Source organism: Silurus meridionalis, chromosome 24, assembly GCF_014805685.1.
Source record: "Silurus meridionalis isolate SWU-2019-XX chromosome 24, ASM1480568v1, whole genome shotgun sequence".
NCBI lineage: Eukaryota > Metazoa > Chordata > Actinopteri > Siluriformes > Siluridae > Silurus > Silurus meridionalis.
Genome location: NC_060907.1, coordinates 5435358 through 5578984, shown reverse-complemented (window position 1 = coordinate 5578984; position 143627 = coordinate 5435358). Strand labels below are relative to the sequence as shown.

The 143627-nt window shown below is 39.2% G+C and overlaps 10 protein-coding genes across 15 annotated transcripts in view; 5 read left to right on the top strand and 5 right to left on the bottom strand.

The window, feature by feature from the left end:
• The window catches only part of capn9 (calpain 9), an 18199-nt gene extending 4816 nt beyond the window's left edge, over positions 1-13383 (top strand). Inside the window, exons 2-20 of the mRNA XM_046837222.1 lie at positions 26-95; positions 948-1066; positions 1145-1278; positions 2344-2512; positions 3430-3513; positions 3623-3708; positions 5192-5269; positions 5727-5887; positions 6754-6908; positions 6996-7204; positions 7842-7878; positions 8152-8232; positions 9462-9519; positions 9632-9696; positions 9804-9872; positions 10809-10887; positions 11589-11705; positions 12877-12935; positions 13055-13383. Coding sequence (XP_046693178.1) covers positions 26-95; positions 948-1066; positions 1145-1278; positions 2344-2512; positions 3430-3513; positions 3623-3708; positions 5192-5269; positions 5727-5887; positions 6754-6908; positions 6996-7204; positions 7842-7878; positions 8152-8232; positions 9462-9519; positions 9632-9696; positions 9804-9872; positions 10809-10887; positions 11589-11705; positions 12877-12935; positions 13055-13081 — 1857 coding nt within the window. The 3' untranslated portion in view covers positions 13082-13383. The remainder of the gene's footprint in view (positions 1-25; positions 96-947; positions 1067-1144; positions 1279-2343; positions 2513-3429; positions 3514-3622; positions 3709-5191; positions 5270-5726; positions 5888-6753; positions 6909-6995; positions 7205-7841; positions 7879-8151; positions 8233-9461; positions 9520-9631; positions 9697-9803; positions 9873-10808; positions 10888-11588; positions 11706-12876; positions 12936-13054) is intronic.
• A 1392-nt stretch (positions 13384-14775) lies between these two features.
• ltv1 (LTV1 ribosome biogenesis factor) lies at positions 14776-23602 on the top strand. 2 transcript variants are annotated; one of them, XM_046837224.1, is made up of 11 exons: positions 14776-14971; positions 16060-16189; positions 16282-16482; positions 17394-17481; positions 18108-18243; positions 18339-18576; positions 19833-19960; positions 21206-21342; positions 22048-22100; positions 22200-22397; positions 23252-23602. In XM_046837224.1, exons 2-11 carry the CDS (start codon positions 16097-16099, stop codon positions 23363-23365), a joined length of 1386 nt encoding a protein of 461 aa, XP_046693180.1. In that variant the 5' UTR covers positions 14776-14971; positions 16060-16096; the 3' UTR covers positions 23366-23602. The 2 variants fall into 2 exon arrangements, with proteins under 2 accessions (XP_046693180.1, XP_046693179.1); XM_046837223.1 differs by having other exon boundaries at positions 14777-14971; positions 22197-22397.
• A 1696-nt stretch (positions 23603-25298) lies between these two features.
• On the bottom strand, positions 25299-45720 carry ifngr1 (interferon gamma receptor 1). Its single transcript, XM_046837225.1, has 7 exons — positions 45504-45720; positions 33188-33305; positions 32830-33008; positions 32565-32731; positions 28132-28294; positions 27921-28054; positions 25299-26294 (listed from the first exon to the last, which is right to left on the bottom strand). Exons 1-7 carry the CDS (start codon positions 45574-45576, stop codon positions 25890-25892), a joined length of 1239 nt encoding a protein of 412 aa, XP_046693181.1. The 5' UTR covers positions 45577-45720; the 3' UTR covers positions 25299-25889.
• A 7999-nt stretch (positions 45721-53719) lies between these two features.
• Positions 53720-60665, top strand: LOC124378195 (small integral membrane protein 28-like). The gene is made up of 2 exons (XM_046837737.1): positions 53720-54037; positions 59671-60665. Exons 1-2 carry the CDS (start codon positions 53927-53929, stop codon positions 60094-60096), a joined length of 537 nt encoding a protein of 178 aa, XP_046693693.1. The 5' UTR covers positions 53720-53926; the 3' UTR covers positions 60097-60665.
• An 8367-nt stretch (positions 60666-69032) lies between these two features.
• Positions 69033-73284, top strand: LOC124377827 (allergen Asp f 7 homolog). Its single transcript, XM_046837137.1, has 5 exons — positions 69033-69251; positions 70541-71074; positions 71218-71278; positions 71415-71462; positions 72798-73284. Exons 1-5 carry the CDS (start codon positions 69095-69097, stop codon positions 72868-72870), a joined length of 873 nt encoding a protein of 290 aa, XP_046693093.1. The 5' UTR covers positions 69033-69094; the 3' UTR covers positions 72871-73284.
• Positions 73285-75017: 1733 nt separating this feature from the next.
• Positions 75018-80967, bottom strand: zgc:66455 (uncharacterized protein LOC393502 homolog). 2 transcript variants are annotated; one of them, XM_046837401.1, is made up of 6 exons: positions 80792-80967; positions 80675-80705; positions 79614-80009; positions 77947-78591; positions 77123-77182; positions 75018-75850 (listed from the first exon to the last, which is right to left on the bottom strand). In XM_046837401.1, exons 1-6 carry the CDS (start codon positions 80870-80872, stop codon positions 75522-75524), a joined length of 1542 nt encoding a protein of 513 aa, XP_046693357.1. In that variant the 5' UTR covers positions 80873-80967; the 3' UTR covers positions 75018-75521. The 2 variants fall into 2 exon arrangements, with proteins under 2 accessions (XP_046693357.1, XP_046693358.1); XM_046837402.1 differs by lacking the exon at positions 77123-77182.
• A 1932-nt stretch (positions 80968-82899) lies between these two features.
• Positions 82900-92282, bottom strand: b3gnt2a (UDP-GlcNAc:betaGal beta-1,3-N-acetylglucosaminyltransferase 2a). 2 transcript variants are annotated; one of them, XM_046837404.1, is made up of 2 exons: positions 91859-92282; positions 82900-87539 (listed from the first exon to the last, which is right to left on the bottom strand). In XM_046837404.1, the coding sequence occupies exon 2, from the start codon at positions 87517-87519 to the stop codon at positions 86299-86301; it is 1221 nt and encodes a 406-aa protein (XP_046693360.1). In that variant the 5' UTR covers positions 87520-87539; positions 91859-92282; the 3' UTR covers positions 82900-86298. The 2 variants fall into 2 exon arrangements, with proteins under 2 accessions (XP_046693360.1, XP_046693359.1); XM_046837403.1 differs by lacking the exon at positions 91859-92282 and adding an exon at positions 87963-89203.
• A 3543-nt stretch (positions 92283-95825) lies between these two features.
• Positions 95826-103059, bottom strand: commd1 (copper metabolism (Murr1) domain containing 1). Its single transcript, XM_046837128.1, has 3 exons — positions 102853-103059; positions 100262-100549; positions 95826-96118 (listed from the first exon to the last, which is right to left on the bottom strand). The coding sequence occupies exons 1-3, from the start codon at positions 103054-103056 to the stop codon at positions 96011-96013; spliced, it is 600 nt and encodes a 199-aa protein (XP_046693084.1). The 5' UTR covers positions 103057-103059; the 3' UTR covers positions 95826-96010.
• A 2360-nt stretch (positions 103060-105419) lies between these two features.
• Positions 105420-134277, top strand: LOC124377809 (protocadherin Fat 1). The gene is made up of 30 exons (XM_046837101.1): positions 105420-105581; positions 108179-108247; positions 109738-109901; positions 110324-110368; positions 110448-110537; positions 110955-111044; positions 112591-112698; positions 113435-113548; positions 114031-114124; positions 115266-115378; positions 115666-115839; positions 116300-116428; positions 116637-116792; positions 117805-117985; positions 118087-118220; positions 119886-120836; positions 121642-121767; positions 122316-122552; positions 122646-122744; positions 123737-123909; positions 124733-124881; positions 124991-125298; positions 125383-125493; positions 125660-125851; positions 126720-126814; positions 126907-127071; positions 130495-130689; positions 130875-130946; positions 131038-131074; positions 134080-134277. Exons 1-30 carry the CDS (start codon positions 105509-105511, stop codon positions 134209-134211), a joined length of 4776 nt encoding a protein of 1591 aa, XP_046693057.1. The 5' UTR covers positions 105420-105508; the 3' UTR covers positions 134212-134277.
• Positions 134278-137178: 2901 nt separating this feature from the next.
• usp34 (ubiquitin specific peptidase 34) overlaps positions 137179-143627 on the bottom strand; it is a 62359-nt gene continuing 55910 nt past the window's right edge. For 2 of the 3 annotated variants that reach the window (XM_046837227.1, XM_046837228.1), the window contains 8 exons: positions 141690-141794; positions 141381-141505; positions 141176-141299; positions 141003-141082; positions 140712-140852; positions 139808-139954; positions 138830-138976; positions 138328-138489 (listed from right to left, as the gene is read on the bottom strand). In XM_046837227.1, coding sequence (XP_046693183.1) covers positions 138463-138489; positions 138830-138976; positions 139808-139954; positions 140712-140852; positions 141003-141082; positions 141176-141299; positions 141381-141505; positions 141690-141794 — 896 coding nt within the window. In that variant the 3' untranslated portion in view covers positions 138328-138462. Of the gene's footprint in view, positions 138490-138601; positions 138617-138727; positions 138758-138829; positions 138977-139807; positions 139955-140711; positions 140853-141002; positions 141083-141175; positions 141300-141380; positions 141506-141689; positions 141795-143627 lie in introns of all 3 variants that reach the window. The other variant, XM_046837229.1, reaches the window with a different exon arrangement.

Sequence of the window (143627 nt, the reverse complement as noted above, 5' to 3'; positions counted from 1 at the left end):
CTCTCTCTCTCTCTCTCTAATGTAGGAAATTTGCCAAGATCCCAAGTTCATTGTCGGAGGAGCGGACAGGACAGACATATGTCAAGGACAGCTGGGTGAGCAGATGTTAATCTGTGTCTTTACTTTTGACGCAGTGCTCAAACACACACACTATATGGACAAAAGTATTGGGATGCCTGCCTTTTTCACCCATATGTGCTTCTTCCCAAAACTGTTCCCACAAACCTGAAGGCACACAATTGTATCTAAAGTCTCTGGAAGCATGAAATTTCCCCTTCACTTGAACTAGGAAACTGTAAAGAAAGGTTTTAAAAATTAAGCTTAAGCCTTTACTTAGCATTAAAACAGCATTATTATTATTATTATTATTATTATTATTATTATTATTATTACTATTATTATTATTCAGCATTCAGTTCAGCATTATTAAATCTCAGCAGCGGTAGTCTAACAGTTAACAGACTGGAAACCCAAACCTGTTCCAGCATGGCAATGCCCCTGTGCACAAAACGAGCTCCATGAAGATATGATTTACATGGTTTGTAGTGGAAGATCTCCTGCTATAGAGCACCAACCCTACTGGACACCTTTGGGGTGAATGTAAACACTGACTGCACCCCAGGAACCTTACTCTTCGATTACGATCAAGGACTAAGAATACCATCAGTCTGAAAAAAAGAATATATTTAGAAAAGTGTTTTTTTTTTTTTTTAGCATAAATGCTAATTCAACTGCTAGTAAATCTTTAGATGTCACTGTAGACTGCTAGTGACTTAGCTTTCTGGACATTAAGTGGAAGCTCTTTCCATCACACAGGTTTTTGACACCAACAAAGTCAAAGGCCACCCACTGATCCTAAATATTCTGTCATAGAAATTAGAAATGAGACACTTTTTAGCATTTGGGTATGTCAATGTATGTGTATGTGTGTGTTTGTGCGTGTGTAGGAGACTGCTGGTTGTTAGCAGCCATCGCCTCACTGACGCTGCACAAAGAGATCCTGTCGAGGGTTGTACCACCAGAACAAAGTTTTGATCACGGCTACGCTGGCATCTTCCACTTCCAGGTAAAGTTTAGCAGCCCGGAGGTGATTTAGTATTATGCTTAAAAATGCATCTGAATTAATGTTGTGTTTGTGTTACAGTTCTGGCAGCATAACCGATGGCTGGACGTGGTTGTAGACGACAGGCTGCCGTGTGTGAGGAACAAGCTGGTGTATCTCCATTCGAATGAAGGCAACGAGTTCTGGAGCGCACTGATGGAGAAGGCGTATGCCAAGTACGTCGAAAGTTGCTTTCGCTCGCAAGTTGGCGTTCACCCACTGTAACTGTTGTCCTCGTAGTGTAGCACTTATTAGATAAGCTTTCTCTCGAGGGGTTAGCTTTTTATCACCTGTTCTCTCATTAGACTTGTGTTGAGGTTATCTTTCCCTTTCCGGTTTGCTATCATTTATTAGAATACTTTTTTTTGCACTTGTACAACATTTACATTTACGACAATTGGCAGATGCTCTTATTCAGTGCGACTTACAACTAAACAGTTGAGGGTTAAGGGCCTTGCTCTTGAAATTGCAACCTTCCAATGCAGAGTCCAACGCCTTAAGACCAATAAGGTATCACCTTTCACACCAAGTTAGCGTTCTCTCACTAGTCTGCTTTGACTTGCTAGTTAGTGTTTTTTTCACTTGTGTACCACTTTCTAATTGCGTTGCATTTTCTTGCTAGCTTGCGTTTTTACCTATTAGCCTAATTTCCTATACTAGGTGCGATTTCCTTTACTAAATACCAAACACCAAGTTTTTTATTTACTAGGATTTCTTTTGCTTGCTAGGTCACGTTTTACTTGCTATTTTGAGTTCATTTTCTAGATTAGGTTTTTTTCACCACAATAAAAATCGCTCAGTTTAACTAAAAGTTTTTGCTTGCTTAGGTTTGTTTTTGTTTGCTAGTTTGTTTCCTTTATATTCATTAGCTGCCACAGACTGGGTTAGCTCTGTAGCTCTTTAATTAGTGTACTTTCTAGTAGAATCTTAGGGTTTTCTTGCCAGTTTGCAAATGTGGAAGATCAAGAAAAGCTTGTTGAAGGACATCCTTGTGATTGGTGAAAACAAAAAAAATTACACAAGAGTTTCTTTACACAAGAATTTTTCCCCACCCAGTTCTGATTCAAAGGAAAACACAATCAGGAATTAAACAGACCAGTTATTTCCAATTAGACCAGCAGATTGTGGCCAAAAGAATAACACGGTCCTCATTAGAAACCAACTGCACGTTCAAGTCCCTTGTGTTTTTACCGGGTGCGGTTTGAAGTGGTAGTTTATTCTGCACCATGTCTGTGTGCCAGACTGAACGGCAGCTACGAGGCTCTGAAGGGAGGCAGCACCCTGGAGGCCATGGAGGACTTCAGCGGCGGAGTCGGAGAAATGTACGAGACCAAGAATGCTCCCGCAGATCTTTTCATCATCCTCAAGAAGGCGCTGGAGAGAGGCTCCATGATGGGCTGCTCTATAGATGTAAGAATGGGGAGAACATTTCCACATGAGCACTACATGTTCATCTTCCTGCTTAGTCTAAGAATTTCTCATTACTAATGTACTTGGTTAAAAAACTGGACAAGAAACAGTGTAGGTTTGCTTTATAGGTTTTCCAAAGGCATATGGATATTGAGCTGGATAAAAATAGCTAATTTAATGCTTTTTTAGAAGGTTTCTTTTTTTGACATTATTTAAAAAACAGGCCTTTGTAGGACGAAAAAAAAGATAAAATAAAACCAGATGTTCTTTTCCTGTTCTGGATCCAGGAAGTTACAGCTCTGCCTCTGCCATGTTTATCTGTAGTATATGTGACTCTCAGGACACGCCTCAGTCTCTGTAGCAGCAGCAGTGCTGAGAGAAACAGTTTGGCGAGGAGAAATCGATCTACTTATCAAATATTGGTCACAAATCACTAGTCACTTTTTAATAATAAAAGTAAAGCACAACTCCTAATAATTATATATAAATCGTTCTTTACCCACGCAGATATGTTACAACAGATCAGATACGAGTTGACATTCGTATCAGGAGGCATATTTTTTTAAATCAATGCATCACATTGTTAATTTTTATGCTGATGCACCGATAGGAACCGGTGAATCTTACCAACCCACAACTTTCACTGTTTATTGTTTTTTTCTCCCCTCTCCCAGAGCTTTTCTCTCCCCTCTTTGAATTGCTCTTGTTCCCTAAAAACACAGAAAGATCGTTAATCTAAAATTCACTCAGGTATAGGATCCTTAACACTCACCTTTCCTGGCATTCCTGATTCGCAAATCACCTGCAATGAAGATCCCATTTCCACATCCAGCATCAAGAAAATATATTATTATTGTTTGCAGATTAGCATATAAATATAAAGTTTCCATGGTAACATATTGTCTCTTTCTCTCTAGATCACCAGTTCAGCCGAATCAGAAGCTCAGACTGTAACAGGCCTGGTCAAAGGTCATGCCTACTCCATCACCGGCCTGGAAGAGGTTATTCCACCAGCTTTCATTCGAATCCCTCATTTTAAATTTACGTAGCATTAAATTCTGATTAAATGAAATTTAATATAGTGATTCTGTGTTTTTTGTTCTTCTCCAGGTGAACTACAGAGGGGGGAAAGTACGACTGATCCGCATCAGAAACCCCTGGGGGCAGGTGGAATGGAACGGCCCCTGGAGCGATAAGTACGGCTTTGCTGGTCACCATTTCTACAAAAGACCAGTGTTGAGAAAATATTAGCGATTAGACGCTAATTTCTTTTGTAACGATTTTGTATATACAGTGAAACCCGGTTATCTCGATCTCGGTTATCTCGACAACCCTATTAAGTCGACGTTTTTGAAGTGGAACCGCCAAATTCTCGCTTTTTCTAAGCATTTTTTATCGGTTTTTATGTCGCCGAACCCTGATATCTCGAGCACAAGGGGGGAAAAATTCTCGGTGCAGCCACAGAAGAACTCGCGGAAGTGTCGGAAAAATCAAGGCTTACAGCTGCTACAGGTGTTGTATTGTATACTGGTGAATCTCTGCTGTTAGTTAGTGCACATATGCCTTTTGTTGTTAAATGTTATGCGATGAACGGGAGGCGAAAGCCGCGTTTGGCGGCGCGGAACGTGTGATGAGCAGCAAAAGCATAGAATGAATACCGGCAGGATCGGGGGGGGGGGGGGGGGTGCGCTTCGGCAAGAAAAGAGCCGTTGAGAGAGTGCCGGTGGGAAGACACGTACCGGGATACACATGAGCGATAACAACGACCACCGTGAACCAACATATACCAACAATAACGGACAGTGAGAGTGTGGAAGTTTAAATAGGAGCTGGTGATGATGCTAAACGAGCACCATATGTGCGTGATTGAAGCCGGGAGCTTCAGAGAAAGCGGCCGAGAAAGCACCTGATACACTGAAGGGGGCCGAAGGGGGCGTGGCAGGTGGATTCATGACAGATAAACATGTACTGTATGTATTTTTATAGCATGCCTTCATCAAACAAATCGCGGCAACGCTGTTGTGTAAAAAAAACCCTTCAAAAACACGTGCATGTACATTCTCATTTATTAACGCACATCATGTACATAAAGAAATTTCAAGCACGTTAATATATTGCCGCCATTTTGATTTTCATTTATCTCGATCATCGGTTATCTCGATGCTTTTTGGCGACCCCCTAGGACATCGACATAACCGGGTTCCACTGTAATTTGATTTTTAACATATTATTTAACAATTATCGATCCACCAAGACATATTTGTTGTTTGAACAACGATCGTTTGGTATCAAACCCCATCTATTACTTTAATAAGAGTTGTGTGGGGTTTAGGACTTTCCTGTGATCTACTAACAGCTAATGGCATCCCCTATTGTGGAAAGTTAAGAGAGCGGTCATGTTGAGCGACCACAATGAGTTTATTCATCAGTGCAATTTGGTATCAAAATGCAAAAATGTAAATGATATGATAATTAATGTATAGTTCCAATTTAAACCAGAAAAAAATAGGCTATGGAGCAGTTTCGATGAAAGCAAGTGAATTTCTTCACTGTTATTGACACCAAACATGTCTTGTTTGATGAGTTTATACTGTATGGCTTCAACATATAAAACGTACACGTAGGAAGTCACTCATCATGGAAATAAGTTCTAACCAATGTTCTCATGTTTCCTTGCAGCTCCAGAGAGTGGAGTGCTGTTGATAAAGCAGATAAGACCAGACTTCTCGAAAATGCCACGGATGATGGAGAGTTCTGGTATAAGCTTTGCTCTAACTCTTCCACACATTTTGTTTAAAACCACTCTGTGATAGCCAGGCTTTGTTTGGATTTATGTTTATAATTGAAATGTTACATACAAAACTAAGAATCCAGTACACGATGTCTGTCTTTATTCATTCCCTGGATCTTATTTTGTATAGTTAAGGTTTCCTGGCTTCCAGAAAGAGTTTTAGTGGGGGTGTAGGTTCAGTGGTTAAAGCTTTGGGCAGCTGATTTGATGGTTGTGAGTTGAAATTGTAACTCAATTCACGCAAAAATGTCAAGGAAAATATACGTATATAGACGTAGCACAAAACCCTTGTTGATGAGGGAGCCTTTTAATGGACAACTGAATCCTTAAGTTCTCCAGAGTGTAGATATTATGTATATACTGTACACACACACACACAGATTGCGTAACCCTAAATTCAATACACCAGTTGTTGTGTTGCAGGATGGAGTTTGAAAACTTCAAAGCAAACTACGACAGGGTAGAGATATGTAACCTGAGTCCGGACTCCCTGACAGACGATGTCAAGAAGAAGTGGGTAGTGAACATACTGGACGGCAGCTGGATTCGGGGCTCCACTGCTGGAGGCTGCAGGAACTACATTGGTAAGGGAAAGTCTTTCAGTAATAAATGAAAATCAGTCAAGCCTCAAAACTGCTTGTTATGGAAAGTTTTTACCTCAGGAAAGCAGGAGGGGTGGGTGTAATGATATTATTACTGAACATACAGCATTTGTTAACGGTAAGATGGACTTCCAAGAGAACTTTTAAAGTCCTATCTTTTAAAATTTGGAACGTTCAATTTGTACTTATAAACACCTCAGAGTTTAGGTTTTCATGTTTTAAAGTTAAAAACTTTTTTCAGTTTAAAATGTGAAAATAAATGCCTGTCCAATGAACTTCTAAGAAACCCTTGTTGTTCAGGCTCAGCTATCTGAGCAAAATGGAGGGTTAGCCACAATTATCTAAGCAAAATTAAAAGAGTAGTAAAAGCCATGTTAGAGAACATCTACCAAACCTCCTGCCAGTGAAGGAGTCCAACTTTCACTCTCAGCCACTGGTGGACAGTAATGATGTAAATGTAAATTAAAAGTAAAGTAGTTTTTTCGCATATCTGTACTGGAGTGTTTCTATTTGGGGAAACTTTTTCATCACTACATTTTAAAGTTAAATATCTTTTTACTCAACTACATTTTGTATTTTTAATTAATTGAAAGTTTAAAGGGAGCACTTACTTTTACTGGAGTTATATTTTATTGAGTGTAGCTCTACTTTAACTCAAGAACATGGTTTGTGTACTTCATCCACCACTGCCCTCAGCCAATGAAGGAATTCCACACTCCTCACCATCCCAACATCTTTCTAGAGATAGACTTAATAATGAGCTGGTTTCCTGAGCCAGAAAGTGTTTGTGAGGCTGCAACACCTTTTATTTACCACCTGATTTACCTCATATCCCGTTTCCTCCTCAGACACCTTTTGGACGAACCCTCAGTTCAAGCTGAAGCTGGAAGACGCAGACAGCGATAATCAGTGCAGCGTCATCGTGGCCCTCATGCAGAAAAACCGACGTAGGCTGCGCAAGGAAGGGCTGGACCTTGAGACCATCGGATTCGCTATCTACCAGGTCTGAATGTGTGAAGATCACTCTGATGGGCGCTTTATAAAAAAGTATGGAGTTTCAAAGTCTTTATCGTCCTCCTTTTGCCTCCAGTGCCAAGACAACGAGGACCACGCTGAGAAGGATTTCTTCCGCTTCAACGGTTCGAAAGCACGCAGCCGCACCTACATCAATGCACGTGAGGTGTCTGAGCGTTTCGTCCTTCCACCTGGCAACTACCTGCTGGTGCCCACCACTTTCCAACCCCATCAGGAGGCAGACTTCCTGGTGCGGATCTTCTCTGAGACCAAAGCCGGAGCACTGTATGTACATTAGCATTCTCAAATGCATTCTACCTATCCATAGCTAGGTGAGCATACGTATATACACTATATGCACAAAAGTGTGTGGACACCTGACCATAAGATTGGTATGTACCCCTTTTTGAACATCTCATTCCAAATTTAGTCTCTATTTATTACTGTTATAATAACCTCCACTCTGGGAAGATCTTCTACTATTCGAGGGTGGTATCAAAACGTTTCAAGACTAGTTTTGTAACACACCAACAGATGGCAGCACAAGGCTGCACGCACAGTCACAGGGAGCACTGACCTTCATAAGTCTTGTTCTGTGGCGAAACTTTGTGATACCACCTTGTATGCTGGAGTGTGCTTGTTTAAGCCACAAGGGTTTTTGCAAAGCCGGGTGTCCCAATACTTTTGTTAATATAGTGTCAATTTCTAAAGAATGTTCAAAGTTCAAACAGTCATGTGAATATGACAATTAGACTTCATAGGCATTTGATTTATAGTGTTAGGTAAATAGAAATATACAGTTTTATGGTTTTAATTTTACACTAAATTCCACATACAAACTCGTATCTGTGTTTCACAAGTATATAGAATAAACTTTAGGTTTAAACTTAAAATACTGATTAAATGACCTGTGTGTGAACAGGGAGATGGGCACCACCGTCGACGCTGACCTCCCTGAAGTTAGTGGATTTTTTCTTTTCTTTTAACCTCAAAGTTTTCATTCTTTCCACTAGGGTACAGCTTTTTTGCAAGTGGAATAGATTAAAAAATTAGACTAAAGATCAGTCCTGTACAAATTGAGAATAAGGTTTATGCTCTGTTTAAACAATTTATACGTTTCACTGTACTTTCTAATGAAAGTGTATTTTAAGCTACGCATATTTACCAGCCAGATCATTTACATTTACTATTGGGAATCTGAACAAAGATAACAAAGCACTGTTGATTTGTAGCCACCACCGCCGTCTAAGCCTGAGGAAGAGACCAACGAGGAAAAAGGCCTGAGGAAGCTGTTTGAACAGATCGCTGGCTCGGTAAGACAAAACTTCGTTCATTTTAGGTCTAGGTATTATGCTTTGTTTAATGTGAAAGGTTCCTAGAGGCTGTGGGACTTGTTCATGGAGCTTTTAAAAGAATTGTGTGTAAGTTGTTCCTTTATAGTTCAAACCTAATAAATATATGCCTATTTAAATTATAGGTATAAAAAATATATACCTTAATATATAAATATATGTTCAAGCAGACAGAAAATCAATTTACTTTGATCTTTTTTTTTTTTACCCTCTGTAGTACAAAAAAAAGAGATGAAATAAAACCAGATGTTCTTATACAGTTCTGTCATTAGAAAGTTACAGCTCTACCTCTGCCATGTTGATCTGTATTCTATGTTATTCTCAGGACACGTCTCGGTCTCTGTAGTGTTGTAAAACTTCATATTCACGTAGCAGCAGCGGTGCTGAGAGAAACAGTTTAGAGAGGAGAAATACACACAAATTATTGGTCACTTTCTAAATAATAAAACTATAGAGCATACTAATAATTATATATATATATATATGTAACGCACATGGTGTTATACGCCAGCCAGCTTCAATGTTTTTACCTCACGCACTTTCGTCGGTTCTTGGCTTTGTTCTGCCGATCAGTTCCGCAGTTTGAACACCGAGAAGAAACTCGGGAGATCACAACACTTAGCCATTTAAAAAAACCTGAGGTAAAACTCATTTATTAGCCACAGTAGATTAAACAGTGCATCTTATCTCTCTCTCTCCACACTCTCACAGCTCCCAGGCAGACTGTTCTTTTTCGTCTTTCCAAGTCATGCAGCACTGTTCTCCGATCTCTAAAGTCGTAGTACATCATGTAACCATATATTTCGCTCCCTACGTATAAAATGATTCGCTTTTTATCGATGCAAATGTGTTAAAAACGACGTATCAAACTTGCCAACTTGTGTACGATGCACTGATGAAACTATGTGAATCTTACAATCCCTAGAAGGCAACAAATCTTTCTTTTTTTTTTTTTTTTTGAGTGCCTTTACTTTTCTCCGTCTTATTTTCTTATATGGATTTTTCTTTCGTTTCATATGTGATTTGAATTAGTGATTAGTGATTCCTTGGCACCCAGCTTGATAGTGTATTTCATATTCATATCATATTCATATAAATTTGAGTTAAACCAGAGTTAACCAGCACTCTAGGTCCGACAGTCTGAACATCTTCAATGCTATATAATCGATGTTCTTTCTTTGTGTTTGTAGGACCAGGCCATCAGTGCCTGGGAGCTGCAGGACCTCCTGAACGGAGTACTGAGCAGAAGTGAGTCTGTATTCAGTTCTAACTCGACACATTCAAACGATTCATTCTGCTTTAATTCTAACCTGGTGAATTTCCTTGCTAACAAAGATTTCTGGGTCTTTTTCTGTGACAGGGAAAGAGATTAAATTTGATGGCGTGAGTCTGAACACCTGTCACAGTATCATCAACCTGATGGATGTATCCTTAAATACACAGATATTCAACTTACGGTTGATGCTTTTGATGAATTGTTTCATTGTTTTGTATACGATTCCGCCGGATTTTTTCCTTAACCAGAAGGAAAGTCTGACGGCTCAGGAATGATTGAGTTTCAAGAGTTTAAGGTCTTTTGGGAAAAGATGAAGAAATGGATGGTGAGAATCTGAAACACTATTGAGAAACTTTTGTCTGTAGACAGGTTATGTATAAATGATCTTTAGTAGATTAAAAGGCTTAAAAGCTAAGAAATATATAATTACCCAGCTTTAGACAACACACACACACACACACACACACACATATATATATATATATATATATACTAACTGTTGGACAGGATGACATTGTGGATTGTATTGTAATTTACATTAATTTATAATAATAGAATAATATACAGCTATTGAACCTCATTAAGAGATAAGTTAAGATAAGATAAGACAGTTTTTCTCAGTTGCTTCGGCGCGTTTCTCAGATCACAAATGAAATTCTCTAAACTACTTGTTCAACCTCCACATCGTAAAACAATTTCTTGTCGCTTTGAACAAGCGAATGCTTTGGCACATTTGTTTAATCGATTGTGTACAATTCTCTGCTGTTTGCTACATTATCTGTTTATGCTATATCCACAAAATATATTATACTGCTTCTCACCTGAATAGTCTCAACTCCCAAAACATCTCTGCATCGGTTCATTGCGTAAGTCACTTAATGCAAAATGTGTGAAGATAAAATTTTCTATTAAACTTTTTTTTTTCCGTTTTGAATTAATGAACTGTGCAGATGAATCTTGAATGTCACTAATGAAGGCGAGTGTGAGGCATCAGATCGACTAATGATCATCTAGTTCTCTAAAACAGGTCAAAGGTGAATCTGGAGAATATGTAATTGGTGACAAACACAGAATTACTGAAATGCTGTTTTGAGAAATGCATTTACTGGTTTGAAAATATCGGATGATTCGAGAAAATGCGAAGCAACTGAGAAAAACAGTGATAGAAATGTAGACAGCGATATGTTTTTTTACTGTTGGAAGAAAACAGGAGGAAAAACTGGTCTGTTCTGCTCTCATGCTTTGTCGAATTGTTTACCAGATGTTGTTCCTGTCGTTCGATACGGACCGAAGTGGACGCATGTCCTCCTACGAGCTCCGGTCTGTGCTCAAAGCAGCAGGTGAGGACGCAGTTTGTTCACAAACACAACTAAGATTATTTTAGACAGATTTTAAACTTTCTGTTTGAAATCTTAATCAGTGGTATTGCAATAGACGGTGATCTTGATGAACATACAGTATCTTTCACACTGTTACATAAAACACTAGTATCATGTTGAATATTTTGGATGTTTGGATTCAGGTTAAGTATCAGACAGTGCTCAATGCTCTAATTTTGTGAAATCGATATATTGTGGTGATTTGAATAGCAGGTCTTGGTCTCAGATGTTCTGCCTTTTTGCCATGGGTATGGGTTTTTGCACACTTTTCTGGGCACAAGCTTCAGGATCTTTAGTGGGAACCTGATTGGCTTTACAGGTTATTTCTGTGTGATGGTTTGTTTTCTAAAACACAATATTATGGAAGTCTTAAGAGGCCATGAATTCTCTTCATGTGAGCGTTCACACGCTTGCTGCCACAAACGGTTATTGTCCATGACGCTGCCTCGAGAACATGCTCTTATGCCGAATACACAGAATAAATAAAGAGGTGATTATGAGGAAACGAGAAAGAGGAAAAATATTATAATGCTTGGGCCTGTTCCATACAATATACACACAAAACACATATAAGGTGATCTGATTTGTGTGTTGTTGCTGCTAGACTTCTGTGTTGGGGCTTTTTCACACTGTTACTAACGCTTCTGGAAATTTCTTTAAAGGAATGCAACTGAATAATCAACTGCTCCAGCTGGTAGCGTTGAGGTTTGGAGACGAAAATTTCGAAATCGACTTCGATGATTATCTCACCTGCATCGTCCGACTGGAGAACATGTTCCGTGAGTAGCCTGTGCATTCAGATTCCTACTGAATGAATGAACTGATTTCATTTAAACGATCTTCATTGACCATATCGTAGACTGTTAAAGTCTATCTATCTATCTATCTATCTATCTATCTATCTATCTATCTATCTATCTATCTATCTATCTATCTATCTATCTATCACTCATACAGTATCTATCTATCTATCTATCTATCTATCTATCTATCTATCTATCTATCTATCTATCTATCTATCTATCTATCTATCACTCATACAGTATCTATCTATCTATCTCTCTATCTATCTATCTATCTATCTATCTATCTATCTATCGATCACATGGAGTGGTAGCTCCAGCGGTTAAGGCGCTGGGTTACCGATCGGAAGGTTGGGGGTTCAAGCCCCAGTATCGCCAAGCTTTTACTCTTGGGCCCTTGAGCAGGGCCCTTAACCCTCTATGCTCCAGGGGCGCAGAATCATGGAATGACCCTGCGCTCTGACCCCAGCTTCTGAACAAGCTGGGATATGCGAAGAACAAATTTCACTGTGCTGTAATGTATATGTGACAAATAAAGGCTATTCTATATTCTATTCTACATTTGCAAGAAAAGTTTAATAGAAATATTAGATGACAGATGATGACGACTGGTTTAATCATTTTGCATTCAATGACGTATACAGTGAACTGATGCTGAGATGTTTTTGGAGGTTAAAACTATTCAGGTGAAACCAGTAAAATATATTGTGATCAACATGAACATAAACAAGTGATACTGTAGGAAACAGCAGACACTCGCACACAATCAGTTCAATGATGAACAAAAGCGTTCGCAATTTGATCAAAGTAACAAGAAATGTTCTTATGATGAGCACGAGTGACTACATGATGTGGAGGCTGAACGAGGAGTTTTGAGAATATTTCAGAAACGCTCCAAAGCACCTGAGAAAAACGTTAATAAAACAATCAGCAATCAGTTTAAATTAAAAATTTGGACTTTTATCACAACATTACATTCCTGGACACTTATAATAATATTATACATTACATAAATATTAATATAAATAACATTAAACCTCACTCACACTCGTATGATGGATTGGTTATTAGCTGGAATTAAATGTGCTAAAGCTGAAAAACGACTGGAAAATCTTTCAATTGTTTTCCTTCTTTTTTTATTCCGTAGGGGTTTTTCAAGGCCTGGACACCAAAAATAGAGGCGAGGTGACCATGAACTTTGCACAAGTAAGTGCCCATGTTATAATCTGACATGTTAATGAATATATATCAAATATTATTGTACTTTAAATAGATTTCAATACTTCTAAATACCTGTGAATGTGTTTTCTTTGACTCTTCTGCAGTTTCTGATGCTCTCCATGAACGTCTGAAGATGAACAAAAAGGAAGAAAGGAATGAAATGAAAGTCGAGGAGGAGTGAAGGACCGCCCCTTTTCCCTGTGTGTGGTGCTTAAAGAACCATTCTGTAAAACTCAACTACAGATTTAAAGACTTTAAGAGATTTAAAGATCCGGATGTTTGATTTACACTCAGAAATCTGCTCCTGTTCTACACATGTTCTAGTCTTTGGTTTTATTCGGCTGACTGGGAAGATTGTTTTTGTTTTTGTTTTTCTCCAGATTTTGACTTGTGCTGAAAATCAATGAATAAAAATAAAAGGCATAAATTGTGAGAATCCTGTGCACATGTTTTCTTCAGAATGAACAGAATAAAGCTGCTTTATGTTGCATCAGATTTCAAACATACTAATCAGGGAAAAATTATACAATTATAATATATTGAAATATAATTTTAATATAGCAAAATATTGTAGGATGCATCAATCCAGTAAAAAAAAAAAATTCCATTAGAGCAATAATTATATTAAAAGAAAATTATAGTTAATTAATATTATCTATTTTGTATTTTTATATTATTTACTGATATTCAGAATCTAAAATATCTGACTATTTCTGTATGTAAATTTTTTATATTTATTTAAAAAAAATGTTAAATATTTTTATTTATTTATTTATAAATGATTGAATAATTGATTGCTGCATTTATTTACATCATTTATTGTATATTTATTTAATAGGTAAATTGTATTAATAATCCATTTTGCCGTAACTAAACAAACCAATGAATACAGATCAAACTTAATTACAAAAAAAAAGAAAATAAAAGAAGACAAATAAATAAATAGAAAAATATGACAAATAAATAATGCAAATTAAACAATTAGATTTTTTTTTAAATGTTTTTTTATTAGTTCAATCCTATACTTCATTTTATATATTTCTAGTTATATATTGTATTATTATTATTATTGTTATTATTATTATTAATTATTATTATACAGTTTTAGTATTTCCTGATGTAAACTATGGTTTAGATTATAATAATTGAAAATCCACGAGACTGAATTTCTTCTGTTTAGCATCTATAAACTTTAACAGCACAAATTTATTTATTTGACTGCATATTTGTATATATGCAAATGCATATTGTAATATATAATTGATATGCACAATTTATTAATTTAAGAAACGTTTACAAAAAAAATTGATATAAATTTAGATGATATTCTTACAACTGGTTTAACCATTTTGCATTCAATGATTTATGCAATGAACTGATGCTTTGTTGTTTTAGGGGTTAAAACTATTCAGGTGAGAAGCAGCATAATGTATTTTGAAAAAAAAAAAAAAAACCTAGAGAATGCGTTTATGATGTGCACAAGTGACGTGGAGGTTGAATGGAGTGAGAATATTTCAGTTCTGATCTGAAAAACGCTCCAAAGCAACTGAGAAAAAACTGTAAGAAAAACTATAGTTGTTATGAACTTCTCACTCTTCACCGCTAGAGGTCGCCTTGCAACAGCTTTTAATCGTGACGCGTTATCGACTATACCATCAGTTAGATAGGTGACGTGGGTTTGTTTTGAGTACATCCTCAAGCAATATATGACAGCATCCACAACTTAAAACGTCATTAAGTTATTTCTAATTTGCGTTTGATTACATATAATGCAGTTCAAACCCAAAGAAATGTATAAAGCGCAGTTATATTGTTGTACTTCCCCTCCGTGTCGCGCTTTTGGTTGAGTCCAAAGATGGCCGTCGGAATCACATGTGCTACACTGCGGATCTGCTAAAGATTTGGACCAGGAGCAGGACTGCGTTTTTGTGGGTCTTTTTTGTTTTGTTTTTGGTTTGTTGTTGCTGAATTAAAGCTTGAAGGCGAAACTGAGTGCGGTTTAAACGAGTAAGGACACAATGGTGAGTAAAATGTGGAGGCTAGCAAGCTAACTAGTGTTCTAGACTCCACTGTAGATCCATGAGCTGTAACCAATAAATAAATGTATCAGTATAAAATCATTCATTTTAAAAGATTTAAAACAGTTTGTCTAGTGTTTTTATGATGATCAGATACAGAGACACAGTGAGGTGTTTAACCTCTGCTTCATCTGCTGTTCTGTCAAAATCCTACACCATGTATTTTAATTCTCTTTTTATTAATATTATAACTTTCTGCATGTACATGTTTATACAATCAGCATGTCTACAGATAGTGTGTATTATTATTCTGCAACATTTAGATGTCTTAAATGATCAGATCACACTCATATCTGTAGACATTTTTCCCCAGAACATTTTTGTGACCCAGTGGCAATTCTTTATATATTAATGAATATTTAGGGAAAGAAAAATATACCCATTTTAACTGAAACAATGATTAACACTCCAAATAAATAAGTTAAATCCAAAATTAATACAAAAAAAGATACTTCAAATAAACTGTACGTAGTATCAGTAATTTGCCTCTAGAGGCCGCTCTTGTACTGTATTACGCAACCCAGAAAAACTATCCGTATGGATTTTTCGTTCCAGCAATCAACTATCGGTGCTGAATAGTTGGCAAAACCGATGAATCGGTCGAACTCTAGTCAGCACCCGGTGGGTAGAGAGCTCTGATTTAAATTTGCAACTGTTTGAAGCCTTCACAAACCTTGAACCTCTTCCTTTCATCATAACAGAATTTGAGGACACTAGAAAAAAGGAGCTGTTTGCCCTCTTCCACATACATGAGCTCATAGCTGGTGTCCCTGTGATTGACAGGGAAACAAGTATATGCTCCTTTTATGGCAAATTTCACTCTCTTAGCTCCTGACCACAGATGGTAGGGGGGATTGGAATTTCCTGCTGGATGGTGGAACTCCAAATTTCTGTTCTTCCCTTTGGGAGCTCTTTGTCCTTAGTGCTTGGCCTCCTCTAATCACTGCTGGACTGGAGACATTTCAGATGTTCCAGATGAACTGGTTAAATAGATTTCATTAACTTTAATCGTGTTTATTTCTTTTCTAAAGCCTCACAGAAAGAAGAAATCGTTCATCAGCAAGAAGAATGCCGTGTCCTTTCATCTGGTGCACCGGAGTCAGAAAGACCCTCTGGCAGCCGACGAGAAAGCGCCTCAGCACGTCCTCTTACCTGCCGAAGGTCACATAACGTTTGTGTTGTTTGGTCGGTGCTGAATGTTCTTGGTGGAAAAGGTTGCTCATGTTGCGGATGGTATGTGTTTGTGTTTGCAGCTGGAGGTGGAGAAAAGGAGGGAGGAGCAGAGGAAGTACGGCGTGTTTTTCGACGACGATTACGACTACTTGCAGCACCTCCGAGAGGCGCCTCAGCCTGCAGAGCTCATCTCCGCCTCCAGACCGCACCCACGACCTCTGGGGTGTGAAGAGCAGGATGAGGAAGAGGAGGAGGCCATGGAAGAGGTCATCAAGATTCCTGTAAGGCTCCTTTAGAGAGGTTGATAAAGCAACAAATGTTGGAATGTCAGAATAAATCTGGAGATGTGGCCTCTGTATATCAGTCTCATTAAAGAAGGTGTCTCCTCTGTATATCAGTCTCAATTAAGGAGGTGTGGCCTCTATATTAGCCTTATTAAAGAAGGTGTTGTCTCTATATTAGTCTTATTAAAGGTGTCTTATTAAACGCCTATTAAAGAGGTGTGGCCTCTGTGTGTCACTTTAAGTAAAGGAGGTGTGGCCTCTGTGTGTCACTTTAAGTAAAGGAGGTGTGGCCTCTGTGTGTCACTTTAAGTAAAGGAGGTGTGGCCTGTGTGTCTGTCTCAGTGAAGGAGGTGTGGCCTCTATATAATCAGGCTCTGTAAAGGAGGTGTGGCCTCTGTTAGTCTTGGTAAACGAGGTGTAGCCTCTATATTAGTCTCAGTAAAAGAGGTGTGGCCTTTATGTAATTAGGCTCATTAAGGAAGTTGTGGCCGCTATATTATTCTTATTAAAGGAGGTGTGGCCTTTGTATGTCAATCTCATTAAAAGAGGCATGGCCTTTGTGTGTAAGGCTCAGTAAAAAGGGCGTGGCCTCTGTATATTAGTCTTAGTAAAGGAGGTGTGGTTGTTCAGTATCAGTCTAAGTGAAGGATACATGTTCTCTCTCTAGTTTTCGAGTGAAGGACGCATCTTCCGCCCATGAGCCTCAGTCCAGACTGACATTGCATCATTTTACACCACATGTTTTCAAAATGCAAATCGATCATCTACAGGATCAGTGATTATGTATAGAGACAGGCATCATTATCAGTCCCAGACTTTTGTACAAAAGATCCAACATTTCTACGATCCTGCAGTTGCTTTAATCAACTCCGGGTTTCTCTTCAGTTCACTGTGCTCCTGTTCTGCAGGCGGCTTCCATCAGTCTCCCGTCGTCTGTGTTTGCCTCCGAGTTTGAGGAAGAAGTGGGTCTGTTAAACAAAGCAGCTCCGATATCAGGTGAGGAGATCAGAGTTCCAACGCAGTTCAGCGCTGAACCATTTTTACATATTATTATCTGATGAAGCATCTGTCAGGATATGCAGAACGAATCATCTGATTTATATATATATATATATATATAAATATTATAAAGGGATGTGCATTTGTTACGAAGCAGTGCGATTCGAATTTGATTCAACAAACTGCAATTTGACGCAATACGATGCTCTACAATTCAGTAGGTTACAGATGGTTCGTTTTTATTTCTTCACTTCAGACAGATGACAAATCATCTGTTTACTTCAGCGCCTTCTGAATTCTAACGCATGGCCTCTTTCACACAGGCTTTTGTAAAACGAGGTGCATCTTTTTCTGTTCTGTGTGCAGGAAGTTACAGCTCTACCTCTGCCATGTTAATCTGTATTGTACGCGACTCTTAGGAAATCGATCAACTTATAAAATATTAGTCGCAAATTATCAGTAACTTTCTAAATAATAAAACTAAAGCGCATCTACTGATTATTATATATCAATTAATCGTTTATTTTAACAAATATGTTCAAAATGAAATGCCAACTATAAATATTCAGGTTGATTTTTGAAACTTATCATAACTAAACCTCGTCCCCCTTCTCCCGTCTCAGGCCCGAGGTTGGACATGGACCCGGACATCGTGGCTGCTCTGGATGAAGACTTCGATTTCGACGACCCTGAGAACATCCTAGAGGACGACTTTATCATTAAGGCCAACGTGCTCACGTCCCGAGACGGCACCGCGGGGTGAGTGCCGCGTCCGCACGTGGCCTTGTTATAATCATTACACGTGTTCAACAAGGTTTCCCATCAACAACGTGTTCTCCCTTTAACCACCACAGTGATGATGATGGTGATGATGGTGAGTGGGAGGACACTGACGAAAGCGAGACCGAAGATGACGGAGACCGGAGCTACGACTCGGCAGGGGGCGTGTCCAACGAGGACGGCGACACGGACAGGAGACAGTTCATGTTCATGGACTGCGAGACGAAGAGTCGGTTCACGGAATACTCGCTCACGTCCTCTGTGATGAGGAGGAACGAGCAGCTCACACTCCTCGATGACCGCTTCGAGAAGGTCCGCTTTATTCATAGTCAAGTGTATTTCTATAGTGATTGTCACAAAGCAGCTTTACAGAATTTAACAGTTAAGGTGAATGATGTGTATTTATCCCTGATGAGCAGCCATGACGACTGTGGCAAGGAAAACATTTATCATTTGTGGTTATAAAACTAGGAGCTACTGAGCAACTCATAAAATAGCGCAACATTTGCGATCATCATCAGATCCAACACCAGCTTCTCCATGCCAGAGCCTTTAAACACTCAAAGACACTCCAAACTCCGCACATGAAGTGGGATCTAATTGGCACTGGTACGTCTCTAGATGGGTCGGGATGTTTTTGTGCTCGGCATCAACTGCTTTAAAGGTCCATAATCTTCATGAGGTGGGACACAACTGGAGCTGGAGCAACCTCAGAAAGCCTTGGGATCGGGAGAGAAAGAGAAGCAGTGGAGAGGAATTAGCGTAGCTGCTGTTCATGATATTAAAAGCACAAGTTGATAATGTGCATGTGATCAGATGTTCTGGAGCACAAGGTTATGATGTGATGTGTGTTATGTGTAGGCTTTGCTAAAAAGATACGTCTTTAATCTGCACTCAAACTGGGTGAGTGTGTCTGAGCCCCGAACACCGTCAGGAAGACTATTCCAGAGTTTAGGAGCTAAATGTGAGAATGCTCTACCACCTTTAGTGGACTTTGCTATTCTGGGAACTACTAGAAGCCCAGAGTTTTGAGATCTCAGGGAGCGAGTTAAAAGACTGGAGAGATACATGGGAGCCAAACCATTTAGTGCTTTATAAGTGAGAAGTAATAGTTTGTAGTTGATTTGAAACTTAACAGGAAGCCAGTGCAGGGACGATAAGATTGGGGTTATATGGTCATATTTCTTGACCCTGTAAGAACTCTGGCTGCTGCATTCTGAACTAACTGAAGCTTGTTTATTAATGACGCAGAACATCCACCTAGTAATGCATTACAGTAGTCTATTCTGGAGGTCATGGACGAGCTTCTCTGCATCAGAAATAGATAACATGTTTCTTAACTTAGAAATATTACTAAGGTGGAAGAAGCAGTTTTTGTAATATTGTTGATATGATTTTTAAAAGTTGGAGTCTAAAATATCTCCCAGGTGTTTTACTGTTGAATATGTAGTTACAGAACATCCATCTAAATGCACCAATAGAGGTGAAGGATGGAATATTTCAGTTTACTTCTGTACATACTGAAGACCTGTGTGTGTGTGTGTGTGTGTGTGTGTGTGTGTGTGTAGTTCTACGAGCAGTTTGATGACGATGAAATTGGTGCTCTCGATAACGCAGAGCTGGAAGGATTCATTGAGCCATCGAGTACAAGACTGGAGGAGATCATCACCGATTACTACAAACAGAAGGAGAAAGAGTGAGTGCCCCCCTCTCTCTCTCTCTCTCTCACTCTCTATCTATCCATCTATCTATTTATAATATAAACATACACACACACACAGAGCGGTGTGAAAAAGTGTTTGCCCCTTACTGATTTCTTATTTTTTTGCATGTTTGTCATACTTTCTTTCTCATTTGTTTCTCAATTTCTTTGGATCTCAGCATGATGTCTAGCTTTTGAGGATCTTTTGGTCTACTTCACTTTGTCAGGCAGGTCCTATTTAAGAGATGTATTGATTGTGAACAGGTGTGGCAGTAATTATGACCTGAGAAATTAAACTCAGGTGTGATAAACCAGTTTCAACAGGGGGGCAAACACTTTTTCACACAGGGCCATGTAGATTTGGATTTTGTTTTCCTCAATAATATAAACCTACATTTAAAAACTGCATGTTGTGTTCACCTGTGTTATCTCTTACTAATATTTAAATTAGTTTGATGACCTGAAACATTAAAGTGTGACAAACATGCAAACAAAATAAGAAATCAGGAAGGGGCAAACACTTTTTCACACCACTGTATCTCTCTCTCTCTCTCTCTCTCTCTCTCTCTCTCTCTCTCTCTCTCTCTCTCTCACGTTCAATTTCTTTCTCGCTTTCAATCTGTTTCTCAATTACGTTCTCTCATTCACGATCACATCTCTCTCTATCTGTTTTCAGTAAAAGGTTTTTAAAGACTCTGATAAAACAAACCAAAAAAAGTTCAGAACAAAAGATTTGATCAGACTTTCCATTTGAAATGTCATATTCCATTTTTATTGCGTGTGCTAATGCACAGCAAACTCCCACTCCCACAAGTTCTCACAAACTCAAACTCAGATGTCTCTGGCATCTGTAGCTTGAACTAAGACTTAAAACATGTTCCAGCATGAAGCACAAAGCTCCATGAAGATGTGCTTTGAATAGGTCGGAAGATGCGGAAGATCTCCTGCTCTTGAGCTTTAATTTTGGGGTGCTGGCTGCACCCCAGGTTTCCTCACCTCACCCTAATCAGTACCTGACTTTACTAACACCCTTGTGTGAATGAAATCTCTCACAAATCTCCACAAAATCTAGTGGAACATCTTCCTAGAAGAGTGGAGCTTCTTATAACAGCAAATGTAAGGGTACATATGTGTATGTGTGTGTGTGTGTGTGTGTGTGTGTGTGTGTGTGTGTGTGTGTGTGTGTGTGTGTGTGTGTGAGTGCACGCTCTCCTAACCCCTGGTCTCCACTTGTGCCAGGACCCAGAACCCGGAGCAGCTCGGACCTCCTGCACTGCCCTCAGTGAAAGAGGACGAGGAGGACGAAGAGCAGGAAATGGAGACGCTGGTGATCGAGGAGCTGCCTGAGGAGAAATGGGACTGTGAGACCATCATCAGTGAGTGACCAGAGCTGCACCAACACTAACTAGAAGCATGGAGGTCAGGGTGAGGAGGATCTAATAGAACATGAACTCCATGCCTGCCCTCAGACGTGTGATATTAAATAGAGTTTGTACAAAAGTATTGGGACACCGGACCCTCACACCAACATATTCTAAATACTTTTCTTCGGTTCAGACAGAACAGCAATCTGTCTCCGTTCCAGTCAGAGATGAGGTTGAGGTCGGGGCTCTGTTTGGGCAAGTCAGGCCTTTTCACACAAAAACCCCTCCAGATAGAATTAAATGGAATGTATGTAACAAGAAAATCCTGCTTTTTGGCCTCCAAAAGTTGTACGGAGGGCGTATCTATCTGAGTGGATCTGAAGGTCGTGAGTTCTAATCCCAGAATATCTAACTGCCACTTTAGAATGTTCGTTCGTTTCCATGGTTGTTGTTCTTTCTTTCGCGAGTACAAATAGAATACACAGGATCACGACTACAAACGAGACCATCACCCAACAGCCAATCAGATTTCTCTCTCGGATTGTAGCGCAGACGTAGAACAGATTTTATTTGTCAGCTACGTTTATCGGTATGTGCGTTATTGATGTCGCGATGCAGGTCTTCCATATTGTTCCTGCGACCAGCAGAGAGACTTGTTAAAGAAACCTGGTTCAATTATTTATGAACGGTTATTAAATAAAGCCTCTGTCCTTCCAGGCACCTACTCGAACCTCTACAACCGCCCGAAGATGATCAAAGACCCACCTGAGGTAACGTTCTAGAACAATAAGCAGCAGGAAGCATTGATTTAGGGAGCACATAGGCATTGCAGTGTGTGTGTGTGTGTGTGTGTGTGTGTGTTACAGCAGAAACAGATTCGCGTATCCAGTAAGACGGGGATTCCTCTGGACGTTCTGCCTCAGAAAGGTCTGACGGCCAGGCAGGTTGAGCGCATGGAGAGGATCAACGACTCGGACCTGCCACGAGCCTCCACCCAGCCACGCTCTCGAGAGGAGAGCAAAGAGGATCGCAAACTCCGCAAACAAGCCATCAAAGAGGAGAGGAAGGTAAATGTCTGTGTGTCGTCTTTTCACTGGTGTCCTGTTAATCCTCGTCTGGAGCCGTGTGACCGGATGCAGGAGGTTCACACTCTGGTAGTGTGAGTGGGTGAGGGTCAGTAATATACAGTTCTGATCGCAGAGGTTTCACACCTGATCCTGTTTCCAGATTAATTCACGTGCTCTCGATATAAACCTGCAGCAAACCTCACACACACACACTGCAGCAAGGAGGAGAGAGGGAGCGATGGAGCAAGATGGAGTGATCTAGCAAAGTAAACTGATAGTGAGCAAATGATCGAGCGAGTGACAGCACGAGATTGTGATAGAACGAGAGATGGATCAAGATAGAAGAATAGCACGAGCGATAAAGCAATTTATAGAACGGGTGATGGACAGATCGAGTGATTGATGAAGTGAGTGAAGGAGCAAGACAGATAGTGCAAGTTAATAAAGCGAGTGATTGATGGATATCGCAAGTGATAGAGCAAAATACATTAAGCGATTTAGAGATAGTGATTAGAAAGCGATAGATAGATAGATAGATAGATAGATAGATAGATAGATAGATAGATAGATAGATAGATAGACCGATCGATCGATCGATCAGCAGAGTTGATGGGTACGTGTGAGTGAGTGTGCTGCTGCGTTGCTCTGTATTTTTTTTCTGTCTCCTCCTGCACTAATTGAACCCACCTGTAGATGGCAGCACATCACACATCTCACCCTGCTGAATCCTGTTTAATCTCATACGCAGTGTGACTATTTTGCATTATCGTTACCATAGCAACAACGCCATACCCGCCTGATGAATACACAGATTAGTAAACCAGAAATCTGACTGTGTCGTTTATTCTCTGCAGGAGCGCCGGACGGAGAAGAAGGCCAATAAGGTGGCGTTCAAGGAGGAGAAACAGAAGCAGGAGAAGCAGATGGTCAGCCTGAGGGCTAACGTTCAGGGCTTGAAGCTCTCCTGATCTCCACCAGACGTCTTAAGGATTATAGACTGGATTTATTAGGTTTGTCGTCCTGAACTAATCGAAGTGTCCAATAATTGGATCCTCTGAGTTTCTGCTCCTTTTTCCAGTGGTAGCTTGTGATGGAACAACGTACGGCAAAATCTCGAGTGATGTACAGAGCGATTCAAGATTTGTCCAACCTTTACCCTTTATTGAGGTTTATTTTTTGATGTGTAAATAAAAGTATTTACAGCACTGTGTTATTCTGTCTCTGTAACCCAGAGCCTTTACATCTACATCTACCCCATGAAACCATACAGGAGGAGGAACCTCAGGTGAAAATATCAAGATGAAGGAAGGATTTTTACTTTACTTTACAGTGAAATTCATTCATACCCTGGAGCACAGAGGGTTAAGGGCCTTGCTCAGGGGCCCCAAAAGTGTCGAAATTAACAGAATAAAGGTTGAAATGTTTTGCGAATAAAGTCGTAGGTGGTAATATTTTGAGTAAAACTCAGAATTCATAATTTGTATAAAATGGAGAATTTGGTTAATCAGACTTTAGCATTCAGCAATAAGATCATTATCAGAGTTATAATTAATAAACAGACGCTGCATCGCTTCTGTAGAAAACGTCAAGAAAAGATCAGCAGTCTACCGAATATCGACGGTTACATCTGTGTGCCTTTCAAAGAGAAGATGTTCCTCAAGAGACTGTGGTGATGTGATCAACGACATCAACCCTGAAGTAGTTTAAACACCGGCGTGATCCACATTTTATTCGCATATTTTTCTACAACAAAAAAATAAAAGTAAAGGCACCCTTTTTTTTTATTTTACTTTTTTTTTAATATTTGACTGAATACATAAACAGAAAAACTTCATTTCTTCTTTTTTATTACGCAACATTAGACACTGCTCTCCATGCCCACGTGCTCTGGGGGTCACGTTATAGCAGCGAACGATCCGAGAACCTTGTCCCAGTGTTAATCCTGATCATAAAACCTCCTTATTTCTATTCCAAACTCCACACGCAGGCGATCAAAGTGCGTCTTTCAGCTCGTCGCGCACTTCTGGAGATTCGACTCTGAAAAGCAGAGCGTCCTGAGGCGAGTCTTTTACACGCATCGTTGACCAGGAATCCACAGAAACAAAGTACCTGTATAGAAATAAACTCAAGTCCAATATTTCAGAGACCAGATACAGTAATATTCATTACCGCATGTTCAGCTGTTCATGTACAGATTCACTTTAGGGCATAGCAGCATTTACATTCATTTAACACAGCAGGAGGAAGTCATTCAAAGTTTCATCCAGAGCTTCATTCTGTTCAAAATAGTTTTTCAATGTTTACTAAACGTCTTCACGGAGCAGGACTGCACATCTGCATCCAGTGTCTCCACTCACATTCACACTGTTCCATTTTACTTACAATGTAGTCGTCTGAGAGAGAGGGAGAGAGAGAGGATGGATGGATGGATGGATGGATGAATGGATGGATGGATGGATGGATGTGGAAATATATTGGATGGATGGATAAAGATGGATGGATATGGAAATATGTTGGATGGATGGATGGATGGATGGATGGATGGATGGATGGATGGATGGATGGATGGATGGATAGAGATGGGTGGATATGGAAATATGTTGGATGGATGGATGGATGGATAGAGATGGATGGATATGGAAATATGTTGGATGGATGGATGGATGGATGGAGATGGATGGATATGGAAATATGTTGGATGGATGGATGGATGGATGGATAGAGATGGATGAATGAATGGATAGAGATGGATGGATATGGAAATATGTTGGATGGATGGATGGATGGATGGATGGATATGGAAATATGTTGGATGGATGGATGGATGGATGGATGGATGGATGGATGGAGATAAATGGATATGGAAATATGTTGGATGGATGGATAGAGATGGGTGGATATGGAAATATGTTGGATGGATGATTGGATATAAAAATACTGTATGGATAGATAGATAGATAGATAGATAGATAGATAGATAGATAGATAGATAGATAGATAGATAGATAGACAAACAGATAGAGATGGATGGATGGATAGACAAACAGATAGAGATGAATAGATGGATAGCAACTAAAAAAAAGTAGAGTTTCAGGGAATACTTGTGTAATTGATGTAAGGATCCATGAGGTTTGTGTGTGTGTTTGTGCACGTGTGCGTGTGTGTGTGCACGTGTGTGTGTATGCGTGTGTGTTGCTCCCTGATCGAGCCCGACGTTCAGCCGTACCCATCCGCTGTAGGTGTGTCAGATCAGCACCTGAATGCAGAACTGGAATGTGGAGACTCAGGTTCCTTCACAGAATAGTTTTGTTGTGGCTTTAGAGGAAACTGCTGTTTGCTCAGACACGATCGCAGTTTAAAGATACCTGATGGAGCTCTATGAGGCTCTAATCACATTATTTACATTCTCCCCCGTCCCACATCTCGCCTTTATCTCTCACACATCTCACATCTTCAGATGCTGCATGAAGGTCCCAGATTAACTCTTTACAATCATCTCGTTTTAACGATGATATGCGGCCGGTCGTAACCTGAAGACAAGGTGCTGCCAGACTGATCAGCCTCGTCCCCGTCCTCATCATAGTCCCTGTCCAAGTACCCATCTTCGTCCAAATCCCCATCCTCGTCCCCGTCCCCGTCCCAAAACCCGTTCAGATCTTTCCCATAACCGTTTCCTTCCAGTTCGCTGCTTCCTGAGGATGTGTACAGGTTCTTGCTCTTGGTGTAGTTTGTATTCACATTGCTGCATGTGGACGTTTCCTGCAGGAGCGTGTTTTCCTCTGTGTCGCTGAGAACGTCCAGGGAAACCACGACCGCCGGCTCGATGCTCGGATTTTCATCCACAGGTTCCGGGGACGGTTTTAAAAGCCGGATCAGCGGCGTCGAATGTTTGTCCTTCTAGAACGGAAAAATAAAATAAAATAATGTGACCCATGTACAATGCAGCTCAACAAGTCTGCTATTGTCTTACACACACACACACACACACACACACACACTGAAGCGATCGCTAGTGAGATGGTACAAATGTTTAACAAAAAAAACATCATCCTCTTCCTGGTTGTTCATTGTAACAATCAGATCTTTTCAAATTCTAATTTCCTGGTAAACTTCTAATTTGATCTCATTCCGGTTTTCTTCTTTTAACTCCTATTCAATTTTTTTGTTTTCTTCCTTCTTTCTTATCCTTTTAAAAAAATACACTGGATACACGGTCTTCAGAATCGTATCTCATCTGATCTTCAGAAAGCAGAGCATCTTTAAATAGGTGATTTATAAAAAGCTGTGGATTTTTACACATGTACTGAAACTCGACCTGCAGGAGCTCGAGGCCTCTGATACTGAAGACAAAACTATCACTGATACGAGGAAGAAGAAGCAGCGCTGATAAACGAGTGAAGGATATTTTGTTGGATGTTTTGATTATTAGTTCATGTTCTATGGTGTGGATACGTGATCTACACTTTTATACACAGAGAGAGAGAGAGATACAGAGAGATGGATGGATGGATGGATGGATGGATGGATAGAGAGAGAGAGAGAGAGAGAGAGATACAGAGGGATGAATGGATAGCTAGAAAGAGAGATATACAGAGAGATGGATGGATGGATGGATAGGGAGGAGAGAGAGATACAGAGGATGAATGGATAGCTAGAGAGAGATATATATATACAGAGAGATGGATGAATATGGAGAGAGAGAGATACAGAGATGGATGGATAACTAGAGAGATATATACAGAGAGATGGATGGATAGGTAGTGAGAGAGATGGAGAGATGGATGGATAGCTAAAGAGAGAGAGAGAGAGAGAGAGAGATACAGAGAGATACAGATAGATGAATAGATAGAGAGAGAGAGAGAGAGAGAGAGAGAGAGAGAGAGAGAGAGAGAGAGAGATATGGAGAGATGGATGGCTAGATAGAGAGAGAGAAAGAGATATGAAGAGATGTATGGCTATATAGAGAGAAAGAGATACGGAGAGATGGATAGCTAAAGAGAGATGGATGGATGGATGGATGGATAGATGAATGGATGGCTAGATAGAGAAAGAGATATGGAGAGATGGATGGCTAGAGAGAGAGAGAGAGAGAGAGAGAGAGAGAGAGAGAGATAGATAGATAGATAGATAGATAGATAGATAGATAGATAGATAGATCGATCTTTTGGACCACACTGCCATTTTAATTGCCCTCTGGTGCAAAACACAATGAGGTGATTGTTGCTGACAGATAAATAGAGAAAATCCCCTTCGATAAGGACGTTCACGCCGATGCTCTCCTCATCCTGGATGCGTATTTTGTATAATTTACTTCTCAAAAACACCTGAGGGTAAGTCCAGGGTTAGAAATGCCCGGTTTACACCACACCACTCTTGCCTTGCCACGAATTGGACTGCTGCAAAAAAGGTGACATCTAACGCGTACATCTATCGAAACCCCCGGCATCTTAAACATCTTCCATCTCTCGCTAATCAGATCATTTTTATATCCAATGTTTGGATCTCAGACTCCTGAGAACTTACCAAAATGTCTGGGAAAATCTTCTTGCCCTGTTTCTTGATGATCATCTCCACCAGAAGCACCACGATCAATGCCAAAGTGGCAAACACTGCAAGACCCACCAGCAATGGGATGAGAATCGTGGAGATAGGAGGACCTGAAAAAAAAAAAAGGCGTTGAGCAAAGGAAATAAGTTGAAGAGGATTTGAATTTGGACTCGGACGCCGTTCGTACCGGGGTTAAGCGTGCCCTTGTAACAGTGAGGTCCAGATTTCCGTACACGAGTTTGTCTGATCCTTCCCAGGAGTGTGACGCAGTATTCCTCAAGCTTTTCTGGGAACTCCAGGCTGCTCTCGCACGTGTCCGACTCAGCAAAACATAATAATCTTTCCTTAATCTGAAAGAAGATAGACAGAAAAATGTTGCTGACCAGCTAGCTTTTACTTGTGCTTTTTCCTCAGGAGGTCTCCTCTAAAGAAAACCCAGAAAGAACTCAATAATGCCTCAAAGAACCTTCTAGCAGACCCCTTTCAGTCGGATAATTAACCTTGAGAACCATGAAGATGTGTGCCACAATAACTCAGGGCTACAAATGCTATGAAGTTTTGCATTTGCAAGTGTCCATCAGTGGACAGTTGAGAACCTCAACTACGACGGAACGTTTGAGTCTGGTTCCTCTCAAGGTTTCTTCCTTGTGCTATCTCAGGGAGTTTTGCAGAGTTCTTGCCCTGGTCACCACTGGCTCGCTCAATATCTCTGAATTTGATTGGAACTAAAATGAACGGATATTTTGTGGCACTTAGTTGAGGTCGGGTTTCGTTTTGAGGCTGGTTTCTCTTCAGGTTTATTCCTCATGAACTTTCAGGAAGTTTTTCCTTGTCTCCACCGTCTCACTCATTAAGGTCAAACTAATCCCTAGGGGTGAATTTACAGTGTATTTATTCCTGTAACGCTGCTTCGAAATAATTGTTAAAAGCCCACACAAGTACCCTCTAAACCCTGATAAGAGTCTGTCAGGTACCAGATTTGAATGTAGAACGTACCAACACACGTTTACACTTTTAATACATACTTGCTAATGTGTGGGTTCTTCTAACCAGCGGTGGACAGTAATGAAGCAAATGTAGTAATGAACAGCAATGAAGCTTTTTATTTATGTGGATAAAAGCTTAACTGGTGAAACACGAAGCGAGTCAACAATCAGGTTTGAGCGCACGCTTGTTCTGATTGGAGCTTGGTGTTCTACTGATCTACTGATCACCAACATACAGTTCAGCATCAGTCCAACAGCAAGCAGAACATTTACAGAGGAATAAATGATGAAGAAACTCCAGACTCGAACTCAAACACCCGTGGATTTACTTACGCGATTTTATTGAAGTAGCTGAAAATAAGCTTTGGGGCTCATGAACATTTTAATCGAATTCTAGAATCCAATGAATGTTTGAGTTATTAATATTATTCTATTAATAGATCAGTGTGCTGAGAGTCACATTTGAGTGTTTTCACATAAACTGAGTTGATTAAGTAAAGAGTCTTGTGCTAAAAACGATAATAGCAACATTATGGTTATAATAAATCATAGTACTTTGGATACTTAAGTACATTTGAAGGCAAAAACCTTTGTACTTTTACTCAAGTTTAAAGGGACACTTTTACTTTTACTGGAGTCACATTTTACTCTATTGTTACTCAAATACAGGCTTCTATAGCAGAAATCAAAAACCTTTTAGAAACTGAGAGGTATTTCAAGGGGACTGAGTAAAACGAAGGGCTACTTGTTTGATACAAACTTCCTGAATAACAAAGTGGCAGCGTTCACTTTTAATAATAATACTAGTATTACAAGCAATATTCATATACGTGAAGAGAGTGTTTAATCACGTGTTAATAAAATTTCCTCACAATCATTATTGACAATGATTGACCATGGTAGGAAACACATTTAAAAATGCAGCCTTCTTTATTCCTGTTACTCAGTCTAAAAGTTAATCACATTTGTAAATTTTTTTATCTTTCCTGATAGTTTTCCTGATAGTCTTTATTTTGGGTAAAAAAAAAAAATCTAGGGCCCGCAACGAGTGAGTTTTCCTTGCGCACGATATTAAACGTTGACCCTCAGACGTCGGAGTCCATGGATACAAATTATTATAATTTTTATTTTATTTAATATGCAAATGTTGTTGATTTATAAAGAACAGCAACACAATTATTTACAACTTTTCGACGGAGCTCCATGGTGACTAGTGGTATTTACAGAACACATCCTGCGGTCGACTCAGGCTACGTCTGAAACGTCTTCGTTTTCAATCGTTTCGCAAAAGTTGCTCATCCGCACTAAAAACGCCTGAAAACGCTTACGAGCAAAACGTAAGACAATTTGATCTGCGTCATTAATGTTTATTTACTTTTCACCTCTTTGAAACGTCACGCCGGTGACTAAAGATGTGGCATCGTCTTCAAAGTCCTCTGTTTTTACACACAATTCAAAAGCGTATTCAAATGTATCCGCGTTGGAAAGCGAATTCAAAAAGCGATCTTTATTCGCTGACTGAAATCCAAACCGTAGAGGAAAATATGCGCTTTCAAATAAAAACCTATTAATGTAGACACGGCCTTGCGGCTGTTGTCTACCCCTGTTCTAAGGCTTACTTTGATACGTGAGAGTACTGCTCTTCCAAATCGACCTGATTACGCCCATTGTGCTCATTTGTAGCGAGCTGAATTAAAGCTGAATTGTTTTCGCTACCTACAGCAGTGCCCTAATGATTTCAAACGCAAACAAGTCTTTAGTTTCTATATGAGTTTCCTATGACTCAAATGGAAGGATTTCTCTGACAATAAACAAAAGCCCCACCCAAGTAGCAAATGTATGAATGACGAAGGTATGAGCAGAAACACACTTTTTAACTTCCTTGTACTGGAATTAGATTTTGAGGCAGGTGAAAACCGATCGCTAACACCAGATTCTTTTGCTAATTTGAATCCAGGAAGTCAAAGGGATTATGGAGCTTAAAAAGACTCATATTATTAGTTTATATATCACCTGCACTTTCTACTTGACAAACTTCTTATACATGTTCTCTCACCTCACCAAGTCCAGGGGCTTCACCAGACCCTGGATTCGAACCTCAACCTCAGTGTTCAGAGACGAGGACTCTACCACTGAGCCTGCGAGTCCCACAGGGAGCAACACGTGTCACGGTGCCTTTACTTTTTAAAATGACAACCGTGCAGACAACAAAAATTTGGCATTGAAGAGTTGTACGGTCAAAAATATCGGGACACCCGGACAAACTCGAATTGTACCTGATGTCTCAGGACGCTTTAGCGTGAAATTTTCCATTCACTTGAACTAGGAGACTCAACCTGTTCCAGCTGGATGATGCACAAAGAATTGCTTCATATGAGTTGGACTATGAGATCTTGAGTGGCCTACTATAGAGCCTAAAGAATATTTCAGTAGTAGGTTAAATTCTTCTAAAAACATGTGTGTGGGAATGTTGGAAAATCCTTTGGGTAAAACATGGAACTGGGATGGTGTGTCGTAAATCTAGACAAACTCGCCCATGCGAACGCGTTGTAGGTTACAACACACAGTGTGTAACAAGTTCTAACGACAAATTTACGAATTTTAAAATGTAGATTCCGTAACCCATGTATTTTCTATGTATGTTTAGACTTGGTGAGATACAACATTTAATTTAATCGAGCAAAACAGTAGCAGGTTACAGTTTTCCTGTTGCTTTGGAGAATTTCTCGAATTGTCCTTAATACTTGTGAACAGTAAGTGCATTTCTCAAAACAATTTGTCAGACTGTACAACACAATGGATTTTTTTGCAGAAGCCTGTACTTTTCTCAAAATCCTTAGTCCCTCTCTCATTGGTCGATCGGATGCCATACTTTGGCGTTCATTAGTGACATTCAAGATTCATCTGCACAATTCATCAATTCAAGAAAAGAAGTTGAATAGAAATTTAAGCTTCACACATAATAACAACTGGTTTAACCATTTTGCATTCGATGACTTACGCAACGAACTGATGCCCAGATGTTTTTTGGGGGTTGAGACTGTTCAGGTGAGAAGCAGTATAATATATTTTGATCAACATGAACAGTTGATAATGTAGGAAACAGCAGACAATTTTACACAATCGATTAAACGAATGTAGCAAAGCGTTCGCAATTTGATCGAAGCGACATGATGTGAACAAGTAGTTCGGAGAATTACTTAAGAAAGTTGAAAAGGAAACTGAATGTATTGCCAAAAGTATTGGGAAACCTGACTTTTCCACCCATTTGTTTCTTTTGTTTGTTTGTTTTTTTACCACAAAGCAAAAAATCTGTGTAGAAAAATTCTTGGAACTGGTAGAAACTGAAAATGGAATCTGGGATCAAATGTCGTTAATGTACACAAACTCCTCCATGTTAACGAGTCATACGAAATTTCACAACATGTATTCTTAACCTAGGTATTTACGCAAACCTGCTTTGTGACGTAACTGATGTTCTGTCAACTTATACTGGTTAATGAGGGATTTCGCATCATTAGCGCATTCAGCGAGGATTCTAAACTCATCTAGTGGGCTGGAGCTCCATCAAGCTCATCCAGGCCCACAGGTCACATGTTTGACATCGCTGCTTGAAACATTTCTTGTGCCTTGCCTGGCTGCCGTCATCCTTTTCGCTTGTGAGATGGTAATCCAGTTGTTCGTTGTACGGCAGGTTCCGCAGAGCGGGTGTGTCTCTGTACAGGTGCAAAGGGTTGGGGAACTTCACAATTAGCTTCCCGTCTTTAGGTATCAGGTTGACTTGAGGAAACTCAAGATCACCTAAAAACACATGAATGGAGGCGGAGATTATCCTTCAAGTCTTTATAGGTCAGATCAAAGATCTCAAGAATGAGTGGAGGGAAAAAAATTTTACTTACAGACCACCATTTTTAATTGATCCAAGTAGTTGTACGTGAATTTCTGCGACTCTGCAAACTCAGACTCCTGTTCTCCGTCTCTGGCTGCCACTCTCACTACGTAGCGGTTATACGCCGTGTCCAGCATCAGCTCGGAGATGTTGTATCGGAGATGCTTTGTGCTGACAGACGTGTTTTCCCTGTGAGATTAAGAAAAGGAACAGGGAATATCTTACAATCAACTATTAGACCCTGACAGGAAAAAAAACATTGTGAAATGACAGAATAATATCCAGCAAATATAATGATGATTCCTCCAAGTGGCCCAATTCGAGTGAACATCTCACTGAAGATCCAGTGACGTGGGTCTTATACTCACCCATAGTTTGGCTGGAGCTTTAACAGGAAGTCGGCCGTGTCATTGAGACCAGAAGCCATCCACTCCACCACCACTCCATAACTGTCACACGTTACAGACACGTTGAAAGGAGGAGGAACTGTGGGATACAAAGAGACATTGAGAGAAGTGAGATGTCAGTCATGTGACACGAGCCACAGGTAAACAATAAAACTGTACGTGCTGATCGTGGAGACATGCAAACGTGTAACATCGTGTTTTATTCCTCTTTTAATCTCACGCTCACTGATATTGTTATGCTAAAGGAGCTAGATGAACAGATGTTTTCTCATAATGTTATCATAAGGAGCAGATGTTTCAATAATGTTATAGGAGCTTCAAACAGATGTTCTCTCAATGTTAGAGGCGCTACAAACAGATGTTCTCTCAATGATATAGGAGCTATGAACAGATGTTCTCTCAATGATATAGGAGCTATGAACAGATGTTATGAGCTATGAAATCTCATAATATTGTTATAGAAGCTATATTACTTAATGTTATTTAACAGAGAACAGATGTTTTCTCAACATAATGTTATTCAATCTTTGAACAGATGTTTTCTCAGTGTTATATTATAAAAGCCATGAACAGATGTTCTCTCAGTTGTAGAAGCCATGAACAGATGTTCTCAATATTATTGGATCAATAAACAGATGTTCTCTCAACATAATGTTATTCAATCGATGAACAGATGTACTCTAAATGTTATAGAAGATATACACAGATGTTTTCTCATATGATACATTATAAAAGCCATTAACAGATGTTTTCTTTATGTTCTCTTAATGAGCTACAAGCTGATGTTCTCTTTTAACGCGAGGTTATAACAGCAGATGTTTTCCCAGTGGTGCCTTATACATGCTATGGACATCTAAAGTTCTCTCATAAGGTTATATTGGAAAAGCAGATGTTTCTTTCAAAGTTAATGACAAATGAATACACTAGCTGATGAGAAACAGCAAACTGTCCTACACGCTTCACTGAACCTTCATGAGCATCTTCATCTCAGACCCTTACACTGGAGAAAAATTGTACAATAAATCAAAGAACAAATATCACTATATCAAAGACTAGATGTCTACATTTCTGTTTTAATTTCTCTCCCCACTGTAATGGCTCAGGAACACATTCAGGACCATGGGCATGAAGTTTTGTGTTTAAATGAGAAACGCACACACACACGGCCAAACAAACAGCGGTTTCAAAAGAAGGAATCTCGCCTAGAAACCGATTTACTGCATCTTCTTCCTCACTTTCACTTCTGGGGGAAGTGGAAGCTCAGTGGATAAAATTGGAAGCTCATGAGTTAAAATTGATTTAAATGTACTGACGGTTCGATTTACGATTTTTTCGATATTTCAAAAATACTTTACATTTTGCTCGTGATAGACACACCAGCGTCTGCTTCGCCCTCATACTGTACATATATAATTAGTGGTGCAACGGATCACAGTTCGGTTTGTATTACGGCTTTCGAGTCACGGATCGGTCACATTTTTCGGATCAGCAAAAAAAGGGGAGGAGCCAAATCTAATTTGCATTTTATTTATTACATGGAAAGTTTTGAATGATGCGGGAGGCTTTTCAAGTTCTTCTGCTCTTGCGTTGGCCATTGTTGTTGACTGAATAACACGTTCCCTTCATGTGAGACTGTTGTTGTTGTTGCTGTACATGTATTATTGTACGTTTTGATTTACGCACCATAACGGACAATCACAATTTATTAAGTTGTTCACAGTTGTCTATCATTTTAATAAATTTGCAGTTTATTATTCTTTTATTATCAGGAGGACTTTTATACATTTACATGAACTTCAGAATTACTTTGAATAGAACTTTAATGTAATCATTATAATATGTTTCAAATTTTATATTTTATCTTTAATGTTGAATCACAAATAACTGTTCGTTAAAAAAAGAAAAAAAAAAGAACTTGGGTAAAAACATCATCCCCTGCAGTACCGCCGCAGACCCCTAGGGGTTGCGGACCCCCGGTTGGAATCACTCTGTATTGCTTAATGATGTACTTTAATGTAATGCTCATCGTTTTAACTCTCTTTAGCTCATTCTGCAACGTTGGAATAAATGTTGCTATACACTTTTCTCACCTTTTTTATTGACAAATTCATGGTCGCTAAGCGAAAAGCAGTGCAAGTTGAGCGTCCCGCATGGCAGCGTTTTTCCTCATAAACACGAGATTTAATCAGCGAACATTTGGCAGAGCGCAGACGGTTGTGCGACTTGTTTTTCAAACAAAAAAGTGGGTGAGAGTTTCTGCCACAGTGAACGAGAACGTTTCATGCTCATGGTCATTGTAACTGAAGCTCCGGTGGTAGCGTTCTAGTGTGGTGGTACTACATGTAGTAGTATTTGGCTGGCGTGTCCTATTACTGATAGGTGGCGCACATGTCGCAGGCCGAGCCAGAGACCGTTAATCAAGATGGCAGACAACAGTGTCAATGCGAACATGGAACAGAGTGTGGTGATGAAGTTTCTTGTGAACGAAGGCGTAAAACCCGCGGATTTCCACAGGAGACTTTGAGCACAGTGCGATGATGAGACGCTCGGCCACAGTAAGACGTCTGAATGGTTTTGAAAACGGCCATACGTCCATCAGTGACGATTGCATAGGATGCTTCGGGCGTACAGACAAATCTAATGACAAATCTTTCCAGGCGTCATATAAACGCTGGGATACGTGTATGAAGGTAGCAGGGAAATATGACAAAAAGTAAATGCAGGTTCCACTCCTGGAAATTTGTTCTTTTATTTTATCAACTCAAAAGTCCCGGTTTGACTTGAACGCCCCTAAGTATCCTAGTTTATTCCGTGGAATAGCTGAATACTGGATTTTGATTGGCTGGAAGGAGTTCAGGTGTGAGTTTAGAGCGTTGAACACAGAGAGTGACTTACATTAATTTCATTCATAATACATTATAATATTCATAACTCATAATGCCACCTGTGTGCAATATTACCTGCAACACGTGCATAACAAATTACTAGTGGTCTCTTTTTTTCCTTATTTGTATTTATACATTGTGTTGTGTAAATACTGTATACTATAGGATGTGTCTATTCTATTTGAATTTCTTTTATCTTTGCTGCTGTAACAGAGAAATGTCCCCACTGTGGGATGAATAAAGGTATATCTTATCTTGTCTTATATAACTGAGCACCTATTGAGTTAAGGGCCTTGTTTAGGAGCCCCAGGAGTGCTGTGGCTGAGCTTTGAACCTTCAGATCCAAAGTCCAATGCCTTATCCACTAACCTTCTAAATGAATATGTTGCTTATAAACCGCTGTTTCCATAGCAACATCTGGTTCCAGTGCCATAGAAAAGTGAGACAGCTATTGTCCTCGTTTTTAACAACTTTACTGAGCTACATGGCAACGGCTCGAGGCACAAGAGACGAACTTGGCAAGAAAATTAAAAATATGTATAAAAAATGGCACCAGGCACTAACTACAACAGCTACATTAGTCAAGTCAAAGGCGAAGATGCGTGTAATTCAATGTCTTTCTAATAAATCTAAAATGATCTCAGTGTGTCTAAATCTAAAATGATCTTCAGGTCTGAAGAATTCAATACACTTTTAAACAGCTAGCTTTATATAGCCGTATATAAAATACGTAAGGAAAATATGAAAAGTTATTTTGACACCGTGTTATTATGTTTCAAAAACGTTGAATAATCCCGCTGTGTTCCTGTTACATTTTTTCTTTGCTAAGGTTTGCATAAGGTCGTGTGTTCTTAATGATAGCTTTCCTCTATATATATATATATATATATATATATATATATATATATATATATATATATATATATATCACATGAAAACACAACGACAATTCAGACAAACTGGAAAAGGTAGTTACAGTTTGCAAATGAAACACATACCGATCGTTGGACGAGACACCGGTCATTCGAGATCTACAGGAAGTACAACAGTCTGCAGCAGGAGAAAGTTGGAACGTATGTGTAAAAGTGTACAAAATAATATTTATGTCATGATATACTGCAGCATCTCCAACATCACTGCATATTAATGTCCTTCCTTAAAGTAGCTTAGAATTAATTCCAGTTTCTCCTTTCTTGCCAATATATTATTCTGTTATTTTCTTATATTTAAAGGTGCACTAATCAAAATTAAAAATACTTTAAAGTAAACAGAGAATTTTACACATGCACAAGAAGCAAAGTTATAAGACTTCATATTTCCTGTATATCTTGAATAACAGGTGTCTCGTCCAGTGATGGGTAAGTTTTCCATTCACAAACTATACCTACCTTTTCCGGTTTGTCTGAATTGTCGTTGTGCTTATGGATTTGTTATTTTGTTTTCGGATTTGTTATTTTGTTTTCGGGTTTGTTCATGTGTTTTCTACTTTGTTAATGTGTTTTGCACTTCTCGGCCTCCGTAGTATCGCAATGTATCGTATCGCAAACCCCTGTATCGTGATACGTATCGTATCGCCAGATTCTTGGCGATGCACAGGCCGTCTGAATACCTTCAAACAGTTTTAAGTCAATATCACTCATCATTTATCCTTAGAGTAAAGAAGTTTAATGATTCAAGGTTTGCATATATAAAGGATAACATTGTGGCAATGGGGACGTGATCAAGGACTCAAGGAAAAGTCAAAGAAAAACGTGAAAACGTGACAGCAATGGCACCTGCTTCCTATTCCTTCTGCCCAAACCATCATGCTTTGCATCATTATTTTTTTAATTTATAATTATTACTATATTACTATATATTATTGCCATGCTGGAACAGGTTTGGGTTTCAGAGGTTCAAGTAAACGCAGTTTTTTTTAAACCCTATACAATTCTGTTCCTCCAGCTTTGTGGTAACAGTTTGGAAAAGAACCATATGTGGCAGAAGAGGTCAGGTCCACATAGTGTACATGCATAACCTGATTGGAGCAAAATATTTACCTTAGCCAAACAAACAAGTTTACTTACTAGAAGGGGACTTTTGGAAATATTCTTTTAACACACCCACACACCTGAACTTATTCACCATATATTGCGCAAAGTTATTTAGACTGAGTATTTGTACAGGTACTGAATATATTGGGTGTGTCTCTTAAGTACATAATCATAAATTACTGGTAGGTTTCGTTTCAGCACTGATGCTATCAGCACAAGCTGTTGATCTAGTCATACTCTTTCGTTTGGATTTTCTAACCGAACCAGGTTCTCAATCCTGGGTCCATAAACTGGAGATGTCAGTCATCAGATTAAAATGTATAGATTAAATTTAATACAGTTTTATTTGTAAAGCTCATTTAACAATGGACTTTGTCTCAAAGCAGCATAACCGAGGTTTTATAAAGTTGAAGAAAAGAGTGTAGAAGTTTAGCCTTATAAGTTTACGGCTAATGAGTGAGCCAGTGGTGACTTTGCAGGGAAAAACTCCTTGAGACTTCATGAGGAAAAACCCCCACTCAAATGGGAACCCATCCTCATCCTCAACACCAGGTGATGTTCAGCGACCTCTTAATATCATTTGAGGTCCTAAACACATTGTAGGAGACTGTTGATTTTAATTCCAGTCCAAATCCATCCCTGGAAACCTTATAGATCTTCAGACTGTTCATGTGGAACCATCTCCAGCTTCACAGAGTGGTTTAAATTACCTTTTTGATCAGAACATGAGGCTCAGATCAGCAAAAAGGAAAGAGATTTACCACAGATTTGTTGTCACGGATTGTCTCAGGATTGGTGTGGGACTGGGGGAATGTATTTCTGAACTTTTAACATCGTTTATTACAATGGCTCAGAACTGCACTTTACATTTACATTTATGGCATTTTGGCAGATGCCCTGATCCAGAGCAACTGACATTCATCTCATTCATACAACTAAGTAGATATAGTGTTAAGGGCCTTGTTTAGGGGCCCAGGAGTTGTAGCTTAGTGTGGCTGTGATTTCAACTCAAAACCTTTGGATCCAAAGATATACTTTAACCACTGAGGCACCGCCTCCCAGTTTGCATGAACACGTGTAAAAATCACAAAGTAACTAATAATTAATTAAATGAATCAAAAACTATCAACTGATTTTGGAACCATTGGCAATTTAAGTGTGTATGATATTGCTAATAAATGAATGATGTTGATTAATAATCGATATTTATTTGTTTATTTATTCATGTTAACATCCAGTGATGGATGAAGTACACAAACCATGTATTTGAGTTAAAGTAGAGATACAGCAGGTAATATATGACTCAAGTAAAAGTGTCCCTTTAGGCTTTCACTTGAGTAAAAGTACAAAAGTATTTGCCTTCAAACCTACTTAAGTATCCAAAGTACTATGATTTTTTACAGCTATAATGTTCCTATTATCATTTTTATCACAAGACACTTTACTCTGAAGTGACTCTTAACACACTGATCTATTAATAGAATATTAATGAGTGATTTCTATTCGAATTATCATGAGCCCAAAACCTTCTTTTTAGCGACTTTAACAAAATTGCGCAAATTTGAAAAATAGTTTTTTCCATCATTTACTCCTCTCTGAATGTTTTGCTCTACCCTGATCGGTGGCTTGCTTCATGTTTTTTTTCCACAAAAAGTTCAAAAGTAAAGTATAGATACGAGAAAAAATAAATAAAGTACAGTAACAGATTACATTTACTTCATAACTGTCCACCACTGCTAATCTTGTTATGCTAGCTGAGGAATCTTAATGCAAAGCATTATCATTAACAACAGCAAACTGATTAGTGACAATACGATATATTTCCTTTATCTGAGGTCTTTGAAAGTTTATAAATATAGCTATGGGAACAATTTAATACAAAAAGAAGCATAAATGTAAACTTTTCTGGAAAATTCTATGAACAAGGCAGTAAAATGTCCTTAATACTGACGAGGCAAAAACAGGTTGCATGTTTTGCCATAAATAATACAATCGCGTTGAAAGACAAAACTCAAGAACGTTTGAGGATGGATTTGGACTGTAACTGAAATCAACAGTCTGCTACAATGGCGTACCACATCTATTTTTTTAACGAACAGTTGAAGCACGGAGGGAAGAAGTTCTTCCTTGCCGCAGTCGCCACTTGCTCCCTCATTAGGAATCGAATTATAGGAAACAAATTTATAGGCACTGAAATTATACATTCTTTTCTACAACTCTCTAACCTCTATCTCTGAAAAGCTGCTTGAGACAATGTCCATTGCAAATAAAGCTGAATCAAAGTTTAACGTTGTTTTCCTGCACCATGGCAGATCATACTGCTGGTGAGAACTTTCTTTGCTACCAAACACAAAGAGGAAACAACAATTCATTTCTGTGGAAAAGCAGAATAAACCATTTACAGTGTTAAAGCGAATGGGGGAAGCAGATACTTCATCTATTTATTTTGCTAATCCTATTATAATGTGGAACTTAGCAAAAGAAATTTTTAGACAACAGGAAACTTATTTTCCCAATAAGACCTGTTCCAGCAACAGTACTGCACTGAAAAGAAAAAAGATTGATATAAAATAAAATAGTTTCACGGCACTAAATAAAGTACTGGAACTGGACCTTTCATCAGACACTCGAAAAAAAACTTTCCTTATTAAAGCCAGAGCCCAGGCTTAAACCAGATTGAACATCTCTGGAGAGACCTGGAAATGCCTGTGCACTGACGTTCTCCATCCAACCTGATTAAACTTGAGAGGTTCCGCAAAGAAGAATGGCCAAAAATTGGTGCCAAGCTTGTAGCATCAAACTCAAAAAGACCTGAGGCTGTAATTGGTATTAAAGGACCTTCATCAAGGTATTGAGCAAAAGCTGTAATACTTCTGTACAAGTAAATTTTTTATTTGCTTCTTTTTGTATTTTGAATAAATTTGAGATTTCAAACACACTTCTTACACGTTGTCATTATGGGCTTTTGTTTGTGGAATTTCGAGGAAAAGAATGAGTTGAATCTATTTTGGAATAAGGCTGTAACATAACAATTTGTAATAAAAGTGACGCTCTGAATAGTTTCCGGATGAACTGTGAACACTGCACACCATAACAATGATAACACTGTTATAAATATTCTGTATTGAGGATGAGGATGGTTCCTCTCAAGGTTTCTTTCCCATGGCATATCAGGGAGGTTTACGTTGTGCCACTGGATCGCTCACTGGGGATCAACTTACAATTATAAGGAACAAACATACATTCTCTTAGAAGAGCTTAATCTCTGTAAAGCTGCTTTGAGACAATGACTATTGTTAAAAGCGCTCTGCAAATAAAAACGAATTGAATTTTAAAAAGTTGCAGGTGTTTCCATGCTTTTCACAGAACCTGCATTTAACCTACTGATGTTTGTTGGTTCCTTAACTTTGTTTACTTGTTGCTCTGTGCAACCATTGATTGATTAATAATTGGAGGAGTGGGAGCTCAGTGGTTAAAGCTCTTGGTAACTGATCAGAAGGTCATGGTTCAAGCCCCTGTATCGCCAAGCTGGCACTCTTGGGCCCTTGAGCAAGGCCCTTAACCCTCTGTGATCCAGGGGTGCCGTATCATGGCTGACCCTGCACTCTGACCCCAGCTACTGAGCAAGCTGGGATACGCGAAGAACGAATTTCACTGTGCTGTAATGTATATGTGACAAATAAAGGCTGTTTTATTCTGAATCAGAATACTTAATTGATCCCATAGGGAAATTGTTGAAGGAAGGAAAGCGTTGTTACATCATAACCCTCGCTTTAGAGGAGATATTTTATTGATACTGTTTATGACCTGGTTAACGATTACTTTGGACACCAAATGAATTCAAAACCAAGCAAAGGTTATCAAGATACAAGGTTTCTGTAGGTTTCACAAAGTCAAATGTAAGACTTTTTAGGACCATTACTGATGAAATGTAAGACCTGTATCACAACATCAAACACACACACAAAAATGTTGTTAGCGACTGGTCTTAACTGAGCCATAAACTAAAGGTGAGGAGATTTAAAGCAAAATCACTGTATATCCAATCAAATGTAAAAAAATAAATAAAATAAATAAAAATTATATATATATATATATATATATATATATATATATATATATATATATATATATATATTCATGTGACCTTATCATTTCATAGGACAATAAAACTCAGTGGGTCCAAAATACATGCATTCGTTATCATTTACCGATGGCGTCTTGTTTATGATCACAAGACCAAAGTTTGCTAGTCATTGAAAAAACAAGAAGTGGCCAAGCTTTGAACCAGACTCAGACTCAGGAAGAACACAGTTTCTGGCTCAGAAAACATCTATGCTGATCTCTTCAGCAGAGATTTTCCTTTCAGTAAAGGGATTTCCCAGACAATCATCATCAGAGAAAATCATAAATTATTTAAAGTTTCACTTCCTGAGAACGCCAGAGGTCATAAACCAGTGACAAAAAGTCTAATCCCACCTACTGATGTTGCCTGGATAAAAAAACAAAAAAAACACCAGTTGAACAAAGTGCAATTGAGAGATTAAGGAAATTTCAAAAGATCTACAGATCAGTCTATAATATTATATTTGGTAATATGTTCACTGGGTCACGTTACATCTCAATAATCCACTATTCCATAAATATTCCACATCATTCTCATTATTTATGGATATGTTTTAGCAAATTGAATAGATTTATACACATGATCCAAGCTGATACTGATGGTCATGAAACCATGAAACCTGTTTGGTGGAATGCGACACTATTAGTAAACATCCATTTCCTGTAGACGGGAAACACATGCCACTCCAAGTTTTGTTGGTTTGAAAAAAAAGTAGAGCAAAACCTGTTTAGACCTGTAAATGTGTATGTAGGTTTTTTGGGGGGGTGGTATTTTAGGTACGGGTTATTGTCTTTTCAAGCCCAGACCTGTCTTATATAAAGAACATGTCACAAACTTTCCTACAGTATGTCCTCACGATGGAATGTCCCCTGAGTTTTTTATGTGCTTTATGTGTGTGTCTATGGCTTTTTTGTTTGTTTGCTTAAATTGAGTGATGTTTCAATCACACTGGCCTCATAAGGTAGTAATTACTATCCAAATTACTATCCAAAAGCCTGTAAATGTTCATTTTCACATTTTTCATTGAACTGATCGGAAATAATGTACAAACATTAAATACAGACTCCTAATCTATTTCTTTCTCTAAAGCTGATTTGTGACAGAACCCTGTGTTCAAGCGTTAAATACTGAATTGTGTATATAAAGATACACACACTATGTTGGTAATACTCCAGTGTACACACACACACACACACACTCTCATCCCTTTTTACGTTTACCACATTCACTCACAAAACGTGTGTATCTATCTATCTATCTATCTATCTATCTATCTATCTATCTATCTATCTATCTATCTATCTATCTATCTATCTGTCTGTCTGTCTGTCTGTCTGTAATGATATTGCATAAACAGACAATGTCATCAGGTAGGACAGATGAAGGTTTCTAAATAGAACTTGGAGTGTATGTGTGTGTGTGTGTGTGTGTGTGTGTGTGTGTGTGTGTGGAGTGTATGAGGAGTGTATGTGTGTGGAGTGTATGTGTGTGGAATAGTGTATGTGAAGTGTGTGTGGAGTGTATGTGTGTGGAATAGTATATGTAAAGTGTGTGTGGAATGTATGTGTGTGGAGTAGTGTATGTGAAGTGTGTGTGGAGTAGTGTATGTGAAGTGCGTATGGAGTGTATGTGTGTGGAATAGTATATGTAAAGTGTGTGTGGAGTAGTGTATGTGAAGTGTGTGTGGAGTAGTGTATGTGAAGTGCGTATGGAGTGTATGTGTGTGGAATAGTATATGTAAAGTGTGTGTGGAGTAGTGTATGTGAAGTGTGTGTGTGGAGTAGTGTATGTGAAGTGTGTGTGAGTGTATGTGTGTGAATAGTATATGTAAAGTGTGTGTGTGGAGTAGTGTATGTGAAGTGTGTGTGGAGTAGTGTGTGAAGTGTGTGTGGAGTAGTGTATGTGAAGTGTGTGTGGAGTAGTGTATGTGAAGTGCGTATGGAGTGTGTGTGTGGAATAGTATATGTAAAGTGTGTGTGGAGTAGTGTATGTGAAGTGTGTGTGGAGTAGTGTATGTGAAGTGCGTATGGAGTGTATGTGTGTGGAATAGTATATGTAAAGTGTGTGTGAGTAGTGTATGTGAAGTGTGTGTGGAGTAGTGTATGTGAAGTGTGTGTGGAGTAGTGTATGTGAAGTGTGTGTGGAGTAGTGTATGTGAAGTGCGTATGGAGTGTATGTGTGTGGAATAGTATATATAAAGTGTGTGTGGAATGTATGTGTGTGGAGTAGTGTATGTGAAGTGTGTGTGGAGTAGTGTATGTGAAGTGCGTATGGAGTGTATGTGTGTGGAATAGTATATGTAAAGTGTGTGTGGAGTAGTGTATGTGAAGTGTGTGGAGTAGTGTATGTGAAGTGCGTATGGAGTGTATGTGTGTGGAATAGTATATGTAAAGTGTGTGTGGAGTAGTGTATGTGAAGTGTGTGGAGTAGTATGTGAAGTGTATGGAGTGTATGTGTGTGGAATAGTATATGTAAAGTGTGTGTGGAGTAGTGTATGTGAAGTGTGTGTGGAGTAGTGTATGTGAAGTGCGTATGGAGTGTATGTGTGTGAATAGTATATGTAAAGTGTGTGTGGAGTAGTGTATGTGAAGTGTGTGTGGAGTAGTGTATGTGAAGTGTGTGTGGAGTAGTGTATGTGAAGTGCGTATGGAGTGTATGTGTGTGGAATAGTATATGTAAAGTGTGTGTGGAGTAGTGTATGTGAAGTGTGTGTGGAGTAGTGTATGTGAAGTGTGTGTGGAGTAGTGTATGTGAAGTGCGTATGGAGTGTATGTGTGTGGAATAGTATATGTAAAGTGTGTGTGGAGTAGTGTATGTGTGTGGAGTAGTGTATATGAAGTGTGTGTGAGTAGTGTATGTGAAGTGTGTGTGGAGTAGTGTGTGTGAAGTGTGTGGAGTAGTGTATGTGAAGTGCGTATGGAGTGTATGTGTGGAATAGTATATGTAAAGTGTGTGTGGAATGTATGTGTGTGGAGTAGTGTATGTGAAGTGTGTGTGGAGTAGTGTATGTGAAGTGTGTGTGTGAGTAGTATGTGAAGTGTGGAGTAGTGTATGTGAAGTGTGTGGAGTAGTGTATGTGAAGTGTGTGTGGAGTAGTGTATGTGAAGTGTGTATGGAGTGTATGTGTGTGGAGTAGTGTATGTGAAGTGTGTGTGGAGTGTGTATGGAGTGTATGTGTGTGGAGTGTATGTGAAGTGTGTGTGTGTGGAGTGTATGTGGAGTTTGTTACTCACCAGCCTGTGTGATTGTGCTCAGTAAAGTGAGGGCAGTAAATACACAGAAGACCCCCCACATGTGAGTCCGCATGGTGCCAAGCTGAAGATCACAGATCAGTTCACTTATGGATTCATGGGTTTCCTCTCAATCCATAAATCAGCCACAGTGGGAAAAACTCGGATTAATCCATCTGGAGAAGATGCGAGTGAAAGCCGGTGCAGAAGCGGCAGAGAATCGCTGTGATGTGTTCGCGTTCGGTGGGGCAGGAGGCGTGGAGAGGCGTGGAGCGGCGTGGGGTGGGCGTGGGGAGGGCCGGCCCTCAGCTGAAGCTCTCAGTCCGGCTCTGGCTGCGCTCTGTCTCAGTGCTGATGATGAACAAGGAAACGAATCCACGCGGGTCACGTTGCCTCACTTCCGCGTGCACACCGGCACAGGATACAATCAACAGGTAGCACCAACAGGCTCGTTCATCAGGGACAAACTTACACTTATAAAGAACATCTTATTCATTTTATCAACACATTATCTGTGTTAAGCTGCTTTGATACAATGTTTATTGTTTAAAGCGCAATACAAATAAAAATTAATTGAAAATAAAATGAATAGCACACCTGGGCGTGTGCGCATGCGCACCTGCATCGTTCACGGTAGTAGGAGTCGTGTGCTTTAAACTGATTGGTGTGATTCATGTATTCACTTCACTACACTGATTCGAGTTAGAACTCAATCTATAATTCTATTTAACAAAAACCCACCAATTCACTTTCTCTAAAATAATGAGAATACTTCATAAGTCTAATCAAAAACACATTTTTAGTGAATTGTTGGTCTTCTGGAAAGTATGTTCATTTACTGTATATGTACTCAATACTTGGTAGAGGCTCCTTTTGCTTTAATTACTGCCTCATTTCGGCGTGGCATGGAGGTGATCAGTCTGTGGCACTGCTGAGGTGGTATTAAAACCCAGGTTTCTTAGACAGTGGCCTTCAGCTCATCTGCATTTTTTGGTCTCTTGTTTCTCATTTTCCTCTTGACAATACCACAGATTCGCTATGGGGTTCTGGTCTGGTGAGTTTGCTGGCCAGTCACCACACCAACACCATGGTCATTGAACCAACCTTTAGTGCTTTGGGAAGGGTGGGCAGGTGCCAAATCCTGCTGGAAAATGAAATCACCATCTTCATAAAGCTGGTCAGCAGAGGGAAGCATGAAGCACTCTAACACGTCCTGGTAGACGGCTGTGCTTACCTTGGACCTGATAAAACACAGTGGACCAACACCAGCAGATGACATGACTCCCCAAACCACCACTGACTGTGCAAAGTAGACCTCAAACAACTTGAATTCTGTGCCTCTCCTCTCTTCTTCTTCCAGACTCTGGGATTTAGATTTCCAAGTGAAATGCAAATGAAATGCAAAATTTTCTTTCCTTTCTTTTGAAAAGATGGCTTTGGCCCACTAAGCAAAAGTCCAGTCCTTTTTGTCCTTTGCGCAGGTAAGACACCTCTGACGTTGTCTCTGGTTCAGGAGCTGCTCGACATGAGGAACGCATCAGCTGTAGCATATGGATACGTCTGTGCGTGGAGGCTCTTAAAGCATTGACTCCAGCTGCAGTCCACTTTCTGTGAATCTCCCCAAATTCTGCTTCGTTTCACCTTTTTCTACCACATTATTTCCTTCCATTCAACTTTCCATGAATGTGCTTGGATACAGAAGTCTGTGAACAGCAGCTTCTTTAGCGATGACCTTTTGTGTCTCATCTTCCATGTGCAGGGTGTCAATGATCGTCTTTTGGACAACTGTCAAGTCAGCAGTCTTCCCCATGATTGTGGAGCCTGAACCAGACTGAGACACCATTTAAAGGCTCAGGGAACCTTTGCAGGTGTTTGGATTTAATAAGCTGATTAGAGTGAGACGCCACGAGTGTACAATATTCGACTTTTTAACAATATTCTAATTTTCAGAGATACAGAATTTTGGGTTTTTATTAGCTGTAAACTAAAATCATAATAATTGAAAGAAATAAGCAAAACACTTGAAATATATCGGTCTGTGTGTGATGAATCTATATAATATACATGTTTCACTTTTTGTATTATATTACTAAATTAAATCAACTTTTTAATTATATATATATATATATAAAGAGAGAGAGAGAGAGAGAGAGAGAGAGAGAGAGAGAGAGAGAGAGAGAGATGTATTCTATAATTGGAGTACAATCACAATCACCTTTAAAACAGTCCCCTTGCACAGCATTACAGCGCCCCCAGCGTTCCGGCACAGGATACGTGTCCTAGAAATCTTTTCAAAGTGTGTCATGAAGAGCTGCAGTTAACAATTCTTTTGATTAATCGGACGATTATTTTTCCTCGATTAATCGGATAGAAGAATTGTTGTAAAATTATGTTTTGTTTATTATAACTATATAAAACCCAGGGTATTTTTGTATAAAAGTGGACTTATAAAATGCCAAATCCACATTTTGAGAGTATCGATCTTTATTTTAGACATTTGAACGCTTATAGTAGCTGCTTGTTGACCAGTGCATGGGGGATTTTTCGTTTGCAAATTCACTTATGCTGGGTTTTTTCCTTCTGTAAAAAAAACAAAAAAAAACAAAACAGCATTTAAATATGCAACGGGAAGCAATTTGTGTAAATCAACATTTGTATTGTATTTTGCAGATGCCACGTTGACTGCTATGTAAAAAAAAAAAACCTTATATAAAATATAACATTGTTTTGACAATTTTTGTTTACAAAAATACAGACATTTTGTTCAGTTGTGAATATATAAGCATCTAGAAGATATAATTTAGTTACAAATTAAATGATTGTTAACACTGAAATGATATCTACATAAACTAAATATACAAACATTAAAAACAAGCATTTGAACGTAGTAAAGCCGCAATAAATCACGTCTGAAAACAGAGAAGTTACTGTTGTAGTAGACACATGCTATAAAAAGAGAATGGAACGGAGAAAGGCAGCAAACAGACTTGATAAAAAAAGGATAAAATATACATTGGTGTATAAATACATAATTATTTGCTGAAAACCACAACAATGAGCAAAAATGTGATCGTTTACTGCTGCTGTTATTTGCTGTTTTTAGATTTTGTGTTTGTTCGCACTGTTTAATTGAATCCATCAAGTCGCGTGAGAACTGATTGTACAACCTGATGCTCGTGAGTCCTACCAGAACAGATCCAGCGCGACTGTCCCGAAGTTAACAAACTGTAACATTTTCACATGATGAGGATTCTACAGTTGTTGCTTACCGTGCTGATGTTTCGCCTTCATCCGTGACACCACTGTGTTTTCTTTTCACGTACTCGTGCTTCACTTTGGTACTTCCATCCAACACAAGCTCCGCTTTGTATGACCTGCAGGTACAGTTTTCTTTGTTGCGTTTAATATAAAATGCTCCAATGCCTTAGATGACTTGGGACGCACAATTTTTCCTGGTGCCGATTGACTCTGTACTGTCCGGCATTTTCACAAGAGGTAGTGTTATCTTGCCATTAAACAAACCTGTAACTTGAGCAGCCCAACTAATCTATAACGGCGTTCGTTGACAATTAATTTTATTATCGATTAATATCGATTTTATCGATTAGCTGTTGCAGCTCTAGTGTCAAGCACCTTCTGCAATTCGCGCCGGAAAGGTGTAAAATTCCAAGCTGGATCTTCATCTTCAGGAAGAGGGTGAAATCCGCAGAAACCAAATCTTTCGAGTAGAGCGGTTGCGGAAGCAAGATCATGTTGTTTCACGTGTGAGGAGAGCTCGGTGACAGGGTGCACACGTGGTCAGAATAGCACCAGTTGCACAGCCCCCGATGTACATAGGACAGGAAGCACTGACTTATGAAGGTTGGCGCTCCCTGTGACTGTGCGTGCAGCCTCGTGCTGCCTTCTGTTGGCGTGTTTGCACTTACAAGCAATTTGTTTCGGTGACAGAAGCTTCCAGTTGCAATTTTTGAATACTTTTTTATAAAAATAAATGCAAAAACACAAGGATAAAAAAGTGTGAAGTTTCCAGTTGCACATTTTTTTTTTTAAATGAAGCAAAAAAAATATTTAAATCACATCATCGACATGGATGACGGACTTTTTTTCCTTTTCGACCACTTGATAAACTGCAATGTCCTGCGTGCTGAGACGTCCTCTCACCCACTTTCAATAAGCACTTTATCCTGGTCAGGGTCGCAGACACGAGGAGAACATGTACAGAAACTCGGTACAGACAGTAATCCCCAGATCAGGATCAAATCAGGGATGCTGGAGCTGCGAGTCAGAAAAGTGACCCACTATATCACCGGTTCACCATCAGTAATCTTGTATAATAAAATATGAAAAAAAAATCTACGCTTTTTTATTTTTATTATTATTTTTTTTTATAAACCCGGAAAAATTCGTATTGCTTGTAAAATTGTGCATTCTTGATGTTCAAAAAAAGAAATTTTCTACAAAGTGATATTACAATAGTGCATTTGTTTATTCAATTCATTTACAACAGAGGCTATAAAAAATACCCCTTTGTATATTTGCAATTGTTTCTCGTCCTTCAGTCTATTTTCAGATTGATTGGGAGAACGGAATATTAAGCCTCTTACAGGATTACAGCAGCTGTCTGGTATTGGGGGAGATGTGAGGAGACATGTGGATGTGACCTCTGAATAAATTAACCTGTTCGCAGGTGTGTGTGTGTGTGTGTGTGTGTGTGTGTGTGTGTGTGTGTGTGTGTGTGTGTTTACAAGATTAAACAGTTTTTAAACATCAGCAGGTCCAAAGTATGAATCACATCAGAAAAATGTTTAACATGCTGAAGACCAACAGAGGATAACTCAGGAAGAATCTTTCTCCTCAAGCAATCTGGTTACTGAGTGAATACACTTGAGATAGTTTACACACATATTATTTACATTTCAACTCATGAACTTCCGATCAAAAGTCCAACATCTGAACCATTGAACCACGAGTTCTTCTCCAAACACAAATCTGGAGCCACATAATTCGTTTGCATGAAGTCAGATGCGTTTGCATGAAATTCTCTCTTCACTTGAACTTGGAGAGCCAATTCAATTCTATTCAATTTCAATTCAATTCTATTATGTTAAATTCTATTCGATTCCATTTTATTTCTATAGCACTTTAAACAATGGACATTATCTCAAAGCAGCTTTACAGAATGTACGAATTATACAAAAAAAATTCATTTATATTTAACTTGATGTGTATTTATCCCCAGTGAACAAACCTGGGGCAACTGTGGTGAGGAAAAACTCTCTTAGATGAAGAAGGTATGAGGAAGAAACCTTGAGAGGAACCAGACTCAAAAGGGAAATCTCATTCTTATTCAATCATTAAAACATCACAAACACCGGAGAGTGAGAAATATCATGAGCTCCAGAGAGTGTGATTATGACTAATGTCCTTTCTACAGTCTTCTCCAGACAGTTGGAGTTGTGAAACCAGGAGCTCCTAAGCAGTAAAATAGCTCAACATCTGAAATCATTATATATTCAACACCAACTCCTCCATGCCAGAGCATTTAAATGTTTGATGATTGAGAAACTGCACGTGTAGATGTTTATTTTTAAGATTGATTAAGAAGTTGTTTATCCTCGAAATCCAATGTCTGCAAACGTAATAAAGTGGGATCCAGCTGGAGTTGGTACAGCTCTAGATGGCTCGGGATCCTTGTGGGGGTCTTCATCTTCTCTTTGAAGGTCAGAAATCTTCATTAAGGTGGGACGAAATGGTGCTGGCACATCTTTGGATGGTTTGGGATGTTTGTGGAATCAGCATTTTCTTTTTAAGAGTCCAAAATGTCCATGAGATTTGACACAATGGAAGCTGGCGCAACCTCTGGATGCCTCTGGGTGGGTAGAAAAAGAGAAGCAGTTGAGAGGAATTAGAGTGGCTGCTGTTCATGATATTAACAAGTGTGCAACATAGAACACAGTATGTTCATATGTGACGAGAAACCAATAAAAAAAAAATCACATGCAGTGAGAAACAAACAACCTCAAACTGCAAGTAATGTCAGTTGGAGGTCATTTCCTGTCAGAAATAATCCCATGTCAAAGTTTTTGTATAAATGAATAGCATGGACCTGCACAGTCACTTTATAAACCTTAAACATCAGGGTTTCTCTCAGGGTTCACTAGATTTAGTAATACACAATAAATGTTAAGCAATTCCAATTTGATGCAAATAACCCTTTCACAATCCAAGGCTTTTTGGTGTTGGTGCAATATGTCGTACGTGCAGCTACAAAAATCCCCTGTGAGGAAAACAACAGCTCTGTTGCGCAGGGTCAGGGACGCCATATGCGCTCAGATGTGGCAGATTCTCGTTTCACTGATACTCATCACCTAATTAAATTTAAATCCCATTTGTTCCTGGGCTGAAGTTACTTTAAAACCAGATAATATATAAGGCCTCGTCATACAATACACACATCAAGTGAAGCAGATCAAACTGATAATCAGCAGCCGAATGTGACTAAACACCCGTCCCGTGTTTGAGAGTAAGTTGACGTAATGGATTCAGAGTAAGAAATCTTAGTGAAGGATCAGTTTGATGTGATTCTATTCCTCCATTATCTCTGGATTTGGGTTTTTAATTCATAAAGGCTCAGTGTTCATGAGGCAGATGAGATGATTCTAATCATATATATATATATATACATGAAGACAAAGTTTTATGGGTTTGTAATATTTGGTTGGAAGGAAGAAAAAAGGTGAACGAATGTAATTATAGAAATGGAAGGCGTCAATTGTTTCCTGCGTCTAAAATGTCAGATTTGGCCCTACAAAATCAACCAAGGAAACTGTTTTTTATAAAGTTTCTAATTATTAATTAATTATTTAATGAAGTAAAATGGTAATACAGTACTGTATACATAAAATAGCATTTTTGGGGTGGCGTCAGTTCATCGCGGTTTTTCGTTTATCGCAGGCGGTATCAGAACGTAACCACCACGATACATGGGGGATTACTGCATATGAGAGTTCTTGGTACTCGTCACCAGGGTGTCACCACACATGCTGGACACTATCTGAGCCAAACAAGTTTATCTTAGTCTCATCAAACCACAGGACATGGTTCATTCTCAATTCATTCTCCTTCTGGGATGAAGTCCGTGCAAACCGACTTGTTGCAGTGTGCGGCGTGTGGTCTGAGCACTGATGAGTGGACCTTCTGCAACCTCTAAAGAAATACATCACTCATGCGGCTGTTTTTTGCACCTGTCGCACAGCACGAGGACTCGACTTCTTTGGTCGACCCTTGCGAGGCCCGTTCCGGGTAGAAAAGGCCATGTTTCATTTCTATAATATTGTCCCCTGAGAACATTTAATAAAATGGTTGCTGAAATGTGAGGGGTGCATTTACTTTTGTTAGATACTGTATATAAGCCTTAACTTTTGCAGTTTATGTTAGTGTTCAATGACTGGTGTCTATATTTAAATTTATCTGCATCTACCTCTGTAAGAACTACACTATATATGGAAAAAATTGGGGGCACCTGACTTTTCCAGTCATATGTGGTTCTTCACCAAACGGTTACCACAAACCTGGAGGCACACAATTGGATTGGACTTCTTTGGATGCAGTAGCATGAAATATTTTATTCGTTGGAAAAATGTTCCAGCATGACAATGTCCCTGTGCACAAAGCCAGCTCCATAAAGATCTGCTTTACATTGTTTGGAGGACATGGAGGATCTCCTGCCATATAGTTCTAAAGCTTTTGAACACCTTTGGGATGAATGTGATTACTGACAGCACCCAAGGCCTCGTCAGCTCACTGGTGTGAACAGACACCTGAGACTAAACATAAAGGTCCACTGGATGATGGGAAACACAGTTTTTACTGTTAACTCAGTGCATAGGATGGAAGTGAAGGCCCCTGGTATAACTGAAGGACAGATGTGCTACTTAGTTTGATGAGTTCATGTTTTGCACAATAAATATTTACCCTGAGAAGTCCACTAATCTCGTCTTTCAAAACTCCTTCAACATCTGTTTGTTTTGGCCTAGACAAACACACACACACACACACACACACACACACACACACACACACGCGAGAAAGAGGGTGCTTAGCATTTTAATTATCCCTCAAACCGTCAACTCCACGTGCTCTATCATCTGTGCCGTTGATTGGCATAGCTTATCCATCTTTTCCTCACCCCCTCTCTATTAAAACTAGGCCAGCTGCAAATCTGTTTATCTGCACGTGTTAGCATGTGAGAGACTGTTTACATGGTACAAGCTTAACCGATTCCTCTCAGATTCGAGACACAACCTCCTCAACAGTCTTCTCTCTTAAATGTCTCGGAGTCTTTCAGAGAGACTTTTCCTGTAGGTGTTTGTTTTTTTGTGGGGTTATATTTCTGCACTGGGTCCTGATTTATCGGGCAAAAAAGAATGAGAAAGATTCCACAGAGCAGCTGGATGAAATTCGGTCCGGCCGGGAGAGGCTCGTACGACTGGATGGCAGGATCGTCGACACCGCCTCCTGAGGAAAAACAACTGCAGGTAAAAACACATTGATTTCCAACAATAAACGAAAACAAATTTACAAGTAATAACAGGAAATTAGGACATGGAAATGGAAAATTGCACAATGACCAAATGAGAATGTAAAAATTGGAAGGGAAAAAAGTAAAAAATTTCATCTTGTGTCTTTCATTGGTTGAGTGTCCATCTTTCTATTTAAACATTAGTTGTTTTTGGTTTTTTTTGCGAATGTCGGTGCTGTTTAATAAATTTTACGCTACAACGTTTAAAGACGTGTTATTCAACTGTTTGCCTCTAACTTTGTAGTAACATTTTGCTGGGAAAGGTCAGATGTCCCAATACTTTTGTCCATAGAATGTATCTTTAGGCAGTTCCTGTATTTACAGTTGTGGCACAACATCCTCAGGTTTCCTGTTACGAAAACTTTCTGATAGCAAAAATATTGTTTTTTAACAGTTCGCACGTTTGAAAAGTTGAACAGGGTTTCTGTGGCATCTAAAAGTGTAAAAAAAAAAAAGTCAAATATTAAAAAATCTAAATTTTAGGCTTTAAAAAGTCTCCTATTTGTTCTAAGTCTTAAATAATTTGAAACAGGTCTTCATTTTCTGATGTACATGTACCTCTAACGCTCATTGAAATACTCCTACAGCACTTCAGATTGTTTTTGTTTGTTAGTTTTCGTTGTCAACATGCTCTTGTTTCACATTATTCTCATCCTTATCCTGACACATTTAGAGGATTTGGCAGATGCCCCATTATCCAGAGTGGCTTGAGGTCTCCATCAATAAATACTTTGTGACGCTGGTTCATTAGGACACAGATTAAGACCATCATCAGTCTAAAACCCTGTTAGAATGAAAATAGGTTTTTGTACCCTAAGAGATAAAGAGATAGTAGATGGTAGAGGATGGAGGGATGAGTGGAGCAGTGATAGAGGATGAAGGGATGAATAGAGCAGTGATAGAGGATGGAGAGACAAGTGGCGCAGTGGTAGAGGATGGTGGAATGAGTGGAGCAGTGATAGAGGATGGAGGGATGAATGGAGCAGTAATAGAGGATGGAGGAATGAATAGAGCAGTGATAGAGGATGGAGGGATGAGTGGAGCAGTGATAGAGGATGGAGAGACAAGTGGCGCAGTGGTAGAGGATGGTGGAATGAGTGGAGCAGTGATAGAGGATGGAGGGATGAATGGAGCAGTAATAGAGGATGGAGGATGAGTGGAGCAGTGATAGAGGATGGAGGATGAGTGGAGCAGTGATAGAGGATGGAGGGATGAGGAGCAGTTTTAGAGGATGGAGGGATGAGTGGAGCAGTAATAGAGGATGGAGGGATGAGTGGAGCAGTTTCAGAGGATGGAGGGATAAGTGGAGCAGTAATAGAGGATGGAGGATGAGTGGAGCAGTAATAGAGGATGGAGGATGAGTGGAGCAGTTTTAGAGGATGGAGGATGAGTGGAGCAGTGATAGAGGATGGAGGATGAGTGGAGCAGTGGTAGAGGATGGAGGGATGAGTGGAGCAGTGGTAGAGGATGGAGGGATAAGTCGAGCAGTGGTAGAGGATGGAGAGAGAGAGAGAGCATGGTTCAGGGGTGAGATAAGAACTGTGAGGTAGCAGTTTGTGACAATTGCTTTCATGTGATATGGCAGGAAACTGATATTTTAATGAGAGCAGGTGAACCCACTTTTTTTGAAACTGAGAAGATCTGGACTATTTTTTTCCCGGAGATATGCAGAGGTGGAAGACGAGGTATTGTCCATGGTGCTAAAGAGTCCGGAAACACTTCACATATAAAAAAAGGGTTTTTTTATGAAATGCGGAATAATATTTGATTTGCATTGCAGTTCAACAACAGACCGTGTCATAAAGCAGCCTCGTGCGACGTAAAAACAGAAGCAACAAATTCAGTATCAAAGCTAAAACGCCATTTAAAAAGAGTAGATAAAGTGTAGAAGGTTGTGATATCGAAGAATCGAGCTTTATTTCAGCAGAAACAAATTCAGGTTCCATGGAAGGGCTCAAAAACACAGTAAATTTACAATCTTTTTGTACCCTTGTATATCTTTTTTTATTTTCCAGTCTTTTCCTCTTCCGACATCATTATCTTTAAATAACTATAAAAATTATGATATGCGTGATCCGCATATTTAATCTGGCACATGTTTTACACTGGATGCCCTTCCTAGCGCAACCCTCCTCATTTATCCGGGCTTGGGACCGCCACTAAGAGTACACTGGCTTGTGAAGTTGAAGAACTATAAAAATAGCAGTTTACATCGATCTCTATTTCATTTTAAAAAGTAATAAATAGTATCAAAAGTAGCATGTAGCTATCCAGGTCTTGGCCAGTCCAACATGGAGTTATCGCACTTACAGTAAACACCTGCTTTCCCACACTTTCAATGAAAGGGTTCATTCACACCCTTTAACCACTTGTTTGGTTATAGCAGGAAAGACCACTTGTTTTGGATATATAAGGAAAGACCACTTGTTTTGGATATACTGATTGCAAAAAAATCAAAAGGTGAAAAGTACAAGAAGGTTCAGCCAGTGCAAACAGTAAAAAAATAAAAAGAAGCCAAGCAGCTTCACAGAAATGAACAAATTAAGAATCAAAATTTTAAATTCAGAAATGTATATCTCTAATGAGTGAGCCAGAGGTGACGGTGGTCAGACAAAACGAGGAAGAAACCTTAAAAGGTCACGAGACTCTAGAGAGAACCCATCCTCATCTGGGTGGCATCTGGATATCCATTTATTACAGTTCCATTATTGTTGAGGTTTTTTAACCATTCACTCATGGAGAGAAAAACAGTGTAAAATTACAGTCCAAATTAATGTGCTTCTTTTTAAACATCTTATTCTACAATTGGGCTTCATTTGCTCTTATAAAGAGCTCCACTCTTGTTCCCCTAGATTTTGTGGAGATTTGTGGAGATTTCCTTCAGCCATGAAGGTGTTCGTAAATTCAGGTACTGATGTAGGTGAGATGAGGTGCTATCTACAGTATATCTACCAATGTTTACTTGGTAAACCGAATTTGGACTGGAGTTAATATCAACAGTCTACACTACAATGGCTCAAGACCACAGTTCCACATTTAAGTGCTTATAATCATTGAACTGAATTCCTCATCAATAGTGGAACTGTAATAAATGGACATTCAGGGATGAGAATGATTTCTTCTTGAGTCTGGTTCCTTTTAAGGTTTCCTTATAAAGTCTTAGGGAGTTATTCCTCACCACAGTCGCCATTGGGTTACTTATTAGGGACAAACAGTTATAACCGGTTTATTTCTATAAAGCTGCTTTGAGACAATGTCCACTTTTAAAAGCGCTTTACAAATAAAAATATAAACCTGCTCAGCTGCAGTTTTGGTTTACTGACCAGTAGGTTGTGCCAGAGAGCCACTCTGAAACCACCAAAGACTTTCTACCCTCAACAGCTCAGCTCTGTACTCATGTTCATTTCCTGCTTTCCTACAGGTCACTATTAATATTTATGAAATCTCATGCTCTTCTTCTTGGTCTTAAACGTTTGTACTGGTATAAAAAAAATCCCAATTGAACTCCTTTTCCTATATAATGTTTTTCATTTGGGGTCAAAAAAGAAAGGTCATCTGACTGAGATGAGTTAACCAGACAGATTTTAAAGGATTAGAGTCTAATCAAGCTGAAAAGCAGCATTATCTGATTAACATCCATGCAAAGTGAGATATGCCTTGATCAATCCTGGAGGACTGGAAGAGAAATGACTGAATGGGATATTATTTTAGTTTATTTATTGCTTTTATGTCTGTCTGACCTTTTCTTCTGAATAAATGAATCTTCCTACAGAACCGCTGCAGTGTCTGTTTACTGATTGAGCTATTTTATGAGTTGCTCAGTAGCTCCTGGTTCCATAACCTCAAATGACTGTAAAAGACTAAAGAAAGATTATTACTTATAATCTTACATTCCAGTGCTCATGTTAGTTCTCACTCTCCAGTGTTCTGTATTGTTTAAAGACTATAATCACACTCTTGATGTCTGGTTCCTCTCAAGGTTTCTTCCTCATAATATCTAAGGGAGTTTTTTCTTGCCACAGTCACCATGGCTGCTCATCAGGGATAAACACAGTTCGTTCACCTTAACTTTTTATTTCTAAAGCTGCTTTGAGACAATGTCTGTTGTGAAAAGCGGAATAGAAATAAACTTCCCTTATTGCTAAATCTGAACCCAAAGCAAAATTTTACCAGATCCTTCACATCCATTTTATACAAAACAGCAAAACATGAAAAAAAACATTGAGAAAATAGAGATTTTTCTCAAAAATTACGACTTTCTTCTCAAAATATTTAGAGTTTTCTCTTAAAATATTTCGATTTGTCTCTCAAAATAATTTAAAATTTTACGAATTGAAGTAATTTTTAGTTTATTCTCATAATATTTCAATTTTTTCTCATAATTTTTAGTTTATTCTCAAAATATTTCAACACTTCTAATTGTGAGTTAATTAAAATATTTTGACTCTATTCTCAAAATATTTCTTATTTGATTCTCATAATTTTCCATTTATTCTTAAAATATATCGACAATATTCTGGAAAACTTTCAACTTTATTCTCTTAAATATTTAGCATGCATTCTCATTCTCACAGCTTTAATCTTGTAATCTTACTGTAGATTCCGTATTCATGCTGTAACGTGCACTAAAACGATATCGTATTTTGGGGGCTTCAAAGATTTTCTGATTTGTGCAGAAATCGGTGCCAGATGTTAGATATGCTGTAAATTCAGGTACTTGACTTTCATGTGTCCTCCTTTGTTCTGTTCTTTACAGGGAGCTCCTGCAAAAGATTTTTGTAGTACACTCTTTATAGATTTCTTTACACTGAGAAATTAAGACTATTATCAGAATCGTGAGGAACTCGTAGTCTGTTCAGACTCTTTGCCTCTGCCAGGTGATACACACTGGGGATTTCAAAACAGTTTTCTAAACCACCAGAATCTTAATCTATACTAGACTTGTACAGTATCATACACATGTGCACTAATTCTGGGAAATCAGTGATTTATAATCTCACTTTCTGTTTCAAATCAATGATTACTGATTTCTATGCTTGGTTCTGGTTGTGTTAAGTGTAATCATGTCCTGTTGAGTCCAGTGTTGCTGTGCAGGGCCCAGATGTGTAAATGTGCCATGTGTTTGCTCTAAACCCCAAACTAATTCCTTGTATGGTCACTTGGCCAAAGATTCTGATTCCTAATGATAAAACTTGACCATTTTGGTTCCACATCAACAGCCTAAAGATTCATGAAGTTACTGAGCAACCTTCAGAACTTTGAGACTGGAATTATTATTATTAGTCTGCTACAATGGCTCAGGACTGTAGGTTGCTTTTAGGCACCATAACAATGATGGAACTGCAATGAATGGACATTCAGTGTTGAGGACAAAGTTCCCTTTTGAGTCTTGTTCCTCTCAAGGTTGCTTCCTCAGGGAGTTTGTCCTCAAAACAGTCGCCACTGGATCACTCATTAGGGATCAACTTACAATTATAAGGAACTTCTAAATACATACATCCTAATACATACATCCTAAAAGTGCTCTAAAAATAGAATTGAATCGATGCACCACTCCAAATCAATAACTCTTTATATCCTTCCATGCAGGGTTACCAGTGGAACGAGCTTTTAAGTGACCAGGATGCGAAGACTGAGCTTGTCCTCTACGTTGTGCTACCGTTGGTCTTGCTCTTCATCTTCTGTCTGACAGCCTTCGTTGTCTACCAGAGGTGCAGCTCACGCAACAAGCTCGGTTTGGCCAACATCATCGCTCTGGACCTTCAGGATGCGGACGGCGGCGCCGAGATCCTCGCCTCGCTCACGGCCAACGCCGAGCGCCTGAACAGCACCAGCTCGGACACGTCTGACGGCGTTTTCCTCATGGTCTACCTTCCGCCACCTTTTGAGGAAACCCTTACCAAGATCACCCGCGCCGCCAGCCTGACCAGCGGCAAAGATGTCGAATCCATAAAGATGGAAGATCTCGAGGCCAAACTGTGTCCTGAACTCAAATCCAGAGGGCAGTATGTGTAACGTGTTTCAAGAGAGGAAAACACTCCACTCTGAGACGGTGATGATCCAGGTACTTATCCAGGGAATAAAAAAAGTAAATCACTGTAGATCACATCTGTGTCGCCATCGTCATCAGATCATGTTTTTCTTTACTCTGCTAAAAAAGAAGGCTTTAACTTCTCGCAAAGGGACAAGAAAGACATTTATTTCATACCTCGCCAAACAAGTAGCGGCTAAAGATAAAGAGATGCGTGTTTAATTGGTGATCTTTAAAAGTGTGTTAAAGAAGATAAACGTATTGATAAAATTCACATTTAAGGTACATTAACACCAGTGTCTCCTCTGTGCTTGTGTATGTTCTGTGTAATCATCAAATACAATCATGTGGAATTTAAAATGAATGTTGTTTGTGTTGGTTTGTTGATTTTATTGATTTTTTTTTTTTTTGTAAATTAAGTTCTGAAAACATCAGCTCTAATATCATCATTTCATCAATCATCATTCAAACAAGTGGAACTGTCCCAGTGAGTTATTCTGTCCCCTGAATTTCCACTGATTGTAAAGTATTTCTAATAAATGTTTTTTTTATTAATCCTAATCTTATGAATTGTCTCAAACTTTCATATCCAAACACCAAAAAAAATGTTTGCAAATTTGGACACCTGGCCTGTGCTTCTTCCAGAAACTGTTATCAACACGGAGGCACACAATTGTACAGGACGTCTTTGGTTGCAGTTGCTGGAGGTTGAGCTGAGTTGGATATCGTATTTGCCGATAACTAATTAATCAACTGGAAACTGAATTTTTAAAAAAGCATAAAACTCCATGTAAAGTAGCTCTGATCTTATTACAAAAATATATATTTTTTAAATAGATCTGAATCATGAAAAGGAAATAAAAATGTATATAGTTAGTAATAAATATAATTCCATGAATAAATTATAAGTAATAAATATAATATTGCGGTCTCTGTGCAGCAACCCAGCAATACTTTTAGCAATCAACTATCGGTGCCGATTAATCGGTCGACCTCTAATTTTCCCTTTCGCTTGAACTACAAGACCCAAACCTGCTCCTGCATGACAATGCCCTTACGCACAAAACCAGCTTCATGAAGATCTGGACAAATTTTTCACACTGACCGCATCCCAGGCCTCCTCACCTCACCTCCGTCGGTACCTGACTCTACTAACTCACTTGTTTTTGAATAAAATCTCACAGAAATCTCCACAAAATCTAGTGGAACATCTTACCAGAAGAGTGGAGTTGATTATAAGAGCAAATGGAGACTTGTTTAAGTTCAGAGGTTAAAAAAACAGCACATTGCAATCTTATGGTCAGGTGTCTACAAACCTTATAGTCTATAAATTTATTTGTTATTTAAAGAAAAATTGGTTAAAAGACACACATAGAAACTTTCGCGTTTAGCCGACACCCTTTCAGAGCACCTTCCAGAGGTTTGTAAAGCAGGGTTTTTGCATGTTGCTTGGGTGAAGAGGAGGTCTGTCTTGTTTATTTGAAGGCAGTCAGTGACTCAGCAGTTTGAGGGAAAGTGGTTTCCTCCACCTCTACCAGAGCTAATGAAGCGATGCATGCAGACAAACTTTATATACAAAGCTATACGGTTGGTCCAGGTTATTAGTAGTTAGTTTATTATTTTTGTGAGACACGTCTGAAATAGATACTCGGTTTTTACTGATTGATTTCCTCACGGATTTAAGAATTGAAAAGTATTTGAAGTAAGAAATGAAATGTTTGTGGGAGACGGATAGAAGTAATAAAAGGCCTGAATATGATTTAGAACAAAAAAAAAAATCAATTATTTATCAATTAATGTTTATATACAACACCGCCTGCAAAAAAGTGTGGAAACACCTAAAATTTTATGGTTTTTATCTGATTCTATGATGTTTCTGAGATGATTTGGCCAAACAAATCTATAAATGTCCAGATGTTCCACTTTATTATAATTGAAAAGTCCTCCCTTAGCATGAGGAACAGCATGACACACTCTCAACATTCGGACACTTAGTTTCTACAAACGTTCAGCAAATTCTGAGTTTCTCCACAGAAACAACACGATTCCACACCCACCCGACCAGATTTGTCTCCTGCGGACTTCACCCTCTTCCCGAAGATGAAGATCTGGTTTAAAGGTCACCATTTTGACACCATTATGGAGATCCAGCTCAAATTGGACACGTTTTAAAAAGAAGGCCTCCAGGACACACTGCAGAAGTGGTAGAAAGTCTAGGAGCGCTGCATTACTGTGCATGGGGACTATTTTGAAGATGATTGTGTGTAAACGTAGATATATAAAGTACTTTCTTGTAAACAGAGCAAGTCTTAAAACCTTTCGATACCACCTCATACACCACCCCAATCTCCTAAACTGGGAATCAGAACTAGACCGTGGAGGATTTAAACAAGAAGGTGCAGGACAAACAAGTCCGAGCCATGAAGGCTACACTTCCTACAGAACTTAAAGTATCTGCTGCTTACATCCAGGCTTTGACAAGTCAGAGCTGTTTTTGGTGGTACAGGGAGGAACTACACAATATTACAGCCGATCAAAAGAACTCAATAATACATATAATAGCTTTGATAATATTGTGGTTCATGTCATGTTTTGTTGCAAACCAACAAATGAATGGAATGAAAAAAAAACCCTGATGATTCACAAACCCCATTGAAAACCACTGTTTTAAAAAATGCCTCAGTTCCTCCCTACAAACAGCACGAGAATCTGGATCCGATATCATATTCATGGAGGATTCATCTGTACACAGTTGCAACATGAAAAATATTTCAATCTCACAGCATTATGTTATTGCTGAAAACGATTCAGGACCTCATGAAATGCACTTTAGATATAAACCATAAACACGCAGACGTTACATTATGTCAGAAGCTGAAAGATTATAATGTACAATGGAATACTGAGTGCCACGACCTAAAAATATATACACATCATCCTCAATTGTAACAAACCTTTCAGTGTCTGAGTTTACCTGAGTTTACAACAAACAGCATGTCGAACAATCGGTTTTAACCTCATGACCTTCCCATGGAACACGATTTAGGGGGAAAAATGATTGATAAAAAAATTGAATGTATATATTGTCGCTGGTTATGTGATTTATATTTAGCATTTTACATTAAGTTTTTGTATTATATTACCACAAGCCTTAGTATTTTAAGAGTCATTTTTAGTTCTTTTTTATTCGTTTCAGAGTCCAGAAAAAAAATGTGTACCTTTTGAGTGCATGAGTTTTGTGTACTGGGGGTGAGGGTTTGGTGGGTTGGAATAATCCTCAAAATTTAAATCTCTATACTTTCTTTTTTTTTTTTTAGTTCCTACTTACTCACACTACTCATGCTGTTGTTTTCCCTTTCTTGTTTTCTTTCTTTTTTGCATTCTTAATTTTTTAATTATTCAAGATACTGAATTCTATATAACAAATATAAAAATAAAGAAATGCATTTATTTATTTATTACTAATTTCAATTACAAATGTATTACTATGCTTTTATTAAGAATTTTTTGTAAATTTTTTAATGATAATGGAAATACAAAATATATATATTTCGATGTACTTTTTGCCATTCTAACATGTTAGATTATAATTTTTTTGCTGATGCTTCAATGTGAGACTGTGATTATTTACTGTGTCGGTGTATATATATATATATATATATATATATATATATATATATATATATATATATATATATATATATATACAGGAGTGCAGAATTATTAGGCAAGTTGTATTTTTGAGGATTAATTTTATTTGAGGATTTAATTTGAACAACAACCATGTTCTCAATGAACACAAAAACTCATTAATATCAAAGCTGAATATTTTTGGAAGTAGTTTTAGTTTTAGCTATTTTAGGGGATATCTGTGTGTGCAGGTGACTATTACTGTGCATAATTATTAGGCAACTTAACAAAAACAAATTCATACCCATTTCAATTATTTATTTTACCAGTGAAACCAATATAACATCTCAACATTCACAAATATACATTTCTGACATTCAAAACCAAACAAAAACAAATCAGTGACCAATATAGCCACCTTTCTTTGCAAGGACACTCAAAAGCCTGCCATCCATGGATTCTGTCAGTGTTTTGATCTGTTCACCATCAACATTGCGTGCAGCAGCAACCACAGCCTCCCAGACACTGTTCAGAGAGGTGTACTGTTTTCCTCCTTGTAAATCGCACATTTGATGATGGACCACAGGTTCTCAATGGGGTTCAGATCAGGTGAACAAGGAGGCCATATCATTAGATTTTCTTCTTTTATACCCTTTCTTGCCAGCCACGCTGTGGAGTACTTGGGCGTGTGTGATGGAGCATTGTCCTGCATGAAAATCATGTTTTTCTTGAAGGATGCAGACTTCTTCCTGTACCACTGCTTGAAGAAGGTGTCTTCCAGAAACTGGCAGTAGGACTGGGAGTTCAGCTTGACTCCATCCTCAACCCGAAAAGGCCCCACAAGCTCATCTTTGATGATACCAGCCCAAACCAGTACTCCACCTCCACCTTGCTGGCGTCTGAGTCGGACTGGAGCTCTCTGCCCTTTACCAATCCAGCCACGGGCCCATCCATCTGGCCCATCAAGACTCACTCTCATTTCATCAGTCCATAAAACCTTAGAAAAATCAGTCTTGAGATATTTCTTGGCCCAGTCTTGACGTTTCAGCTTGTGTGTCTTGTTCAGTGGTGGTCGACTTTCTGCCTTTCTTACCTTGGCCATGTCTCTGAGTATTGCACACCTTGTGCTTTTGGGCACTCAGTGATGTTGCAGCTCTGAAATATGGCCAAACTGGTGGCAAGTGGCATCTTGGCAGCTGCACGCTTGACTTTTCTCAGTTCACGGGCAGTTATTTTGCGCCTTGGTTTTTCCACACGCTTCTTGCGACCCTGTCGACTATTTTGAATGAAACGCTTGATTGTTCGATGATCACGCTTCAGAAGCTTGGCTATTTTAAGACTGCTGCATCCCTCTGCAATATATCTCACTATTTTTGACTTTTCTGAGCCTGTCAAGTCCTTCTTTTGACCCATTTTGCCAAAGGAAAGGAAGTTGCCTAATAATTATGCACACCTGATATAGGGTGTTGATGTCATTAGACCACACCCCTTCTCATTACAGAGATGCACATCACCTAATATGCTTAATTGGTAGTAGGCTTTCCAGCCTATACAGCTTGAGTAAGACAACATGCATAACGAGGATGATGTGGTCAAAATACTCATTTGCCTAATAATTCTGCACTCCCTGTATATATATATACAGTATATATTATTATCATATATTATTATTATTATTATTATTGTCACATTTCATTTCGGGATCTGGTGTTTTTTAGTGCACTATTTACTCACATATTGTTCTATGTTCTTTCATCTGGTGGACAGCAAAAAAAAAAAAAAGTCAGCACCAAGCAAACAGTGATCATAATAGAACTGGCCATTGAAGACCATGATTCAGGTTGCTTCTATGCATTACGCATCAAAATCAGGTTCTGAAAGTCTCTTGTTGTTGGGAACATGATATAAGAGATATCATGTTCCCTGTTGAGCCTCAGCATTCATCATGAGGCAAGAGACGCCAGCGTTCCTTTTTTGTCTTTCTTGTCTCATTTAAATATACAAAAATAATATAAAACCCACATATATTTTATAGTATTAAATTTGTTTTTCCATATTTTGCTATAAAAGTGTTCATCTTGTTAGTATTATAAATATTTTAGATCAATGATCTTCAGTCTGATTGACAAAAGAGCCAGTCCACAATCAAGTTCCTCCTATAGGCTGGAATTATATCTGTGCTCTAAACCAGTAAAACTGAAAACCCCTCTTTTTGTACATCATTTGTATCTATGTATATGCACACTATTGCCAAAAGTATTGGGACAACCGACTTTTCCAGCATGTGGTTCTTCCCAAACTGGTACACAATGCTGGAGGCATGCAATTGTACAAGACATTTTTTGAATGCAGTAGCACTGGATGAAATTTTCCTTCACGTGAAATAGTAGACCCAAACCTGTTCCAGCATGACGCCAATGTGCACAAAGCCAGGTCCATGAAGATATGCGTTATACAAGTTGGAAAATCTGGCAGATCTCCTGCTATACAGTTCCAACTCTATTGAACAATGAATGTGACCCCAGGCCTCCTCACCTCACCGACATCAGTACCTGACTTTACTAACATCCTTGTGGCTGAATGAAATCTCACACAAATCTCCACAAAATCTAGGGGAACATCTTCCCAGAAGAGTGGAGCTTTTAACAAAAAATACGCACTAAATGTAGAATGGGATACAAATCTCCATATACCTTTGTCTGTATAATGTATGTATTCTGTATATGTTATAGTTTAGATTTAATTCTCCTTTTCCTGGTGTAATGAGCTCCAGTCTTCTAGAAAGGCTTCTTAATTAGATTTGTAGATGTGTAGGACTGTAATTGTGGAAATATGTGATCATACACCTACAAGAGCATCAATGAGAGCAGTCACAGATGTTGAATGAGAAGGATCTAGTTCCAGTTTTTACCAAATGTTTTGAGGAGGTCAGGGGTCTTCACGTTCTTCCTCTCCAACCTTAACAACAACAATTATGTCTTCATGGAGCTGAAGTGCACAGGATCATCGGCATGCCGGAACAGGATTTGGGCCTTTTAGTTCCAAAGATGTAATGCTAGAGAGCATGAAGATAACCATCTACCTCCAAATTTATGGAAATAGTTCAGGGAAAAACCACATATGGGTCTCTGATGTCTACAAAAACAGTGTGTCCACATGCCTCAGAGTAAAAAATACATCATAGTATTATTTTTACCCACATTGTCTTTTATTCAGAAGTTTAAAATGAGCCGAATGTGCATCAAATCAAATTTTATTTGTCACCTACACATTCAAACAGAGTACGAAACGCTTTTTTACGCCTTTTTCCAATACTGAAGAAATGTAAATAAAAATAAACCTAGAATAAAATCTAATATATCGAATACAAATATAAAGTATAAAAGTACAAAGTATATAATATAAGCATATAAAATACTGTTATGGAATACACATTAGAAAATAAAACAAAGGAAAGGGAATGGGTATGACAGAAGTATTGATAGTAGTCTGGATATAAAGTGTCACATATATTCGTGTATAAATGTCTTTTGTTGCTCCGGGCAGAAGTTCAATCTGCGTGTTTTCCATCGAGAAAAATTAACATCTAATTTGCACACCAATCTGAATAAACTGGATCAGGGTAAGTAAGAGAAAGGCCAATGTATGTATTTTTATATACCTGTAAAATTATTTTCTACAATTTAATCCATCAGATATTTACATCACCGTATCCATAATAGGACTTTTAAAGTAAACATTCAGTCATATATGACCGTTAACATTTTTTTCTTCAACACCAACCGATGACATAACATTTCAAATGCACTTTCTTTGCATTCTTTTCTCTCTTTTTTTGCATTTTTTCCATTTCCCTCGTTCCATGCTCTAGTGCAGTGCCCAGGCGTGTTTACTGAGCGCAACACGACACCCTGCTCTGACCATTTGCACACTGTGCAAACATTTGCATTCGCTTTGCACCACAGACTCACGCTCTTCCTTTGCTTGGTGTTTAGACGGCCCTAACACGTGCTCTGTAGGAGGATGAGGAGGGTCATGATGAAGGCACATTGGTTAGATTTTAGTATTTAAAATGTGAGCGAAATATAAAATGGCAACTTCCACAAATTCCAAACAAACATTTGGACCCCATTCCAATATTATACATTGTGTTACTACAGTTTTATAATAAATTAAATTTAATTTAATAAATTTTTATTTTATTTTATTTATACTTTACTGATAAGAAAGAACTTTATTAATCCTGAAGGAAATTCTTTTGCCAGAAACTGCTTCAAGTGCAAAAAACTAAAATAATTATATATGTAATATCAATGAAATAAAATATTCTTTATATACAAATTAATTGGAAAATACAAAAAGCACTAGGGAACGACGGACATATTACACATAATATAAAAATGCACATGGTATGGAATTGCACATGGTATGGTGATCAGGAAGTCTATGGTAACTCAAATAATCATGTTTTAGGACCGTGTTGAGCAGAAAAGCATCTCAGAACGGACAACACGTCAAGCCCTGAGGTGGATGGGCTACAAGGAGAAAAGGTGTGGAGAGAAAAGCATCTAAGGATGCGCAACATTTCTGAGCTGGACTTCAGAATCCAGCTTAATTAAACACTTTTCAAATCAACTGCTGCTTTCGACAGACGCTCATCCATTTATCTCAGATATGGGGTTAAGGGCTTCGCGTAGGGGCCCAGTAATGGCAGCTTGGTGTGGCTGGGATTTGAGCACACAACCTTCTGACCGATCTAGCACTCAGAAACTGCATCGTGCCTGATCTCACTATTTCTCTTGCAGCTAAATAAACAAAAACCCCCACAGTGATGCTCCAAAAATCTAGCTCTGGAATGTGAAGCTCAGCAAATAGACATAGCAGTGATTAAATAGGTGTCCACGTACTATTGGTCATACAATGTATGGACTGTACTGAATAAGGCTCAATAAAAAGGAAAATGTCTAATGTGCTCCAAAGTGACTTCGGCTAATCTAGGAGCTGATGTTATAAATTCGGGAATGGAGAACCCCTTTAAAAAAAGCAAAATAAATGAGACTTTTTGTAACTTGAAGAAAAAAATTCAAAAAAGGAACCCTTTTGTTTGGAGAACTAAGTCACACAGAATGCCATTCAAAATCGCCAGACTTTCTTTGCGCATCTTTTCTCTTCTGTTCTGGAGGACGAGTCTGTCCCGTGCAAAGTAGCATGAGATCATCATTTTACACCTTTTTTGCATTGCACATGACCTGGGCGGCCATTGTGAAGCACAGGTGACTCAGGACACGATAAATAGACGCACACGCACTGACTGGCGCATACACACACACACACACACACACAGCCTGCAGCATGGCGATCCGTGTCGAATTAGAGATGTTGGCGGTTCTGCTGTTACTGACCCCCATTGTGACTGATGGCCTGGTGATGGACAAGTGTCAGCTGGATGGTCAGCTCCTGTCTATTTTACCTCCAGACATGCCTGACCGTGATGTCCAGGCGGCAAAGAGTGAGTTTGAGATTCTGTTTATCGTTTTTAAAATATTTGTCTGACCTGTACATGCCAATGAGACACTATAATGAAGACACTATAATTAGGGTTAGGTTTGTGGGGGGAGTACAGAAAAAAATCGTAATAAATTCTTAATAAATGAAAAGAAAATGAATTCTTCAATTTTTTTAAGTTTTAAGTAACATTATGTGTACATTGCCAAAACAAGGGGTTTAAAAAGTATTTCACAAATGTATTTGTAATGCAAGTGTTTACTAGGAAGTGGGGTTTTGATGATAATATTGACACTGGGATACAAGTTGAACATACAGTAAGCTGCTTAGTCAATCTGCAACGTATAGAAAGACGGAAAATATATATTTACAAATATGTATTCTTTAAGCAAAACATCTTATTCCTTTTAAACTGGAAAAGTATGTGTGCACCAAATACAGGACAAATGTCAATGGAAAAGATGTCATTATATTAAGAGTTTGAGGACCTTTCAAACTGTTCTTCAAATGTGGTGGAGTTGGAATGCTGCTAATAGAAAACTTAGAAAAGAGGTGATACTGTACATCAATGAGAAATTCTCTGAATTTTGTTTGTTTGTTTGTTCTCTCAGTTGCATGAAATTGAAATGTATAGTTCAAATTCAATTAAAGGTTTTAAACAAGATACACACACACACACACACACACACACTGCATTGTGGTACCACTGTGGTCAGATGTTTACATACACCTGTAAAGAACACCTGTGTACATTATTCTACAATGTCATAACCATGCACTTTGGTTCTTATTTTCCACTGTCCAAAATACATACTGAAATCAATTTGAGTTCAAAATGTATAGATAGATAGATAGATAGATAGAGAGATAGAGAGATAGATAGATAGATAGATAGATAGATAGATAGATAGATAGATAGATAGATAGATAGATAGATAGATTTAAATTATTATTATATCATTAGTAATTTCTGAATGTTTACAAGAATCCTATAAGAATAAACACTAAAGAGGAATGAACAAAGTTGCAGATTTACCGTCGCAAAGAAGAAAAAGGGGGAAAACATTTCCTTATGTTGAGGTTTCCTTTAACCAGTACTTTGAAAATGAAAATAAAATTGTGGATTATTGGTTATTGTATTATTTTTTTTTTCTCCACACAAAGAAAGTTCTTGAGCAGCAGGTCCTACATTCATAGATTCAAAAGATAAATTTGAGATGAAAATAAGGGAACGGGGGTCTTAATAAACACTTCACGGTCGTTAAAATTGTCATTTTACCTTTCTTTGTACAGTCGTATGCCATGCTGAACAGACTTCGCAATTTGACACCTCCTTGGTCAAGCAAGTCACCGGACAAGAGCTCCCAGCAAATCGCAAGAGAAGAGCTGTTGCCCAAAAGAAGGTCACCCCGAAACCCGTTAAAGTCAACAATGCCACACCTAAACCCAGTGCAGTTGACAATAAGCCACCCCCTAAACCCAGTGCAGTTGACAATAAGCCACCCCCTAAGCCCAGTGCGGTTGACAATAAGTCACCCCCTAAACCCAATGCAGTCAACACTAAGCCACTCCCTCCTAAAATCGGCCAACCCACCATTCCACCCCCACCTCAAAACACACAGAATCCTAATCCTCAGATAGCAACCGAACCTCCGCAGCCTCAAAATCCAGTGATTATCAACCAGTCCAGCGAAGTGAAGCCTCAGAATTCTGTCCCTCTTCCTTCACCACCTGAGTTTACTCTCTACGGAGTGTTCCAGTTGGCTGATCGTGTCGCCTGCGCCTCCGACAAACCCTCCCTCAATGTCTGCAACCTGGACTGCAAGAGTAAGCACTACAGAGTATTCCTATATTTCATAAATAAACCCAGTGTTTTTTTAGTACAACACACATTTATCTTCTTCCACTACATCTTTGATTCAGGAGACTTGATGTAATCTCTCTCTCTCTCTCTCTCTCTTTTTTTTTAGAGCTGATTGATGATGACATCACTGACGACGTTCAGTGTGTTTTGACCATCTTGAACACAAAGTGAGTTAAAATGCACTATTACATTATAGCACAAAACGTTCACCTTCTCTGGAAGGGTCATGTCTTTATGCTGTTTTGCCATTTGCTTTATATTTCACATATAAAGTGAGTAATAAGGTTTTTGTTCTCACCTCAGGCCAAGCCCTGATGTTCAGGAAGAGGCTAGCCAGCTCATTAAGACTTTGTAAGTATTGTAGAAAAAAAAAAAAGAAGCATATCATTTTTCATTGTTTCATTCTACCAGGCCAATAACAACCTATAAAACACCTGATTGAGCATTGCATCAAAATTTGAATTTGATGTCCAGAGGTTTCAGTATCTAGATTTACACCCAATCTATTTATTTATTTATTTATTTATTTATTTATTTTTGCATAAATAAACCACTTTTTGTAACTAAATAGTCTATCTCACACAGTCTGATGATGCTGCTGTTTAGAAGTTAATTTATTTATTAAGTTTGTATCTATAACGTGCCAGAAATCTTCAAACACAATCAGATGTAGATTTAAATTTAAAATTGTGATCAAAGTAGCAACCGATACAAAATTGCAGGCTCTGATTGGAAGCAACTGGTTTGATATTATATACATAAACCTGTTACTAATCCTAAAACGATTCTTTTAGCTTTAGTAATCCAAATTCCATAATCAACTGAAGCCTTTTATAGAACAATAATTCATGATTATTGATGGTCTGATGTGAAGTGAGGTGACGTGAATTTACTTTTACCCAGTTACTAAACCAGTTTCCCTTAAACAAGTGTTTTATTCCTCTTATCCTTAAGTGATTTTCCAACACAAACAACATGTCATAATTTAAAATAAATTAGTAAATAAATGATAATTTTGCAGTTTTATTCAGGGTTGTGGAAAAGTCCTTAAAACAAGTCACGTCCTGTAATTATACAGTACATTAAAGCAGCTGTAAACAGTCATTTCCTCATTAAACTTATTTATTCTCTCCTAATAAACAAATAATTCATTTATTTCTGACTGTTCCTCAGCACTGGTACTTGAGACCCCTTCCACAGACAAATAGACTTCTTAAAAAAAACCATACAAGAAGACACAAACAGTCTGTTATACTGTAACGATATTGGCTCCGAATGAGCATCAGTGTTTTAAACCATTATCTAATTTATAAAATTGTAAGTGGCTCTGGATAAAGGCGTCTGCCAAATGCTGTAAATGTAAAATATAAACCTGATCGATCTGATCAGAAATGCTGGTAAATTTTTGAAAATAAAAATAAATCACCTTCTGACCAGTCAGATTAGTGATTATCAATTATCTGACTTTTTTCTCTTTTTTTTTATTTTATAATAAAAAAAGGAAAAAATGCATAATCAATTTTAACCGATAGCCCAGACGCCATTATCAAATAACGCCTTAAATCCATAATTACACCGTGTGTGATGTCATGTTTCATGTTACTGTTATCTCCTGATGACCTTGTGTTTGAGCCCCTCACCAATCACAAATTTAACTGTGCTGATCTTTATTTTGTCTTGTTACAGGAGCGACAGGCTGATGAACTCTTGCCCCAACATGGACTTCACCCAGTACCTTGCTGGGTGTAACACGCAATAGGTGTAATGCGCTACACCTGATCAGACACTCCGCTTTCTTCATTAGTTGGTGCAGGGGCTATTCTGGGTTTCTACTATCTTCTCTGAGTGTCGCTAAAATCCTGTTACAAGCTGAAAGACTTGTTGTTAAATGATTGTAATCGGACAATTGTCCAACTGCAATTTGAAGTCAAAACGTTGGTGGTAGATTCAATACTAAAATACGATTCTTTTTGTTATTATACAAACAGCTACGATTGTTTTAATGCATGTTTTGAAAAAGACTAAAAGAAAGTTTCAGGTTCCTGCTATAACACGAGAGATTAATATATGAATCTGTCCTGTATGTACACATATTTATTCCACAGGGAAATGGATGTCTTTTACTTAGGCTAAACAAAACGAATAAACAATGCTAAGTAAATATCTAAATACACATCCCTCTTGTCTTTCATTTTATTCCTGGTTTGTTCATTTTAAACAATTCGACCACAGCAGAAATCTGACACAAACACCAATCATACCCAATAGAAACGACACACTGGGGCACCTGGCTTTTACCAGCCATATGTGCTGCTACACTTAACTGTTCCCACAAAGTTGTCATACAATTGTATAGATTGTCCATGTATACAGGAGCATTACATATTCCCTTCACTTGAACCAGGAGACCCAAACCTGTTCCAGCATGACACTACCCCTGTGCACAAATGAAGATATGCATTACACGGGTTGGAGTGAAAGATCTCCTGCTATATAGAGCTCCAACCCTATTGAACCAATTGGAATAAATGTGAACACTGACTGCACCCCAGGCTTCCTCATTTCACCTACTGTACATCAGTACTTTACTAACAACCATGAAGCTGAATGAGCACAAATCTCCACAAGCACACTCCAAAATCCCGTGGAACATCTTCCCAGAAGAGCAAATGGGGACTAAACAAAAAAGAGCCTGTCATGGTTTTTGTTTGCAGGTTGAAGTACTAAAATGACCCCAACCTGAAATGAAACAAAAAACTTTATATAATAAGCATTTTATATCAGGTATTAATATAAATTAGCCCAGGATTCACATGCGCTCATTTTGGCATGATCATTTGCAACCAAAAGACTAGGCGACATTTTGATTTTCTTAGATGAGCAGAGATGGCTAATACTAAGGCCCACTACAGGCTAATACTGTATAGTTAATATATAGTTAACCCTGTTAAAATAGTTCAATTTAAATTTTGATAACTAGCAGCTCTAAATAATTTCTTTATTATGCACACATGGTTGGAGAGTTCAGCAATAAAAAAGAGCAGCAATATACAGTGGTCTTAGAATGTAACCCCCACGAGTTCCGAATACCCGCTAATCTTGGACGCATCCCCGCAGCCCCTACAGTACCTTAGTGAATTCATTTAGACATTGTCACTTTAATACAATAATGAGTTTCTAAAAAATTATGGAACTTGTCAGTGAAAACAGAGTTTAAAATGTTATAATTAACGTTCCCGAACATTCGGTCCCGCTGCGGATTCCCGCAAATTTTAATCCGCAACTTGCTGTTAGTTTCCAAATGAGAACCAGCTAATTTTCCGAGCTGCGAGTTCCAAACCACAGATTATCGGGGGTTGACTGTATAGCGAAGATATTATTGCATATGTTGGAATAATGAGCTGAATATTTTTATATAATTGATCAGTGCAAAGGTTTTTCTAACAACTAAATAGCAGCCAAGAATATTTTGTTGGATGGTTCAAAACTGCAAGAATTAATAATTATTAATAAATAATTACCTGTCTTTTTTCAAAATAGAATAGGATCAGCAGCTTGTAATAATAAAATTATAAATTTGTTTACCTTGTAATGTCATCGAGATACATTCTTGTGACAAGAGAGTGAGAACTTGAACATCGGTTGCATTACATTATACAAATGAAATAAGGGACTGGTTCTAAATTGGCCACTTGTACATTCTTTTGGCATCATTTATAAATTGGCGCAAAGGAATTAATCTGGTGAGCAAGACTGTAGAATACACTACATTTATTTATTTGGTTGTTTGTTTATTTGTAATGAGGGTGACGTCCTGTTCTGATAACTTCACTGCATTGTTCTGTGGAAGGGGAATGATATCATAGAAGATATTTGATTTGCAATATAAAGCACACACTCCACAGCAACAGTTATTTCAGGCTTTATATCAAAACGATTTCAGCCTGTAAAGTAGCTCAGTCCCCAGCAGAAACATATAAGCAAATGCAAAAGAGCAGGAAATCAAAAGGTTGGTGAACGAAACAAAGGGCATGATCGATTTTTTTTTTATTCCAACTGCAGATAACCTGGTGGCTCTGAAACATTGGAAACTGCACCTTACTACTTCAAGCAAGTGACTGAAAGGAAGTACACAAGAACATGAGCAGCTGTAGTACTTTTTGCAAGCAATTCAAATACATTAAAAACTAAAGAACTTAAAATAATGAATAGAATTAGTTTAAGGCTCAAACTAAACAACAAACCCAACAGTTTCAAATAGAAATAAAAATTCCATAGCAAAACATACTTTTCCTCACAGTGGAGAGACAGAACTTGAACTAAATGAACATAAAAAAAATCGTGTTGCTTCACAAGTGCAGCTGCCAGATAATCTCAGTGCAGTTCAATGCAATTTCAAAGGGTCTCCTTCTAAAGTTTGCCCTCAGTCCCATCAGGGGGAGTCAAAGGGCTGAAGCGGAGCAACGGAAGGTCGTGGGCTCCACCAGACAGGCGAAGGGGCGGGGGAGGAGGTGGAGATCTGGAGGTACGTCCATCAGCGCCACTTCCTGGGTTGGGATTGTTGTTGATGTCGTCGTCCGTGAAGTTGCTGCTGTTGTGCGTTGGGCAGCGAGGTAGGAACGTCCCACGGTGTGAACGCCGATACGTCAAACCCAACGCCACCATCAGCAGCAGGATAAGGAAGCAGAGTAGGAAACACACAGCATAGAGGAGCGTGGGGACTGAAGACCTGCTGCAGTCTAGATCCAGAGAAATCAAGAGACAACAGTAACTTAAATAACCACTCGTTACAACCGAGGTATGCAGAAGAGCATCTCTGAACACACAACACGTCGAACCTTGAGGCGGATGGGCTACAGCAGCAGCAGAACACACCGGGTGCCACTCCTGACAGCTAAGAACAGGAAAATTAGGCTAGAATTCGCAGAGGCTCACCAAAATTGGACAATAGAAGATTGGAAAAATGTTGCCTGGTCTGATTAGTCTCGATTTCTGCTGCGACATTCATTCATGTAGGGTCAGAATTTGGTGTCAACAACATGAAAGCATGGATCCATCCTGCCTTGTATCAACGGTTCAGACTGGTGGTGGTGGAATGTGTGGGGGATATTTTCTTGGCACACTTTGGGGCCCATTAGTACCAATTGAGCATCGTGTCAACGCCACAGCCTACCTGAGTATTGTTGCTGACCATGTCCATCCCTTCATGACCACAGTGTACCCATCTTCTGATGGCTACTTCCAGCAGGATAACACGCCTTGTCATAAAGCGCGAATCATCTTAGACTGGTTTCTTGAACATGACAATGAGTTCACTGTACTCAAATGGCCTCCACAGTCACCAGATCTCAATCCAATAGAGCACCTTTGGGATGTGGTGGAACGGGAGATTTGCATCATGGATGTGCAGCCGACAAATCTGCAGCAACTGTGTGAAGCTATCATGTCAATATGGACCAAAATCTCTGAGGAATGTTTCCAGTACCTTGTTGAATCTATGCCACGAAGGATTAAGGCAGTTCTGAAGGCAAAATTGGGTCCAACCCGGTACTACTAAGGTGTACCTAATAAAGTGGCCAGTCGGCCACATATATATATATATAAATAACAATATCTATCTATCAAAACACTGCTCAATTTGTTTCCCATATTATGCACCACATACAGTATGTACAGTATATGGGAGTCTGACAGGCTAGAAGAGTCGAGAGATGAACTACTCAATTCTGTTTTCTGTACATAACCTACAGAGATTTTGAATTAATGCCCTGCTCCATTAGAACATGTATAAATCACTCTGAGACGACTCGTTCTTCTGAGTCACAATAAAGACTCGTTCAAAATGAACAAACCGTTAATGAACGACTCGTCACTACTTTACTATAAAACATATAGAAAACAGTAGAGTTCAGCCGCCTCAGGTTTAGGACTATTTCAGACAAATGGAATCACTGAACCTGCACACAGTCTTAAATAAACAGGGGGAAAAAAGTGGATGAAGCAACACTCACCCCCTGAAAAAGGTGGAGGTTCAGTAACCAGTCTGAGGGTTTGGACTGGAAAAGGTTTCCCTGTGTAGGAACAAACAAAGTCTTTAGAAGTTTGAAGACGAATGGCTGAACAACCCACCAGGAACTAGTTTGAAACAACTTATCTTTGCCACAGTCTTTTTTGACAATCGTGCTGCACGTGTTTCGGATTCGTCCGATCTGTAATACTTTGTTATCACGTCCATTATTAACTTATATACTTGTTTATTTATTTACTTATTTATTGGTAGATCATACCAATAGTTTTTCTGGGTTGCATCTGTTGCTGGAGCGGCTGAGAATATCCACCGTCATTACGAGAGCAGCCTCTAGAGGTGACACCATGAATCCCTGACACCATATGCTGTTTGTTTTAACTTGTGACTTCGCTGCATGAAGAGCGCTATATACTATGGATGCATTAAAATGTATTAACGAATTATATTTGTTAATATAATTATTGTATTTATTTAGTACATCATGATTTAGTACTTTATTTTTGTAATAAATCCAGTACAATTTTATATGAAGTGTTATCTATGTTTGGTTTTTTTTATCCAGTAAGCCATCGGTTGATCCAATCTCCCTATCGGTAACATCCATCTCTAATACGAAATTTCAAGAAGAGTGGAAGGTTATTATAACTGCCAATGGGGACTCAAAGTGGAATGGAATGCTAAATCCCATGGTCAACAAACTAGAAAACTAGAAACACTTCCTAAAAATATAAAATGACGAAACATTCTGAAAAACACCCTAGTTCAAATTTCTCATTCATGAAAACATACAAGAAAGATGTGCAGTACCTTTATTTCCATGAGATTGCTTTATCTTTTTGGAATTTGTCTTGTTCTTTGCAAGACCTCCAGCATGCTCTTCATAATCCAGCATCTTTTTTGAAACGGCACGAATATCTTCAAATGATGGGGTTGGGGTCTTGGTTACCTTGGGCACATCAGGAGTGGCCAAATGACTGAAGTTTATCACATCGGTTTTGTTCATGGAAGCCTTTGTGGTAGACAGTTTTTTTTTTGGTGCTCTCGTTCTGGTGGATTGCTTCGTTGTGGATGTGGAGGTCGACTGGGTGGTGGAAGCTTGTGGTCCATGATCAAACAACTGCTCGACAGTTATCCAGTTTGGGATTTCTGTTGGCACTGAAAGCGACTGATTTTCAACTTCATCTTCATCATCCTGAAGTAAAGTACTATGAAAGGGTTCTTGGTCCTTGGTTTCGCCTCTGATCTTCCGGATCTCTTTGAAAGATCCAGTAGTGACTGTAAGAATCTCCTTCAGGGGTGGGCTGATGTCACCGACTTCCACATGCTTAATGTGAACGCCAACATTTTCCTCTAGTTCATTTGAGAAGCTTTTCTCTCTAGGGATCTTCGTCGCTGCATCTTTGACTTCAGTCTCTTTCTTTTTGAGGTCTGGTGAAATGTCTTCATTCATATCTGAAACATGGAACAGAAAACAGGTACATTAAATTTGGAGAACAAACTGTCCCACAAAACACCCGGTAGGGGGCACCAGTGTGGTGGACCCCAGTCCCACCACGATGATCTGCTCTAATGCAAAACCATATACAGGATTCAAAACACTCAACAAAAGCTGATAGTTTAGGTATGTAGAATTCTTCATTTGTTACAACAGCCACTTTTTTTTTTAATATTGTTGATTGACAGTTCATCTAGCATATATCATATATATTCGCCTGATGTCCTCTGTGGTCTCAACTGTTTCATTCCTTGTTTCTGAGGTGGCATCCTTCTGTTACATTAGTTCACCATCTTGGGCTTGGATTTGAAAGATTGAATTTGGAAAGTTGTGATCATTGGTCAAAGTCTGGTTTACAAATACAGGGTGGTGCAGGGAAAGAGGAAATTATGGAACTAGGAGTTGGCAATTTTGGGGCATTCGACAATAGTTTGGAACCAGTGCCAGCTCGTTTTGAAGCCATTGCCTTTAGTTATAATTGAGCAGTATAATGACAAGGGGTTCCAATCACGATCCTCAGGGTCACCATCTCCTAGTTCTAAAATTTCACGGTTTCCTGTTTAAGAGGTTCATTCTAGGTAAATCATTGGGTTTTGTCAGAATTTGAGGCCATAACGATTACAAATTAAACAGGCACAAAAAAAGAACCAGAAAATAGTCCAGAATACGAACATAACGCTTTTAATTACACGTTTTTCTCGCATAGACCAACGTGAGCTTAATGTGGTTGATGCGATAATACAACATTTTTAAAAGACCAACTTCAACTGCTGCCCTGTACATAATACGCTTGATTATTGTTGTGTTTACAGAGTTAGATTTTATTTTTTTTTACGCTGTCTGTTCGCATTAAGCCACATTAAGTGTTTTCACGTTAAGCGTTTTCAAATGTCCCTAAAGCATACTGCAATAAAAATGCATTATAAATGAAAGTTCCCAAAGTGCTCCTCACAGTTAACACCTCCGTCTACATCCCCACCTGGAGTCTTTGGCAGACCAAACGCCTGGTACGCCCCGTAAAACCCCCGGTGTGGAGGGTTGTGGTTCGGGCGGATGAGCTGCACCACGTGCACCGTGTTTGAGAACGACGTGTACATGCTGCTTCTCCAGCAGCGCTCCAGGATACTGCTCTCTCCAGCCGACAACGGAGACTCGTCCAGGTGGATCTGATCGGTCTTCATGTGGCACGCCTGCTCTGGAGTCAGGTCCTCTAGGTAGATCTGCACACGTTTCCCAGGTGGCACCTGGATGGTCCAGTTGCACCAGAGCGCCGGGTTTGAACACAGGTAGTCTGGGGAGAAGAATTCGCCGCTGTCGCCGTGAAGGACCTGGTGGCAGCTTCGCAAGGCGTAGAAGGCGATTCGCTCAGGAGATCCTTTTACAGGGATGAAGGTCAGGGAGCATCCAAAGGAACAGGAAAATACAAGAAATACAGTGGGGTCACAATATTTTCAATCCAATGTCCATCATCATATCAAGTTTCAAGTCAAGTCAAGTTTATTTGTATAGCGCTTTTCACAACAGACATTGTCTCAAAGCAGCTTTACACAAATCAACAGTGATGGTGAATGGTGTGCATTTGTCCCTGCATTTGTCATATAAATAATATAGTCATTCTTTCCCTTTCAATAAGAGAAAAACGTTAGTACAGGGGTAATAATTTATTGCCCCAGAGAACACAAACAATGCACTCATAGTGTCAGTGGTAATAGATTATAACCCTAGTGTGGTGTCAGGGGTAATAAATTATAGTCCTGGTGAACACAAAAAAGCATTCATGGTGTAAGGGGTAATAAATTATAGCACTTGTGAGCACAAATAATGCATATATGGTGTCAGGGGTAATAAATGATAGCCCTTTTAATAAACAAATAATGCAATCATGGTGTCTGGGGTAATAAATGATAGTCCTAGTGAACCCAAACAATGCACTCATGGTGTCAGGGGTATATAAATTATTGCCCTAGTGAAAACACTGCATTCATATGGCTCAAACATAATGCGTAAATAAAGATTATTGCCCCGTAAAGGCATATTTACCTGCAGAAAGAAGGCTGCCATGTTCACTCATCTACAAAACAGAAAAAGAAAGTTGTGAGAAGTAAAAATACAGTAATCTCTTGATCACATTATAATCAGCCCCAGTGTAGAATTTACCCCTTGGCATTGCCCCACAGCCTCAATGTGGAATATTACTACCAGGGCACAGAGTTTGCACACAAATCCCCCTTGATGCATTTTTGTTTCCAGACAGATCTCTGTGATATTAACTGTAATAATAATAAACCAGACAAACACACATGTATATGACAGTTTAGTTTCACGCAAACGCCATTCACCTGAAATCACCTGCCATTTATTGGCAATTAGTGCCCGGCGCATGCGCACATCCGGCGCTACGACCAGCAGAGGGCACTGCACGCAAGAAGGAGTGTGATGCAGGCAGCTTTCTGCTCGGGTTTCTCTCATCTTATTCCTAGCTTTTTGGCAGATGGCTTTATCCAGCTTTGAGGTATCTATCAATAAATATATTTTGATGATTGGTTATTAGAATACAGATTAGTAATTATGATCTGTCAATAAACTCTGTTGAAAGAGAAAATATATAGAAATAGACTTGGAGAATGAAGGGATAGTGGTAAAGGAGGGGAGAGAATGGTAAAGCGGTGGTAAAGAAGCACTGGTTGAGGATGGAAAGATTATTGGAGCAAGTGTTAGAGGATGAAAGGATCAATTAGCAGTGGTAAAGGATGAAGAGATAAGTGGAGCATGGTAAAGGATGAAGGGATTATTGGAGCAGTGGTAGAGGAAGGAGGGAGCAATGGAGCAGCGAAAGAGGATGGAAGGATTATTAGAGCAGTGGTACAGGATGAAAAGATGAGTAAAGCAGCGGTAAATGGATGGAGGGATAAATGGAGCAGTGGTGGAGAATGGAAAGATAAGTGGAGCAAGTGATAGAAGATTGAGGAATGAATGTAGCAGTGGTAGAGGATGGAGGGATGAATGGAGCAATGGTAAAAAGTGGAGAGATGAGTGGAGCAGTGGTAGAGAAGGAAGGGATGAGTGAAGCAGTGGTAGAGGCTGGATAGATTATTGGAGCTGTAGAAAAGGATGGAGTGATGAGTGGAGCAGTGGTAGAGGATGGAAAGATAAGTGGAGCAGTGGTAAAGGATGGAGGGATGAGTGGAGCAGTGGTAGAGGATGGAGGGATAAGTGGAGCAGTGGTAGAGGATGGAGGGATTGGTGGAGCAGTGGTAAAGGATGGAGAGATGAGTGGAGCAGTGGTAGAGGATGCAGAGGTGAGTGGAGCAGTGGTAGAGGATGCAGAGGTGAGTGGAGCAGTGGTAGAGGATGGGGAGATGAGTGGAGCAGTGGTAGAGGATGGAGGGATGAGTGGAGCAGTGGTAGAGGATGGAGGGATCGGTGGAGCAGTGGTAGAGGATGGAAAAATAAGTGGAGCAGTGGTAGAGGATGGAGGGATGAGTGGAGCAGTGGTAGAGGATGGAGGGATCGGTGGAGCAGTGGTAGAGGATGGAAAAACAAGTGGAGCAGTGGTAGAGGATGAAGGGATGAGTGTAGCAGTGGTAGAGAATGGAGAGATGAGTGGAGCAGTGGTAGAGGATGAAGGGATCAGTGGAGCAGTGGTAGAAGATAGAGAAATTATTGGAGTAGTAGTAAAGGGTGGAGAGATGAGTAAAGCAGTGGTAGAGGATGGAGGGATCAGTGGAGCAGTGGCAATAGATGAAGGTATTAGTGGTGCAGTGGTAGAGGATAGAGAGATGAGTGGTGCAGTGGTAGAGGACGAAGAGATGAGTGGAGCAGTGGTAGAGGATGGAGGGATTAGTGTATCTCTCTCATGGAGGGGGGTTTCACTATGGTTACAATCTCTCTAGCATTATTAAGTTCGAGACATATCAGGTTGCGTCTGTTTACTCACCTGTCCACTAGAGGGCAATAATAAACGAATAATATACATAAATGTCTTCTTGAAGGTGAGGGGATAATACACACTGGATGACATGCTAGACTCACACACTATTGTGTCACTATTCCACTTACCAGAAATCCCAGAGGAACCCCCTCTCTCTTTTTTTCTCTCGAACTGTAAAAACATCCCTCTAGCTTTTAATCCTGTTACCAATAGGACAATAATGGGGGTTACTTTTTGCTATTTTTAATGCTAGACTAATGTAATCACAAACACAAATACACAGTAGATTAAAATCAGGGAATCAAGTGTGAACTAAAAGAGAGGACGAAAAGACTTTAGTTTTGCAATGATGTGCAATTTACTGCTGAAAAACAGTTTCAGTGGACATGAAAAGACAACATCCATACAGTTACTGTCAAAAGTGTGGAAACCCCTCATGTTTTATGGTTTCCAAGAGACACATGAATGTTCCTTTAGTTTCTATACAACAAACCCAGTAATGTAACAGTTGATTTCCTTTGACCAAACAAATCTATAAATCTCCAGATGTTCCACCTTTATTTTCATTGTAAAATCCTCTCTTAGCATGAAGAACAGCTTTGCACACTCTCAGTTCGTTTCTCCAAACATTAAGCTGAAATACTTTGGTGTGTTTTAATAAAACTTTGCCAAACTTGTTCTTCACTGGATGGTGCTTTCTTTTTGATCCACTTCATCCCAGAGCAGTTCAGTAGGATTTAAGTGCAGTTACTGGGCAGAACATTCCATGATAGACGTCACTCCAGACGACTGTTTGCTCTCTAAATACTCTAAAGAGTTCGGATGTATGCTACGCAGTCCAGATGGAATTGTATGATGTTGAAAGTATGGAATGGAAGCCATGTTGGTTCCCTTCACCCTCTACTCTTCAACTTTCCCTGCTACTGGTGATAACACTCCAGTTTCGATGTTTCTGGCTTTTACCCTGGTTGTTGCATATAAATAATGTCTCAAAAACCATAAAAAAACTAGGTGTTTCTTTACAAATAAAATAACAATGGCATATTACAATTGTAAATATCATAAAAAAGCCCAATTGTCTCACTTATTTTTTATTATAAATGTAAAAAACGGCAATAAACGAACATAAAAACCAATTTCAGAGATTTTTCTCTTCAGAACTGATCATAAAGTTTGAAACATTCATGTCTGAAAGGAGCGAAATAAAAGCCGTCAACACAATAAGCAATTAAAAAACAGTAGAATTCCTGAATATAATGTAAAATAATGTTATCATTTTATGATGATTTTTTGTTTATGTGCAGGTTGACTGAAAATACTCATGAAATACTCTTATTTCCTACAGTAGTGCAGATGATACTGGAATATACAGTAGAGATTATGATGATCTGGATTATGCAGTGGGGAAATCTCAGCTCAGTGTTTAAGATGTGCGATTTCCCATCATCAGGTGGTGAGTTTGAATTCAAGCACTGCCGAGCTGCACTGCAGGGCCCCAGTACAGTTATATAAATAAGATAAGTGTAATTCACCCCTTCATAACGGCAAATGTCATTAGATGTCAATGCAGTTTGTTAAAAAGCAACAGATTCTCACACACACATCAGAATAGCTTTCCTAAAAATACATAAATACAATATTAAAAAATATATACTTCATCTTTTTCATACACACACAGTATATAAATTATAGTTGAACAGTTTGTTCCACACTTCCCGTGCTACATGAATATAGTATGTAGGGAAATTATGGCTTTGGTTCCTTATGCGATGGATTTGATCGGCCTAAATCCAGGGCTAGTTTGAGTCCAGTCTTAGTTACATTATAAAACTAAAAGTATTGGGACACCCCAAAAATTTTATAGAACGTCTTTAGCTGTTGTAGCATTAGCATTCCCGTCACTTGACTTGACTAGGAGACCCAAACCCGTTTCAGCATGACAATGCTTCTGTTCACAAAGCCAGCTCCATGAACAAATGGGTTGGAGAGGAAGATCTCCTCTTATAGAGCTCCAAACCCTATTGAACACTTTTGGGATGAATTTTTCAGCTTATTTTAACAGCTAAATGTGCTACGCTCAGGTCTCCACAAACTTTTGTTTATATACTATATGTCAAGCAAAACGGCAACTTTAGTTCTTTAACACCCTGACAAGAGATTTTTGCAGTCAAGGTCACGTACATTAAAATCCCAACACCTAAAACTGTCCACAGAAATATCATCAGAGTTTCCACACACAAATCACTAATGAGGTAATCTCTGGGTCCAAAGTCCCATTCAAGTCAACAAAGTTTGTGATTATAACACACCGTTTGCCGAACGTTAGCAAGAAATTTTGTCATATCATACAGCCCTTACGCATTCAGTGACAAATGCACTGATCCCTAATTTGAACCAAACATCTATCTTTATAAATAAAATTGTAGTAAAAATAGAATTTAAATACAATCCCCCATTTCAAACTAATGTCTTTAATGTTGAGTTATTTGCACTGGAGGTACGAAGCTACAGTAACACACATAACCCAGGCAGACCAAACACAAAATCTATCATCAAATCTATAAAATTATTTTCCTTTCTGTTGTCTTTAAACATAAATAAAACTTCATAGTGTGGCTGAGCACTGGAATGTAATGGAGGCGGCCATCTTGGATTCACAATTCTTTGTGCCCAGTAAACTCAATCGCTAAGAATTCCTAGTCTAATATTGTAGTATATTCGCTAATTACAAGGCCAGTTGGCTAGTTAGCTATTTAGCTGTGTTAGCTACAACATTGTGGTTGAGAATAAATGATTTTGAAGGGCAGTTAGCTAAATAGTTGTGTTCAAATTCATTTACTTACTGTCAGTGACAGTCTTTGGTTGTAGCATTGTCACTGGCTGTTTTTTTTATCATTAAATCATAAATAAGGTAAATTTCTATAGCTTGAGCTCCACACTATATATATAGTTTGATTTAAAAGATATAAAAAATACAGTATAGCCCTTTTGCAAGGCAGATACAAGGTCATATATGTTGCCAGGTGACTAGCAGATGTATAAGAATTATGAGTACAAGCTAAGATCCCTAAGGAAAATATAATACACAAAAAAGGCAAGCATGTGAGAAGGTCCTGAATTTGCATGGAATATCCATTGAAGCCATCACTAGAACTGAAATATATTGTAGAGAAGTATGGGAAGGTCGGAATTTCCACAATATTTCAAGACAGGTCTACGATACTACAAGTACAACTGCAAAGAAGTAGTTCATTAACAATTATTCTTAAAAAAAAAAATAGTTTGATGGTATTTTAAGGTGTATAAAATATCATTAACACTGAAAAGCCAGGAAATACATTTGTAAAAGTGCCATGGTTTTAGTTTGTTAGTGATATTTCTTTAAATATGATTTAGAAAAAGGTATAAAAAAAAAAAAAGTAGTTTGTTGGAACTGTTGAGAGATGAGATTTACTTTGCAAGGCTGACTTGATAGCTGCTAGAAGTGCACTATGGTCTTATCTCCCACTTTTACTCAAATAGAATACCTCATGGATGACAAGACTGTAGGAATCGTGTTCTGGACTCATCTGATGTTCAGTTGTGGGTCAGAGACTGGAGACTTTCAGAACCACCATAAATTCAGAACCTTTATGAATTTAGTCAGAATAGTGCAAGAACAGAAATTCCAAAGATCAGGATCTAATCAGTATCAGAGGATCCAGAATTAGACATTTCCAAACCCAAATGTATGTCACTGGCAGTTCAGCCCAGGGTCACTAATCCAACTCCAGATTTGAATCATCTCCTGCGGACTTCTAGGATGGACCAGCATTAAACCTTGGTAGGTGCAGGGGTTCTCTCTGTACTTTTTCTCTATGTTAAAAGTCCTAAAGCCTTGGTGCTTCTCAGGGACAAGGCCCAGTTTCTGCAGGCACATGCCGATGTAAACATCATCGATGGGGAACAGTGAGACATACTGAGAGATGTTTCTCAACCGGAGCCCCACATCAGCAGAGTACAGGTAACCTCCTCCTCCAGCATATGGTGGATACGATCCAACAAAGACACTCTCAGGGATGTAGTACTTCAGCCTCTTGTCCCGGTGTGGCCCGGCATTACTGATTACGTCTCCGACAAATAAATCTCGCTCCTTGGTTGCCGAAAGGCCACCAAGGAAATTCAGGATGCTCCGGGTATTCACGAAGACATCATCATCCCCCTTAAAGATGAAACGTGCCGAGGGGCAGTTATCAGCGATCCAGTCATGGAACAGCACATCTTTCAGCGTGAGGTTAAAGAAGGTGTCTCGGTAGTCCCACTGAAGCAGGTCGCCGTGCAGTGACGCCTCAAAATGGAGCATCTCTGAAACATTCGGGAAGTAATCGCTTTCTGTTGTCTTGCCCAGGAGGAAGACGGTGACCACGCGACGGTTGGTCAGGATTCCGGCGTGTCCCCAGGACTCCCGGATTGCCTGACGGCGGTCGAAATGAAGCGTCAGAGACTTCACGGCAAGCAGCAGGAAAGGCGTTTCTGAACACACACCTGGAGCATCTATAAGTATCGGGTACGACCTACACTGCATAAACAACAGGAAATCTTTGAAGCGCTGAGGAAGGGAATTGTAATCTTCAATCTGGGTGGTTATCGCAAAGTCTGTTTTGCAGTGCTCTGCCTTGGTGGAGTGGTTCGGCTGATTGGAGGTCTGCGACGTCACCTCATCGACGGGCACACTGCTCGCGTGAACGGTGCTGGAAACGATCAGGGGGTTACGAACATAGTCGAGATGCTGCTGCTTGCGGTTCCAATAGGCCACGCTGAGTTCGGGCTTTTTCCAAAATTCCTTCAAGGGCACGTGTGGCTTCGTGGGGTCCGATCTTCCGTAACTGCGCGTCACCTCTACCAGAATGTAAATCAGGAAGTTGACCATCATCATCACTCCCAACAACTTGGTTTTATTCACGCTGCCAAACATCCTGGGTCGACGTTTTCCACCTAGACAAAGTTTTGAGAAAATAGTACAAATATAAGTACATTCCCTTCATATTAATATCAAACACCTTCAGAACAATAACAAAAACAATGGCATTATGACACAATCTTCTGTTTAAAATTCTTTGCAAGTCATCGCAGGATGTACTTTATGAACATCCCATTTCACATCGAGTCTCCAAGGGAAATTTAGATAGATAAATATATAGATAGACTTGTCTTCTATAAGAAATTGTGTTTTTTCTTCATTTAAACTACATACAATATATTTGATGACATTTATTATGGACATTATAACTGCTCACTGTGGTCACTATTATCCTTACATGGGACACCAAATTATTATCAATGCACAACACATAAATCTGTTTCTGATGGGCGTGAAAACGCAATGAGTTCACCCTCGACATGCCTGGCTTTACTCACAGCTGGCGCTGAAGCAGGAGCAGGGGTGGGAGCAGGGTGGCCCAATGCTGAGCTCCATGAGCGAGCCGGAGATTCTCCACTTGGTACCAAAGCGCTGGAGTTCGGGCCACGAGGGCATGACGGGCTGCATGACTTCTCATTCCTGATCTCTCCGTCCCATGTCTCATAAATATCTGACATTTTCTTTATGGTCACACATCCTGTCCTGTGACTTTAGGTGTCAAATTTTTTCTTATCTTTTGGCTTTAGGTTCTTCCTCTCATATGCCCACATTCTCTCTCTCGCTCTCTGTCTCACAGCACAGCGGTGTCATGTGTCCCTGATTACTGTGGCCTCATGATACCAATTACGGCTCTGCATCCTCAAACTCTGACTCAGATACAGAAAGCCATGAAGGTCACAGATATTACCACAGGAAATGCTCTGCAGTACATGCACTGTGTGCCATCTACATTCCCACACATTACTTTTAGAACAATTATTTATTTTCAATGCATCAGATCTTTTATTTGTATCTATCTATCCATCTATAGTGTCTCTGAAAAGTGTGGAAACTCACTTTTAGGCTGTATGTTGAGATATTTCCAGAGGACAGTAAATATTTACTGATATACAAGATGCACATTAATACTCTAAAATATATCAGAGTTTCATTTTCACTTTTGTGAGACATGTTCACCTAATACTTTTAAACACTGATCACTGATAAAAAAAAAAAAATGCAATCCATCCCCAGTATGTTGTCCTTAACAAATATATTTATTCGAAATTGCTTCTAATTGTTGTATGTGATCCGGATTCTGATCATTAAGTGAAACAATTAATAATAAAAAACACAATTCAGCCATTCAAAAATGAAGGTATTTTTAGTGCAGGTTTTCCGTCTCACAGGTTTAAAAAAAAGACTTTTGTTCAGTTGTGATTGCATCACTTCGTCTGAAATATAGCAGACCATGTGATTTTCTGCACACACACACCATTTCTTCTTCTTTTTTTGACATTGAATATTTAGAAATATCTGCTGTGTAACACAACATGACATAATGATGAACATATATGCTCCTTATTCATGCTGTAGTGTGTTTGTGCTTCATTCTTACACACATGAATATTTCTACATTCATACATACACATATATGAACAATAAAGTTCATATGTGTGTCTATATGTCACATGCAGACAGATACACACACACACATATAGACACACAAACAAACATAAACACATAGACAGACACAAACACATACACACACACTCAAAGACAGACAGAAACAAAAGGACACAGGCACACACAGCGACAGGGACAGACACACTTACAGAGAGACACACATGTATAGACATAGAAACACACATACACACAGTAAGAAACACAGACACTAAGTGACACAAATACATATACACAGACACACACAATTAAACACAGAGACACATGTAGAGACAATGAGAGAGAAAGACAGACAGACAGACAGACAGACAGACAGACAGACAGACAGGTACAAAGAAAGACAGACACACAGACACATTTAGAGACACAGAAATACACAAAAAGAGAAACACACACAAACACAGAAAGACACATATCAAAGAGACACATCGTGAGACACAGTGGACACAGAGGAAGGCAAACACATACGGAGACACACACAGACAGACATATACACTAAGACACACAATGAGACACACAAAAAGACACACACATTCAAACAAATATTCAAGACAACTTTAAACGCCTTCGTTTCAGTTTCTGTGATTTAATTGTTAAATGTGTGTTTAAACACTTTCGCTTCCCCCAATACCGTGGTTCATTTACACACACTGCTGATGGACATTTATGTAAAAATATTCCAAAATGAGGAAGTCTGACTCGACCTTCACTGATGATTCAGCCCCGGCTTCGCTTCAGACTTCTTCAACTGTTACGAAGTAAAAAATAATCCACCAAACGAGAGAAAAGAGAAAACCAGTTTCTCTTGTCAGGGAAAGGTTGGGCTCAGGTCCATGTCTACCAACAGTTACTTACCTTGTATGTTTGTCCTTTGTACTACTTGTATTTATAGACAGGGGCTTTATCACATCTGATCACATCTTCTCTCCTGTTCTCTGTCTTACACAAGTTTTCTGTTGGAGACAAAACTATCCCATTTGGACTCCTCAGAACTTTCTTCCACTCATTTACTGTCCAATTCTTGTGTGTATTTTCCGTTTTACTGTGTTTGTTGCATAGAAATTAAAGGAACATAAAAAATCGTGTAAATGAGGTCACGTGTGTTGTGGCGAGTTCGAGTCTTGAGTTTATTCCTCTTTAAATGTTCTGCTTGATGTTGAACTGATGCTGAACTGTATGTTGATGATCAGTAGATACACCAAGCACCAATCAGAACAAGTTTAAAACAGAGGGAGCGCTCGACCCTGATTGGTGACTCGCTGTGTGTTTCACCAGTTACGTTTTTATGCTCATAAATAAAAAGGAACGACTGATTTCACAAAATGAAGTCGAGTAAAAAGGAACAAATTTGACTTGTCAAAATGTTGTGAAGTTACAGTAAAAGTCCCTCCAACACACCACAGAGTAAAACATCTGGAAATAACGTACTAACGAGGATTTTTTGTCTTTTGACATTCATACATGTTCATACAGGCTTCACTTGTTGGGTTCCATACACCATATAGCCAAATGTTCTGGGAGACCTGACTTTTTCAACCATATGTGGACTAAACTTTTCCCACAAATCTTTGGATGGGTAGCATGAAATTCTTCCTTCACTTGACTTCAATAGACCCAAACCTTTTCTAACATGAACATGCTCCTGTGCACAAACCCAGCTCCATGAGGATATGCTTTCCATGGGTTGAAAGATGTAAAAGATCTCCTGTTATTGACTCCACCTCAGGCCTCCTCACCTCACCTACTGTACATCACTACCTGACTTGGCTAACACCCTGGTGGCTGATTAAGATCTCACACAAATCTCCACAAAAATCTAGCGTAACATCTTCCCAGAAGAGTGGAGCTTAATTACAACAGCAAATATGGACACATACGCTCGCAATACAAGTCCGATGATGCCTAGAACTACAAGAGAAACTCATCAGAAGGCTGTTCTCCTCTCGATCTCAAAATAGATTAATTCGGTGTTAGACATTTCTCTTCTGGATTATTCAGCAGGGTACGATGTGTACGTTTCCGTCTTTCTCCATTTTGCCAATTCAATAGAATACACCTGTTCACCTGTATACAAACCAATCAAACAGCCACAACCGTGGTGAGCAGAAAAGCATCTCAAAACACCTAACCAAACCTAACCTTCCATCTCTCAAAAAACCCAAACAAATTAATAAACAGTTAAAGTTTCGCCAGGCATATCATCTACCGTGGGTCAATAATTTGCTACAATTTCTAAGTACACACGAGAACAACCAAGACACCAGTGAGACAGATGCAAACTGAAGTGTGTGAAAAAAACAACTTTTACATTGCATATATATATATATATATATATATATATATATATATATATATATATATATATATATATATATATATATATAGAACCTCAAACACATACCGGAAAAGCTGTGCTGGGGTTTTCATGCCATCTCACACCAGTGCACCTGGTTCTCTTTTGTAACCACTTTGAATGCCACAGATGGGAATAATGCTGTTTATATATATATATATATATATATATATATATATATATATATATATATATATATATATATAAAGAGAGAGAGAGAGAGAGAGAGAGAGAAGATTTCTATTTCTATTCAGATCAAATGCTCTCTCTTTTTTTTCTATCTATTCAGCTCTCTTTCTCTTTAGATAAGGTCTATTCAGCTCTTACACATGAACACCAATGTGTTCACATTTATTTCCTTCATTAATTCATACTCACCTTATGATGTATCTCCGGTCACAGTGGCATTTCTCTTCCAAGTCTCCTTTCCTGCACCATTGACTTCAACAATTCAATGTGATTTTATTTCTAGGAACATTATTATTATTATTATTATTATTATTATTATTATTATTATTATTACATTTTCTATTTATTATAATGGTTCCTTGTAGTTTAAAGGCATAAACTCGTTTCCAGGATGTAACTCAGAAAGTTTTGTTGAAAGAAGAAAAAGAAAAAGAAAGAGAAGAGGAAGCTCGATTATTAATCCTATAAGCGCTGGTTGTAAATGATCGTGAGACTCCACACTACCGCACGAAAGAGTCAAAGCGGGTCTTGGAGCGGCAGTGGGCGGGGCTTTGTGCTCACGTACTCATGTTTAACCACGCCCACCAAACATCTGGGGCGGAAGTACTGATCAGTGAGTTGAAACCAGGCATGAGAAGCAGAAATGAGGCAGCAACAACAACAATAATAATAATAATAATAATAATAATAATAATAATAAAAGGAGTGTAAAATGATCCACTATAACAATCTAATAATACATTAGGGCATATCAAATACTAAAGTAAATAAAACATAATAAACAATACAAGAAGAATAAACAATTCTTTAAACAACTATTTACTTAATTCATGTTTACATTTATGGCATTTTGCAGATGTCCTTATTCAGAGAAATCTACATTTATCCCATTCATACAACTCTGTGGCTATAGGGGTTAAGGGCCTCACTCAGGGGCCCAGGTGTGGCAGTTTGTTGTGGCTGGGATTTGAACATAAATCCAACACCTTAACCACTAATCTAGCACCTCCACTAATCTAGCATCTCCACACCCTCCATATTATTACACGTCAGTTTCCTAGTTTCGTCAGATCCACTTTGTGTTTTTTTTTAACAAACGGCATGTCATTATACGGTTTGAAAAGCTTCAAAAGAACCTAAAATAAATGAAATTGTCGGTATTTAGGTGTTTTAAAACATTTAACAAGAAGCTAAGATTCTATTACTTATAATTCTTCTTGCTCTATCATCCTATAAGTGACCATCATTAAACTTTCTCTCGGCTTCTCCAATTAGGAGTTGCCACAGCGGATAATCAGTATTCGTGATTAGTTTTCCAAAATTGACCCCAAACAGACCTTTAGGTTATGTAAGAGCTATTTGTTTAAGAAGGAGAGTGATGGATGTCTGCATCAGATGACCAGGCCTCCACAATCAACCAATATAAATCCACTGAATTGGCCCAAAAAGTGAATGAAAAGCAGCCAACAAGCACTCAACACCTCTGGGAACTGTTCAGGATTACTGGAAAAGCAGTAGGTGACGACCGCATGAGGCTGACTGAGAGAATGTCAAGAGTGTGTAAAGCCTTTATCAAAGTTTATATATATATATATATATATATATATATATATATATATATATATATATATATATATATATATATATATGTGTGTGTGTGTGTGTGTGTGTGACTTAAAGCCTTTATCAAAGTTACCAAATACTTGTATCTTTTTTTTTTCGTGGGTAGAGATGCAATACTACCTGCTAGGTTTTGCTAGGTAGCTATCACATTGGCAGGCTAATCTGTATGTCAGCATATTGTTATTATTAGAAAAATTTTTTTTTTTACTATTAGCAAACACCTGAATCGTTTTTGTGGCTTTTAAAACACACACATTGTTCATGTTCCATTTACTCAAATGACGGTTGATACACTGATTAGCATGTTTGTATCCCTGATTATACACACAGATTGTTCTACTTAGCATTTGCCCTGGCTCGCTCTCCACAACTCTTATTAATCTTGTTAATTTATTATTAATAGTATGTAATTAATATAAAAGTGCACTGAGAGCAACATGACTTACTTTTGAAATCTTATATCTTTCTTTCTATTAATAAATATGGTTTATCAAGTTGCTTTTAACAAACCAACGGATTACTGTTAAACAGAAACATTTATACTAGTTTTGTCGACAGCGAGAACACCGTCAGGCCTTTCGTGTTACTGGAGCCTGACAGTCCATTCACTGAGGCAACGGTTCTGCTGAATATTTGATGAAGTTGATGTTTGAGGCCGTTCGCCTGTTTGTTCTTAGCACATGCAGGTATTAAATATTTATATCACAGCAAATGATTGCTTTTTTCATTCACCTAGATCTCTAATAATAATAATAATAATAATAATAATAATACAAAGATATGTATTATATTACACACACACACACACACACACACACACACAGCTGTGCAGGAGATAGAGACCATTACTGGAATACATTTCCCCATAGAAACAGACGTGCCCACTGCCTGGTGTCTCTGAGGAACAGATGGAAAAACTGAAGATGCACACGGCACCCTCAGGGTGGAGAAGGTGCACATGTTCTTCTGTTCCATAAACCCAGTGGAAAAACATCCTAATGAACATGACCTGATTTACAGACCTGTTCCTTTTGTCCTTATAGTATATTTACAGGGTGGGTGAAAAGTAACTAAGCAATATTTATTGGTTATAGAACTTGTTGTCCTTATCTTCATGCAGGAGCATGCAAAATGCACCACATGTCTCTTACTGTGTGTGTGTGTGTGTGTGTGTGTGTGTGTGTGTGTGTGTGGTTTTACCAGCATTTAACACAGTTGGCTGTAATAATGCAGACCTCCGGAAATGCCTCAAGGAAGTCCAGCTCTTACTTAATGTGATATTTTTTCCTGTAGGGCTACGCAAAGGAGGAGGTGAACAGGACAAAGCCTCGCATGCTGGAGGACTTAGAGGCACAGAACAGATTCAGGAGGTTCTCAGAAATATCTGGTTGACGCCACCAGTGCCTACATTGCTCAACTCAACATACAGCCATTATTGTCTAAATAACTGGCAACAAAAGTTTATTTACACCCTAAATAAAACATCAAAACTGTGTCCAAATAGTCAATATTCTGTGTGAGCACATTGATATCCAGCACTGCCTCAATCCTCCTGGGTATGGAATTCACCAGAGCTGCACAGGTTGTTGCTGGGATCCTCTTCCACTAAATAATGAGATCACAGAGCTGCTGGAGGTTAAACACATGGCGCTTCACCACCTTCCACTTGAGGATGCCCCACAGGTGCTTAATATGGTTCAGGTCTGGAGAAATACTTGGCCACTCAATTGCCTTCACCTTCAGTAAGGCAGTTGTTATCTTAGCGGTGTGTTTGTGGTCGTTATGTTGGAAAACTTCCATTCGGCCCAGTTTCTGAAGAGAGGGCATCATGTTCTGCACTCATGCAGCCCCAGACCATGATGCTATCACCACCAAGCAACACACAATTTTCTTGCTACTTCTCACAAGGGCGTTGCCGCACATGCTGGATACCTTCCACAAGATTATCTTGTCTCACCAGACTACAGGACATGTTTCTAAAGGAATGCAGCAGCACTCATGCTTCTGCACCTGATGCACAGCACGAGGACTCGATTGCTCTGATGGACCCTTGTGAGGTCTGTTCTGAGTGGAACACGTTGTGGAAGACCTCTGTATGACCCTGGACACTGTACTGTAACTCAGTTTCAGTGTTACTGATCTTCTTACAGCCTCGGCTTTTTTGTGAAGAGCAACAATTCTAATTCTTTAATCCTGAGTTCTTTGCCATGAGGTTCCATGTTGACCTCCAGTGGTCAGTATGAGAGAATCGTCCTCAAAGCACCAAATTTGATTTGCTCTAATACAAGATACACACATTTGTATGGTTCTGACAAACAGACAAAAACATGAACGTGGTGAACAGGACGTGTGGCTTCGCACGATTACATGATGTACAGCTGTTATTAGGGTGTACCCACTTTTGTTGGCAGTTTTTTAGACATTAACCACCACATGTTCAGTTATTTTCAGCTGCAAATTGATACTCTCAAATATATCCAAGTTTCATTTCTACAGTATTGTCCCTTGAAGATATAATAAAAGGAGGGAGGGATAGAGAGATTAAAATTTTATTTTTTACAAAAACCATACATGCATGAAAAATCAGTGTAAGAACATGCAGTAATTACTAAAGACAAAGTGCATAACCACACACACACACACACACACACACACACACACACACACACACACACACACACACACACACACACACACACACACACACAGGTTCTCATTCTAGCTGTGGTGCACAATGCCATCAATGCTTTCTTGGATTTCCGTCATCTTCTTCAACATCTGGTTAATCTTCATTTCATCAAACTCCAAGCACACAAACTCCGAGTCCTGAGAGAGCGACAGAGGGTGGTGGAGGGGGTGGCGGTAGTGAGAGAGAGAAAAACAATGAGAGAGCAAATAGGTGTGTTAATGGTGGAGAGCAGACATGCACCTGATCTTCAACATTTGATTTGGTTTTTATATGATGCATCATTCCTGCGACACATGCGCATGTCCAGCAACAGCACCCCACACTTTCATCACTGTTCCCCGTTGCATTTTATTCATCTTCGATACTCATTTTATTTATCAACTTTTAAGCATTTTGGTACACTTACACTTATCTCCATTTTTTATACTGAAGCTTTGATAATATTATAAACAATCTAGGCAAGTAAGAGACTTTCAGTCCTTTATGTAGACCCTACATAGTGTCCATCATAGCATAGCATATTTATATATGACAACATGAGAAAAAAAATCCAGAAAATCACATTGTCTGATTTTTAAAGAATTTATTTGCAAATTATGGTGGAAAATAAGTATTTGGTCACCTACAAAAAAGCAAGATTTCTGTCTCTCACAGACCTGTAACAACATTGAAGATGAAACATGGCTGGGTCTTTCAGCATGACAATGATCCTAAACACACCTCCCGGGCAACGCAGAAGTGGCTTCGTAAGAAGCATTTCAAGGTCCTGGAGTGGCCTAGCCAGTCTCCAGATCTCAACCCCATAGAAAATCTTTAGAGGGAGTTAAAAATCCGTGTTGCCCAGCGACAGCCCCAAAACATCACTGCTCTAGAGGAGATCTGCATTGAGGAATGGGCCAAACTACCAGATCTCTGTCATTGCTAACTTTCAGTCCTACTTTCAGTCCTCAGACCCTACATAGCGTCCACCGTAACATATGATTATAGAGAAAGAAAGAGCACGAGAGAGAATTTTAAATATTAAGACAGACAATTGTAAGAGAAAGAGATGGGGGGGACCGGGTAAAAGATGCACAGGGAAAGATAGATATAAAGAGAAAAAGAGAGAGACAATGATACACGAAGAGAGAGAGAGAGAGAGAGAGAGAGAGAGAGAGAGAGAGAGAGAGAGCTTTTGTTTTTCACACTTCTTTATTTCAACCCTTCATAATGTGTCCACTGTGGCATTTTTTTTTTTTTTTAAGAAACAGACGAGTGTTTACGCCCTACACCCAGACCGGCCCGAGCGAGTGCTGCAGATGTCGACTCGGTGAGATCGCGCTGCTGATGAGACGTTTCTAATGCGCAGATCAGGAAAAACGTCTACGTGGAAAAAAAGCTCAAACCCTCGATGTGTGCGAACGCTGCCACTAATGCATCCGAGTTTCCTGTAAACCGCTCCTTCAGCGTTACAGATGAAAAACGCTACGAGGGCCAGAAACATTATCAACGTCCGCAAACTCATCACCACAGATGTGGCTAGATCTGACTTGTGGGTGTGTCTGGGGTCTAACACACAGGAAAAACATCAACATGATAAGAATTAGTATCTAACTTTATTAACTTTAACAAAGAGAAAAGGGGAAAGTAAAGATACAAGAAAGGAACGAGTGGCGACATGAAACGTGAACCCGTTTGGACAAAAAGTACACGTGGGTACAGTTTTTCCGCTCTTGAGCAACGTTAGCAACCAGTGCACGTAACCTTTATATACACACTTACGCCTGCGTGATCAAATATTCTGCATTTCAACATAAAGTAAGAGCATTCACTGCAGAAACACACACACACACACACACACACACACACACACACACACACACAGCAGAGACAAACAGGAAGATGTGTGTGGAAAAAAAAAAGAGAAGTCTCTGAGCCCAAAACCCCAGATGATGTCTAGATACAGAAATAAACCCGATAATGCATCTCGAAAGAAAAACTATTTCAGAAGCATCTCAGCACAAGTTACTGATCAGAAGGCCCTGGAATCGCCATGCTGCCAATCTTGGGGGCCCTTGAGGAAGGCCCTTATTTATTAGTGCTCCAGGGGCGCTGTAACATGGCTGACCCTGCGCTCTGAGCCCAGTTTCTGTAAATGTACATGTGACATGTAAACCCCCCCTTTTTTTTAATATATAAAACACATTTTTTGATTTCATACTGATTACATCGACTTTGCTGCAATTTCTAAGTAAAGCAAAGCTCAAATCAAATGTAAGAAACGTGGAAAGAAGTTAGCAGCTCTAGTTGAAGTATTAGTGATGGTGAGAGTCACCGATTCGCGTCGGCATCAAATTGAACGACGTGATTGTCGATTTAAAAAAATTATTACAAATGCATCAGATGCGAGTTGCCATTTGTATCGCAAAGCACCGTTTTTGACATATTAGACTTGGTATAAAATATATATATATTTATATATTATTATTAGTAGTTTTGCTTTACTTTTATTATTGAGAAAGTGACCAATATTTGATAAGTATATTGAATTGAAGAATATTCAATTCTGATGGAATATTTGATCCAAAATACACACAAAGCCTGATTGTTTTGGACATACGACACCCTGGAACTGAAACTGAAACTGAGTGTGTTAATGAGTCGTTTATTTTGCATAAAAAAAATAAAAATAAAAAAAACCACACAACCGAGTTTTACTGAAGCTTTCACTGCTGGAATGGGGGATGGGGGGGTTGGGGAGGAAGCTGCGGGAGGAGGAGGTGGGCTACGCTTCCTGAGTGCGATTACCGAGAAGTCTGGTGGTTTTAGGTCACACGCAACGCTGCAGGCTTCATTACTGCTGAAATAGATGTGGTTGAACTTGTCACTCAGTCAATCAGTCTGATTCCTCAGACGACGGTAGACTTTACTCATAAAAATGTGTAAAAATTATAGATAAAAAAAAATAGTCCGAGCTGAATCACTCATGCTCACAAAAGTAAGTGCACCCCTCACCTTTCAGCACCCTTATTACATCTTCAAGTACTGTAGAAATTAAACAGATATATTTGAGAGTATATCCAGTAAGATAACAACATGCGGAGGTTAACGTCTAAATAACTGGTAACAAAAGTGAGTACGCCCTAATAACAGCTGTACGTCATGTAATCTTGTGAAGCCACACGTCCTGTTCGCCACGTTCATGTTTTTGTCTGTTTGTCACGACCATACAAATGTGTGTATCTTGTATTAGAGCTGATAAAATTAGCTTGAAGTCGATTCTCTCATACTGACCACTGGATGTTCAACATGGAACCTCATGGTAAAGAACTCTCTGGGGATTTGAGAGAATTGTTGATCCACAAAGATGGCGAGACTATGAGAAGATCAGTATCACCCTGAGTTACAGTACAGTGGTCAGAGTCATACAGAGGTTTTCCACTCAGACCTCGTAAGTGTCAATCAAAGAGGGTGCAGAAGCTGCTTTGAAAAAAACAGACGCATGAGTGCTGCAGCATTGCGTTAGAAGTTGCATGTCAGTGCTCAGAGCACACGTCGCACACGGAGGTTTGCAGGCCGTCGTCCGAGAAAGCACCAGTACACCAGGACAAATTTTTTTTTAATTGTAAGCACATCTCAGCAGGGCTCCAGTGTGTACCAAGAGAAGGAACCCAGGAAGAATTTCAAGGAATTAAATACAATAGAGGACGTACCCTAGTTTCCTGGTGATGGTCACCTGGTCGTTTAAGGTCACCTTTGTTGCTCCCTGTTATCAGTTCGAACCACATGTTCGTTACAGATTCTGAATTTCTGCACACTTTGTCTTTCCTGATGTCTCCTCAGCCAATCACAATCCACAAATGTGCCAAACACTATATTGACAAAAGTATTGGGACACTAGACTTTTCCCCAACATTGTTACCACAAAGCTGAAGGTTTGATACACAATCGTAGAACATTTACGAGATACTCGTCACCTCACCTTCATCAGATATTAACACCCTGAATAATATCTCACAAATCTCCAGAAAATCTAGTGGAACATCTTCCCAGAAGAGTGGAGTTTATTATAAGAGTAAATAAAGACTAAATGGGAATGGGATGTTCAAGAGGAAGAACAGAATACACAAATTATAAGGTTAATTATGTAGTTTTTTTTTTATAGTTGTTCCTATTTTTAAAACACCAGCACACCATGACAAATTCCTCGTACATGCAACCCATGATGCTGGACAATAAAGATGATTCTGAGCCATACAAATCAAAAGATCAATCATTACGAATGAATAATAAACTCTCACCTGTCCGTTTCTCCCCAGCTCGAGCTCCACCAGAGCCACGGGGCTGTTAGACATCTGCCCCCTGCTGGTAGCGGTCTGCAGGTCCACCCTCCAGTTCAGTCCTCTCAGTGCAGGCTCCCAGCGGCTCTGTGACACCAGGCTCTCTCGCACCCGGGCACGGTGTCCCTTCCAGAACCTCGCCAGAGCCGCCGTCTGCTCCGGGCTCGTACCTCCACCACCATGCTTACGCAACTGAGCCGTCAGAAACGCCTCCAGCTGGGCCTGGTCCATATCCGCCACGGCCACAGACTGAGCACAGGGACAGAGGGAGAGGAGAGGAGAGGAGAGGAGGAGAAAGTAAAGGAGAGGAAAGGAGAGGAGAAGAGAGATGAGAGGAGAAGAGATTATATGAAGTACTGCTGGGACATTAACTATTACTATCGCTCATCCCCCCCCCCCAATTATCTTTTACCATCTGTGTTTATTTTTCTTCTTAATATCCATTTATCTTTCCTTTTTTTTCTCCCTATTTTCCACTTTCTCTCAAAGTTTTTTCCACTTTGTTCTTCTTGCATCAATTTTTCCTTTTCCCTTTATTTATAACTCCTTTCTTTTTCATTTCTCCTTTTCCTTCTTTATTGTTAACTTGCTTATTTCTATTTTTCTTTTTCCTATATTTTTCTTTCCACCTCTTTTCATCCATCCATCCATCTATCTATCCATCCAATCTATCTGTGGAATGACATAAAACTAAACACTGCCACCTAGAGGCCAGTATTTTATGTTTTTTTAAGAGAAAAGCATGTCTCTATGTAATGTAACGGTATTAATATTTACTTTGACCAAACAAATCTATAAATGTCCAGATGTTCCACTTTATTTTCATAAAAATCCTCCCTTCACACACTCTCAGCATCCAGACACTTCATTTCTCCAAACATTTATCTGAAATATTTTGCTGTGTCTCTTCTAAAACTCTCTAAAGATGTTCTTCACTAGATGGCGATTTCTTTGTGATCCACTTCATCCCAGAGCAGTTCAGTAGGATTTAGAAGCAGTAACTGGGCAGATGATTCCATGATAGACGTCACTCTGTTAATCACATTCTTCACAGGACGACTACAGAGTTTATGTAGTGTATAAACACTGATTTGTTTGTATTGAATGGAGGCACAGCAGAAGAGGAATATAAACACGATTTCCAGATTAATAATGAGTCGAATCCTGCCGTAAGAACCGACACATGAAATGATCTGCCCCACCCCTGGGTTTCCTCTGGGTTTTCCGGTTTCCTCCTAAAAACTTTGCAGAAGGAGATTCAGCTTCTCAAATTGTCAACCAAAAGTTGGAGGGAATGAATAAGAGTGTGTGTGTGTGTGTGTGTGTGTGAGAGTGGGTGCATGGATGGATAGAAGGATGGATGGCTGCGTGAGTGAGTGAGTGAGTGAGTGAGTGAGTGAATGGATAGATGCGTGAGTGAGTGCGTGAGTGCGTGAGTGAGTGAGTGCACGAGTGAGTGAGTGAGTGAGTGAGTGGATGGATGGGTGAGTTAGTAAATGGATGAATGGATGTGTGAGTGAGTGGGCGAGTGAGTAAGTGGATGGATGAATGGATGGATGTGAGTGAGTGTGTGAGATGGATGGATGGATGAGTGAGTAAATGAGTGAGTGGATGGGTGGGTGGGTGAGTGAATGGGTGAGTGAGTGGATGCATGAGTGGGTAAATGAGTGGGTGGGTGAGTGAGTGAGTGTGTGAGGGATGGATGGATTAGTGAGTAAATGAGTGAGTGAATGGGTGAGTGAGTGAATGAGTGAGTGGATGGATGAGTGAGTGAGTGAGGGATGGGTGGGTGAGTGAGTGGATGGATGGGTGGGTGGGTGAGTGAGTGAGTGAGTGAATGGATGGATGGATAAGTGAGTGTGTGAGTGAGTGAGTGAGTGAATGGATGGATGGATAAGTGAGTGTGTGAGTTGGATGGGTGGATGAGTAAGTGGATGGGTGGATGAGTGAGTGGATGGGTGAGTGAGTGGATGGATGGATGGATGAGTAAGTGGATGGGTGGATGAGTGAGTGGATGGGTGAGTGAGTGGATGGATGAGTGAGTGGATGGGTGGATGAGTGAGTGGATGGGTGAGTGAGTGGATGGATGGATGGATGAGTGAGTGGATGGGTGGATGAGTGAGTGGATGGGTGAGTGAGTGGATGGATGGATGGATGGATGAGTGAGTAAATGAGTGGGTGGGTGAGTAAATGAGTGAGTGGATGGATGGGTGAGTGAGTGGATGGATGGATGGATGGATGGATGGATGGTGTAGAAACTGGACATCATTCTCAGCACAATGGATTAAACATGAATGCACTGTATGTTTATCACTACAGTTTGGAATGAGATTCAGTGTTTTGGAGTCTTGATCTCGCTTTTTCTCAGTGCATTCTGAATACTGTAATAAGTCAAAACTGCTAAGAGTCTAAACCCCATGTGACTGCAGGAGATACTGCAGAAGATACTGGAGTCTGAAGGAGAACATCACCATTATAATCCTGATTTAAACACAACTCCAGTGTTCATCACCCTGCGGCTAAATCGCTTAGCTTAATAACGCACTTTATACCTTTAAAAGGCCCCTCATTTTGTCATACAGAGCCCGAAACTCGTCCTGAGACACGGCGGGGTAAAGCTCATCCTTTAGCAGCTCCTCCGTGATCTCCGAGTTCCCGTAATAAACTCTCTGCGCGATTCCGTTCAGCAGACCGCACAGCGCCTTCACCGCCTCCACCTCCGTCTCCGCCATGTTGACTGCTGACCGGGCAGTCATGTGACCCGCGAGCTCACGTGACCTAAAGGCGCGTTCACGTCAAGATGCCTCGTGATCTGATTGGACAGCGGCTTGAATGAATGAGTTTTCTTTCTTTCTTTCTTTCTTTCTTTTGACATATTGACTTATTGCTACAGCTTTTTTTTCTATACTCATTTTCATTCTTTATATCTTTCCTTTTTTAACAGCGAGGAACCTCTTCCATGGCGAGGAAGAGCACCACAGATGCCTTATTTGCTTTGAGAATGTTGATGGAGAAGTATAGAGAAGGACAGAAGGAGTTGCATTGTGTGTTTGTGGATTTAGAGAAGGCGTACGACAGGGTGCCAAGAGAGTAGTTGTGGTATTGTATGAGGAAGTCAGGTGTGTCAGAGAAGTATGTAAGGGTGGTGCAGGACATGTATGAGGACAGTGTGACGGCAGTGAAGTGTGCAGTAGGAACGACAGACTGGTTCAGGGTGAAGGTTGGACTGCATCAAGGATCGGCCCTGAGCCCTTTCCTGTTTGCAGTGGTGATGGACAGGTTGACGGACGAGGTCAGACAAGAGTTTCCATGGACGATGATGTTTGCAGATGATATTGTGATTTGTGGTGAGAGTAGTGAGCAGGTTGAGAAGAACCTGGAGAGGTGGAGATATGCGCTGGAGAGAAGGTGAATGAAACTCAGTAGAAGTAAGACAGAGTACATGTGTGTGAATGAGAGGGAGGGCAGTGGAGTGGTGCGGTTGCAGGGAGAAGAGCTGGAGAAGGTGGAGGAGTTCAGGTACCTGGGGTCAACAGTGCAAAGTAATGGAGAGTGTGTTAGAGAAGTGAAGAAAAGAGTGCAGGCAGGGTGGAGTGGGTGGAGAAGAGTGATAGCAGGAGTGATTTGTGATAGTAGAGTATCTGCAAAAATGAAAGGGAAAGTTTATAGGACTGTGGTGAGACCTGCGATGTTGTATGGATTAGAGACAGTGGCATTGAGTAAAAGACAGGAGGTGGAGCTGGAGGTAGCAGAGCTGAAGATGTTGAGGTTTTCGTTGGGAGTCACGAGGATGGATAAGATTAGAAATGAGTTTATTAGAGGGACAGCGCATGTAGGATGTTTTGGTGACAAGGTGAGGGAGGCGAGATTGAGATGGTTTGGACATGTGCAGAGGAGGGACATTAATTATATTGGTAGGAGAATGCTGAGGACGGAGCCACCAGGTAGGAGAAAAAGAGGAAGACCAAGAAGGAGGTTCATGGATGTGGTGAGGGAAGACATGCAGGTAGTTGGTGTTAAAGAGGCAGATGTAGAGGACAGGGGGGTATGGAGACGGATGATCCGCTGTGGCGACCCCTAATGGGAGCAGCTGAAAGAAGAAGAAGATATCTTTCCTTTTTTTCTAATTTACATTTTCTTCTTTATTTCTATTAATTTTCTTTTCCTTTTCCCTAATTTTCTATTTATCTCTGGATTATGGGGATGTTGAGGAGATAAAACACATTTAATTTTGCCAGAATGATCTGTGATTATGTTTTAAATAAATAAAAGGGACATTTTGACAAGGAATCAACACAAGTGGTGTATGTCCTCTGATGATGACATCATAAACATAGACTGAAAATAATCTGTTAATAATGAGTTTGTGTACACTAGTCCACAATTAGATTAGAGATTAGTATGGGCTTCTTTTTGAAGATCACATTCCACATTTGGTCTTTATTTGCTGTTATAATAAGCTCCATACTTCTCTGAAGATGTTCCACTAGATTTAGATTTAGATTAGATTTTTAACCATGAGGGTGTTACTAAAGTCAGGTACTGATGTGGGTGAGAAGGTGAGGAGGCCTGGGGTCCAGTCAGTGTTCACATTCAGCCAATTCAGGGTTGGAGCTCTTTAGCAGGAGATCTTCCACATTTTCCAACCCATGTAAAGCAGATCTTCATGGAGCTGGCTTTGTGCACAGGGGTATTGTCATGCTGGAACAGGTTTGGGTCTCCTAATGAAGGCAAGTGAAAGTTTGGTGAAGAACCACATATGGCTGGAAAAGCCAGGTGTCCCAATACTTTTGTCATATGACTCTGCTGTTTAAATTCTCCCTTCATGACATTATACATTGTGTAGCTGTAAACGTATAAAAAGCAAATATGACATAACACCTTGGGACCATAATTGGGAAATAATCACCTCCTTTTCATGACGCCGTTGATTATTTTCCTGTAGCAGCATAATGATTGGGTTTCAAGTCTCTAAAACACGCAAATGAAAGAGGTAAATACTGTAAAAAGAAAACATTCATTGGGCTTTAAGACCTTTGAACCTGTCATACAGTCATTACAGTTTATGAGGGAGAAATAAAGATACAGAGGTAGTGTGTGTGTGTGTGTGTTTCTGAGACAACACAAATTGCTGTTCCAACCTTGTACTTTTTCTCATTGGAAGTGTGAGTTTGACTGGACACGTACTGAGACGTGCGGGTGGACGAGATGAATTTATTCCGCTCTGAACTTCTTCTCATTCTGGCCTGCGTGTGTGTTCATACCGTACAGGCCGCAATCGGTAAGTGCTTCCTTACTACAATGCAGACAATGTTACCGTGTGATTCAGCATCCAACAGGAACAGGGTTTTGCTAAGGGGCCCAGCAGTAGTAGCTTGGTGGTGCTGGGATTGGATCTCAAGACCTCATGATCTATGTTCCAACATTTTACCCATTGATCTACCACGTCCCTTCGTGAAGATGTATAAATACATCGAATTACACAGGAGTCGTTTTATTTACTAAATAACAGAACATCCTGAAGGCCTCCTGTCTTCTGTCTTCCTCTGTGAACACCTTGGACTCGACGTCAGGAATGCACACTCTTACACAACCATCCAAAAGAAGAAAAAAGGTGGATTAAAAGGACAGTATTTTTATAGATGTGTAACGATTTACCTTGAGGGACTCAACACACAGATTATTGTTTGGCGAAAAGTACAGGACACCCAACTTTTTTTTTTTTGCTGTATGTGGTTCTTCACAACGGTGGACAGTAACGAAGTAAAATGTAATTAGTTCCTGTACTTAAGTAGCTTTTTTGTGTATCTGTACTTTTCCATTGTGGAGACTGTAACTTCATTACATTTCAAAGTCAAATTTCTAGCGTTTTACTCAACTACATTTAGCGAAATGAGTCGTTCCTTTTTATTTATGAGGATAAAAACGTAAGTGGTGAAACACGCAGCGAGTCACCAATCAGTGTCGAGCGCACGCTCTGTTTTAAACTTGTTCTGATTGGTGCTTGGTGTATCTACTGATCACCAACATACAGTTCAGCATCAGTTCAACATCAAGCAGAACATTTAGAGAGGAATAAATGATGAAGAAACTCCAGACTCAAACTCACCACAACACATGTGACCTCATTTAGACCAGTTTTTTTAAAGTAGTTTAAAAGAAGGTTTTGGGATCATGATTATTTTAATAGAAATCAATCAGTGTTTGAGTCATTAATATCATTCTATTAATAGATCAGTGTGCTGAGAGTCACATTCGAGTCTTTTCATATAAACTGAGTTGATTAAGAAAAGAGCCTTGTGATAAAAATGATAATAGGAACATTATAGTCATAATAAATCAGTACTTTGGATACTTAAGTACATTTTAAGGCGAAAACTTCTGTACTTTCACTTTTAAAGGGAAACTTTTACTTTTACTGGAGTCATATTTTACCTGCTGTATCTCTACTTTACATGGTTTGTGTACACCCCTCCCATTTCCCCTCGCCCTTCTCCCCAACAGCTAAAAGTCAAGTTAAGTCAAGTTTATTTCTATTGCGCTTTTCACAATGGACATTGTCTCAAAGCAGCCTTACAGAATTTAACAGTTAAGGTGAATGGTGTGTATTTATCCCTGATGAGCAGCCGTGACGACTGTGGGAGGAAAAACTCCCTTAGATGTTATGAGGAAGAAACCTTGAGAGGAATCAGACTTAAAAGGGAAACCCATCCTCATTTCGGTGACATCAAGAGTTTGATCATAAATCTTTCAACACTACAGAACACTGGACTCTATGAGTAATGATCTTTCTACAGTCTTATACAGTCATTTGTGGTTATAAAACCTGGAGCTACTGAACAACTCATAAAATAGCTCAACATTTGCGATCATCACAGATCCAACACCAGCTTCTCCATGCCAGAGCCTTTAAACACTTAAGGAGGTCCAATATCCAAACTCTACATTAGGTGGAATTCAGCTGGCACTGGTACGTCTCTAGATGGTTCGGGATGTTTGCGAGTTCGGCATCTACTACTTTAAAGGTCCATAATCTTCATGAGGTGGGACGTGACTGGGGCTGTAGCAACCTCAGGATGCCTCGGGATGGGGAGAGAAAGAGAAGCACTGGAGAGGAATTAGCGTAGCTGCTGTTCATGATAATACCAGCACAAGTTGATAATGTGCATGTGATCAGATGTTCTGGAGCACAAGGTTATGATGTGATGTGTGTTATGTGTAGGCTTTGCTAAAAAGATATGTTTTTAATCTACACTTAAATTGGGAGAGTGTGTCTGAGCCCCGAACACTGTCAGGAAGACTATTCCAGAGTTTAGGAGCTAAATGTGAAAATATTTTACCGCCTTTAATGGACTTTGCTATTCTAGGAACTACTAGAAGTCCAGAGTTTTGAGATCTCAGGGAGCGTGACGGATTGTAGCGTGTTAAAAGACTGGAGAGATACATAGGAAATAAACCATTTAGTGCTTTATAAGTAAGTAGCAGTAGTTTGTAGTCGATTCGAAATTTAACAGGAAGCCAGTGTAGGGATGATAAGATTGGGGTTTTATGATCATATTTTCTTGACCTTGTGAGAACACTGACTTCTGCATTCTGGACAAACTGTAGCTTGTTTATTAATAATGCAGGACATCCACCTAGTAATGCATTACAATAGTCCAGTCTAAAGGTCATGAACGCATGGATGAGCTTCTCTGCATCAGATATAGACAACATGTTTCTTAGCTTAGAAATATTTCTAAAACAGATTCATGATACTCTACATACAGAAACCCAACTCTGTCCTGACTAATATTAATACAGTCTTATATTGTTTGTTCTTTTTCTCACTTGGAAACATATGTACATGTTTAATGTATTGTCTTACCGCCTCCACAGGTACCTCAGTGATAAACTGTGCAAGTGGAACTAGTCAGAACGTCGGTTCTACTACAGAGGGCTTTGAAGGTATAGAAGATACACCAGACATGTCATACTGTACCTCAGAGAAGCCTTATAGCGTTCCTGTTTTCCACTGATATCAAAATATCAGTCAAAAATATAGAACAAGCCCAATTCCAAAAAGCTGGGACGTTGTGTAAAATGTAAATAAAAACAGAATGCAATGAATTGCAAATCTCATAAATTCCATATTCCATTCACAATAAATATACAAAATAATTTTAAATGTTTAAACTAAGGATATATAAAAAGTGAAAATATGGTCATTTTAAATTTGATGGCTGCAACACGTCTCAAAAAAGTTGGAACAGGGAAATGTTTACCACAATGTAGCATCAGGTCTTCTGTCCAAATACATCTGGGAAATGAGGAGACCAGTTGCTGAGGTTTTGGGAGAGGAATGTTGTCCCATATGTCTCAGATAAAGGATTCTAGCTGCTCAACAGTCCTGGGTGTCCTTTGTTGTGTTTTTTTATTTCATAATGCACCAAATGTTTTCATATGGTGAAAGGTCTATACTGCAGACAGGCCTGTTCAGCACCCGGACTCTTTTACCTTCAAATTCATGCTATTGTAAAAATTGTATAAGTATGCAGTTGGCATTGTCTTACTAAATTTGAAAGGCCTTCCCCAAAAAAAGACATTTTCTGGCTCTAAAAACTGTATATAGACAGGCACTAATGCACTCCCATACCATCAGAGATGCAGCTTATTAAACTGAGGGCTGATAACAAGCCGGATGGTCCCTTTCCTCTTTAGTCCAGAGGACCATGGTTTCCAAAATGAAATAAAAATGTTGATTAATCTGACTACAGAACAGTTTTTCACTTTGCCTCAGTTCATTTTAAATTAGCTTTGGCCCAGAGAGGATGGCAGTGTTTCTGGATCATGTTCACGCATGCCTCCTTCTTCACATGATAGAAACTGTTTCCATAGACAATGATTTTTGGAGGTGTTAATAAACCCATACAGTGAATTCCATTACAGAATCATGACTGTTTTAAATGCAGTGCCACCTTAGGGCCCAAAGATCACGGGCATCCCAGGCCTCCTCACCTCACCTACATCAGTACCTGACTTTACTAATGCCCTGTATTAGAATGAACACAAATCTTCACAAGCACACACTCCAAAATCTAGTGGAGCATCTTCCCAGAAGAGTGAAGGTTATTATAAAAGCAATTGGGGACTAAATGTGGAAAAGAATGTTAAAAAATCATACACATAGCAATCTTATGCTCGGTGTCCACAAACATTTCCCCTTATAATGTATTTTATCTCAAAAAATATTTTTTTGCTTTATAGTTATTTAAGAAAAGACTTATTTGCTCGTATGTACAGGTATGTATAAATCCCTGGTGATAATCTGCGCTGCTTGCTGAAGCATCACTAATTACCATATGTTCAAAGTTAAAACAACATAAACACAGCAGTGAAGGAGTGAAAATGTACCTGCATGACAGTCTGATATGAGATTGGTGTGAAATGTCCCACAGGAGATGTAGAGAGTCTGACTAACATCAGCCCTGGTGATTCGCTGCAGTTAGAGGGTTACCCCTTCCCCATCAGCAAGGACTTTCTGGAACTGGTTCATGTTCCTGGAGAAACGACTGGCACCATCAGAACCACAAAACCTCTGGATGCTGATGCTCTGACTGAGGTCTCCACTTGTACTACACTCACTATAGACAGACAAACAGACAGACAGATAGAAGGCTAGATAGCTGGATAGATAGATTAATAGATAAGCAGATAGATAGATAGATAGATAGATAGATAGATAGATAGATAGATAGATAGATAGATAGATAGATAGATAGATAGATAGATAGATAGATAGATAGATAGATAGATAGATGATATTTACATGTAATAAAATGTTTAATATGTAAAGGAAAACTGTTTTACTGATCGTTTCTACTGCATACTAATCAGTTTAGTTCTTATGGATACTTATTATATGTTTTATAAACTAATGCCTTATTTTTAAAGGCATCTTCATGTACATTTTGGTTGTATTTTGCACAGTACATTATATAAAACATGAACAGTTACAGTAAAAATGCTTTTTTCTCCCTCTAGACGGATGGTACTCTGTACTATTCGGTGACATGCAGTACTTCAGGAGTAAGTTTAACCAAATGATATACATTATTTCAAAAATAATAATGATAAAATAATAACAGGGTTTTTTTCCCCATAATAGATCAGAAACCGCAGGACCCTCGTGATCTTTGACATCAATGACAATGCACCAGTGTTTGAGCAGAAAGTGTACACAGCTAACGTGTCTGAGGTGAATTATAGTCTTCATATTTTAGGTTAGGGCACAATCAGAGTACATGCTATAGTGGTATTAAAGTTAAATCAGAATAAATAAGTATAATGTTCAAATCAATGGTCAATGGTCAAGAAACTGGATAACAAGACTTGACTTGACTTGAAGTATAATGGTGAAGTAAGGTATGATGCATGCAAGTCCTATACAACTCTGTGCCTCCAGGTCTGGCTAACAGTTTAAGGAAGAACCACTACCATTTATAGTTGTGTAAAAAAAAATTTATGTATAGGTTTAATCCATGCCCGATATCATTTTTATCATTAGCATTTCATTCCCATCTCAGCAAGACTGTGTTTACCGCTAACCCTGACTTCACTGGATCAAAAATGAATTAGCATTTTTTGTTGTTGTTGTTGTTGTTTGTGTGTTCAGATTGAAAGCGTGAAATTCCAGGTGCTGAAGGTGCGAGCGGTTGATGCTGATGTGTCACTTGGAAACAGCAGAGTGACTTATTCCATACTGGTGAGTTTTAATAGATGCTTTTATAGAAAACACCAGAAGACATCACTTTGTATTTCAAACAAACAAACAAACTATTTTTTTTGTAAGATAATTGTAAAAAGATATGTTTTTTTTTTTGTAATGTACAGGTATGAAATATACAAATACACTAAATGTATTAACAAATTCTTTTTTTTTTTTTTTATGAAATAAATTTTACAAACAAAATACACCAATAAAAAAACACCCCACCTCCTGCACAGCATGTTTGTAATATCATCGAAAAATTGTTAACCACAACGATTAATGATAAATGTAAGTAAAAGTATCTAATAAAGAAATAAAAAAGAGAGAAAGAGAACAGCGGTAAGACGTCAAGAAAAGGTGTCCAAATACAGTCAAAGTTTGTGGGTTTTTGCCCAACAGAGTAAAGTATTTTTTTAGGAGTTCTATTGGACACACCAGATCATTAATCCGGTGTTTTCTTTCTGGGGGGTTTTGATTTCCAGCTTTTAAGTATCATTTTTTTGGTATTTAAAAAAAATACTTTTCATGATGAGTTACATGAAGTGAGGTAACATCACCCAGTATCCAAACTTTAGACTCAAAGTCAATATGTGTCCTTGATATTTCAGAGAATATTGTCATTGCATACTTCTAAGATTGGACAGCTCCAGGGCATGTCCAGTAAAGAAGAGTCCCAGTAGACGTCTTTATGTCTTTGACACATGTAATCTATAGGGGGTATAATATGTTCTGTGTAGAAGGTTAGATTGAATTTGTGTGTTTGGTGGATATCAGTACAGTTTGTGAATTTTCTAGACTTGTACCCCTATCAATATTATCATAAGAACATTCCAAATCCGATTCCCATTTTTGTGTTATTGGAGATTTATAGTAGGCTGGAAGATTATTAAAAGAAAAGCTGTATATGGAAGATGTTAGGCCTTTCGCAGAAGAATGTCTGCTATCAAGCGAACGATTTCTAACAGAAAATTTCCCAGATGTATTTGGGAATGACTTAATTGAATGACATCTAATCCAATCTCTATAATAAAAAAGTGTATTGCAATAATTTTAATTATACCTATGTTCTCTGAAACCCAAGCTGGATACCACCTTATTGTTAAATAATATATATATATATTCTCTTCTATTTATTCTCTTAATTATTTTCTTCCCTCATATTGTTTTTACATTTTATATAAACACATTTTAAATAATTTATATAGACCTTTTACACAAGCACAATTTGTGAGCGGCCGAACAGGTTTTTATTTAACTGAAAGCTGTATTCTATTTTATGACGAATAAAAATCTTGAATCTTGAATCTTCAGCTAGGCACTCCTGGAACAAAGAGGTTTGAGGGCCTTAAGGGCCCAAACAAGGCAGCCTGAACCGTTAAGCCACCACTCACCACTACCCTCAATTGTTTTATTCTTTAATAAATAATTGATTAAACCAAACATCCAAAGTACTGTATTGTTAGTGAGATTATCATTGTTGATTAAACTCACGATTGAACAGAGATAGTTGATTCTAACTCTGTGTGTGTGTGTTATCCAGGATCCAGCTCCGGCAGAGTTCGAGGTGTGGAATGATGGGACGGTCAGACTGCACAGTCGATTGAACTACAACACTGCCAGTTTCTACAACTTCACCGTGAAAGCTGCGGTAAACATAAACCCTGTGAACCAGTTCTCAACCCCATATCACTAAATCAATCCTTCCCAGTAGCTGTAACAGGAAGTCAGACAAAAGTACACCAAGATCATGTGAGAACAATTTCAATCATGTGTACAGGTATATGTTTATGTGAATATAGGACAAAAAAAACTAAACACAATTGTCCTAAATCTGACATTGGGCCAGTTATGTTTAATTAACAACAACATTTTTTATTTTTTTTTTTCTTGACAAAAAATGTTGGGACATTTGTTTGGCTTCTTTAAGCTTTATTTTATTTACACATGAACGTGACCCTGGGCTTGTCCTTTTACTTGGAAGTTACCAAGGGACTTATCTGTCTTTACTGGACACTTGACTATAGACATGTCTTTTTATTGGACACTTGACCTTGGACTCATGTCTTTACTGGACACATGGACTCATCTCTTTCTACTTTAGATTTGACCATAAACTCATGTATCTTTACTTGACACTTGACCTTGGACTCATCTGTCTTTACTTCAGGACCATATCCATCATTTTTAGGGACTTGACACACACTTTTCTGTTATTACTTGAGGTCTGAATCAGGTTTTGTCTTTCTTGGGTAAGGACTTGATTGTCAAGACTGTGCATGAATTAGTTTTTTTAAAAGATAATTACTTTATTTTTACGTTTGTTGTCTTCCTTTACAAAAACTCAGTTCATGATTTGGACATTTGTCTTATTCGTTTCTCTGCAGGATGCTGGGAACCTGTATGACACAGCCACTGTCACCATTAACGTGCAAGACTTCGACAACCTGAACCCGTACTTCGATCACACTCTCTACCAGGCTTTTATTCCTGAGAATCAGGTAAAACCCAATCAAAATGAAAACATATCGGATTTTGTGGTTTAAAATACAGCAACCTGAAGCAGATCACTAACAGCTCTTCAGATCTAAGTAATGCTAGTTTTCCCATGGACCAAACGATGTGGACACCTGACCAGAAGATTGTGTACTTTTTGATCCCATTCCACATTTAGTGCTGTGAGAATATACAATGAATAAATCAACACTGGTGTACTAGAACATTTTCTGTTCCCCATTATCTCATCATCTGCCGTGTATAGTACCCATCTCTAAGTGAAGCCTATATGAACATATCCGAAAATCAAAAGACTAAAGAAATCAAATACTTTTTTCCATTAGAGATTTTGGGTCTTTTTGATCGCATGTACAAAATTTCAGCCCTGAATTCTCTTTATTATGTCATTTCCAGATGTTTTACTGTGTGATTTGTTTGGATTTTCCTCATCATACAATATAAAGTATTTCCTGAACTCTGCTCTCAGGTCGGACCCTTCAGAGCCGTCATGCCAGAGAATATAAAAGCTCAAGACGGAGACATGGGAATCAACCAGACCGTAGTTTACAGTATAATCACAGGTACAGAGTCTCAAACTCCTCTTCCTCTCCACTCTCTGTTCTCCATTATCTCACAATCTACCACCTTTTACAAGGAAGCGCATTTATATTGAGTACAGGGTTTGGATTCGGCTTTGTGTTTCTGAGAGGACCTCTCGAATCTGAAATGTATTTGTCACAATCCCGAGCAAACGACGAGCAGGGATCGCAGGCAACGTTTTAAATGACTGACGAGGACATTAAAATGGAATCAAATCAAAATATATAAAATCGAAAAGAATGAAAGAGTTTTTATTTTGAACACTTGAATAATACTTCATTTGATAAAAAAAGTAAAAATTAAAGAAATACAATGTTTTAATGTATGAATTTAATTAATAAAATAAAAAGAATAAATTTAATTCAAATGTTAAATTAAAAAAAAAAATCCAGAGAGAAAATAAATGCTTTATAACTTGAACTTTGAAACCTAAACCTGTTCCAGCATGACAATGCCCCTGTGCACAAAGCCCCAGATTCATGAAGATCTGCTGAGAAGATGTAAAAGCTCCAACTCTATTTACCACCTTTGGGTTGTTTTTTTTTTTTTTTACCCTGACTGCACCCCAAACCTTCTCACCTCACACACAGCAGTCCCTGACTTTCCTGAATTAAATCTGACTGAAATCTCACACCAATGTCCACAAATTCTAGTGGAACATCTTCCCAGAAGAGTGGAGGTTATGATCACAGGAAATAGAGGCTAATTGTGAAATGATATATTTAAAAAGCATATAAACGTATAGTGTATGTGCATGGGAAACAATTTTCTGAAAGGATTCAGATCATTTAATATGCAGCTGATTTGATTACTTTCATTTCTTGAATTGAATCCCTGAATATTTACAAGCGACGACTGAAGACCTACCTCTTCCTGAAACACTTAAATTAGCACTTTCCAAGTTTGTAGAATTCTAGGGTTATATTTATATTAGGTTTGTAATCTGGCTTACCAGTGTAGATTTATTCATTACTAGAGATTTAAAGCACTTTTGTACATCGCTCTGGATAAGGGCGTCTGCTAAATACCGCAAATGTAAATGTAAATGTACATTACTTTAGGTTTGATGGTTTACTGGTTTCATTTCAATGTCCTGTGTGTGTTTTTTCTCGCTCTTATCAGTCACTCCAAATAAATATCAGCCCAACTTCAGTATAGACGAGAACACCGGAATCATCTCTGTGACCCCGGCGCTGGACAGGGAGGAAATAGAATCCATCACGCTCCTAATACAGGTGCTTATGTTTCTCCAAATTATCATACACAAGTGACTGCAAAAGTTTGTACTGACGTCAATGGAGTTCGATGAAGTTTGAGTGTATATCCTATGAGAACAGGAATGTCAGCTTGGGTTCTCTTCAAACATTTGGATCATTCACATGAGGAAAAGAATTCCCATGAAAGTGTCAAAAAGTTCCCTTTTCTGGTTCCTGAGGTTAATAAAGGGCATAAGTAAGTTCCTACTAAGCCGTGTGTGTGTGTACGGTGTGTGTGTGTGTGTGTGTGTGTGTGTGTGGTTCAGGCAGTTCAGCAGGATGACAGTGCTAAAATCGCCAATGCTATCGTGTTGGTCACCGTTGAAGACGTGGATGACAATGTTCCGGAGTTTGACCAGAGCAACTACACTGCGGTTATACCAGAGAATTCCCCTCGAGACCATTTCATTCTTCAGGCCAAAGTCACAGACCAGGATCAGGTTTGTGTGGCTTTTTGAGAGAGACAATTTTTCCGTGACACCACTATAAGTTGCGTAGAAACATCTGGCATTGATATAATTACACAACTGGACATTTAAATTCAGTGAAAAAAAAAATGCTCTGATGTTTATATACATACACACATATAGATACATATAGATACATATATATATATATATATATATATATATATATATATATATATATATATATATATATATATATATATATATATATATATATAATGGTCTTAATAGTAATATATAATGGCTATAATGGTTTCTATTAAATATTATATATCCCTATGTGTCCTAATGTTTCTATTAAACATTATAGAATGGTTTCCATTAAACGTTTTAGAATGTTGTATAATGGTTTCCCCCAGACATCACTGTAAGCATTTATATAATTACACAACTAGACATTTAGATTCAATGAAAAAATTGCTCTGATGTTCAGGGAGGTTTTGTGGGAACACTGAGGCTTGTTCCAGACACAGTTCCTTTCTCCATCGATCCGGACGGAGCCATCAGGGTAAAGACGTCCTCCAAACTGGACAGAGAGACCATCCACGAGTTTGCTTTTAAGGTAACATAAGCCAAAAATCAAGTGTGATGATTCGTTTGACCCAACATGGATTCTCATTATAGCAATAAAGAACTCAATAATCAGTAAATATATAAAGGATGTAATTAATACTTAAAAGTTGTAAAAATTTGGAAGAGAACTGATGGAAAGATGGAGAGAAGTTGCAAACCATCAATTACTTTACCACCTGTTTTTCATTGTGAAACAGATCGAAGCGAGAGAGAACCCTCCCTCTAACCACAGCACCATGGCCAGTGTAAACATCATGCTCTCGGATGAGAACGATAACAGCCCAGTGTTCGGAAGTGCCAAGTATGAGGGCAAAGTTTCCACGGATCAAACTGTTGGCATGCTGGTTGTCAAGGTGATGCCTCGTTGTTTGTGTCATCTGATTATGTTTCTCAGCAGAGGAACCATTCGCTTATCTCACAGGCTTGTTTACAACCCCATAATCATTTCTGAACTGTAACACCATTACACAGCACGGGTGTGTGTGTGTGTGTGGGTGTGTTTGTATTAAAGTACATAATGACAAGTGTTCAAACTGATTTTTAAACTTTCTGTTCCTTGGGGTTGTCTTGTGCTGCTACAAAGATTCCCACCTAGTGAGAATAGGTCTAATGGTTTCCATTCAAAATTATATAATGCTCCTAATGGTTTCCATTCAAAATTATATAATGCTCCTAATGGTTTCCATTAAACAGTATGCACTGCTCATTATGTAACAGTATATAATGGTTCTAATAGTTTCATTTAACATTATATAATAGTCCTAATGATTTTTATAAAAACAATTATATAATATTCTTAATGGTTTCCACTAAACATAATATAATTGTCCAAATAGTTTCTATTATATATTGATCCTAATAGTTTTGATTAAACATGATTGTTCTAATGGGTTCCTTTAATCATAATATAATTTTTCTAATGGTTTCCACTAAACATTATGTAATGGTATTAAATGTTTCTTTTAAACATGTATGTAATGCCCAATGGTTTCCATCGCCAGTGTGGTTTTGTATGCACACCTTCTAACCAATCAGAACTGAGTATTTAGACAGACCATGATATAAATTATTGCAGTTTTATACTTGATTTTCTGTTGCTTTTATGAATCCCTGTCTATAATCCTGCCTTGTCTAAATGAACTGATAAACCATCATAACATCTGCAGTGTCCCAGTCTCATTTTCCTTATTTGTAAGTGTAGTATCTTGTTTGTTTAATCAATTTAATCATATCTCTATTTTGTTTTCATGTATTCACGTCTCTTTTCAGTCACATCACTAAATCCCCACTACCACAACAAAGATTTGCTTTTATTGTTCATTAGTAATAACTTTCTTCTGACACAACTGTTTCTTTACCTTATAGGTTGAAGCAACGGATCTAGATGAGGGGCTGAATGGGCAAATCAGATACTTCATTGAGTTCGGGAATGACGAGGGCTATTTCAGCATAAATGAAAACACCGGCGAGATGACGTTAAACAAGACCATCCCACTTCTGGAGAACACGATCCTCCAGTTTTTGTTGTTTGTGACTGCGATAGATGGTAAGGCAGTGGGTTTTTTTTGTTGTTGTTGTTTCTTGGTTCTCTCTAAATGATTGAAGAATTCCAGACATCAAGTCTTTCTTTTTGCTCCATCCCTATAGGGGGCAGCGTGAGCCAATCCGCCTCTGCTCTCGTGGACATTAAGGCGCCTGGAGACTCTCGTCCTCAGTTCCTTCAAAAATCATACGAAGGAAAAGTTGAGGAGGAGCAAGAATCTGGGGCAGAAATAGTCAAGGTGACCTTTTTTAGACTCCATACTGCACACACAGGCTTTAGCCAGAGATGACATGATAACCGTAAATCAAAGGTCACCACAGGCCAATTTTGGCCCAAAGGCCCTAGTTTTGGCATCTATGCTCTAGACCTTTGGAACTCAAAGCCTTAACCCATAATCTACCAATATGGCTAAAAATGTTACACACAACACAAATGATAATGTATTAAGAATTAATATAATAATTGCAAATGGCAAAAATAGCCAATAAAATACAGTTTTAGTTCCAAAAACCTTTTTTTTGTACAGGCAAGTTGGCGATAGAGGGACGTTGCTGATTGTTTGGAACCAGTGTGGGATTGTTTTGAACCCCTTTGCCATTAAGAATGGTGATAGTGTGAGTGCTGCACAAAGGGAATTTCATTAGCAGTTAGGACGTCTTGATCGTGTCCCGTCTGCTCATGGGGGAGTCATTTAGTAGAAACAGCTCGTCACAGTGATGATGAAGTGTGTTGTGGAATGGAGCGGTGAGGGCTCCCCACGATAGCAGCTCAAACAGCTTCAGTGTTCTCTGGTGTGCAGGCCGTTCAACACTACCTGGGGACTTTTAATCCGAAACTGGTAATGATATCGAACAATCCAAACAATCGCTGACTCCTTTTAGGGTCACCACTTCCAGGTTCCAAATTTCCAGGTGCCACCCTGTATTTCTTGGTGTCACCCAAATGCGTATGGGTTCCATTTTTGAGTCTGGTTTCACTCAAGGTTTTTTTCTTCATACCATCTAAAAGAGTTTTTCCTTACCACATTCTCCCCAGGCTTGCTCATTTCGAATAAATTCACATAGTTCACTTCATTTTTTTCTTTCTTTAATTCTGTAAAGCTGATTTGAGACAATGTCCATTGTGAAAAGCACAATAGAAATAAACTTGAATTGAATCACTTCCACACATTAGACATAAGAGCAACTGCTACACATTTGCTTTGATGATGTCCTTATATTGTTGTCTGCCAAACAATTCTCTGACATTTCAAGTTAAATTCTGGAAAAAGATCAAATTTACAGGTTAACAGTTTTTTTTTTTTTTTTTTTTTTTGTACAGCATTTATATATTTGCTGCTACTGACTCAATAACAGAAGTGGCAAAAGTACACACACATCCTTCCGAGTAGACGTACGGATACTCATGTTTAGAATTACTCTGGTAAAAGTAAAATGTTAGTACCTGTTTTAGTGTCACGCTGGTAACTGAACCTCACGTCATTATATTAATACAAATGTTGTTCTCTAATGAATGTATTCAGATTAGATTAAACAATAGATTAAAATTAAAGTAACGAGTCTGTGTTAAAAATGTAAGAAGTAGAAAGAACAGATATTTGTGCAAACAATGTGAAATAGTTAAGGAAAGTACTGATACTGTACCAGAAAAATCTACTTAAGTACAGTAACAAAGTATTTCCACTTCATTACTTTCCATCACTGCCTGATAACAATTCTGTTTATCATCTCAACCTTGAACATGAAATCTGTCTGGCTTGTAGCCAATTTTTTGTTTACTGATAAAGATCACTGTGATTGTAGATTTGCGGTTTGTTCATGAAACATGATAGCGAATCATTTACGAGATCAGTTTCGATTAATGGATAAAATTTACATGACAACGTTAATGTTTTGATCTCCAGGTGACCTTCCTGTCTGTGTCCCCTGCCACTCCTGTCATTCTAACCGTTGAGACGGAAGCAGACAAGTTCTCCGTGGACCAGCTGACCGGAACGCTTACAACAAAAGTTAAACTAGACCACGAGGTCCAGAAGAACTACACCGTCCTGGTGTCCATTTCAGATGGCGTTAATCGTGATGAAGCGACGGTTTACGTCGACGTTTTAGACATTAACGACAACAGTCCCAAATTCCCCTCCAGTTTATTCTTCGCCATCATTCGAGAGGACGCAGGGATTGGCTCCAACATGATCAATGTAGAAGCCACAGACGCAGATTCGGGATTAAATGCTGAAATACGGTACAGTCTTGAGGGCACAGCTGGGATGTTCGCCGTGAACCCAGAAACGGGGTTCATCATAATCACGGCAGAACTTGACAGAGAAACCAAACACGAGTACAACCTTACCATGGTGGCCCAAGATCAAGGTCGTCCATCTCTCTCTGCAACAGCGTCTGTGGTGGTCACGTTAACCGACGTCAATGATAACCCCCCAATCTTTTCCAAACAGCGGTATGAGGCCAGCGTGTTAGAAAACGCCACTGTAGGAACCGACCTGATTGTCGTCAATGCCACCGACAAAGACGAAGGTCCAAACGCTGTAGTGTCCTATCACATTGCCAAGCAGGAGCCACCTTCTTCACCTTTAGCCTTTTCTATAGACGCAACTTTAGGAATAATAAGTGTGGCTCAAACGCTGGACTACAGCAAGGTGAAGAAATACAGCCTGGAGGTGGAAGCCAGGGATGGAGGAAGTCTTTCTTTTACGGGCAGTGCAGTGGTGGTTGTGTTGGTTGAAGACGTGAATGATAAAGCACCAAAGTTTAGCAAGAATCAATATGACGTGGCTGTGTATGAAAATATAGCTCCTGGATCTCCACTTGTGTCGCTCGAGGTCACAGATGAGAACGAGGTAAGATACAGGGAGTAAAGTAAAAGTAAAGAAATGTTAAAACCTCAGCATGTTTACACATTCGAATCTAGATGATGGTGCAACTATGATCATAATGAGACCTGAGGGATCTTTTCTCTGGAGAAAGTAATGGCAGTTTTTCCCTGGTAGATGTCCCTGGTATAATTGAGCAAGCTGGAAGGTGGATTGGCATCCTCAGGTGACCAAATTAGAGAGTCTTATTGTTTGCGCTTTTTGTGCCAGTAAGCATTTTTATAAATTTGACCAAACAATGCAAGCAAAATGAATGGGTTACGGGTAAAATTCCATAACATTTTGCTACTGTATCTTACAATTTTTCTCAGTTTTCTCAGATCAGAAACGAAATTCTCAAAACTTCTCCAAATCATGTCGTCACAATGTTTAGTCATGTTGACGGTGTGCAGTTTCAGTATCTCCTGATGTAAACTACGGTTTGGATTATAATGAATGAAAATGCACACAGCTGAAATTCTTCTGTTTGGCATCTATGAATTTCAACAGCACAAATGTACACATTACTGTATGTGGGATATTGATTGATTGACCCAAATATTAATATTTAAATTGATCAAATAAATACATTTGTGCTTTTGAACTTCATAGAAATTACGTACAGCAGAAATTCAGGCTTGCACATTTTCAATCTTTGTAATTCTAACCTCAGGTAATGATTCAAAGCAACTGTAAAAAAGTGTATATTAATCAAGCAATAGTATTAATATTAGCAGTCATGTTTTAAAAAAAAACCTTAAATATTTTATTCTCCTGTTTCCTTCCTCTGAAGGGCGGATTCTCAAACGGGCACTTCCTTTTGACCAGTGATGATTTCAGCATTAACAACGAAGGCGTGGTCCACCTGAGAAGTAACTCTAGCCTTGACAGAGAGACCAGAGACAATTACATTATAGAGGTACGTTCTCACAACTAGATACCGATAGCTAGGTTGGCTCGTACTTTCTGGTAACTGATTAATCAACCAATTGATTAAAATCTATACTTTTTAAAGGATTCTGTATACAAAAAACTAACAAACATAAAACTCCATGGAAAGTAATATTGATCTTTATTACAAAAAAACCCAGAACTGAATCATAAAAATGTCTCAAATGAAATAAATATGAATATATGAATTAATAATGTGAATATATAATAATAAATGATAATTGATGAATATATTAGTGCTCTCCGTGCAGCGCAGTCTCAAGTGTAAAAACAAACAGCACGTTGCGTCAGTGATTCGTCTCTAGAGGCCACTCTCTTACTGTAAAATGCAACCTGGAAAAACTAGTGGAATGGATTTTTGCTGATAGATGATAGTTCCAGCAATCAACTATCGGTGCTGATTAATCAACCGCTACTCAAAGCCCTATTATTTTTAATTCAAAAAATGATGATTGCTTGAACTCTGTATTTTGCTGAACTTCTTAACCCTCCCTGTTTTTCTCATTGCCTCTGCAGGTGGTGGCCGTGGATCAGCCGGTCAGTGGCTTGAGCGCAACTGCCCAGATCAACATAACGGTCCTGGATGTCAACGACAACAACCCACAGTATTCAAAGTTCCAAAATCCTATAACGATCCCTGAAGACAAAACAGGTGAAGTGGTGAAAATCGAAGTGAGTGACCTGGACATCGGTTTGAATGGAGAGACCACTTTTACCACATATTCACACAATGATTCCTTTGGCTTCCTTGTGGTGAGGGCAGTTATCACCGTTTTAAACCAATTTTTTGTTCTTATTTTATACGAAATATAACCTTAGATTCAGTGTAAGCTTTCTCTCTGTCAGGATGGGACTTTGATAGTGATTGGGACACTGGATCGTGAGAAACAAGAGGTTTATACGTTGGTACTTGTGGCTAGTGATTATGGCACACCACAAAGACATGTAAGTTATTTTTTTTGGTCTTTAAAAACCAGGGGTTCCCAAACTTGTTTTTTTGTGAGGGCCACATCATTTTTCCTTTCTTTAAAGGGGGACGGATTGGTCTGTAACAGAAAATGACATGGTTCTGAGATTTTATTATGATATTTAAATGTGGGTATTATGCCTCCTAATGCGAGATTAGTTTATTATTTTGTCATATCAAGAGATACATAGTCTAGCATTATTACTATTTTAGTGATTTTTTTTCATATTTATTGCTATTGAAATCAAAACATTTACTTACTGTACTTATGCATATGGTTGGTGGGTGAATCTAACAAATAATTAGATTAATTATGCTAATAACTAGAGGTCTATCGATAGTGGATTTTACAGATACCGTTAGCTGGGTTGGACTGTACTTGCCGATAACAGATTAATCAATCGATGGTTCTTAAAATGGATATAAAACAAATAAACACTCCATGTAAAATAGTACTGAACTTTATTAAAAAAAGAAGTACTGAATCGTGAAAAAGTGCTAAAAGAAAATACATATAAATATATTCATAAATATTATTAAATAATTAATAAATAAGTATAATAAAGCGCTCTCTGTGCAGCACGCAGTCTTGCGTGTAAAAACAGACAGCACATGGCATCAGTGATTTGCCTCTAGAGGCCACTCTTGTAATGACAGCAGAGTTCTAGCAAACACCTATAGGTGCCTTGACCTCTATTAATAACCAAGGGAAATTTAGTTTGAAAGTCAACCTTCATTATCAAATATTGTTTTGTCTTGTATAGTCTAAGCTACATGTATAGTGTTATTTATGTCTTTTACTTTTGAGAGTCACCAACAACTGGAACCAAATTCCTTGTGTGTGTCAACACAGGGCTTGGCCAATAAACCTGATTCTGATTCTGATATGAGGGATCCCTGGCATAAACTGTTTATTACAAGTGCCCCGTTTCTTTGTTAACCAACTCAATTTGATTTCGGTTCCCTTCAGAACATCACCACGTTGAAGGTTATTGTGACTGACGTTAATGACAATGCCCCGGTCTTCAGTCAGCCGTCATACTCGACACGTGTTCTGGCGAAAGACGTCAAAAAAGGAGATCTGGTGTTAACGGTGTCTGCTACAGATCAAGATGTCGGGAACAACTCTCTCATCACCTACAGGTCAGCGTGGAAATACATATATAATGCTGATGCAAACCTTTGTCAAACCATCAACAAAGTTATAGCAGCCCGAAACAATACCTGAGACCCAGAAAACACCATCTTCTTGAAAAAGCACTACCACCAGAGAGTCCCTTCAATAACCTGACCTAAACTGTTTGTTTGTGGTTGCTTTGAGTATATGAACTTTATTTTTAATAGAGAAAATCATAAATGAATATTAATGAGAACAAAAAATTATATAAATACTGTCTTTCATTGCGCACCACCTGTCAAGTCTTTATTTCCCACTAGAGGGCAGCGAACAACACTTTGAGAACCACTAGTTTGAAGTAAGATTCGATTTGTAACACAACTGAAGTTAACAAATGCTTAAGAAGTATTGTTTATTTGTTCATTTCAACATTTACTAATACATTTTCACATTTTCATTTTATCAGTTCACTTTAGTTAATGCACTGTAAACGAACACGACTAAGGTGCAGCGTGCAATCTCACGTGTCAAAACAAACAGCACGTAGCATTGTCAGTGATTCGCCTCTAGTGGCCGCTCTCGTACTGTTTAATGACAGCTGACTTTCTCAGGCTCTCCAGCGCAAACGCGACCCAGTAAAACTATCAGTATGGAGCAATCAGTATCAGTATCAGTATTTTAGCAATAAACTATCGGGGAAAAAAACGAGAAAACGGTCAACATCTAATCATGATATCCTAACTGGTAACTGCTAAATAACAGACTCTCCAAGGCTGCCAACTCCTTCCCTTTTCCCTGCACTCTGTATATAATCAATGATATTCACCATGTAAATGCTTTTATCTCCAGGTTGTCTAAAGACTCGGACATGGTGGATTTGAATCCTGAAACAGGAGCCATGACGTGGACCAGTGACCTCACTCACCTCACTGAGGACACACTTATAGAGCTTATCATTATAGCTGAAGACCATGGAACGCCACCACTGAACGATACAGGTGAGTTGTGTTCCGAGTGTAAACCACGCCTACTTGCAACTACACACAAAATTTAGAACAAATGTCGATGGTACGATTGTAGATCACGTCTCTGTTTCTCCCACGATAGCGACTGTCACGATCAACGTGAGAAGCATCCATCTGATGGACACCATCTTTTTCGAGAACGCCACCTACGTGTTCTCAGTAAAGGAGAACGAGCCGGCTGAAACAAACGTGGGCGGGGTCAGGGCACTAACAGGAAACCAGCTGATCCAGGTCACTTATAGTCTGATGTCACACACAGAGCTGTTCAGTGTGGACAAAAGTGGAGGGATCAAGACGCTCAAGTCGCTGGATAAGGAGGAAAAGGAAACGTACATCATTAACGTGAAAGCCATTGACTCCAGGAGGCCTCCCAACACAGCAAAAACCACGGTACCTCCAGCCCTATTTGCTAAACCAAGCAATGATCAGTAGGCAGGTCATGACTTTAACTTCTGATTATTTGCCTCCCAATAGGTGGTAATTGAGGTAGAAGATGTGAACGAGACTCCTGTCTTTGAACAAGAAAGGTACACAGCAGAAATCTACAGCATCGCCCCGTTCAGATATCCAGTAGTGACCGTGAAGGTAGGAGACCATGGCGAGTTTGTGAGCTAGCTATAACTAGTGTATAAAGAAGACATGCCAAATTTTGTATAAGACCGACAGACACTGAGGCCACGCCTCTTTTACTGGGGCTGTCCCAAGAACTCTGATTGGAATTTGGACTAATCCCTGATGTACTTCTCTGTAGGCACTGGACCCTGATGTCTGGGACAGCGAGGAGCTCCAGTACTCCCTGCAGGATTCCAGTTCACTGCTGGGAATCGAGAGCAACTCTGGTCAGGTTTATGTGCTGGATTTAGCAGGAACGGGCGGTAAAACAATAACCGCTCACGTTAAAGCCACGGATAAACACGGACTCTCTGCAAGCGCTGAGATACAGGCAAGTCTCAAAGAACAAACATTTTCAGCTCAGGTGATGTTTCTCAAAGTCAGCAGTGTTTCTTTATTGAGCTTTCATTTAAAAACTCTAAAGGAAGACGAAAAGAGCACTTGAACACTAGTTGAACCATACAGCACTAGATGACCACTACTAGAATAACAGTAGATTAACACTAGAACACTAGATGTTTACTAGAAGAACAGATGACAACCACTAGAAAAGCACTAGATTAAGATTATATGTACACTAGACATGCACTAGATAATCACTAGAACACTAGATAAAGACTAGAAGTAAACAAGGAAAGCTTTAAAAGAATATTAGATAAACCAGGGAACACTATATGAGCACTAGAATAAAAATAGTGTTCTAAATAACCCCCAGAACACTATGTGTTCTAGAAGAACACTAGATGAACTCTAAATAAATCCCAGAACACTATATGTGCTCTAGAACACTAGATGTGCATTAGATGTGCACTTGAAGGACATTAGATGAACCCTAGAACACTAGATGTGCAGTAGATCACTAGAAAATGAACTCTAGATAAACCCTAGAACAATAGATGTGCACTAGAACACGATGTGCATTACAAGAACAATAGATGTGCACTAGAACAGTAGATAAACGATAGATGAAGACTAGAAGAAAACTTTGTAAGCTTTAGGTGAACACTAGCCCTTGAAGAACACTAGATGAAGACTAAAAGAAAATAAGTTAAGCTTTAGATGAACACTAGATGAACCTTGGAACATTAGATGAGCAATAGAAAATCAGATTTTTTCTTGTTTATATTATTTCATGTTATTTTACTAAAATATATCAACCAACATGATAAAACCATGTGACCCCAATGCATGATTTCCAGATCCAGGTGAAAGACAGCACCAGCGAGAACATTGTGGTGATCACGCTGAACCAGCCTGCTCACACGGTCCAGATGAAGATGACAGAAACTCAGAAGTGAGAATGTTTTCTGTGGAAAAAGAGTCGAATTTGCAGTTAGAAATATCCTAACCTTATCAACACTCAATCTCTCTCCATCTCTCTCTCAGGTCTCTAGAGAAAGTGCTCGGCTGGAGCATGCACGTCCTCAGCGTACGAGAAGAGCACGGGAACGAGATGCGTTCACGTGTGTCGAAAATAAAAACAAAGACGTACATCAGCTTCATCGCAGTGGACGCGGCTGGAGCGACCATCAGCGCCAAGAAAGTCCACGAGTAAGTTACACAAACAGCTCGCCATAGTCACCAATTTATTCAGTATCCATGGCAACAGTCAGTCTACATCTTTATTAAACTCATAATTAGTGTGTTTTTTGTTCATATTAACCCCATATAAGATCATAAGAATAGTGCACTATATGGCCAAAAGTACTGAGACACCCGACTTTTCCACCCATAGGTCTTCCTTAAACTGTTACCACAGATTTTACTGTTCCCGCCGTCTTAGGGTTGCTGTAGCATGACATTTTTCCTGTCACTTGAACTAGGAGACCCAAAACTGTTCCAGCATGACAAGACCCCTGTGCACAAAGCCAGCTCCATGAAGATCTGCTTTACATGGGTTGGAGTTTAAGATCTCCTGCTATAGAGGTCTGACCTCAACCTCAAACCTGACTTTACATAACAACATAGAAAAAGTCTCACAAAATCTAGTGGAACATCTTCCCAGAACAATGGAGCTTATTATAACAGAAAATAGTGGCTAAATGTAAGAAGATGAGCACTAGAAGAGTCCTAGAAGAGTACTAGATAAGCGCTAGAAGAGCGTTGGATGAAGATTAGTACACTAGATGAGCACTAGAAGAGCGCTAGATAAAGATTAGTACACTAGATGAGCACTAGAAGATTGCTAGATGAGCGTTATAAGAGCACTAGATGAAGATGAGTACACTAAATGAGCACTAGATGAGTACTAGAAGAGCGCTAGGTAAGCACTAGAAAAGCACTAGATGAGCACTAGATGAGCACTAGAAGAGCACTAGATGAGTACCAGGACACTTGAGGAGTACGAGTAAACTATGAGTACTAGTAGAGCACTAGATGAAAACACTAGATGAGTAGTAAAAGAGCACTAGATGAGTACTTGTTGAGTACTAAAAGAGCACTAGATGAAAACACTGGATGAGTAGTAAAAGAGCACTAGATGAGTAGTAGAAGAGCACTAGATGAGTACTAGAAGAGCACTAGCTGAAGACTAGTAGAGCACTAGAGGAAGACTAGAAGAGCGCTAGAGGAAGACTAGAAGAACACTAGATGAGTACTAATAGAGCACTAGATGAAGACTAGAAGAACACTAGATGAGTACTAGTAGAGCACTAGATGAAGACTAGAAGAACACTAGACGAAGACTAGTAAAGAGCACTAGATGAGTAGTAGAAGAGCACTAGATGAGTACTAGATAAATACTAGAAGAGCACTAGCTGAAGACTAATAGAGCACTAGAGGAAGACTAGTAGAGCACTAGATGAAAACACTAGATGAGTAGTAAAAGAGCACTAGATGAGTACTTGTTGAATACTAAAAGAGCACTAGATGAGTAGTAGAGCACTAGATGAGTACTAGATGAGTACTACATGAAGACTAGAAGAACACTAGATGAGTACTAGTAGAGCACTAGATGAAGACTAGAAGAACACTAGATGAGTACTTGTAGAGCACTAGATGAAGACTAGAAGAACACTAGATGAGTACTAGTAGAGCACTAGATGAAGACTAGAAGAACACTAGATGAAGACTAGTAGAGCACTAGAGGAAGACCAGAAGAACACTGGATCAAGACTAGTAGAGCACTAGAGGAAGACTAGAAGAACACTAGATAAAGACTAGTAAAGAGCACTAGATGAGTACTAGATGAGTACTAGAAGAGCACTAGCTGAAGACTAGTAGAGCACTAGAGGAAGACTAGAAGAACACTAGATGAGTACTAGTAGAGCACTAGATGAAGACTAGAAAACACTAGATGAGTACTAGTAGAGCACTAGAAGAAGACTTGTAGAGCACTGGAGGAAGACTAGAAGAACACTGGATCAAGACTAGTAGAGCACTAGAGGAAGACTAGAAGAACACTAGATGAAGACTAGAAGAACACTAGATGAAGACTTGTAGAGCACTAGATGAAGACTAGAAGAACACTAGATGACTAGTAGAGCACTAGATGAAGACTAGAAGAACACTAGGCGAAGACTAGTAAAGAGCACTAGATGAGTAGTAGAAGAGCACTAGATGAGTACTAGATAAATACTAGAAGAGCACTAGCTGAAGACTAATAGAGCACTAGAGGAAGACTAGTAGAGCACTAGATGAAAACACTAGATGAGTAGTAAAAGAGCACTAGATGAGTACTTGTTGAATACTAAAAGAGCACTAGATGAGTAGTAGAGCACTAGATGAGTACTAGATGAGTACTACATGAAGACTAGAAGAACACTAGATGAGTACTAGTAGAGCACTAGATGAAGACTAGAAGAACACTAGATGAGTACTTGTAGAGCACTAGATGAAGACTAGAAGAACACTAGATGAGTACTAGTAGAGCACTAGATGAAGACTAGAAGAACACTAGATGAAGACTAGTAGAGCACTAGAGGAAGACCAGAAGAACACTGGATCAAGACTAGTAGAGCACTAGAGGAAGACTAGAAGAACACTAGATAAAGACTAGTAAAGAGCACTAGATGAGTACTAGATGAGTACTAGAAGAGCACTAGCTGAAGACTAGTAGAGCACTAGAGGAAGACTAGAAGAACACTAGATGAGTACTAGTAGAGCACTAGATGAAGACTAGAAAAACACTAGATGAGTACTAGTAGAGCACTAGAAGAAGACTTGTAGAGCACTGGAGGAAGACTAGAAGAACACTGGATCAAGACTAGTAGAGCACTAGAGGAAGACTAGAAGAACACTAGATGAAGACTAGAAGAACACTAGATGAAGACTTGTAGAGCACTAGATGAAGACTAGAAGAACACTAGATGACTAGTAGAGCACTAGAGGAAGACTAGAAGAAGACTAGATGAAGACTAGTAAAGAGCACTAGATGAGAAGTAGAAGAGCACTAGATGAAGACTAGTAGAGCACTAGAGAAAGACTAGAAGAGCACTAGATGAGTACTAGTAGAGCACTAGATGAAGACTAGAAGAACACTAGATGACTAGTAGAGCACTAGAGGAAGACTAGAAAAACACTAGATGAAGACTAGTAGAGCACTAGATGAAGACTAGTAGAGCACTAGATGAAGACTAGTAGAGCACTAGAGGAAGACTAGAAGAACACTAGATGAAGACTTGTAGAGCACTAGAGGAAGACTAGAAGAAGACTGGATCAAGACTAGTAGAGCACTAGAAGAAGACTAGAAGAACACTAGATGAAGACTAGAAAACCACAAAAAAAAAACCACTAGAAGATCAGATTTTTTTCCTTGTTCAAATTGTTTCTTGTTTTTCAGGAATAAACCAGTCAACATAATGGAACCATGTGACCCTGTTTAGTGTATAATTACTTGTGGAAGTGGTGAAATTCACCATCAAAGACTTTTTCCAAACCTGAAATAGAGAACTACAGTAACACTAACTGGACAAACACAAAACGAAACAAATCCAATTTCCAATTAAGCAAAACTTTGTGTTGTAACTTGTCCAGGAAGCTGCAGAGTGAAAGTGAGAGCGTGAAGGTTGAACTGGAGAAAGTGTTCGGTTCTGATGTGGAACTGGAAGGAGTGGAGCAAGAATCCAAAAAACAGGAGAACCAGGACGAGACGGCTGTTATTGTGCTCGGGGTCTTGCTGGCGCTCAGCCTCGTCGCACTCATCACACTGACGGTGGTGGCTGTGATGAAGTGAGTTTAGATCCATTCAATTGTTTTTTTTATTTTAATTCCAGTCCAAATCCATTCTCAAAGTTCTTGAGTTGCTCTGTAATTTTGTGGAACCTTCCCCAAGTCTCCAAGTTCTTTGGTTTTCTCCAAAATAATTAGACAACAACCATCATAAAGTTTCTGAAATGTTTTTGTTTCTGTCTCAGGTACAGGAAGATGAAAGATACCGATTCAGACCGAGAAAGCTTTAACATAGGGACGCCGGAGAGATGTAGTGTGTAAGTATTCCCAAAGTGATGCAATATAAAGTTTGTAGGACTTCAGAGCATGTTGCAGATCTTTAACCATTGGCTTCGATGTCTTCTGCAGCTTCACTAATGCAGAATTATTGAGAGATCAACAAGAGGTAAGTGAGCAGTCAGGCTAAATATTTAAGAAATGCTAATGTTGCCATTGTAACAGAATAAAAAAAAAAGTTCTACTCAAGTAAAAGTTATTGTTAAGTCTAAAGTTCTAAAAAAAAACCAAGTCAAAGTAAAAATTTACTTTTTTTTTCTTCAGCGAGGATGGGTCTCTAGTGTAGTTCAAAAAGGACTAAGATATTAATCTCAAACTACTTATATTTAAATGAAGGAACACCTTTACAAATTAAATAATAACCATAAATAAATAAAAAACACTACAATCCATGACTCGAGTCTAATGCAAGTTCAGCAATTTTGCAGCGGAAAAAAAATAAACCTCCTTTTATTATGTAATTTATGATAATGAGAGAAATTGCAAACGCACATTTAGAACTCAGACACTTCTGGTTGCTACCTCTAGAGGTCCCCACAGCAGATTGTCTTCTTACCCTCCTGTCCTCTACATGTGGCTCTTTAAAACCCACTACCTGCATGTCTTCCTTTACCACACCCATAAATCCTCATTGGCCTTCCTCTTTTTCTCCTTCCTGGTGGCTCCATCCTCCGATGTACCCCACCTCCCTCCTCTGCACATGTCCAAACCATCTCAATCGGGCTTCTCTCACTTTGTCCCCAAAACGTCCTACATGCGCTGTCCCTCTAATGAACTCGTTTATAATCATGTCCATCCTCGTCACTCCCAACAAACATCTCAACATCTTCAGCTCATTCATTTTCTATGATTCTTAAATCGTGACACTGAACAGCTTCATTGTGCAGTGACAATTTTCCCCCCAGTCCCCTTTAAAATCCCACCCTGTTGCTAACCAACATTGACAATTTCACGCAACGATCAATGCAACGTGATGCAATGCAAGAGTACAACAATTATGTAATCTAAAGATAAAGTATTAACTGACCTCAACAAGCTTGTGTTTGTGCAGGTTTGATGTCGAGTTTTAAACTGCGTGCACTGCATAATAAAGCTGTTGTCTTTCTTGCATTTGAAGTCAAAGTAGTCCTTTAAACTAAGCCTAAGGTTTGTTTCATAAGAATTCAACAGCATTTCACCCTCAGCTGGTTCTGACTCAGCGACATCGGTCTTGTCCGTTTCCATCTTCCCTTCTCGTTAATCTTAATTGCGTTTGTTCTCCACCCACCATGTAATCAGCGCAGTAGTTTCCAGGGTGCGATTTCTTTCCTCTTTGCTTTATTTATTTATTTATATATATTTTTTTTTACTCAGTAACGGATATAATTTAAAATGTAGAAAAATACAACACTTCAAACAGAACATACTGAAGTAAAATTAAAATTAAAAGTAGAAATGCATAAAAAGCTACTCAATTACAGTAACGTGATTAAGTGGAATTTGTTTCCACCTCTGGGTAACGGTCATTCAAAAAGGGCGTTACAGGTTGGCACTGTTTTTAAGTCCCTCTGTAGCAGTCGGTTCAGTAGCTAGTTGAAAATCTGATTAAACTCAAGGAATATGGAGATTTGACTGACTAATCTGAGCAACCAATGATAACTTCCTGTAAACTGCTTCTTCTTCTTTTTTTTTTGAAATGAGTTAATAATTTGGTTTCAGATTAAAGAAATTCATTGTGGCCAGAAAAGTGTACAAAACATATCACAGACTAGAAATTGGCGAAACCAAGAGCAAAATTTTGACCTTTTATTTTAGTGAAGATTTTTGTTGTTAATGTTTTAATGTTGAAATTTGTTTCCGCGTTTGTTAACTAGCTGCTTGTGTTAGCGCTACATTGAGGTAAAACCAAGAATCCTTTGAGTATCAACAAAAACTCCAAATTCCACTGACCTCAATTGCGATTCATCAACCAAGGAACAGTTACTGTTGGTGTTATGTGTAAGTGATGAAAGTTTCTGCCTCAAACTACATCCAGGTCTAGAGTCAGGACTTCTTTTATCGAGAAACAGGAACAAAATGTCACCATGTTGCAGTTTGTTGCAGCGTCTTGGACAAACAGAATTGCTTTTTTATCTTCATCCTCAACCCTCCTTATGTTTGGAGGTTGAATGGAAATAGAGTTGAGACGATGCTAATGATAATAAAGCAGTGTGTGTAGATCAGGGCAGGTTTTGACGGACTTCCTCAGCGTTCGCTTTATTTGCTTTGTGGATAAATGAAAGCAGCAAAAGTCAGACAACGAGCATGGACTAGATAATGGCATGGACCAATTTTACCCAGAAACCACTTCCATTTCAGTGTGACTGTGTTTCAAAATCCACTTTGTACCACCAGCAGTTCTGACTATAGACATTTCTAACGATTTTCACTACAAATAACATTTTAAACCACCACGTGTTAAAGAGTACCAGATGGTTTTCCATTACGCTTTCGTAAATCATTAAAATCAAACCAAAGTAACCCTTGTAGACATTTATTGGAATCAGGATGTCGTCATGGTCCCTAATGGTGTCCTGTAGATACCAACAGCAACATGTGTTCTACAAGCTGCAAAAAAAAAGAAGGAAAAAGGTTTTCTATTGGTAGAGACCATAGCAGTGTCCATATAAAGCCAATACAATTCCCATTAAATCCATTATAAAAGGGTTTTTATTAGAGCTGCAACAACTAATCGAGCTTTAAAATGTCTAAAGATCGTTAAACTCAATATGCAGCTTTTGCATGTTTAAATACACTTTTACACATTATAAATCCTACTTCAGGGTATATTAGTTATAATAAGCAAAACATCGAATTTAATTAAAAAAAAAAAAAAAGATTAATCGAAACAATAATAAACGTTCGATCAAAATGGCCGCAAGTTGCAGCTGCAGTTTTTATATTATTGAGCATTTTTCCACCATTCTTCAGGATTTCCTGTGGACATTCCACAACATTAAATTGAAGCTATACATTTTTCAAAACAAAACCTCACAGCAATAAAACACTAACACAGGAAGTTGATTAGTTTAGTAACAGCATGACACCCCCCAATCCCCCCATCAATTCATCCAACTCTTTCTGGTTGTGTTTAAGGATCTGCAGAACTGGAACAGCAGCAGGAAAGCATCAGAAGCATCTCAAAAGAGAAGCGTGGCCGTGCCGTCTTCAGACAACGACCCCGACCCCAACACCAACACCACCACCAACTTCACCTCGGCCGTCTAACAACCAGCTACGTGTCCAAAAAACAAACTAAATAAAAACACACACCTTCTGTATAAACAAAAAAAAGTGACATTTTCATTTCAGGGACAAAATCGATCATTATTTTTCTCAAGTGGGATGAGCTTTGACTTCAAAACAGGCATTTATATTGTGTGTAAATGATATTGCTGCGACTGCATATTTTATAGTCCCTAACACACTTTGTGCACAGTGTTAGCAGTTATGCTAATTGCACTACTCCAAGAAATACTTGAGGGTTAAAGTCTAGCATCATCGTAGCTCCTGTAAATGTCATTTATTATTTAAATACTTTTTTTTTTTCTATAATAGATAATGGGCATGTAGACTTTTTTTTATCAGGCATGAAATAGATTTAAAACAGAACTTTACTGAAAATTATCATCCTGAAAAAAACAGCTAAACAGACCTAGCATGAAATTCTCAATCATTACACATTTACATACATCTACAGAGCCTGGGAAAAGTATGGAGTCTTTATGGTTTTTGAGACTCATTTATGTCCCTTTTGTTAAACAAACTGTCAAAAAGGAAAGCAATCAAATTTAGTGGAACATCTGGATTTTTATAGATTTGTTTCGTTCAAAGTCAATCTTCATGAAGTTACATTACTGAGTTTGATGTGTAGGAACTAAAGGATAATGTAGGAGTCTCTCAAACTTGACATACTCTGTAATTTTATATATATACAGTACAGACCAAAAGTTTGGACACACAAAGAGTTTTCTTTATTTTCATGACTATGAAAATTGTAGATTCACACTGAAGGCATCAAAACTATGAATTAACACGTGGAATTATATATGGAATTATAAACATAACAAAAAAGTGTGAAACAACTGAAAAATGTCATATTCTAGGTTCTTCAAAGTAGCCACCTTTTGCTTTGATTACTGCTTTGCACACTCTTGGCATTCTCTTGATGAGCTTCAAGAGGTAGTCACCTGAAATGGTCTTCCAACAGTCTTGAAGGAGTTCCCCGAGTGATGCTTGGCACTTGTTGGCCCTTTTGCCTTCACTCTGCGGTCCAGCTCACCCCTAAACCATCTCGATTGGGTTCAGGTCCGGTGACTGTGGAGGCCAGGTCATCTGGCGCAGCACCCCATCACTCTCCTTCTTGGTCAAATAGCCCTTGATGCCTTCAGTGTGACTCTACAATTTTCATAGTCATGAAAATAAAGAAAACTCTTTGAATGAGAAGGTGTGTCCAAACTTTTGGTCTGTACTGTATATTTATATCAAATTCCTGCCTTTAGAACTCCCTGGTTGTGATGATAAACAGCCACTTGATAACATTTCCACTTTCAGACACTTACCTGAAACATCACTCTTCCACACGAGCAGGATAAATAAGCTGACGATTCTATATTCGCCGATGAATCTTATACAATATGATGCTGTACGATGTATTAGTGTTAAAGTGATCCAAGAACAATCTCAGGACATTATAGCAAATTAACTATATAATCTTGCTCACTTTTTTTTACAAATTAGTTAACACAATAGTCATTTGTCCATTTTTGATGGTTTATCATGAATAGATTCCTAATGTTATCACCTTATTCCTTTCCATGAACTGTGTGTGGGTTTAACACAAAGTTTTTCGCCTGTAAAAAATGTAATTAAAGCTAATTTCCCATGCGCCTGCTTTACATTTATTGAGCCCAACATATAGACCGTTCGGAAACTATTAGCTTTTTTTTATGTTGTTACGTTGCAGCCGGTTACTACAATCATCCAATTATTTCTTTTCCATTAATAACAAAGTGAAAACAGAATTCAAGAAATACTGAAATATGACGATAAGTATTCAGATGATTTACTTTTTGTCTTCGCACACCTGGAGTGGGGGATTTTCTGCCATTCTTAAAGTCAAATCTTCTCAAGCTGGGGCAGGTTGGAGAGGGAGCCTCGGTGTACAGACACGTTCAGGTCTCTCCAGAGATGTTTAACAGAGTTGAAGTCAGGGCTCCACCTGGGCCACTCGAAGAGTTGTTCCTCAACTTCCTCATGTAGGAAAGTGAACCTTTGGCCCAGAATGATGTCCGTGGAAGAGGTTTTTGATTGAGGATATCATCTCTCAACCCCCACAGAATGATGCCACCACCACCACGCTTCACTTTTGGGATTGTTTTGGCCAGGTAATAATGGGTGGCTGATTTCCTAAAGAATTGAGGCTGAACAGTTCAATCTTGTTTTCATCAGACCAGACAATCTTGTTCCTCACAGTCAGAGTGTCCTTCAGGAGCTTCACTTTGTCATTATGGGGTACAGAATGATTAGTAGATTAATAATATATATTTCTTTTTAAACACAGCGATTGAAACAACAAAAATTAAAAAACGTTAAGGAGGGGGGTCTGAATACTTTCCAAACGCACTGTACACACACACACACACACACACACACACACACACACACACACACACACACACACACACACACACACACACACACACACACACACACACACACAATCAGGTCAGTGGACCGTCGGAAAATTGTGCAACAAGATGCGAATCAAAGAAATCTCAGTCGGTCGCGGTGACTCGGTTCATAATTAAATCATATTAAAATTTTATTAAGTTATCCTATATTAAAATAAATCAAGAAGGCAAAAATAATAAAACAGGAACAAGAAAACCAGAAGAGGAGGAAGAAGAAAAAAATGCAAGAATGACAGATAGATTGTGGAATGTATCTCGGTAAATAAAATATAGCTCCAACAGTTCCATCAGGTGTGCTTTATTCAAGCAACACATCCTCTGTGTGTGTGATAAAGCACCATAAAGTCTATATACATATACAGCATATGTATATACACAGTAGATTCATAAGTGTATATGTGTGTGTGTGTGTGTGTGTATATATATATATATATATATATATATATATATATATATATATATATATATATATATATATATATATATATATATATATACACACACACACACACACACACATACACACACACATACACAGTATATATGAGCTTTACACTTTTATATATACTGTATACATATATCTTACATATATATTTAACTTTTTCAATCTTCTCATTTACAAGGCCCAGGAAACAACTAGAGGATTCTTTACAGAATCAAATTGTGGTTCTTAAATTTTTTTTTTCTCCCCCCATTGATTCGTTCTTTCAATGTACAGGTAAACGTAGATTCGATATCAACCACAGGAACGAAAAAAAACAAAAAAAAACAAAAAAAAAAACACCAACAAGGTGGCGCTGATCGCACGACTTGCTTCGATAAGTACAAAACTGGCACGTTAGACAATAATAATAACACGATGATTTAAAAACGCAAATTAAATTAGAAACAGAAGGGACTAAAACTCTGTAAACCTTTCCCCTGTCTCGTTACAGCAACCGCAAAAAAAAAAATCAATAAAATAACCACAAAAAAAAAAAAAAAAAAAGGGGAAAGAAAGAAAAATTGCCCTTGTAGCTGCTATTCGCTGCAATTCAACTCATTCAGAAGCGACTATTAACACTGTTGTCAGCGTGTCAGAATGAAGAAAAAAAAAAGTGACATCACGAGGCAGAGGGGCGTGAACCTGCTTTCGCCCCGCTGGAGAGTTTGGTAATGACGGCGATGGCGGCTTCAACAGTGCGCTGAAGAACGTCCAGGATGTCCGGTCCGGAACTTGCCACTCCCTGTGAGGGGGAGTGGCTGACCATCCCTGACTCCGCCTCCTGAAGAGTGCAGCCCCGCCCCTCGTCAGCATCCTGGAGGTTGGAGAGCAGGAGCACAGCGGAGTCATCTGCAGAGGAGGAGGAGGAAGAGGAGAAAGTCTTATTAGAGGCGCTCTCTCTCTCGCGCTCCTTTGCATCTTTGCGCTCTTCCTCTCCGTCGTCTTCGTCAACCCCCGTTGACGGCCCCGGCCTCGGCTCCGTCCTCCCAAACACTTCGGGCAGCGACGATGATGAAGAGGAGGAGGAGGAGGACGACGACGTGGACGCCTCCATTTTCTCCTCTTTCGTGGAGGTGCTGTCTGGAGATGGAGGGTCGTGCTCGGTTCCCGGGTCGATGAGTGATGAGTCTCGGGTTTCTGTGTCCGAAGTGCTGTTGGGCGTTAACGCCTCGGCAGGCTCCGCCTTCTGGTCCGAGCAGGGGACCAATGCGGACGAGGTGGAGGCGGGACAAATTCCGCTCACCCCGGCACTGCTGCTGCTCTCTGCTGGACGATCAACATCGCCGCTGACACGCCGCCGCTTTACTGGAGTCGCCCCTTCCTCTTCCACTGAGAGAGAGAGAGAGAGAGAGTGGAAGAGAAGGTCAGGCAGAAAGTTACTCGTACTTCAATTTCATCAAAGTGTGTGCGTGTGTACGTGTACGTGTGTGTGTTTATATACCTTTGGCTTTGATCTCTAGCATGTGTACGTGTGCTTGTTTGTGTGTGTATGTGTACATTTAGCTTTAGTCCCTAGCGTGTGTGTGTGTGTACACCTTTGGTTTTGGTCCCCAGCGTGTGTGTGTACCTTTGGCTTCAGTCTCCAGTGTGTGTGTACCTTTGGCTTCAGTCTCCAGTGTGTGTGTGTGTGTGTGTGTGTGTGTGTGTGTGTGTGTGTGTGTGTGTGTACCTTTGGCTTTAGTCTCCAGTGTGTGTGTGGGCGATGCTGTAAGCAGGCAGTGCATTTAGTGAGCAGTTCCTGCAGGGCGGGGCCGAGTGCAGGGTCCAGCTGCTGAGGGGTGTGTACTGATAACATCAGCACCAGAGCTCGAAGATCCTACACACACACACACATATGAAATAGAGAGAGAGAGAGAGAGAGAGAGAGAGAGAGAGAGAGAGAGAGAGAGAGATAGTGAAGCTACCAGATACTGAGCCCATTTAGCTGTGTGTAAAGCATGAGGCAGACAGTGGAAGTGTGTGTCAGGAGCATGTGAAGTGTGTGTGAAGCGTGTGAGGTGGGTGTGAGGCAGACAGTGGACGTGTGTGTGAGGAGCATGTGAAGTGTGGGAGGTGGGTGTGAGGCAGACAGTGGAAATGTATGTAAAGTGTGTGTGACGTGTGTGAGGCAGACAGTGGAAGTGTGTGTGAGGCAGACAGTGGAAGTGTGCGTGAAGGCGTGTGAGGTGGGTGTGAGGCAGACAGTGGGCGTGTGTGTAAAGTGTGCGTGGCGTGTGAGGTGGGTGTGAGGCAGACAGTGGAAGTGTGCGTGAAGCGTGTGAGGTGGGTGTAAGGCAGACAGTGGAAGTGTGCGTGGCGTGTGAGGTGGGTGTAAGGCAGACAGTGGAAGTGTGCGTGAAGCGTGTGAGGTGGGTGTAAGGCAGACAGTGGAAGTGTGCGTGAAGCGTGTGAGGTGGGTGTAAGGCAGACAGTGGAAGTGTGCGTGAGCGTGTGAGGTGGGTGTGAGGCAGACTGAAAGTGTGCGTGAAACGTGTGAGGTGGGTGTGAGGCAGACAGTGGAAGTGTGCGTGAAGCGTGTGAGGTGGGTGCGAGGCAGACAGTGAAAGTGTGCGTGAAGCGTGTGAGGTGGGTGTGAGGCAGACAGTGAAAGTGTGTGTGAAGCGTGTGAGGTGGGTGTGAGGCAGACAAGGGAAGTGTGTGTACTGACTGCGTTGAGGAGGCTGCTGGTCTTGCTAAGCTCTGCGCTTTGATTGGTCAGTTCAGGCTGCAGGGAGTGGTACTCATTCAGCAGGTTGGTGACCAGCACACTGATCAGATTAGCACAACTTGGTCCAGACAACACCTGTGGCTGAACCTTCAAACACACACAGGTTTATTATTCATATGAGGGTCAATCCTTCTCTGTATCATCTTTCAATTTATCGACAATCCAACATTTTCTTTAAACAGCACGTGGGCTCAGTGATTCGCCTCTAGAGGCCGCTCTCGTAATGACAGCGAGCCTTCTCAGTCGCTACAGCAACGAATGCAACCCGGAAAAACTATCTGTATCGATCTGTCGATGAATAATCGTTCGACCTCTAATTACAACTCAGAAGATTCAAAAGAAGTTTGCATGGCTATAGACTGCACTGGAGAACATTTCTCATACAATTTATATAATCACATACACAATATGGACAAAGGTTTGTGGACCCCCGACCATAGGATTGGTCTGTGCTTTCTTTCTAGCATCACATTCCACATTTGGATCTCATTTACTCTTATAATGAACTCCACTTTTCTGGGAAGATGTTCCACTACATTTCTGTGTGAGATACATTTAGCCACATGGGTGTTAGTAGAGTCAGGTACTGATGTAGGTGAGGTGAAGAGGCCTGAGGTCACATTCATCCCAAAGGTGTTCAATAGGTTTTGAGCTCTATAGCAGGAGATCATCAACATCTTTCAACCCATGTGAAGATATGGAAAGGAGGGTGTCCAAATACTTTTTACCATACCGTGTATCATTCTTACTTCATTCTAGCACTTTGTTTTGATGTAATGTGAGAAGAGAATGATGTACAGATGTACAGTACATATGTGTGTGTGTGTGTGTGTGTGTGTGTTACCTTGTGTAAAAAGCAGGTGAGGAAGGAGTAAGCGGTGTTATTGTTCAGGAAGGTCCTCTCGTCCATCAGGATGCACTTGATGTATTCTCCGAATGCGGGGTCCTCGCACAGCAGCTTCACACACGTCTTGGCTAACGTGGACTGTGCCATGCAAGTGTTTGTGTGTGTGTGTGTGTGTGTGTGTAAAAGAAAAAGAGACACCAAAGTATTGTTTGAGCTCCAATTTTTACATTTCCTAAGCATAGAGACATACAGTATGTGTGTGTGTGTGTGTGTGTGTGTGTGTATTACCTGGGATTGACTAAGTTCAGTCCACAGTTTGGGAAACAAAGCAAGGTGCAGTGGCAATCCTTCGTACGCCATCATCACACCTACACACAAGTACACGATTAAAACATACACCTATGAGCAGACACATATATACACGCACGCACGTGTGCAGACACACACACACTCTCGCGTACTGAGTTTGACGAGTGTCTCTGTGAACTTCTCGCAGTTGATGGCGACTCGACACAGAAGGTGGATGAACTGGTGATAGGACAAGAAGTAGTCCATCAACATCCTGTCATACACCTCGTCCTTCCCCTGCAGGGACCAAGAACAATGTTCTTACTGGTTCATACCGATTTATTAACCTCACTCACACGTACGCACACACACACACACCTTGCTGGTTTCCACCATGGAGGGAAGGAGGCACATGTTGAGTTCAGGCCTGGGAGGGCGAATATTGTTCTTCCCTCCCATCAGCTTGATGTTCTCTCTGCAGGGTAGATAGGGGCCAAACGACACTATACACACACACACACACACACACACACACACACACACACACACACACACACACACACACACACACACATATATACACATTACACTAAAAGCCACTTTTTTTAATAAACTGTATTTAATACAAGAACTTCCTGGATTATTTTTGTGTGTGTGTGTGTGTGTGTGTGTGTGTGTGTGTCGTACTGGGTATGTTGCTGTGGTGGTAGGTGCAGTGGTTGTGCTGTAGGAAGGGGACGAGTGTGTGCAGGAAGTCGTGTGGACTCAGCAGCACCAGCTCCTTCAGAACATCTGCAGAAGAGAAACAAATGAGAATTATGTAACTCTGAACTCAGTGACTCGCCCCTTTCCTTATTTACTTTTACACACCTGTACCTACTTATACACACACATGTACACCTGATCCTACTTATACACACCTGTACCTACTTATACACACACATGTACACTTACACACCTGATCCTACTTATACACACCTGTACCTACTTATACACACCTGTACCTACTTATACACACACCTGATCCTACTTACACACACCTGTACCTACTTATACACACATGTACACTTACACACCTGTACCTACTTATACACACACCTGAACCTACTTATACACACACATGCACACTTACACACCTGTACCTACTTATACACACACATGCACACTTACACACCTGATCCTACTTCTACACACCTGTACCTACTTATACAAACATACACACCTGTACCTACTTATACACGCCTGTACAGTTACACACCTGATCCTACTTATACACACCTGTACCTACTTATACACACACCTGATCCTACTTATACACACTTGAACCTACTTATACACACACATGCACACTTACACACCTGACCCTACTTATACACACCTGTACCTACTTATACAAACATACACACCTGTACCTACTTATACACACCTGTACCTACTTATACACACACACACACACACACACACACACACACACCTGTACCTACTTATACACACACACACACACACACCTGTACCTACTTATACACACACACAGGTACACTTACATGCCTGTACATACTTATACACACCTGTACCTAATTATACATACCTGTACCTGCTTATACACACCTGATCCTACTTATACACACATGTACACTTACACACCTGTACCTACTTATACACACACCTGTACCTACTTATACACACATGTACATTTACACACCTGTACCTACTTATACACAAACATACACACCTGTACCTACTTATACACATGTACACTTACACACCTGATCCCACTTATACACACACACCTGTACCTACTTATACACACCTGATCCTACTTATACACACACATGTACACTTACACACCTGATCCTACTTACACACACATGTACACTTACACACCTGTACCTACTTATACACACCTGTACCTACTTATACACACACCTGTACCTACTTATACACACATGTACATTTACACACCTGTACCTACTTATACACAAACATACACACCTGTACCTACTTATACACACCTGTACACTTATACACACACCTGATCCCACTTATACACACACACCTGTACCTACTTATACACACCTGATCCTACTTATACACACATGTACACTTACACACCTGTACCTACTTATACACACACACATACACACACCTGTACCTATTTATACACACCTGTACACTTACACACCTGATCCTACTTATACACACCTGTACCTACATATACACACATACACACCTGTACTTATACACACCTGATCCTACTTATATACACACCTGTACCTACATATACACACACATACACACCTGTACACACCTGTACACTTATACACACACACACACCTGTACCTACTTATACACACCTGTACCTACTTATACACACCTGAACATTTACACACCTGTACCTACTTATACACACACCTGTACCTACATATACACACACACACACCTGTACCTACTTATACACACCTGATCCTACTTATACACACACCTGTACCTATATACACACACATACACACCTGTACCTACTTATACACACCTGTACACTTACACACCTGATCCTACTTATACACACACCTGTACCTACATATACACACACATACACCTGTACCTACTTATACACACACATACACA

Excerpts from the sequence above, each read along its gene's own strand:
- ifngr1 (XM_046837225.1), bottom strand. The coding sequence starts at position 45,576 with ATGCGGACTCACATGTGGGGGGTCTTCTGTGTATTTACTGCCCTCACT. Across the intron at positions 33,306-45,503 it reads GAGCACAATCACACAGGCTG|TTCCTCCTCCTTTCAACGTG; the intron begins GTGAGTAACAAA and ends TGTATCCCACAG. Across the intron at positions 32,732-32,829 it reads TCAATTAAAAATGGTGGTCT|GTGATCTTGAGTTTCCTCAA; the intron begins GTAAGTAAAATT and ends ATGTGTTTTTAG.
- b3gnt2a (XM_046837403.1), bottom strand. The coding sequence starts at position 88,092 with ATGCAGCCCGTCATGCCCTCGTGGCCCGAACTCCAGCGCTTTGGTACC. Across the intron at positions 87,540-87,962 it reads CTCCTGCTTCAGCGCCAGCT|GTGGAAAACGTCGACCCAGG; the intron begins GTGAGTAAAGCC and ends AACTTTGTCTAG.
- ltv1 (XM_046837223.1), top strand. The coding sequence starts at position 16,097 with ATGCCGTGTCCTTTCATCTGGTGCACCGGAGTCAGAAAGACCCTCTGG. Across the intron at positions 17,482-18,107 it reads CAAAGCAGCTCCGATATCAG|GCCCGAGGTTGGACATGGAC; the intron begins GTGAGGAGATCA and ends CTCCCGTCTCAG. Across the intron at positions 22,398-23,251 it reads CCATCAAAGAGGAGAGGAAG|GAGCGCCGGACGGAGAAGAA; the intron begins GTAAATGTCTGT and ends TATTCTCTGCAG.
- commd1 (XM_046837128.1), bottom strand. The coding sequence starts at position 103,056 with ATGACTGCCCGGTCAGCAGTCAACATGGCGGAGACGGAGGTGGAGGCG. Across the intron at positions 100,550-102,852 it reads AAATGAGGGGCCTTTTAAAG|TCTGTGGCCGTGGCGGATAT; the intron begins GTATAAAGTGCG and ends CCCTGTGCTCAG. Across the intron at positions 96,119-100,261 it reads AGCTGGGGAGAAACGGACAG|GACTCGGAGTTTGTGTGCTT; the intron begins GTGAGAGTTTAT and ends TCGCTCTCTCAG.
- zgc:66455 (XM_046837401.1), bottom strand. The coding sequence starts at position 80,872 with ATGCATCAAGGGGGATTTGTGTGCAAACTCTGTGCCCTGGTAGTAATA. Across the intron at positions 80,010-80,674 it reads TGGCAGCCTTCTTTCTGCAG|GATCTCCTGAGCGAATCGCC; the intron begins GTAAATATGCCT and ends TCCCTGTAAAAG. Across the intron at positions 77,183-77,946 it reads GCAATCTCATGGAAATAAAG|GGAAACCTTTTCCAGTCCAA; the intron begins GTACTGCACATC and ends GTTCCTACACAG.
- LOC124378195 (XM_046837737.1), top strand. The coding sequence starts at position 53,927 with ATGAGAAAGATTCCACAGAGCAGCTGGATGAAATTCGGTCCGGCCGGG. Across the intron at positions 54,038-59,670 it reads CTGAGGAAAAACAACTGCAG|GGTTACCAGTGGAACGAGCT; the intron begins GTAAAAACACAT and ends CCTTCCATGCAG.
- LOC124377809 (XM_046837101.1), top strand. The coding sequence starts at position 105,509 with ATGAATTTATTCCGCTCTGAACTTCTTCTCATTCTGGCCTGCGTGTGT. Across the intron at positions 105,582-108,178 it reads TACCGTACAGGCCGCAATCG|GTACCTCAGTGATAAACTGT; the intron begins GTAAGTGCTTCC and ends CCGCCTCCACAG. Across the intron at positions 111,045-112,590 it reads GAGTGACTTATTCCATACTG|GATCCAGCTCCGGCAGAGTT; the intron begins GTGAGTTTTAAT and ends TGTGTTATCCAG.
- LOC124377827 (XM_046837137.1), top strand. The coding sequence starts at position 69,095 with ATGGCGATCCGTGTCGAATTAGAGATGTTGGCGGTTCTGCTGTTACTG. Across the intron at positions 71,075-71,217 it reads CTGCAACCTGGACTGCAAGA|AGCTGATTGATGATGACATC; the intron begins GTAAGCACTACA and ends CTTTTTTTTTAG. Across the intron at positions 71,463-72,797 it reads AGCCAGCTCATTAAGACTTT|GAGCGACAGGCTGATGAACT; the intron begins GTAAGTATTGTA and ends GTCTTGTTACAG.